Source organism: Gordionus sp. m RMFG-2023, chromosome 1 (assembly GCF_954871325.1).
Source record: "Gordionus sp. m RMFG-2023 chromosome 1, tfGorSpeb1-WG-v2, whole genome shotgun sequence".
Taxonomy (NCBI): domain Eukaryota; kingdom Metazoa; phylum Nematomorpha; class Gordioida; order Chordodea; family Parachordodidae; genus Gordionus; species Gordionus sp. m RMFG-2023.
The window spans coordinates 74231941-74350958 of NC_088775.1; the positions used below are offsets into that span (position 1 = coordinate 74231941).

The window sequence follows — 119018 nt, forward strand, 5'->3', positions numbered from 1 at the left end:
TTAGAACAAAGAAAAACATCTTTGAATTCAGAAAATGTCGATTCATTAATCAATTTTATATTTATATTTTTTTCATAAATATTCTATTTGATCAAATAAATTGCCCATAATTTAAATTGAATATTTTTTTTATGCTTAAAATAATTTTTATAAATTATAAACTTTTTGTAGAGGTGTAATGCTGAAATATTTTTATTAGATGCTTAAAAAAATTAAAAGAATGGCCATAATTAAATTTTATAAGCGGGCTTGGGTTATAATTTTTTTATAAATAATGGGCGGGCGGGTAAAAAATTTTAGATTAATGGGCGGGCGGGCGAGCGGGTATAGAATTTTAGACAAATGGGCAGGGCGGGCGGGTATATATTTTTTTGAAAACTATGTGCGGGCTGGGTGGCGGGTTAAATTTTTTTAAAATATTGGGTGGGCGGGCTTTTGGTCTAAATCCCCGCCCAATGCAGACCTCTAATTGACATAATTGATTTGTTTGTTAACAATTATCTAGAGTTATAAGAATAATAATTTTAGTATGTTGGGAACGAGACTTGCGAGAAGATAAGTCAGTTGGTTTTCAACAACGAGAGTGATGAAAAAGTAAAAAAGATATTTATTCCAGTTATTTTTTAAAAAATGGGCGTGAACTGCATAAAGAAGAAAAGAAATAGATATTGTATTTTTCTTTAAAGAACAGGCGTGTATAAGGATTTATAAACGAAATAAATGCATAATAACACAAGAAGACAAGATTTTTTTTTTTTTGAATAAAAATTTAGAACTAAGATTTTTTTATCAGATATTCAAGAGAATTTTGGATTCAGCTTTAGATAAGGTTGACAAAAGATGTGGGTTGATAGCTAAAGGACAACTACCGTCAAAGGACTTAATGAAGATATAGGTCTGGGCTTCATTGAGGGTAAAGGGGTTGTAGAATTTGTTATAAATATATAATTTATTTTGACTATATATTATTATTTTAAGATTTAGTTTAGAGGAAAAAGTGAGCAAATATTTCGAAGGTAAGAAATTTAATAGATTATGAATTATATTAAAGGCTATTTATACATTAAGACGAAAATGGGACTATGTATTTTAAATTTGAGAGTGAATGTAAGAAAAGGTGATTATGAAGTTATAAAGTTATAAATGGTTAAATAGATTATTTTATGTAGAAGTAGATGCGATTACCCGATACCTTAAGACAAAGATCAAATGAGAATAAAGAGATCTTAAGACAAAGTCGATATCTTTGTAAGCGCAAACTGTCGTAGAAGAGAAATCTAAAAGATCGATACGGTTACAAGAATTAGATTAAAGAACAAATCAATTACAAGAGAACGTTGGAAACAAGAGACTATTAGAATAGATGTTCGAGACGTTCATGCTGCAATCGTTAATAGTTTACCAATATCGCCAATTGTTTAAGGAAACTTTAGTCTAATACGGAAGTTGATGATCATTGGCGCAAGATCGTAGATTAAGCATAGCCATTCGTTTACAAATTAAAGCGCTAATCATTTAATACAAGAGAATCGTAGAAACAAGCGATTAGCTAGGACAAAGTATAAAGAGATGGTTAATAGAAAAATTAAAAGTAAAGTTGAAAAGAGACTAGAATTCATCGATAATACTTTACAAGCAATCGTAATCAATTAACCGGGATAGTCAATTACCTCGATAAAGAGTTATTAGTTATTAAAACGGGCGTTAGAAGAGACAAAGATTGTAAAGAAAGAATTGTATCAATCAATAATTGGTAACTAGACATCGTGAATTGCTGAAAACATGCGTTAATGGAGTTCATCAGTTGCTTACAGAGATAAAGAGCTAACCGTTTACCAGGGGTTGACAAGCAACAGAAGATAGAATCCCGAATTTAAAACTGTAATCGGATACAAACGGTAGAAACTAAGAATACTAGACAAGTGACATTTGTCGTTAGAACTTAGAAGACATTAAAGATTAAGAAGAATAGATTTGGTGAAGATACAAGATCAGTAAAGTAGAAATCGAAAGAAGGTTGGTCATTCACAGAATGATGGTGTCTAACTTAAGTGGAAGGGTGTTGTGATTGCATTATTTTGATTAGAAACTATTTAAGATCTTGTGTATATAAATTTGAATATTTTGGAAAATAGTTTTTTTAGAGTTCATGTTAAATTTGTGTATATTGTTAATAATACGAGTATTATATTATGCAAATAATGATACTATATATATGGTTTTATATAGAAAGAAAAGATTTTTGGTTTATTATAAAAATAATTTTGGTTTATATAAATTTTTGAATAATGATTTAAAGTTGATTATAATGAGACAATTAAGTTATAATCGGATATAAAAGACTAAATTTTTATAATTTAAAGGACTATTAATTTTTTTACTTTTTTTATAATTTATAATTTTATTTTATATCAATTTTATTTCTCTTTTATTTTAATTATGTTTTCAATTTATATATAATTATAGCTAATTATTATAATAAAGATTTAGTATCAGATTTTAGTATTTAATTATATTTTTATTTTATTTTTTTAGGTTCCAACTTTTCTCTATATGACAAAATTTTCATATGTGACAATAACTACAAAATCAACTATCAAAGAATTAATGAAAATCATCAGTTTATTTGGCATAACAGAAAAATAGTAAGTGACACTGGAACTAACTTTACAAGCCACTTATTCAAAAAATTTTGTGAAGATCATGGGATTACACGTGTTCACTGCTCCACAGTTCAATAGTCAGTGTAAACGGATGGTGAGATCTAAGAAAATGAGTATGAAAAGGAATATGAAAAACAGCAATAAAATAAACTTAGATATAGCTTTGGATAAGTTCCTATTTAATTATCGAAACACTCCAAACGCTACAACTAATATGATACCGAACAAATTAATGTTTTCGAGAACAATTAGAAACAGATGGGACTTAATTAAGCCACTTGAAGGTAAAGATAATGAATTAAATCGGGAAATATCGTCAAACAGAAATATCGAGATAGGTGATAAAATTTGGTATAAAACTTTCAAGGAAAATATGTGGGACAAATTTTTTTGCCCATGTTGGATTTTCGTTTTGAATGATTTTTTTAAAATTATTTAATGTTGATAAGATTATGCATTTCTTTTATTTTTATTAAAAATTATATATATTTAAAATAACATGTAAACTATTTGTAAAATAAAATTTATATAAAAACTATATTTAATAAAGTAATAATTAAACATTTAATGTATGATCAACGGGGCTTACAGACCCATGTATGGATATGCAGTTAGAACGGCAGATTTCAGTTGATATTCTCAGTCGAAGGTAGAAGCCTTCTGGAATCACCTGTGATTAAGCGTAACCTTTGCCCTATTGTTTTGAATAATTTTAGGGCTTGGGGTCCAAATGATCCACAGGTGTCTGAGACTACTGAAACATACTAAATATTATTAAGGTTGCTATATTTGTTTGTTTTTGTGTTTTCGGCTTTCGTGATAGAGTTGGAAGAAAACGATCCACGCAAGTATAATCCCAGGCGAGAGGCAGACCTTATTTCCAAGGGACTAGCGTCATACCATCTGGTCTGGTTTGATTGTCGGGGCTGAGGCCGGATGGTTCCAGGGTGGAGGGAATATTTGAGGATTTAAAGGTTCTGTTGATGATTGAATTGATAGCACGTTGTCTGGGTAATTTGCCTTTTGAGAAACGACAGTGAAGGGGGTGGTGTCCAAAACTATCGATGTGGGTTTCACTTAGAATGCATGATGTAGGTGTTACGATTTCACATCTTAATCTATGGCTATTCTGAGTTCTTCGTTGGTTAATAACAAGCCTAGATTAGAACTAGGTACAGTTTCTAACCATTCATATCCTAGATGGCATATGGGTGAAGTTGGAATTATTGGATCTGGCAGAGGGGTCATATTATTGTCATTATGTATAATTGGGTTAGAGTTTAGGTGGAGAAAAAGCGATGGAGATTTTCTTTGAACAGCTTTTAAGTGTAAGTTATCAACGCAATGCTGTATCAATAAAAAGTTCCAGTCTCTATGTTTTAGTGAATCTGGATATGCTCCAGAGGTCTAGTGCTGCCGTACGATATGGGTCGATACAAGTCTCCCAGTGTGTGCCGAAATTTAGCCCCTGAATGCTTTGTAAATTGTTTCAAATGAAATCTAGAATCGGTATACATTATATGATTTTTGATAAATCACTGAAACTAGGGGAAATTTTTAATATTATATTTTCTTATTTTTTTAAAAAAATAAATAAAAAATAACAAAGAAAATGATTAATGAGAATTTTAATTGATTTATTGCTTTCTTTTACGAGAAAAATATTATATTAACATTATATTCCCGAAATCAGGTGGTAGATGCCGTGTTCTCTAATCAAGTGACACGATGATTGTAACTCTACGTAAGAATCTGTTTCATTCAAATTAAAATAAAATAATGAAACATAATAAAAAATATCAATATAATATAATTACTATTAGAAAATAATTATTATTAAATACTATATTTTACTTTTTTAATACATAAAATCCCCTCCAATTATCAGAGAGCCTATGTGTTCAATATTTAAAAATGCTCATTATGCGGAGATATGTTATTTAAAGAAAAAGCAAGACCAAGTAAATCTAAAATTTGAAATCTGATATGATGGCAACATTTATAATCAACTATTTACTTTCTAAGCCACCTAATGATGTATGATTATAATAATAATTAAAAATAAATAAACTTTTGGGACAAATCTTATTTTAATATATCAAAATGAATAATTATCTAAAATCCTTCGTAACTTTAATATAGATAATATAATCTATGTCATATTTTATTTTCAAGATACATATTTTGGAGATTGTTTTGAGCCTTATTCTTATAAATAGATTATTAATGTTCAATAGACAATAACATTTTTATTCAAATATTAATCATCATTAAAAAGTGATATATTATATCCTCAATTATTCAATTAATCCTCTCCCAATGCAAGATATAGAACAAATGGAGATTGATCTTTATGATCATATAATTATTGAACATGGGATTGGATACAAATATTTTCAAATTATTTTTTTAAGCCTTAATATTCCACCAAATAATGTCCACTGCTTATATATATAAATATATAAATATAATTGCTAAAGAATTTTACCACCAAGATTTCTTTGACTCAATCAATGATAAAAATACATATCTCAATCATATATAGTTTTTAGTTAATTTATCTACTAGATTATTATTTTTATTTTATTTTTTTAAAGAAATAAATTTTATTTTTAAACATTCCAATTCCACAACCATCTAACCCCAAATTTTAATACATATTTTCCAAAAATAATTAGTTTGTTTTTTTAAAATATGAATTTTTATTTATTACTCAATTATTTAAACCTAATATTCATGAATCTTGATACAACAAAATCAAATTTTTGATTTAATTTTTTCATTCATTCATATATGAGCCCCCCCCCCTCATCCTCCTTTTTTTTCTTCTAAAATGGGTATGCAGCGTCTACATGGCAGGATTTTCACTGGATGCAAACCCCCTTCAAAAACCTTTGTCTACCCCCCCCCCCCTAATTTACGCCGCCTTCGGCAGCGGTGTCTTTTTATTATTATTTTCACCTATTTATTTATTGATACTCTTTTAAAAGAATTTATTTTTTAGATAATAAATTCAAATAAAACCTACATTATTTACAATGAATTAATTATTATGGCATATGAGCTTGCTGAAATATCTAAACCTTTTAAATTACATTTAAAGGATAGTTTATTTGGAAAACAATGTGTATGATTGTTTATAAAATATAGATTTGGTCGATGAATTGTATTATAATAATACTATAATAAAAGTATTAATTTTTACCGCAATAAATTTTGTCTTATTTCATTCAAAATTTAATAGATAACCCCCCCCCCCCCAATAAATTTATCCTAACCCCATTAAAGCAGTTTACCCCCTACCCTCTTAAAAAAATAGGATGCAAACTGTTCCTACCCCTCCCGCTCATGTAGACGCTGTGGGTATGTCATGCATTTGTAATGTCTGCCATAGAAATATAACCTTGACCAAGCTATTTGTTTTTATAAACATGGGCCCAGGTTAAAACCATGTATAAACTCTGGTAAACCCCCTTCAAATGAAATTTGTATAACAAAATTGAAACAACCCCCTTTGTAACTCAAAATTTTTATCCTGATTTTTATTATAATTTTTCGAAGTGGGAAAAGCCTCAAACTTTAATCCACCTACCTTTAAATCAAGGTCTTTAATTTCTAATTTTTTAACAACACTTATTATGTAAGTTAATTCCAATTTAAATTCCCTTAAAGCATGGAAAAATCTTTTAACCTTTCCTTTTAAAGTCATAATTAAACCTACAGATAAAAATAAAAAAACTGCTTTACATGATTTTATTAAAAATAGAATAGACCATTTTTATGACTTAGAAATGGAAAATTACGTTCCTGATGTAAGGGCTACCTCTGATTTTGCCCATAAATGTAAAATTATCTCAAAAAAATAGACCAAGGGGACGTATGTAGAGCTCTTAAATTAGCATCATCTAATGATAATTGGCTCCATTTGATGATCATACTTTCACTTTATTAAAAGAATTGCATTCACAGGCTTTTTCTGAAGATCTTCCCATCCCTATAAAATCTAATTTAATAGATATAGGCAAGGAAGAACTTATTAAAACAGTTTTATCTTTTAATAAAAACTCTGCAAGGGGAATTGAGGGTTTTCGCCCTCTTATTTCCAATTTTTAATTAACCCTAAAAATCCTTTTCAAGATTCATTTGTAAATTCATTGATAATACTTAATGAAAATATATTGAACAATGATTTACCTAGTCAAGTTCACCAAATTCTTTTTGGTGCAAGATTAATTGCTTTTTCTAAGCTTGATGGTGGAGTTCGGCCGATTGCAACAGGATTTTTTTTAGGATACTATTAGGTAGGATAATCGTTGAGCGCATCAAACCTGATGCTTCAAAAATGTTCTAAACATATCAACTAGGCTTTGGTACTAAAGGGGGATGCGAAATAGCCGCCCACTCTCTTCGCATATATATATCGAAGATCATCCTCCTCACGCTGTAGTCTATAATTTGATTTTAAAAATGCTTTTAATTATTTATCCAGAAAAGTATTTTTGAACATTTTTTATGAAAAATTCCCAGTTTATGCAAGATTTATTGAACAATTATGGCTGTAGAACCTGTCGTATTGGTAAATACGTGAACGTTTTATATTTTTTTTTTACGCGAAATGCCCAACCAATTAAAATAAGGTTGATTGGATAGAAAGATTAGATGTAATATATTATATGTGGATTATTATTATATTTTGAATTAATTAATTTTTATAAAAATTACGGATATTTTTTTTATAAAGAAATGAATTTTCTTTTGAATAAAATTGTTGGATTTATATTGTAGTTTTATTTGTCTTTTGATTTGATAATTTCCTATAATTCTTGACGATTCGTTTTTTAGAAAGTTTGGTTAAGTTTCTAGGATTTGTTTGGGTAGATTTTAGATTTGTTTTAGTTTGTGTTTGTAGGTTTTTTTAGAACCCCTCTCAAATACGGGGAATGTACAATTCCTTCTGACGAGGGTATACAACAAGGAGACCCGTTGGGCCCTCTCATCTTTAGTTTAGGTATACATAACCTAGTTCATTCCCTAAAAACCTTTTTTAACTTAGATTTAAACTTATGGTATCTAGATGATGGTACCACCCGGACCTTCTAAAAATATTCTAGCAGCGATAGAGTATATAGAGAAGAATTCTCTAAACATAGGCCTTACTCTAAATAAAGCTAAATCTGAAATATGCTTTTTAAATTCAAATACTCTCTAAGTTCAGGGGTTTAAAATCATTAAAAAAAGTAAAATTAATCTTCTTGGTTCTAAGCAGTTTTTCCAACTGTGAGGTGTTCGTGGAAAAATTTTTCGAAGGCTTATTAGGACTTGAAAATATTTTTAAAGAAATTCCTTCACACCAGAGCTTTTTTCGTTTAAAAAAATATTTATTTTTACCAAAGATTTTACAAATTTTTAGATCCTTTTCCTTTTTTTTAAATAATGAAATTATTAATCATGTTCATGAATTTTTTAGAAACATATTAGAAACATATTAGAAAATATTTTAAATATGATTTTAATTAGAGTTCTGTTACATATTCAAAATTGATAACTTATTACTTTTTGTTTTTGCTACATATTCAAAATTGATAACTTAGTACTTTTTGTTTTTAATATTTTTAATCTAATTTCTGTAACCTTACTTATATTACTTTTTATTTTTCGTAACCTTACTTTTTGGTTTTTTGTTTGATCAATGATAATAACAATTTTGAAAAATGATAATAATAACAACTGAGTACAACCAAGCAAGCTATATGACAAAGTCACGATTTATAAGGACAACTTATGATAAGGATATCAAGCTTACGATTTAAACAAACCAACGTACAAACACAGTAAACGATTAGGACAAGCCAACGATATGATAACTTGTGAAACAACTTAATGACCAAAACGATAAATTACTTGGACAACAAACTCTATATGACTTCTTAGATGAAATTATGGGAAGGCTTTTTAGAAGAAGGAGAATGTTACATATTCTTACTTTTTGTTTTTGTTACATATTCAAAATTGATAACTTAGTACTTTTTGTTTTTAATATTTTTAATCTAATTTTTGTAACCTTACTTATATTACTTTTTATTTTTCGTAACCTTACTTTTTGTTTTTTTGTTTGATCATATATATTCTAATTTATATTTTTAGATAATATATATATAGTATGTGTGAAAAGAGAAAAAGCAGTTAATAATAATAAAATATATTTTTACTTACTCGCACGTTTATCATGATTCTCTTCAAGTTCCTCACAATTACCCTCGAAAATGGGTGGTTTAGATTTATATCCATTAAATCATATATCTTTCTTCATTTTTGGCATCGCGTTTGATGAATAACGACGCCATGATATCTTTTATCACTCCTAAAGATAACCTTTTAAATTCGGCCTTGACAGCTTGGGTATCTTTAGCTCCACCTGAAGCTGCTTTACCCACAATCTTAACAAATCAATCAATTTTCGAGCCTTTAGTTAAAAAATTTTTTAAAATAATCTTATCAAACACCCCTTTGGAGTATATTCAACTATAACAGAATGCTGACTGTACTAGTGGTTATGAATGGTTGGAAGCATTACCAGGTCGTAACCTAGGTAACCTCTTATCAGCAATTAAGAGTTGCCATAGGCCATCGACTTAAATGTAACATGTTCAATGCCATACATGCATCAAATGTAAAATATTAGCTGACTCCAAAGGGAGCCATGGTCTAAATTGTATATATAGTTAAGACAGACATGCAAGGCATGCAGCAATTAATTTAGCTATTAGCCTTTCTCTTGCCAGGGCCCGAATACCAAACATCCTGGAGCCTACTAATTTATCATTAGATGATGCCCTTAGACCAGATGGCCTAACTTCCGTGCCTTGGTCTTTAGGGAAATCCTTAATTTGGGGCTTCACATGCATATCTTTTTTTTCAAAAAATTTAAATTCTAATCCAGTTGATAAAGAAAAAAAACAATTAAATATTCAAAATTAACAAATTATATTTTTATTATACCAATCGTTATCTCTTTCCTAAGACATATGCAAGCGGAACTTTAAAATTTTTTAAAAATATAGGCCACAAGATAAGAGCCCTTACATCAGAACCTAAAGAATATTATTTTGTAAAACAAAATCTACAAATTACTATTTTAAAATATAATTATTCTTGTTTTTTGGGAACTTGTAGTCCCATCTCCGTTTTTATAGAATAAGGTTTTATTTTATTTTATATTTGATATGTTAATTTTCATATAATTTTATTTGATAGATTATAATAAAAAAGTATAGTTTAAAAAAAAAATTATAATATATTAAAAAATTGGAAATTTTAAGAACTTTTCAATTTTTTTATTAATTCTTTGTAATAATTTGCGGTTTTAAATTTAATTTTATTAAATTAATTTTTAAATTAAATTTTTGATTAAATTATATTTCGTTATGATTTTATATGAATACAATTTTTAAGTTTTTTACAAAACTAAATTGATAGTAATATAAAGATATTGTAAGTACTGAATTACTAAGTATTTAACAAATACAAATTAAATGGTAAATTTTTTTTGAAAAATATTTCTTTGTCACGAAAACATTCAAAGGGAAAAGGCTAAGATTTTTAAGGTATTTTCCAAATATTTTTATATCATTGTACTCAGAATTAAAATCTCTATCCAAAAATGCTTTAGATTTATTTTTTTACGTTTCCGGTTAGAAAAATATTTTTTTGTCGCGAAAACATTCAAAGAGAAAAGGCTTTTAAACGTAATTTCAAATATTTTTATAACATTGAACTTGGAATTAAAATATCTAAAAATGCTTAGATGTATTTTTTTACGTTAGCGGTTCGAAAAATATGCCTAGGAAAGTTTTCGCGACTAAAAAAATATGTTTCGAACCGGAAAGTAAAAAAATACATCTAAGCATTTTTGGTTAGAGATTTTAATTCTGAGTTCAATTATATAAAAATATTTGAAATTACGAAAATGTTAGCCTTTTCCCTAGGAAAGTTTTTGCGACAAAAAAAATATTTTTCTAACGGAAACGTAAAAAAATACATCTAACTATTTTTGGACAAAGATTTTAATTCTGAGTTCAATGATATAAAAATATTTGAAATTAAGTTTACAATGTTAGCCTTTTCCCTCGACAAAAAAATATTTTTCGAACCGGAAACGTAAAAAAATATTTAAGCATTTTTGGATAGAGATTTTAATTCTGAATTCAATAATATAAAAATATTTGAAATTACGTTTAAAATGTTAGCCTTCTCCCTTTAAATGTTTTCGCGACAAAACAAATATTTAACCGGAAACGTAAAAAAAATACATCTAAACATTTTTGGATAGAGATTTTAATTCTGAGTTCAATGATATAAAAATATTTGAAATTACGTTTAAAATGTTAGCCTTTTCCCATTGAATGTTTTCGCGACAAAACAAATATTTAACCTGAAACGTAAAAAAATACATCTAAGCATTTTTGGATAGAGATTTTAATTCTGAGTTTAATGATATAAAAATATTGAAATTACGTTTAAAATGTTAGCCTTTTCCTTTTGAATGATTTCGCGACAAATAAAATATTTTTCGAACTACGTAAAAAAATACATCTAAGCATTTTTAGATACGAAATTTAATTCCGAGTTCAATAATATTAAAATATTTGAAATTACGTTTATAAAAAAATTTATCATTTAATTTATATTTGTTAATACTTCGTAGTCCAGTACTTAAATATCTTTATACTTACTATCAATTTAGTTCAGGAAAAAAACTTAAAAATTCTAAAATTTCATTTTTTAAAAATTCATTCATATAAAATCATAACGAAATATAATTTAATAAAAATTTAATTTAATAATTAATATAATTAAATTAAATTAAAACCGCAAATTATTATAAAGAATTAATAAAAAAATTGAAAAGATCTTAAAATTTCCTTTTTTAATATATTATTGTAAAATTTTAGTATTTTAAGTAGACTGAATATGTCCATAGAACATAAAGTTTCGGCCAACAAATGTAGTGGTTAAGAGAATTTAGAGAATAAAATAAATAGCATAAATAAATTAACTACTAATACTTTAAATATAAATACTAATTACATAATCATAATTAAAATAAGAAATTAAAATAATATAAAAAAAATTAAAATTAAAAGATTAAAAATTAAGTTCGTAAAATCATAGTCCTTCTTCTTTAAGTAAAATATTCCCGATTATATATACTTTCTTTTCCTATTCATTTACATCGTCTTTATTCAAAAAATCTAATAATTCGTTACGTTTTTCTGTTTAACAATCGATTTGAATATTACTTCAATTTGAATAGTACTTCTTTTTCCTCTATTTTATTTCAAAGTAATTTACATATTACAACAATAATGTAATGTTATCATAATATTTTTCTCGTAAAGAAATCAATAAATCAATCGAAATTCTCATTAATCATTTTCTTTGTTATTTTTTATTTACAATATTATTTTTTAGCCTCTCGTATCATGCACAGGGTTGCCATGTCTCCCCCCATCAGCTGGAGACTACCGCAATTTTTTAGTTTACACGCAGATATCTCTCTCCCGCAAAACTACCGCAATTGGAAATCTCCCGCAAAAATCTACCGCAATTTTATAATATCTCCCGCAATTTTTTTTTAGTATTTTAACGTTTTTAATATATAAATAATAATTTTGAGAGACAGTAATTGATAATTTTTATATTTTAAAAATAAATTTTAAATATTTATTTGAAAAAACATGTCCAGTTTGTAAATTTCTCTCTAACATTGTTTTATTTTTATCCAATAATAATCAGCATCATTTCATTCATATAAGTCAGTACAGGGGAGTATATCAACATCGATTGCAATACAAAAATATTCTCCAAAAATAATAAATAATACAGATGCAACTACAGTTCTGGAAATCGTATACAACTATCATGTAGTTCAACATTCACAGAGCTATAACATCACTATGTGGGTCGAATCTTTCCCATGATATTTAACGACTCCAACATCTTACTTGTGGTAGAACAAAAATGAGCCAGGCTGTTATAAGTGTTTTAGTACCTGAATCCTGGAGGTCAATTCTAGACTATTTGAAAGATGGGAATCCATATGCAATTCTAACAGATGCATCTAATAAGGGAAATATTAAAACATTTCCCTTGAACCTTCACTATTTCAATAAAAATAAGAACATTTCAAAAACTGTTAAAAAAATTTTCCTCGGATAGTGAAAAATCCAACGATGTGGCTAGCCACATAATGGTAAATATAGCTGATTCAAGGTTATCAATGATTTGCATGTCAGCTTTCTGCACTGATAATGCCTTTGTAAATTTTGGCACAAACCAAAGTGTATTTACCGAATTGAGGCAGCACAATAATGAATTAATACCAATTGGCTGTATATGCCATATACTACATAATTCTTGCAAGAAGGCAATGAATGTACTATTTATAGATATATAAATAATTGTGATGAAATATTTTAACGAATTAAGTTCATCAACTAAAAGAGTTGGTGGAGTGGTCTGACTTGGAATGGTGCGAGTTGTTATGATATGTACCTATCAGGGGGTTATCAATAATACCTGCCATCGATAGAATTTTAAAATTTTACACACCCTTAAAAAATTACTTCTTGAATAAAGATTTTCTGTCAAAAAATTTTGAAAAATTTTTTCGAGTATGAAATGGCAGAAGCATATTTGGGATTAGTTTCACATGTTGGAAATCTACTTCATGCAGTTAATATTCAGTTGCAATCAGAATATTATTTACTAATAAAGATTCACAAAATCATGCTACAGCTCTGTTCATCTCTACCGTTAAAAATTGATAATAAATTTTGGCACTAAAAATATTATATGAAATGTTCAAATAATACATTTTTAAATAAAGCAGATATTTTTATTAAGACAATTTTAGAATATTTACAATCAAAATTTGATTTTAATAACTCTATTTCAAATTTATAAATATTATGACCTTGGAACAGAAACCATCAATGGATGGTTTTTGTAATTTAATAAATATATTAAAAATACCGAAAGACATTGATGTCTTGTTTGAGGAGATTGTAATTCTCTCTATTTTTTATGATTGGCCAGAATACTTAAAGTTAGATGGTCTAAAAGCAGAGAAGAATGGGTAGAATTTTTTCGTAATAACAATAAATCCCCATGCTTGGAAAAAATATGCAAGTATGTCTTCTCCTTACTTCATTCTAATGCCTCATCCGAGCGCATTTTTAGCCTGATGAGAACTGCCTGGAAAAAGGAGAGAAATCGGATTGCTTTTATAACATTAGAGGCCGAGCTAATGGTTAAACATTTTATAATATGTCATGCCAGGAAATTTATAAATATCTCAGTAATGGTAAACGTTTAGTTCCATTATTTAAATCTCAAATAAAATATAAGATTTTTAATTTTAAGAATTTCAAACAACCATCACATAGATTTGATATATATATATATTACTTGTTTATAAATTATCCTTAACAATTTGTAAAGTAATTTGAATTTTGTAAGAATTAACATTATAACTATTTAATTTTCCATATTTTTTCTATATTTTATAAAATCTTATTTATACATTCGCATAAAATAAATATATTTTTTGCATTGTAAATCAAAAATAGAGAGCATTACAATCTCCTCAAACAAAACATCAATGTCTATCGGTATTTTAAAAATATTTGAACATTTTAATATGTTTTAGCAAAGGCGTCATAAAATTTATTGTCAATTTTTAACTGTAAAGACCAACATATCTGCAGCATAATTTTATGAATTTTTGTTAAGATTCTTTCAATTGCAACTGCACATTAACAGCATGTAGTAGATTTCCTACATATGAAATCATTCCTAATTATACATCTGACATTCATTATTGAAAAAAAATTCTCAAAATGTTAGGACAGCTTTTATAATCTATATTTAAGAAATATTTTTTTAAAGGTTTATAAAATTATAAAATTCTGTCGATGGCGGGTATTAGGAACAAATCGCAGCCAACATTTTGCTGACATAATTCTATAAATACACTCTGGTTTCTTCCAAATTCACTGAGGCATTATCAGATCAGAAAGCTGAATTGATAATCCCGAGTCTGCTATATTTACCATTATATGGTTAGCTATATCTTTGGATTTTTCACTATTTGAGGGGAAAAAATTTAATATTTTAATTGAAACGTCTTAAATATTGTTGAAATAGCGGAGGATCAAGTAGATGTATCTGTTAGAATTGCATATGTAAACCCGTCATTCAAATCGTCAAGAATTGACCTCCTAGATTCAGGTTTTAAAACATTGATGATATCCTTGCTCATTTTTGTTCTACAAGTAAAGTTTTCATTTATCTTGGAGTGGATAAATATTATGGAGAAAGATTCTACCTACATTGTAATGATAAGTAGCTCTGTGAATGTTGTACTACAAGATAAGTGATTACAATTGCCGCAACTGTAGTTGCATCTGTATTATTTCTTATTTATGGAGAATATTTTTGTTTTGCAATGAATGTAGATACACTCCCCTGCACTGATTATAATAATGTGATTGAACTATAATAAGTAAAATAATTATCATTGAAATGAGTACAATTTTATCTTATGTATTTAAACTTGATACGTGATAATTAAGCGCCTATTCCCATAATGTTATACACACACAAGGTAGATTTACAATTGCGGTCTTGCGGGATATTCATATAAAATATTGTAAAATTAAAATAGTTTGTTATTTTTATAAAATTTTATCTTTACATTCTTTTATATTTAAAAAAGATCGTTGGTTTTATTTTATAAATTAATATATTTTAATAAATCAAGATATTATTTTATTTTGAAAAATATTTACCGACTTTGCATTTATATAAATTAATTATAAAAAATAATAGGCGGATAATTAAGTTAATTGGCCCGCAAGAAATTTTTTTTTAACAATTTTTATATTTCTTCCGCAATTATCATATTTCTCCTGCCAAATATTAAATTTATCCCGCAAAATACTAAATTTCTCCGCAATTAGAAAATTTTGACCTGGCAACCCTGATCATGCAGCCTTTCGACTTATAGACCTACCCTACAAGAACCATTGTTTTTTTAAAAGATCAGAGCCTTATTAATCACATGTGTTGTTTGAGTAAAAGTGATGAGGATTTTAGTTAAATCGAAAATAAGTTAAGCAAAACTCATCTAGCAAGAATGTATTTTTAAGTAAATTACAATTATAAATGAATAAAAATTTAGTTTAAAAGATTTTTTTATTGTGCACAAAATTAAAATTACAAAATATATACTTCATAACTTATTTAAAAAAATAATAAAGAATTTTAGAATAACTCCTTATCTATATAAATATAAATTTCTGAATAACACCTCATAAGATAGGAAAATATCTGATTCAACCATCATCATATAGGTGAAATTTATTATTCAATCATAATTGAATAAAGGAGATTCTGATTCTCCATCATTCTTGACTGGCTATCAGCTAGTAACTTATATTTTTGATAACGGGTCTTAAAGAATCCCTAAAATATATATAAACTTAAGGCATAGTCATAAAAGGCATTTTTTTTTGTTATTTATGCCAAAATAATCATGGATTATTATTTCCTCCATATATACACTTAACGATGGCTTTCTTTATTTCCTTAGGTCCAACAATTTCTTGAAATGTTTGAATATAAAAATCGTTATTTTTTTCAATTGACAATTCAGTAATTATCATAAATGTTGTGCAATGATTTAAATAAAGTATATCTGTGGTTTGCCCATTCTTTTAGTTCAAATAAAGTCAGATGAGAATTGAAAAAATTCAATTATTGGAATTAGAGATCTGCAAAGTTAGGCCCGCCCGTACCCATTTAAATAATCAGGTTCGGGCCGGGCCTAATATTGTAAAATTATATTCGGGCGGGGTCGGGTCGGACCTTGGAAAATTTTTAAAATATATCTAAATTTATTTTATATTGAATTTTTTATTTAAAATAAAAATATTTGATTTTATTTATTGAAACTAAACGACATATAATATATGTCTTTTATTTTGAGTAATTATAAAAATTGATTTCTATATTTAAATGAATTCGGGTCGGGCCGGGTCGGTAGATTTTTTTAAAAAAAATTTGGGTTCGGGCCGGGCTGGCAAAACTTTTTTAAAAAATTTTGGGTTCGGACCGGGCCGGCAAAACTTTTTTAAAAAAAAATTCGGGCCGGGCTTAAAAAATTAGGCCCTATGCAGATCACTAATTGGAATTAGAGACCTTCACGAGCCTAATTTATATCAGGCCCTGACCCAGATCAAGACCCAGTCCATGTTTGATAAGAAAATCCAAACCCAAGTCCATCTTAAGTTTCAAAAATTTTGCCCAAGTACATATCCAATTTAATTTATTGTTTTAAATGAAATTAAACAACATTTCAGTGTATTTAGGCCATCACTTTGTTTACCATATTGAAATTTATTGTTATTAGAAGAAAAAAAATACAATATATTTTTAAGTTAGTAACAGTTTAATAAGCTAAATTTAAATAAAAAATTTTTAAGCCCAAGGCCATTAAATTTTTGTATCAAAAACTCAGACCTGACCCAGGCGAGTTAGAAAATATATTATACCTGGCACCCCATGGGGTGCTGATTGAAATGCTAAACCATTTTAAATCATTAAAATTGTTAACAGAAAATTTTTTTTAAAAAAATCCATTAAAATTAAAAGCAATATTTGAAAAAAATGTTAAAAATAAAAAAAATTAAATAGATGCAATGAAAGATAATTTTCTAAATGATCATTTTATATTCTGCTCTTTAGTCAGTTCTATATTGGAATGTTTCCAATGGATAGAAATTTAAAATACTCACAAGTAGGCAGATTTAGTCTATAGATTTAAAAAAAATAAAAATTTTTATTTAAAGATGTCTAAGTTGTTTAATCAATTTTACAACTTCCGATTGTTTATTACAAATAAAATCTGATGTTTAAATATGCAAAATATGCTTTGCACCAAAAATTGATGTGATTTCTTTTATATTCCAATCCTTAAACAATGTAATGAACTGCAATTATAGCAAGCTTCATTTTTTTCTTCTGTATCAGCTCATAATGCCAAGATTAAAAGATTCTTTAATCATGAGTCAAATGAGAGGAATACTTTATCCGTGTCCATTCTGCCAAGATTTCTATAAATTTTAAAAGAATAGGCCAAATATATTATGAAAAATATCAAAAACAAATATGATTTGTGAGTTATATGAATTTTATCTAAATATGGAAATAATTGATTTTACCAATCCTTTTAACAAATTTTTTTACAACCGGAAGAGATGGTTTTCATTCTTCTCATTTATACGTATAAAGTCTTAAATTTCTTTGAAGCCAATTTTAAAAAACACATTCTTAATATGTCCAAAACTAAATTTGCATCTGTGATAACAATTTCATTGATTTACTGAGTTAAATTCCCAGAATTGTAAATAGTTATTTATTTTGGTGTTCTACAACATATATTTTGGTTTAAGCTTAGTATTTAAAAAAAAAATTAATATAAAAAACCCCCATCTAGCAAGATTAAATTTTTTATTGAGTACATAATTTTTTTTAAAAAAAATAAGAGAAAACCATATTCATACATTTTCCAAATATTTCTTCAAATGAAGGTATACTCTTTATACATATTTAATAAGAATGAAAATTTTGAACTTTCATCAAAATAAAGGTAAATTTTTGATTCATATCTCAGGCTTATTTCTAATTTGTTCATCAATAAGAAGGGAATTTTTGATTCATCTATCATCAAATTAAGGAGAAAATTCTAATTCCTTGTCAAACTTGATGATCTATCAGCTAGTAATCATATAAATGCAAATATTTACTTATTCATAAAAATTACCTTATTAAAAGATGTATAATTGTATTTCAAATATTTATTAGATTGTGGAATTGGATCCTTCCTTAAGGGTTTTTAATAAAGGAAGGCACAAAACACTCCTTGGTAATTTGTTCTTCGGAGTTTTGAGTAAGCTTGCATCTTCCCATGACATGGATCCATTCTTCAATAAGATCTTTATTGTAAGAAAAATATTCGATAATTTAAACATTAATATTGTGAAAATCTAAATCCTAACACTCTGATGAAATGACTAGGCTATATTTCTTAATTTGATATATTTCCATTTATTGATAATTTATTTAAATTTGAGGCATCTTGACCTTGAGTATACAATGTGAAATATTTATTAAAATAAAATTATCTGTAAAAATTACCAATACCATTACCGTTTTCTGTTGAGGTAACTTGGGTAGTATATAAAATCATCATTTAAATATAATCTAGTTCACATTATAGAAATTACTATTGGCTTAACATTTGTATGTATGTTTATTATCATTGGATGAATATTTTTTTTAAAGAATACTATTGACTTATGATTGACATTTTTTGAGGATTATTATCGTAGATCATTTATTTTGACACATATTATTTATAATATGGCAATGAGAATTACACGACATGTTAGATACTTACATTTGCATCTATTCGTCGTGCAATTTCGTTTGCAATAACAACGTTTAAATCCTTGCCCAGTTATTGAAGATATGCCAACCATTGTTCTCTAAAGATATAATGATTTAGTGGCACATCTCTAACGTTATAAAATTATTCTTTGCTGGGTCAAACTGTGACCTACTAGTATAATGACCAGATAAATAACCATTACTAGTTCCCAATTCATGAAACTCTTCTGTAGAATTATGCGTATTTACTGACAGCAACATTTTATGATCCAGTCGCCCGTGATCGACGGGCGGAATTGGCAATAATATGGAATCACTTATCTCTCCAGGTTTGATTTTTATCACTAGCCCTTTCATTTTTTTAGCTTGTACGATTAGACTATCTATCGAAATTCTTAATTTTGTTGATCAAAGATTCGGTAGCTATAAAAATATTTGAGTTTTTACAAAATAAAATTTTCACTTTATACTGGCTATAAAAATATGATTATGGAATTGTTACGAATAGACACTATCTCGTGAACCTAATACCAATAATTGAGTAAAGGGCTGACATCAAAGGTTTTCGTCTCATATAAGTTCCCTCATCCAACGATCTGGAAATTCATAAAGAGTTAGTAATTATATTATATTATCAATTTTAAAATCTTTTTCATTTTTAACTCTCAAAGACGAAGATAGCCTGAATTGTTAATTGTTACAAATTGGAAAAATATTCTTTAGAACTACTGGCTCCACTGTCAAAAAAAGAATATCGCGAAAATCCAAGAGGATTTTTCTAATTGTTGAAGATTTGATTTGCATTCAAGAACCATGCTGGATTATTTAAGGGCTAAATCTTACAATATAAATTTAAATGTTTAATTTAATTATATTATTGTATATATTGGTATATATATTATGTTTATTTATATTAATCATATTCTTTAAACAAAATTTTTTATAAAATAATTCTCTATGAAATACATTCTCTATAAAATCATTCTCTATATAATACATTCTCTATAAAATCATTCTCTATAAAATCATTCTCTGTATAATCTTTCTCTATAAAATTATTCTCTGTAAAATCATTTTCTATATACGATATTCTCTATAAATGACATTCTCTATAATTGTTTTTCTTTATAAAAATTTCTCTGTAAAATACATTCTCTATAAAATAATTCTCTATAAAATAATTCCCTATAAACGACATTCTCTATAATTGTTTGCTCTGTAAAGGTATCCCGTAAAGTATAACTTCCATATAAATGCCTTTTATTATAAATAATATTTCATGAATATGTCAAACCTTATAAGATTTGGAATTATTCGTTTTTATCAATTCCGCAAATTTTTAATTTAAAGTGCATTTAATATGAATATGTCAAACACAAGACATAGATAAGCATTTTTATTTATTCACATATTTATAATTTAACTTATATTTAACATAAATATGTCAAACTTCAATTCGAAAAATATATAGTATAACAGGGGCGTCGCTAGCCTTTACAATCTCAGGGGGCTCAGCTAAAAAAATTGATGGGGGGCTAGTATATTATATTTTTTTTAAATTTGTCGGAACAATTATTCTGAATTTCATATTTTGTCATTTATTATATTATGCATACAAAATAAACTGGCATATAAATAATTAAAACAATACAAGACATTTCTAAAAATAATATTTTTTATTACATCTATTTATTACAGTAAAATATTTTAGATCGCTGATATAAAAAAAATTTGTGTCTATAGAATTACAAGTGATAAAAAAGATTAATTAATTCATACATATGCCTCAATTGATAATAGTTTTTAAAAACCACATAATGCAATAATATTCTTGCAACTTACATTGACAAAAGGTTATCAAACTAATATAACTCTCTGTTACCATTTTATACAATGTTTTATATAATGGACTAATAAGGAAAAATTTATAAGCCAAAACCAAATCAACAATTTTTGAAGACAAGAGTATAAACGACCAATTTATAAAACTATATGGTGGTTAGAGCTTCCTTTTAGATGTCATGATGGAAGCTAGATAAATAATCGAGAAAATTATTGTGAGATATTAAATTTCTAAAAGATTATCTTCCATTTTATATGTTATATAAACGACTACACAATTGACCATTATTGTTTATCTAAATATGCAATCATATGCTCTCAGCAGTTGTAGTAATAATCTTAAATTACATAGCAACACAAATAATAGGTGCTGGTTAATTTGAAGTAATAGCTATGACACTCACGATGTAAATTAATATCAAAATTTATTATGTTATATAAAGTGATAAAATAAAAACACTAAAAATATTTGGAAGAAATAATTATGCAAATATATTGAAGCTTGAATTTATTTACACGGCAGTGCCATATTAGAAATTAGTGTTGTTAAATATTTTATAAAAAAAATGTATATAGTAGAGGATTATAAACTATGTGTCCACTTATTTTTTACAACATATTTGGACCTTGAAAATATTTTTAGGAATAGATATGATAATAAAATTTAAAACTAAATATACAGTTGATTAGTCATTTTGAACTCGGCTAATTACAATACAATGATATATCAATGTTACAATATTAAATTTGTTAATTTTCAAATAATATATGATTATATTTATTTAATTAAGGTTATATAATAATTTAAATAATAAAAGTCAATTAAACTTCAACTGTTAAAGCTAAATTAAAATTTTGAGTTATTGATATTATATTTTTAATACAGAATTTTGCAAGCTGACATATTGAAAATATAATTTATATGTATTAATCTAATCTAATAATTAAAATAGTATTCATTTTATAAAAATTTAAATAGTCTTATTAATTTCTAAATAATAAAATTAAATCTATATATTACCTAATGGAATTATAAAAGAAATCATTCAAGAGGCAATCAAAAAAAATATTTTTTAGTTCAAGGAGATATTAAGGAGCCAATAAAAAATTTTTTTTGCTAAGAGGGCTATTCAAATTTTTCAGAGGGCTCGAGCCCATGCGCGCCCTCTCCTAGCCACGCCACTGTATTATAAATATGTAAATTTCAATTATACGATTCGATAAATACCATGGACGATAAAAAAAGGTCAAAAGTCGATACAATTCAAGGAGGCGATGATAAATAATAAAAGAAATGATCAATGCTAGAAATGCGATAATGGAATGAATCTGAAGATCGATAAATTTCAACTTCACTAGGAGGAGATGTACATTAGGCTTATGAGGGGTGGTGTTGTAATTGTTCAAAATGACAATTAAATTGTTTAAATAACCATATATTATAAGGAATGTCAATCAATTTGGATCTTGTTTTATTTTTATATAAATAATAATTATGGATATTTAATTTTGGAACAATAAAATTTATGGTATCTTGAAGAAGAAAAATTATGGGTTATAAATTTTTGAGTTGTTGAAAGTCCATCCATTTAGTTGCCATAATTCTAAAACTAAAAGTAAACATACAGTAATATTAAATGATTCTTCCATTAAATACCACAAACTTTTAAAAATAATCTTTATAAAATTTAACTCTTTTAAATCCATGCTTAATTTTTATTAATTATTTTAATTTGCTCAAGAAAATTGAACCCTTTAAACCCATATTTTACTGATTATCTTATCTTTTAATTTGGTCAATAACTATCTATCTTTTTATTGTAAAATAACTTTTACGAATATTATGTTTTAATCATTTTCTCATTCATTATAATAAGATTCTTCTACCATTGTGTACATGGAATTTTTCAAAATACAATATCCACGTTTTTTTTCTTCTCAGTAAACATTAAAAAAAATGCTAATCCATTTAAAAGGAGCAGAAAAAAAACTTTTTTCCTCAAAAATATATTAACAAACGTCTCTAAAATCTTGATTACTAATTAACATTATTGTATATATTTCTAAGGGAGAGAGGGGTGTAGGGAGAAATTGGTTTATAATCATATTTACGAAAGCAAACAAATTTCAATTGGGGGATTCGCTCATATTGGTTACGTGCATGTTAAATTTTATAAGCTTATTAGAATGAATATGCTACTTATTAACTCCGAAATTATGAGATAATTGTCGAGTTATAGCCTAGTATTTAGTTATAATATAAATATACAGTTATTATTATAGAACTAGTATAATACAAAATATATAATAATCACTAGTATGTAAATTAATTTTTTTTATAATTTAATATTATTATTCAAATTTATGAAATTTTTGAAATGGTTTGATTTGAGAAGTGTAAAAGTACAATTTTTTGAAAAAGTAAATACCTAGCATAATCATTACATCATTTATCCCTTATTTTAAATTTTAGAAATTTTTTAAAAATGATACCTTTTTAATTCTTATTTTTTTAATAATATTAATTCTTGAATATGGTAAATTAATTTTATATTAGTAATTTATGATAAATTTATTATAGGGTCAATTAGGGTTTGAAGAGAGTTGCAAATCTATCAAAATTGGTGTCACTTTTTGCAAAGAAATTGCTGCCATTTTACAAGAGAGGTATACATAATTGACATCGATAATGATAACCTTTTTTTAAATTTAATTGTGCATAAATTCATAATTATGATTTATTCACTATTTATATATTCAGCTTTTTTTAAGCATAAAATATTATTTGACAGTTTAATATATAACTTGAAGTTTTTATTTCATGAATATTAAATTGGCTACATACTTTTTTTTATCTTCTTGCTTTCCGTAAATGTTAAATAGCAAACTTGTTTTGAGGGCCTGCCCAACAAACGTTTATCATTTTTTTTAATAATTATTAAAATTTTTGTTTCCCAATTTGGTTGATTTTTAAGAGAACCAAGCATTGATCTGTTATATACACATTTTTTGGTAATCACTGAAACTTGGGGAAATTTTGAATATTTTTTTTTTATTTAAAAAATTTTTTTTTTGTATTAAAAAATAATACGTCATAATAAGCGCAATTACTCTTTATCGCTATATGAAACAGCAGAGCTATGCTTGGACTATCTCATCCCATCTAATTGGGTTAAGAAATTTGGGGGTAACCTATGAGATGAGCCCATCCACAGTTCTTGGGCAGGCTGCAGTTACCTGTGCGCGCAAGAGGCGACCTACGGGAAATAAGAAGAGAGAGAAAAGCCCGTACCCGATTAAGTAAAATGTAAATTATAGGGAGGATCACACAAATCTTAAAATTTAATATTTTTTCAAGTTATAAAAATCTTATTGAATGAAAATAAATATGACCATTACTTGGTCAATCACAGCAGAAACTTTATAGACTCAAATGATATATTGACTCATACTTAATGTATTCACCATTTATCAGGGTTGTTAATCGCTACTTTTAAATAGCACGCTACCGCTATCGCTATTTGTCAAAAAAAGTAGCTCACTATTAGCTATTATTTTCAAAAGTAGCATTAGCTATTATTTTCAAAAGTAGCATTAGCTACTTTTTAAGCTACTTATTATAAAAAAAATTAGAAACATTTGTTTTATTTTTTGCTTATAATATTATTATATAGTAAATATATAAAAATCAACATTTTTGATTATAAAAAAATTTATGTAATAAAAATAAATATTTATGGTAATTTGTTGCATTTTATAGTGTTATGTGTCCAACTCTCTGCTGTGGTACATATATATGATATCTCTGATAACTTTACTATTAGAGCAACTTTCATCACTTTAAAGTTATCTGCTATTTTATTCATTAGTGTCTGGCAACATAAAACTGTTGTACCAGAGGATAGAGTTTTAGTCATCAAGGTAAATGCTGGATTATCAACCAAGGACATTGGCTGAACTGTATCAATTATAAAATCAACAATAACTTTATCAGCCAATTTCTGAGAAATATTGGCATTGATTATTAATTAATTTGGTTTGATTTGAATTAGTCTTTTTGGATGTGGAGTCGCCTATACCAAATTTATTTAAATGTTTCTCCATTTCCTTAAAGCTATTGGTATGAACAGTATAAAATAAATATTATTAGAATGTAAAAATGACAATTTACCTTTTGGTGTTTCTTGAGGGTATAACTGGATTGATTTGAGGAAATATTTTTTTTACATTTTAAACAAATAAATTTGAGGCCAGTTTTGGTTTTTATATTTATTTTAAAATTTTCAAATCTAGGGAATGGGAAATTTGTATTATAGCTATTAAAAATATTTTCTTCCCTGGTATTTCCCATTTCATTAATATCATTGTGATATCCATAGGCGATGACATTTTAAATTATTAACCCGTGATTCAGGTTTATAATACAAATGAAAATATAAATTACAAATTGAAAATATAAATTTCAAAATTAAATAATAAATCCTAAAAATTATAATTAATTATGATATTATATTTAAATTTTCATGTTTATACTTACCTTCATTATATTTTTTAAAAGTAGCTAAGTAGCGCGCTAAAATATTAAATAATTACAAAAAAGTAGCCGCTATTGGCTATAGCTACCAAAAAAGTTAGCGCACTACAAGTAGCACGCTACTTTAACAAATCTGCCATTTATGGAGGAAGGCAAGCATCCACAGAACGGTATCCCGTCTTAACAGAGAATCTTTTATAGATAATGCAAATATAGAGTTTTATAGAGAAAACAATGATAGAGAAAGCCGTTTATAAAGAATATCTTTTATAGAGAATGATTTTATAGAGAATTTATTTTATAGAGAAACTTTTAAAGAGAAAACAATTATAGAGAATGTCGTTTATAGAGAATCTCGTTTCTAGAGAATGATTTTATAGAGAATTTATTTTATAGAGAAACTTTTAAAGAGAAAACAATTATAGAAATCTCATTTATAGAGAATTTATTTTATAGAGAAACTTTTAAAGAGAAAACAATTTTATAGAATGTCGTTTATAGAGAATGATTTTATAGAGAAACTTTTATATATAGAAAATAATTATATTTGAATGTCGTTTATAGAGAATCTCGTTTATAGAGAATGATTTTATAGAGAATATTTTACAGAGAATTATTTTATAGAAAATATTTTACAGAGAATTGTTTTAGAGAGAATTATTTTATAGAGAAGGATTTTATAGAGAATGATTTTATATTGAAGAATTTTATAGAGAATGATTTTATAGAAAATGAATTAAGTATTATTTAATAAATTTTCTCAAAAAAACAAGCCAGATGCCGTCATATAAATTCTCGGAACCCTTGAATAAAAAAAGGGAAAAAATAATCTTAAAAAAAATTATTCACGTTCCTGATTTGTATTGCTTATGAATAATTATGATAATATTTTTTGAGTTTCCTGTTGTTATTTTTTTTAAAATACGGTGAACAATTAGAAGTAGTAATGCTAAAATTATGAAAATGTTTCCTTCTCTATCAGTTTCTATTAGTGCTTTGCTTTAACTAGTAGAGTAGCCATTTTAAAAAAAACTATTAGCAACAAAGCCAGCCTTACGCCAATTGTTTTAGAAAATTTTGTCAATATTTAGTTGCTTTGTGCATTATTTTAATCTGCTTGGCCCGGCCCGAGTTTTTAAAAAAAAGCTTTTTTTTGACCCGGCCCGTGTATTTAAAAAAATTAAAATACGGCCCGGGTTTAAGGTCGGGCCTATAGGTCTCTGATTTATAGTGCGCTTTTATAATTTATTTTGATTTTACCAATTTCGAAAAGAATCTACCCTGGGAATTTCATGCGCCAAAATTTTTAATATTTTTATTTTGTTATATTTTTTCATTTTAAATCATAAATTGAGCGCGTTTTATTAAATTTTAAATCTGATTTTCCGAAAATGCATTATAATATGTGTAGAATACCCACCCTATAAATTTCAGAAGATCTTATATTGAACCTCTTTTTTACATTAATCTGAAATTTATAAGTAGTGTCTAAAAATCAGCTAAACATAATTTGGCTTAACCGAAAAATCGCCTAAAACTTATTAGACAAAATGTAGGGACTGGGAGCTAGGCTAATCGCGCGTCAGCGTTACGCAACACTAAGTCTAGTCTTTATTTAAATTATTTTATATATTTATTATGTAACTATGACGGGCGATTAACCGAGCTCCTTAGCCGATGCCTAATTTTTGAATAATTAGTTTTCCCTATTTTTATGCTCTAATTATGCTTAGCCGATTTTTTAATCTAAAAACTTTGCTAACCGTTTTGGAATTGCCTAAAATTTACCGATTGCGCAACATTAAGGGTGGGTATCTGGCAAAATCAGATTTTTAAATTTAATAAAACGCACTCAATTAATGATTTTAAATGCAAATAATAACAAAAAATAAAACAATACCCATCAAACTATCGCCTTACCAAAATTAAGTTTAGTTAAAAGATCACTAGAGTACTGTCTAATATTTACAGGGTAGGCTGGGAAGACCAGGGGGTGGTTGGATTAATTTCTGTCAAAATCGTCATAGGTCCGAAAATAATTGTATCTGAATTTACAAAATACAAAATGATTGTTCAAACCCTTACCTAAAAATTATACATCGACAAAATTTAAAATAATATACTTTTTTCTCTAAATTGATTTTAGTACAATTAAAATTTGTTATTACAAGCCTAAACTCCTTAGCAGTATAGAGAAAGATGAATCAATTTAAAATGTTTTTTACAGGTTTTTTGCACTTGTTAAACATTCCGAAGATCAGACTTTTAATATATATAAGAAATTTTTTATTTACATATAGGGATTATATTTATTGATACCAATTTGTTTAAATATGGTTGGTTCACAGACAAACTTGTATTTCATCATATGATTATAAGAATTGTATCATGATATACACTGATTTTCATCGCCTTGTAATGTCTTTCTTTAGAAAATATCGAAGCTTGATATTTGCAGCAGATTGCACAATATTTTACTAACTCTTTACACTTAGAAGATATTTCAAATACCTAATTATCAAAAGATTTTGCATCATATATTATAATACTACCCCCTTCTTCCCCCACTCCCCTCATTTACTATACCACATCAAAATTAGAACAACGGAATTCCAAATATAAACTACCCATTTTAATTTCAATGCCAATCTTGAGTTATAACCCCTTCCCCTGTGGTAAAAGGTCCTGTTTAACATTGTTTGAATGGTTAAGCGTCTTTTTATTATTGATAGTCGGTCTATAGATCTGGTTATAAGCAAGTATAATTATCATTTAAATTTCTTCGTATCATTAGGGCTAATTATTTATTCAAAATTTTCTGTTGGGGGTGGGGGGGGGTGAGTGTTTCTTAATAATTTTTTTTTCATGATTAGCAATATTTTTATTTTCCAGCATAACATAAGGATTTTCATTATCTACGCTTCCTGAGACAGATATCTTACTTTTCTTATATATTTTTTATAGGGCCTTGCTTTCTACTGTAAAATGTGGAATCATAAATGATAAGTTCGCTTCAACTTGTTTAATTAATTTTAATATCCGTCAATGATTGCTTTTAAAACTTTTATTTTAAATCTTTCTAAACCTCTTTTAGTCTTGAAGAATACACATTTAAAAAAATATGAAGGCATAGAAAATGTAAAAAAGAGATATTTTCCATTTTTTAGGGTTGTATCTACTCCTTGAAGTACAACTCACAAAGTAAATATTTTATTCCATTAAATTTTCTCATCTTCGGCGATGATAGTAACGTCCAATCACTATTATCGCCACTCTAATAAAATTTATAACATTCATCAGATTAATAAAATATAGCAACTGAAATGAAATTGAAATATACTATAATTTGTGTTAAAAATAGCTGTTATTTTTAATAATATATGAGGCATGTTCGATCCATTCAATTTTAGCTCTACTTATATTTTTTATATTTTTATATCCATTTTTATACAATTTTGTCTTTGATCACATAATTAGAAAAAAGACTCGTCAGTAAGCAAGAACTTAGCAAGAATCAATTAAGGAAATCAATAATCTATTTTTTCCCCAATTCCTGAGTCACAATAGTGGCAATATCATCATCAGAGATTACACGAATTAAAAACTGAGATGGATAGCAATTCAATTCGACAATCTACCTATGATGCTGAATATTGTTCATGTCTTGTGATAAGCTTTGACCTTGTCTTTTTGATTAAACAATAAGAGAACTTTATACAAATTTATTATCAAAAAATGCTTATCAAGTCCATACTAAATCCCTCACTAATTAAAGCATGCTTTGTCAAAGAATAATATAAATCCGAGGTCTAATTATCTGTTTGGCTCAATGTTTTAAATAAAACTTTTTTCTTAGTGCCTTGCAAATTTTATTTATTTCGGCCAAAGCTCCATCCAAAATCTTTATTTTTAGGAGCCTAGCCATAATTTTAAATTTTAGGCCTGAGCCTGTCCTGTCCCAAATTTAATTGAAAAATATAACTAAACGCATATTTAAACAATCAATTAATATAAAAATTTAATTCCTATACCCTAATCTTTAGAGAAATCTATTTTATTGCTTAGAATCTTTTTTATATTTTTTGAGTCAAAAAAAATCAAAAGCCTTAACCCTATTTTTAAAAAAAAAAAAATTTAGACCCAAGCCCGACTTTAACTTAATTTCCAGGTTCAACTAAGTCTGTCTAAAGGCCGATAAATATAAAATTGTAGTTTTCATCAAACTCCCTTCCCGATATCGCAACTGATGTAATTCATTTAAGATAATGCATTCGCGGCAATGAATTCGCGATAATGCATTCGCTATAATACTTTGCGATAATACATTCGCGCTTATACATTCACGATAATGCATTCGCTATAATATTTTCGCTGTATTATACTCACTATAATGCATTCGCTATAATGCATTCGCTATAATACATTCGCTATAATACATTCGCGGTAATGCATTCGCTATAATATCTTATATAGAAACCTTCAATTGACGGTTTTGGTTTTTTAGGTAGGACAAAATTATGGTGCTTCTATTAAATCAAAAATATTGGTTTCTCTATAAATATGTGGAACCCCAAATAGAGATCGGCACCTTTCGACACTCAATATATTAAAGCCATCGCATACATCTAAATGTGTATCATTTGATTAATGAATTCTTAGTTATCTATATTAAAAAGATTTATGAATAAAATTTGTATAATAAAATAGAAAGTATATTTAGAAACATGTTCCGAAACGCAGAACGAACGGAAATGTGACATATTTTTTACCCAAACTGGTTAAAACCTTTTCTTAATTAAAATTAGAATCAAGATTCTCGTCCGTCATATTATATCCATAAGGGTAAAGTTAAGAACCCTTCTATAGGCTAATTTAGGTAGCTGACATATAAATGCAATATATAAAAATTTTAAAAATGGTTGGTTCAGTTTAGATTCTCTTTAATAACGGTTCATACATATTTAACAAATCGTTTCAGGTTTGGTTTAGCTGTTAATAATCAAGCTAAACCTTGATATGAACTAAAAAGAGTTTACAAAAAAACCATTGTTGAAACAAATAAAGTCATCGAAAAAATACAACAAATAAACTAAATTGTATTATTAAAATATTAATTTTTATATATTTTTCAAATCCCGCATAAATTTTTTGAACTCTATAATTGTCCCATATATAATATTTCTTTATAAAATCAAAGAAAATAATTCTCTACAATGTAATTCTCTACAAAATAATTCTCTATAAAAGTAATTCTCTTTAAAATCATTCTCTATAAACAACATTCTCTATAAAATCATTCTCTTTGAAGTCATTCTCTAATAAGGACCTTTTCTATATAATAATTCTCTTTAAAATCATTCTCTATTATCGACATTCTCTATAAAACCATTCTCTATAATATCATTCTCTATAAATTAATTCTCTATAAAAATTATTCTCCAAATAAAACATTCTCTATAAAACATTCTCTATAAACTACATTCTCTATAAAACAATTTTCTATAAATGCATTCTCTATAATTGTTTTCTCTATAAATGTTTCTCTATTAAATACATTCTCTATAATGGTTCCTCTATAAAGACTTAGAACCCCACAGAACTGGAAGAAAATTTTCCTCTCATTTATATATATACATATATGTAAAAATTAGGGATGTACCGATATTTTTTATCTGATCGGGCCGATATTTCACCTATTTTAAAAATTGGTTATAAGCAAATATAAAATTTTCCGATCCAATCCTATAAAAAATGACGTTTTAACAAAAATAAAAATTATAAAATTTAAAAAAAAGTTATATATTCTACCATTTATTATAAATAAAATCGAAATTCATTTTTATGTTTAATTTTTTAATAATAATAATTAATAAGCATTCTGCCATATTGTTATTTTTTTGCGCATTCTGTTTATAAAAGTGTGCGATAATCTCTTCAGAATCTGTTTTTAGTGAAATTGACAGTCCCCATCGCTGCAGACCTCTGATAAATTGGAAATTTTGGTATTTCTAAAAAGAAATCTTCGATATATTAATTTTAAATATTTATTTCAAATTTCATAATATATTTGTTTATTACTTATCTAAATAGATTAATATTATTACTTATTATATAAATAAGTGATTTATCAATAAAAAAATTTTATACCCAGAATTGCAATTGAATTGAATATAAACTATAACTGATCATTATTTATTTTTTTTTCTCTTTAGCTTTCACCTTTTCTGGTGGTAAGCTCCTTCTCCACGGGACTGATTGAGGTATAGACTGTGCTAATACATCTATTACTGTAATGAAGAGAAGTGGGCTGAGAGCCGGCCCTTGATGAACTCCTTCTGCTATTGTGAAGCCTGCTGAAGTACCTGTTGTGCTACGGACTATTGTTGTATGGCCCATATACATATCCTGTATTATTCTTATATATTTTTCGGGAACCTTTTTGTGGCGTAGCGCCCACCAGATAAGTTCTCTTGGGATTCTATAGAAGGCCTTTTCTAGATCGAGAAAGACCATGTGTAGCTTTTTGTTCTTTTCCATGTATTTTTCACACATTTGCCTAATTGCGTGGATAGCATCAGTTGTTGATCTTCCAGGCATAAAGCCAAACTTAGTCTCTCATATTTCGATTATGTCTCTTAATCTTTTTTCTATTATTTTTTCGTATATTTTTAGACATAGTTTTATGCCCCTGTAATTTTGACAATTGTGTGGATCTCCTTTATTTTTGAAGATAGGAACTAGATAGCTCTGCCTCCATTTTTGGGGAACCTCTTCATTTCCAAGTATTTTATTGTACAGATTTGTAAGGAGATATATTCCATCATCTCCTAGTGCTTTAAGGCTTTCGAATATCGTCTGGACCCCTAGCTTTGTTGTTTTTCATATGCTTTAGGCATGTGATTATTTCTTGTTCTGTTATAGGTTGTACAAGGTTTTTACATGGGGAGTGTTCGTCTAGATGTAGTATGTGGGGATTAAAGTTGAGAAGGTTGAAAATATTCTTTCCATCTATTCATTATTTCTTTTTCCTTTATTATCAATTTCCCATCTTTATTTTTGATTACTTTCGGAGCTCTTTTTATATACCTAGAGTTCTTTTCTCGCTGTTTGGCTAATCTGTATATTTTATTTTACCTTTCTTTGGTATGTAGTTCTTCATACATGTCATCGTATGCCATAGATTTGGCCCTAGGCACCGCCTTTGTAGCTTTTCTCTTGGATTTTTTGTAATTTGTCTTGTCATCTGGGTTTTTGGATTTGTACCATATTTATATAGGGCTTTTTTCTCCTTTATAGTGGTTTGTACCTCTTCATTCCACCACCATAGTTCTTTGCATGATTTGGCAGTGACTATTAATCTGGATGAAATGTCTGTCCACATTTTTTCACTGACTTGTGAGGAATCTATTGTTTTAATGTTTGCATTGATTGCAAAGGCATCTGTCATTGTTTTTAATTTGCCCCATTTGATGCATTGTTCCAGATCTTTTTCTGAGTGGATTTATTTGAGATGTGTAAATCCATGACTAGTAGCTTGTGTTGTGCGGCGATATCTTCTCCTGGGATGACTTTGCAGTCTATTACATCTTTTAATTTTCTGCGAGAGATTTAGCATGTAATCTATTTGTGTTTTCCTTGTACCACTTTCGTATGTTATTAAATGACTGTCTTTTTCCTATTGTAGGTGTTGGTTAAGGCAAGGTCGAAGGCTTGCGCAAATTTCAGTACATGCTCTCCTTCATCATTATAACTGATCATTATAATATATTTAAATGTCATATGTTATGGTATAGTTAAATTATAGATGTTATACTAATAAAAAGTATATTAAATATTAAAACCATTGGTATCTTTACAGGATACAAAATTAAAATGATATCGGATCGGTAATTGGCCGATATCAATTTAATATCGGATCGGCCTCCAAAAAGTGATATCGGTACACCCCTAGTGAAAATATTTTTGTATTATTAAAAATATGTCATAAGTAAATTAATTAAATTTTAAATGATATAAATTATATAGAACTATTTTTTTCCTTAAAATATAATATATTATTATTGTTTATATATTAAGTTTATTCAAATAAATTGCTTAATTATCTAGCATTTGATTTAATAGTCCTAACTTAGTATCATCCAATATGCACACACCTATTAAATTTTTAAATAATATACTCTTTTTTAATGTAAAATTAAATAATTGTGAAAATTTTCTCTTAAAAATGGAAAAGGTGTGCGCTATATTAAATGCTAATAAGTTTAGATTATAATTTTTTTTTGTGAAATCTTTCACAAAAAAATGAATTTCTTAAAATTTTTGAAATGAAACTTAAAATTATTATTACATCAAAAAATTCCACCCATATGCACACGATCACATATTTATTATTTTTAGATAAAAAAATATAAATAAATCGAGTTTCAGCCTACCCATTTTATAGAACTAGGCACTTAATATAATGAATTAATCAAATTAAGGAATGCATTCTGTTTAAACTATTTGCATTATCATTCAAGATCTGTTTAAAATAATTTTTAATAATTACCATTTTCTATTTTCATGATGGAAATGGAATAAACATAATATGTAACTTTTAAACTATCTATGGTCAATATAAGTATATAGATTCATGGAAAATTTGCATTTTTTAATTTTTTCATGCCTTATTGATGATTTACATGCTTACAACCACTTTCCTTAAAAAAGTAGCTACTTAAGCAGATACTTAGAAATTATTTTTCCTTAAAGATAATTAATAAAATAATTCAGCCTAAATTATTATTTTTTTGATAGTCATAAAGGAGATATTTAAATATGAAATATATATCAATTCTATATCTAGCAAAGAATATCTTTTTCCCTAAAAATATATTTTGCCAAACTACTCAACAGGAGAGAACTAGATAAAATATGTAAATTATAACTTATTTCTGATCACAAGGTGTCATCATTTTGATTTCAAGTAATAAGTAAATGAACCCAAGAGACTAAAGGATTTTAACAGATTAAAAATTTTTTAAATATTTGAATAAATTTAATTATATTCATCATTTTAAAATATTAATGGAAATTTTTATTAAAGTGGCAAAATAATAGTTTTGCTAATTAAAATGACCAGTAAATAGTTACTTTTGAAAATTTTGGATATGTATATCTTATTTAATATATAGTAATTTCTCAAGTTTTGAATTATTTTTTATTAAATATATAAACACTCCTGGTTTGATCTAGTGAAGTTTATTTTTTGGAGAAAAACTATCACACCTTTGATCATAAATTTTGAAATAGCTTATGCCTTGACATAGACTGGAACTTGGAAAAAATTGTGGAACAGAATGGGAACATTGATTTCAAGGAAGTCCTAGAACATTCCAAAAAATTTGAAAATTAATTTTTGATCACTACTCATTTATAAATATTTATTTTTCCAAATTACATCTTGTCTCACATAAAAATATTATTACTCATTATTTAGTATATTATTGAAGAATTTTAGGATTATATTTTTTAAAATCAATTAAAAATAAATAATTTTCCTTCCAATTTATGTTTTTTAAAACTGAAATTAGATTTAAGTTATAATTTTTTAGAGAATGTTGTAATTATTACTTAATAATTATTGATGTTTATTATAGGTTTAAATGGTTTATTAATAAAAATAGAAAGATTACATTCTTATAGGAATAGAACTTCTATTTTCGGTAGAGCAGAACCGAACACAAAAATATCTTTTGCCCCTAAAATTTGTTTTATTTATATCATTGTAAATATATATTTATTAAATTTTTTCAGTGGAATTATTTCTTTATTTAGATTGTGTACATTCAAATTCCTTTGATTAAAATTTGTAAAAATTTTGTATAATAAAAAAAATTATATTAAAAATGATGGGTTATATAAATTATTTATAAAGTAAGTTATATTGAAATATAACTCTAACTTTTAACAAATTACTATTAAAATAATATAATAACTATTACCCTTTAATTATGTAAAATTAGTTACTTTCCAAAAGTAACTTTTAACAACACTACTAAATAAGTAACGTATTTTAGCTAACTACTCATAAAAGAGGGTGACTATTAAACTGGCTTAGCGCCCCCCATAGGCTGGCTTACATATTGGTTTCAATCTATTGTATTGGTTTATTTTGCCTATATTATATTGGTATTTATTTATATCTATACAACACACAGAAGAATAAAAAATATTTCATTAGAAAAGTTTTCAGACCGGCATTATTTGAGTTTTGATTCCCACTATCTTCCACTCCAATTACGATATCGTAAATAAATATATGCATATATTTTCATAGATACAAAAATATTACTATCACAGATGCTAAAATATATAGATAAGAGATCCAGATTTAATTTTTCTAAGGTAATAATTATTGCGCCAATATATTTTTTCGGGAAATTCAAACCGCATATATATCACTTGGTAAATTAAACATAATGATATATTTTTAGCATTATTCGAATTCACTAAAATCTAAAAATATTTTATATTCTTATTAATTTTCGAATAATATTTATATTGATATTGCCTTTAAACTAATATAGCACGACTATTGGATTGATTTATCAGCTATTGGTTAGCACTGAGCAGATAAATATAAAAATCGGATTGGTATTGATAACCAATAGAATATTGATATTGTTATCTCTCCTATTGACTTTGACGTCATTGCTAATTATAGTTATTGGTCATGGGTTATAAAAAATTTTTAAATTTCCCCTAAAAATAGATAATATTATATATTACAGAAATATGAAATTTCTATATAGGAAGTTAGTTCCATCATTGTGAACTGAATTTGATTCTATTTTTTATGAAAGTTAACCCACAACTGTAATGTTCATATAATATTTTTATTTTAATTGGCCATTCAATTACTCCCGTGAAAGGTCTAACCTAGAATCTCATTACCACAAAAATCTCTCCAAATTAGCCATCAAGATGAGTCGAACAGTACAAACCCATCAGGAGCAATCTAAGCTTACTCACTGTAAAACCCTCTCTAAAAATGCTTCCATTGATGATAAAAAATCAAAACAATCGAAGGATAAATACGGTCAAATTAGGAAATCATTCAGGCTCAAGAAAGATAAAAGGCAGACCATCAATGTTGAAAAGTGAAATTAATTTATATACTAATATTTTATAATATATTATGATCTTGCCTTATTTTATTTTAGCAATGATTGCATTCAATTTTTTTTGGAAAAAAATAAAATAATATCAAATAAAATCTTACTCAAATTAGAAAAAGGCAGGAAAAATTTAAAAAAATATATATATAATAATAACAGGTAGTTGACTTAAATTATAATTTTCGTAATTTGGTTTAAAAATATGATTTTATTTAATTACAAATTAGGTATATTATTATTATTATTTATTTAATGTATATTTCATACTTATTAACGCAGCATTATTCTCGAGTAAGTCCATTTATTACTTTTAAAATGCAATTTACATTTTGGGCTAAGTTCAAAATCATTTTTTAAAAATTCGAATTGTTAAAACTTTCATAAGTTTTAAAATTTTTTTCTTTAATATATTTTATTTTTAAGACATAGAGATAAAATTTCTTCATTTTCAATTTTCATTTAGTTATTTATTTTTTTATTATTTTCTTACATAGACTTATTTTTTAAATAAATTATTTTACTATTTTGGGGGATTTATATTATGCCAAAATTATTTTTAAAATTTGGACATTTTCTATTTTTTTTTGGTTGGCAATCTTTAATGCTATCTTGAGATTCGGCCCAATAGCATTTTCTCGATCATACTTTTTAGGGATGTACTGATATTTTTTATCGGATCCGGTTAGTCATTTGTCTTTTTTTAAATATGGGTTATCGACCGATAATTATTAAAATTTACATAAAATGGTGTCTTCATAATATTTAAGAAAATATATTTATTAAGTTAAGAGTATTTTTATTAAAATGATAAATTTTTTAAAAAACGAACTAAATAATTTTAAACATGAATAAAAAAATTTAACAATCTACATTGATCATAAATACTATACTTTTACACTATAGAAAGACTTTTGGAACAAACAAAAAAAGATTATAATGTTTACTATTAATAAGCTAAAAATAATAGGTTAATTAAAATTTGATAGATGTATATTTTAAATGACATAAGTTATTGTTATGTTATAGTCATAGATTATGGTATAGTTATACTATAAAAAAGTAGATAAGTTCATTAAAAAATATTAAATATGTATAACGAACAAATTTGGAATAATTATATCGGATTGGTAATCGGCCTATGTCTATATTATATCAAATCGGTCTCTAAGAAGTTGTTGTATCGGTAGACCTCTAATACTGCTATTACGTTTTACCCTTATTTTTTTTTAAATTAAAATTTTTTAAAACCTAGAAAATAGAAATAGGGAAGATATTTTTTATGTCATAAAATCTTAAATTTATTCCATTTTAAATTTAAAAATTTACACAAATCCTTACTTTATAAAAAATAAATTTCAAAAATCACATAAAAATTAGTTATTTTGACCATATGTTTTTTTTTGAAAACAACGATCAAGGTTTTATTATAATCCTAATCAAAATTTACTGCTTCGAATTTAGATAGTAATAACGGTAATCTCATAAATAAAATGACATCTAAAAAAATCATTTGCGATTCATCTATAATTTTAAATGTTGAAACTAAAAAAAAATTTCTATAAAGTAAAAATGAGTAAGAATTTAGGGCCGTAAAACACCGTGGTTGTCTTTTAAAATGAATTTTTTCTACTCACTCCTAGTTAGCAAATCCTTTCCCCACTTTTTACCCCACTTTTTGATTAGGATTTAAATTAGAAATATTAACTGGGCCCAAAGGGGCGATACTATTTTTTTAAATTAGGCCGGGTTTAAAAATTGAGGCCATATGTGAACCACTTTTACATATTTTTTAATTTGCGATAACGATGAAGTAATGGGGGCTGGGGTGGTTAACTATATTTTTTATGAACGATGTTCGTTTTTTTTGAAAAAAATGATGAACAGCTTTCCTTTATTGGCGCGTTCAAATTTAACGTTCGTTCAATTTTAAAAACACATTTTATTTTTATTTATTTAAAAAATTTATATTAATCCTAATTTTTTAAGAAAAAGTCTCTTATTTTTTAATTAGCTGTTTTATTTCCTTTTAAATTTCAATTTTTTTTAACACGCCATTATTATGGTTTATTAATTTGAATATTATTGTTTATATTCTAATTTATTAGATTATAGTGTAAGCATGGATATTATTCATCATAATCCTCTGTGATTCTGAAAATTTAAAATCAGATGAATTAACATTACCATGACCATAATATGATAAATATTTTACGGTATCTCTTATATTAAAGGAACTAATTCAATACATACCAAAGTTAAAATGTGCCCAAAAAGTATTATATCAGTTTTAAAATCTTCAAGTTCCCATTTAAAACGACATTTACAATATTAATTATTTTATTTTATACAATGTAACTAAGTATAATCATTAAATTTGAAGAAAAAATGCCTTAGGTATATTTGATCTCAAGATTTAATATTTATAAATTAAAAAAATTAGTAGCCTAAAATATGGTTAACTATTGATAGACGCAGTAATAAATGGGATTAATAAAAGGTATTAAACCTATCATTATCAAATTAATTACATATATTTTTTATAAGATTAGAACATATATGAAGATCAATATGATTTTTCTGCAATTATACAACCAATATTTAAGCCTCAATGCCCATGGATGAAACTTCCACAGAACAAAACTAATAAACTCATAGCGTTATTGAAAACCCTTGAAATTATATTGCAAGAACTCTTAATTTTTTTGACGAGGAAGTAGAGGATGAATTAGAGGAGGCTAATTTATCTCAATTTTTTGGAGCAAAAGACAAAACAATAAATGTTTTTAATAAATTCCCCATGTTAGAAGAGTTGTTAAGTTTAAAACCGCAATCCATCTGCCCATGTAGAGCATGTTTTTAATATAGTTAATGTCATATTAACTGCCAACCGTTTTTTCAGATGAAAATTTTGAAAAACAATTGTCATTAAAAATTAAAAGAAATCGCTATATTATATTGCATTTATAATTATATTATCAAATAAAAACTATATTCTTTTTTATCATGTCTAATATAATGTTTAAAAAATATAAGACATATATTAAATTATATTTTAAAAAAAATTTATAAAATTTTGAACGAACGTGAACGCGTTCGATTTTTGTCCAATAAACGTTGAACGCGAACGCGTTCCATTTTTTTAGAAATGTTTCTCCATCACTAATATTTTTATATTATTAATTTTTTACTTTTATAATATGACCTTTTCATTACCAATATATATTTTTTTTATAAAATCGATTTTTTTTTGTAGGGAAAATTATGATACGAGAATACGATTATTTTTGTAAATTTTAAAAATGTACAGAGTTGAAAAATTTATTTAAGATATCATCTTATTATTTTTAATCATTTATTCCATCCATCTAAAAATTGAGTATAAACGATTTTGGATCGTACCGTGTAATAAAAAAAAGTTTTAATTAAACAGTGTTTTTAAAAGATTGAAAGTATTCTATAAGAACCTTATTTCATCGGCTGGGTATTTAGTGTTATATATTCATTTTTTTAAATTGTTCCGGAAAGAATTTTAAAATTATATTTTAATTAGATGATCAGATTATGATAATGCAAATATCCTCAATTATATTTTAACATTTTTATTGTGGATATATAAGAATATAACGCTGAAGGATGCATTTATCAAAAATAAATTTGTAAAAACGTGGTTATAGAACATTATAATACTCAGTTGACGATTTATAAAATTTAATTTATCATTTTAAAAACAGATTGCCCTCGAATCAAATCGATTTACAATCAATATCAAATAAGTCATTTACGCATTACAAACACTAATAGTTAATTTGCTTTAATTAATCCGCCTGGAGGTGCGAATATATAAGTCAATTAAATCTTATCAGTGAAACAAATAATTATTAATTTAACACTAATTTTTTTGAAGATTATAAGATAAATGACATTTTATTATGACTTATATTATAAATTACTTTTTACTAAGCAATTGAAAGATATCAAATTAATTTAATCTAGTCTTTGTTAGTCATAATATAAACTTTTAAAATGATTACTTTTTTTTATAAGAATTTTTTAAAATCGAGGGTGCTTTTTTAGGAAACACCGTGTGCCACTGTCAGCTAATTAAAAAAAATTTTTGTATTATTATTTTCATAATAAAATAAATATAGCAAGAGTATGTGATACAATATGTTAAAAATATTTTTTTTGACAAGATAAAAAGGAGTATTGACAAACAATGACAATTATCGCGTAAGTATTTTGACCAGTAGATAACCAACGCACTTTAAATAAAAAATAACCCATTATATTATGGGATGTCTACGGGTGCAGCTCAGTTTCATATCCATATCTTATTTTTTGTGATAATCAAAATGGCGTTTTAACGGTCTCTTTGGGATAGATGGGACCGGACATTGATTTGATTTTTTAACTTCCAAGGCCACCTGGACAGGAGTCGAATCTCGGCAAAAACTATCGCCCTTTAAATTAAATTTTTTTATCCTTTTTCCTTTTTCCTTTAAAATTTTAAAAAATTAATGATTTATATATTAGCTAAGGCGAGCTGTAGTCATTTAGTTTTCAATTTAATATTACATTGATTTATCATATTCAAAAAGACCAAATCTACTAGGAATCACATTCTATAAAAATGAAATCCCCGAATTGTAAAAAAATAACAGTTAGGAATTCAGATCAAATAAAACACAATCATAACGGCTTTTCCTAATTTTTGCCATTTTATATTTAGGCTAAATCTTACCGATATTTAACCCCTCCCCTTTCTTGGTTCGATCGGGTCCATAACAAGTTTTTTAGATTTTTCATTACACAAAAGCGTTTTCCTATTGAACAAATTTAATTATAATAAATATTGGGTTTGTTTTCTTAAATATTAATATCATAAAATTAATTTAAAATTATGACTTCACCTGGCTTTTTAAAAAAATATTTATTTCAATTCCACTTCAAATTCATTCTCGTATTCTCTTTATTCATATTATTCGAATAACTTTGGAAAATCAATAGAAACAAAATTTAGATTACTAGGTGTTAAAAATTGATGTTTTATGAATAATACGGAATATTTTTTAAAACATATTAGCAATGACATAAATAAGAACTTTTTTTGGTAGGAAGAAGAAAGGAGAGCAAATATAGGTATAGGGCTAAAGTATGGTTAAGTTTCTTATTAATTTACCGAGTGAGGCTTGAATTTTAAGTAGTCAATAAGAAGGAAAAAAAGAGAAGGAGATCCTTCCACAAATATTGTAGATACAAATCCTAAAATCCTGAGTCCAAAAATTATAAAATATTTAGTTTACTTCTACCGATATTTTTATTCATCTAAAATGACAAAAGGACAACGACGTCATAAATATATAGTCGCCGTCAAATTTCTCTAATTTTTTTTGTTAAATATATATATATTTTTTTTTAAAACATATTTTGATGATATATCAAATCTTATATTAAATTTTATAATGCAAAAAAATTATCATTTTATAAAGAAAAAAAATTAAATGAAGTAGAGTGTATCGATATCACTTTTTGGAGGCCGTACCGATCTGATATCATATCTGTTTTTGTATTCTGTAAACATACTACTCGTTTTAATTTTTAATGCCTACATCTAGTATTGCAAAATCGCTCCATTTGAGCCAGTTTTTTAAAACGACGAACTCAGTGTTTTATCCAGAAAAATATTACGCAAGCCAGAAAATTATGCTCATAAATGGCTCAAGAGTTTGAACATCCACTAGCGAAATCTCGAGGCTTAGCCAATATATTTCCGGCTAAAATATAATTTAGCCTTTTTTAGCTATTTTGCATCATTACCTACATCTACTCATCTCATATACTTTTTATTAGCATTGATCTATAATAAAACTATACGATAACATAAGTCACTTAAATATATTATATAGTTTATATTCATGAATCTAAAGGTTATATAAAATATTTTTATTGATAAATCACTTATTTATATTTTAACATTAATCTATTTATATTTTTTTTTAACTTTCATAAATTACTATTTAATAAAAATAAACTTTTTGCATAATAATGAAAATATTTTAATAACCAAAAATCGGACTAAAAAAGATAATTGCTTTATAAAAAAATATATATTTGCGTAAACAAACTGTTTAATTATATAAAGTTATAAATTCTTGCTATTTTTTATTGATTGAGATTCAAGTTCCCTTTTCGCGTTAACATTATAATAGGCAGCAAAATGGCCAAAGTTTATCCTATGCATAGTGTTCAATTAGGGGGTTTTGGATATTGAAAAATAAAGCTGAGATAATTGTATTTTACTATGTTTATGGCTAATCTTTGGCGTAGGTAGAATCCCTCGCTGGGATCCTCGGTCCTTGCAGAGATCCGTTTTCCCAGCTCTTTAAAGAAGGCCAGGGCATGAGAGCCGAACGACGTTAGAGTCGTGGCGATTAATGGTAGGAATGTATAATTGGCGGGAAGAGATGTCGAATATTTAGCTAGTTTATTCCCCTCGGCATCTAGTATGACATCTCTATTTATATTGGAAGTGGCAAGAGGATCGATGCATGAGAAATCCCAGGTTAGGCATTCCCCCCTCTTCCAAGGGATCATAGTCGAACCATCGGAATTGTAAAGGCCAGTAGGCTCAAGGGTGGATGGGATGCCGGCGGATTTTAAGGCCCTGGCAATGGTATCATTGCATTTTGAATGCCTAATGAATCTACCTCTACAGCGCTTGCAATGTAGAGAGTGACGGCCTTTGGAGTTGACCGACGTTTGACAAAGTATATAGTGATAAGGCATTACCATATCGCAATTAAGTCTAAGACCTATGGCGTGACGTAGTTCGTCATTGCCTAGGAGCTGGTCAAGGTTTCGCGATGGGAATGCCTCAAGAAATTCGTATCCACTACCTGCGTGGAGAAGAGTAGAGAATGGTCCTCTGGTTGGCTTCTCGATTTAAGGAATGCAACGGAGTTGCCAACTAGAGGTTTATCCCAATCCTTCTGTAGTGCCGACGATGGAGGATCGACTAATGAGAGGGACTTCCATAGATCAATTACCTGTAGGAGTAAGGGGTCAGGATGTTTGGTGAGTGTTTGTATGATGGGCTCGCAGGAAAAGCGAGAGGATATGAACGCACTAAAATAAATTTTTAAAAATTAAGATGCCATTTTATCGGATCGGAAAATTTTATAATATCTGCCGATAATTTATATTTTGAAAATAAAATATCGGTACATCCCATAAATGAAGAGACGAGCACGGGAAAAAAATAATGTTTTTATAGTCATCTCGTTTTTTTAAGAAAACAAACATTATTTTGCTATCGGAAGGCGAAGGAAGCACTTTTTGTAAATTAAAATGGCAAATGCTATTAGCGATATATATAAAATTTTTTATGACATCAAGGAATTCCATATTTTTCGCTTGGGAAGTCATATGCCAAGAAATGGATGAAGAGTCCCAAATTCACAAGTAATATATACTTTATATTTTTCCTGTTTAAGGATATGATTAATGAGATTGGAAATCATATTTTCTCCAATCAAATTTATATGATTATGAATAAAAAAAGACTATTTTAATCAAATTAGCCAGTATATTCAGGTCACCCACAATCCGTAATCGCAAAATAATAATTAATGTATATTTCTTTTTTAATATTATTTTAAAAGACTAATATGCTGATAACCCAATAATTTTTATATACACTTATTTTTTGTTATTTTTCCCTCTTCCCTTAGAAATATAAGTGTGACTTTGAACGAAGATATAGTCAAGCCGTTGATCAATTTATCTAAAATTCACTCCGATTTACGCAAAACGGTTAGCCATCTTATATTTGTCGATCGAATATCTCTTTATTAATATTCTATTCGCGAATATCAATTAGCGATTGCCAAAAACTCTTAAATAAATTCTAAATTACTATTTTATTGTTTGTTTACACACATAAAAACGTTTTATAAAAATCAGTAAAAATAAATATGGTAAACTAATTTTCATTTACTAAAATGTAGTTGAAGAGATAAGCATAATAAGTCGACAAAGCATTGTAATTTGATACGATTTCAGGAAATCGAGATCAAAACCAGAATTTGTAACCTGTATTGGTAAAGGTTCGGTTCGTAATATTTTAAAGTAACAATGATTCATGTTTCGATTCTTAGATTTGCTCGGTTCCAAGGGTTCCGGTTCAAAACTTTATTAACAAGCTATTACAAAAATATTATTAAATTCTAAAATAAATCATTCAAAATTGTTGTCCACTTTTTTTTAAACTGGTTCGGATTCGTAAAATTTTTAGAAAATGGTTCTATTTCCGTGAGAAGTTCCAATTCCTAAATTAGTTCCGGGTTCTGATTTCAAATTTTGACCGACATGCTTAAAAGCGGGAATATTATGAGCGTATTATGTAAATTGAAACAAAAATCATGCAGTAAATGAGCTTAATAAATATAAAAGTTTGTTTTAAAAATTAAATATAAGATTGAAAGCGATGTTGAAAAAACCTGTAAACTATATGAAGAAGCCAGGTCCGATGAGATCAAGGTATTGCAATATAATTTATATTATTCTTTGCTAAAAAAATAATGTCATTACTCATTTACACGTGTCATAGCATTTAATCCAATTTCTGTCACTTAAAAAGATTGACGTTTCTTGCTTAAAATCAAATCATGTTTATTTGATTCTTTACGTTTAACCTTTTTCATATTTAGAACAAAGTAGCCAGTTTTGAAAATCACAAACAAGTCGAAAAATTGAAGGAAAATATTGAAGCTCTCACGAAGAAAAATTCTGAAGCCTTTAAATCCGTTCCAAACGCCGCATCCTCTCCAGCCGAAAAAGAAATTTTTAAGGTTAATAAAAAAAAAAAATCTCTTTTTTTAAAAAAATAATCAAATTAGATTTAAACTCACTGACTTCTGCTCTTTACTAGCGACCCCACATAGGGAAATATGAGGCGGTTCCTTTCCTTTAATTTAAAGATTTGTTTAAAATATGTCTAGTCAAAAATAATGAATAACCAACTATAAGCAAATAAATTTTTAAAAATAATAATAGATTCTGGGTCTGCAGGTATGATTTATTTTCATAAAAATGGAACAGGTTTAATTATTGTTGAAATAATAAAACCTCATTTATTTGATTTAACCTTTAACTTATATAAAATAAAGTTAGTTTAATTTTTTTTATTTATTTTTAAAACTATGGATGCTTAACAAAATAAATTTTAAAAAAGAAGAGCCCTTAAAAGTTAGCCAACAAACAATATCTGTCATTCTTAATAAAACTAATATTTGGAAAATTTCTGATTCTAAATCCATAATTATATCTAAACTTATTGAAGAAATGATAGCCTGCGACCATCAGCTAATTTTTATATTGGAGGATAACTGCTTTAAAAAATTATTACATCATTTATATCTGAATTTTCCAATAGAAAGTATTTTTCGCAAAGAGTAATTTCTGATATATATGAAAAATTTTCCGAAAAAAATTTTGGCTGAGGGTTCTTATTTCTAGAAATTCAGGTGGTGATTCTCATATCTCTCTAACATGCCATTATATAACCCAAGACTAACGTATTATACTACAATAAACATTGCTCATATTTTAGGCGAGATTAATTATTTGGGGAATAAAAAAAACAAAATACGCTTAATTCGTGATAACGCACCAAATATAGCCTTGGCCATGAAAAATGGAAAATTTCAAAGTGTATCATGGTTTGCCATAGTTTACAATTTGGGCCGGGTTGGCTTTCAGGCCCATACCCAGCCCCGTTATCTAATTATATATATTTCCTATATATATTTCCTAGCGGGCCCTCTAGGTTATTTTAATGGGCTTGGGCCAATTAAATTTAGCTTATTTTAAGAATATTTAATAGGACAAATATTACAAATCATTTTGATTTTAGTAGGTGTTATTTATCACATTTCCTATACTCCTTGGTAGAGTGTTATTGTTTTTTTTTAAATTGCAAATTTGTATATTACTTATTCTTGACATAACAGATTTAAAGTGTATAGGTAATAAATATTATTTATAATTTAAGGGAAAAGTATAGTTGAATGGATCCTATTTTATTAATACATGTTTTTTATATATGCAGCTGCTTATATAGATTAGGTTGTAATACATCATGGTTTAGAATAAAATGCATCAATCTATATGTATAAAACCGGAAATAGCCATAAAAAAGGTTCAAAATTTTTATCACACTGCTTTATATTTGTACAAAATTCGCACTTTATTTAAACTTTTATTAAATTTTGTTTCGAAATTGCTTGACAAAATAATTCAAAACATATTTATAACTTTATTTGTCTCAAATTGCATAATTACATATAATACAATTAAAAATTTATAATTATATTTAAAATATATCATATATTAAATCATCGAAAGAATTTGAATAAATTTTGACTTTCATTTTGTTTTCGCCTAAGCATGGAACTTTTGTGTTCCAGAATCTCTTTGCTCACAGAAACCTGCTTTCAAGATGATTTTCCATATTGATATATTAATTATTGCTCACAAATATATAATTTACCCCATGGATATTATTTCCTGCATAGTTAAATAAATCCATTGTTTTGGAACTGCATTAGAAAATTAATAAATTTTAGCCACTCTATTAAATTTTTCCTTCAAGAATAGGATCAATTTTGTTTGAAATAAATAGAACATGCATTATGAGAAAATAAAGAATTATTATTATGATTATGATTTTAAGATGAAATAAAAATTAAGGAGCTAACATTAGGGGTTACGAAAACTACAATATCAAGGTGAATTTATCGATTAAATATAAAGACATTTGTTGAATTTTAATTTTGGTAGATTGTTTTATGCTAAATAAAATATTTAAAATTATTTTGCCAAGTAATTTCGTGACAAAATTTAACTAAAGTAATAAATAAAGCATATTATCCCAGCCGCCTCTCAAAAATTTTGTTAAAGATAAAAAAAAGTAAGGGCCTATTAGATTGAATTTTTAAATAAACATTATTTCATAACTATTCATTAAATTTAAATATGATGATATTTATGTTTAAATGATCAAATTTAGCTATATAAAGAGTCATAACTCCTAGAACTATGTTCATCCTAGTCTAGCATTTTGTACAAATATAAAGCAGTGCACAGGGGAAAAATTTAAAATACCCTTTTTCTCCTGGTTTATACATCCGGTTTTCGATATTAATCAGATTTCTATTATATTTATTTGTATGTCATATTAAAGAACTATTATTAAGCTACATTTTAAAATTTATCTCTAACCTAATTATTTCTCGAGATATTTCAAAATAAATGAGGTGGATTTTGTTAAAAATGTAGCATTTTTCCATGCTTTAAACTCCTATATCTTATCTGGTAAACATGTTTCAAATTGGGACCAGGGAAGGATTAAATCATCTTCACCTGAAGAAGTAAGTACTATGGACATAATATTATTAAAATAAATTATAAAATAGAATATTTATATTATTATTAACATTTACTTTGAATTTTGATTGAATATTAATTAGATTAACATTCGACTGAAAATTTAATGAGTATTTAAAATAAAAATGTAGGAATTGTGGTTGATATGAATTAAAAACTCATCATAAATTATTTATATTAAAATAATAATACTCATTTTATCAAACTTTTTTAATCGGTCGTCTATAAATTTTATTAAATTTCTTTTTACATAAAACCTAGTTTAAAAAAAATATAATTTATAAATTTATAATTATATAATTAAAAATAAAAATAAAATTCTATAATTGAGTCCCCAAAAAGGAACCCTAATTGTGTCTAAAATTTTTTATTTGGATTTTTTGTCGAATAAAAAGAAATTCTCTGGGTTCATTTGTGAAAAGTCGTATTTTATTACCCAGATTTTTTAAAAACATAAATGTTGAAGGCGAAATGTCCGTTAGTAGAGGTCACTACTGGAGTGAATATGAAGTTTTTAAAATTTTTGTATTTGTTTGTCTTTTTAATTTCTGCCTGTGTTATTAAATTGAAATTTATGTTTGAAGGGAATGATGAGACACACGTGTAATCCCATATAAGTGATTTGCCGAGGGCCCAAGGTATGGTTGTCATACCATCAGGTCTTAAACCCTCTACTTGAGATTGGAATGTGTGCATCTGTTAGGCTTCTATTTATTATATGGTTTACAGCTTAGTGGCGTTGATGTCGTCCTTGACTAAATATACAATTTAAGCCACGTCTACCCTTTGAATCGACGGGTGATTTGCATTTGATGCAGGCATGAGGCTGTACTATATCACAACCTAGATTGGTTACTCTCAATTGTTCATCTAATAAGAGATTACCAAGGTTACGAGGAGTGAATCTAACCATTCATGACCACCAAGTCTGTCAGATAATTGAAAGAGTTGAATGCAATCTAAAGATAGATTGACTGATATATCTGTTTGGTATTTCGAGATTAAAGGTGTGAAATCATCTATCCATGAAATGAAAATTATTTTTATCATTCATAAAATAATCCAATTACTTGCCGACAAACGTGAAAATAATTTCTGTCTCTTTGTGGACCATCATTGCCTAGATGTGCAGGATCAAAATTACAAACAATACCTCTCATAGTTTTCTTGCACATTACACATACCCTCACTTATAACAAGCAATTTTGTAACACCAATTTAATAATTTATAATCCTATATACATAGTTTTGCTAAGAAATTTTAATTTTCATATTAAAAATATTTTTTCTTTAAAAAAAAAAATTAAATAAAATAATGTCAACAATTTGTAACATTTGTGCAAAACTAATTAAAGTGACAAAGGCCAGTCTTTTATACAAACATAGTTACAAAGGGTCAACATGTCCTTCCTCTCAAGTCTCAATAATCTCTAACCAATGAAATTATAACAATACCCAAACCCTTATTAAATATTAGAGCCTCATCCTCCCCCTATTAACATAGATTTTCTTGAAAGATTTTTGGAATGGAAAAAAGACCCACTTTAACACATCTACCAAATAAATCTAGAAACCTAATTTCAAATTTTGTTACTAAACTTATCACAAAAGTTAATGATAACTTAAATTGTTTAAAATCATGGGAAGACTTATTAACCTTCTCTCACAAATGTCTTATACGTCCCGCTAACAAAGAAACCCCATTACATGAACAAATAAAATCAAACATTGATAATTTTGACACTATTCAAATGATTAATTACAATCATAATGTTAAAAAGCAAGTAGATGATATAACACACAAATGCAAAATAATATCAAATAAAATAGATCGGTGACATAGGCTGTGTAATTAAACCTATATCCTCAGATAACCATCTTTCTCCTATCAATGAAGAAACATTACAACTACATCCCGAAGCTTCCACAGATAATCTACCCATCTCTCCAATCACCAGACTGTAATTTTTAACAGTAATGAAATAGTCAATGCTATCAATTCTTTCAATAAAAACTCAGCAGGTGGTCTTGATGGTTTCAGACCCTCCTATTTTCAATACTTAATTAATTCAAAAAATCCTTCCCATAGTTCTGTCATCAAGGTTTTAACAACTTTTTGTAATAACATAATTAATAATGATATTCCAATACAAACTCACCAAATCCTTTTTGGTGCACGTCTAATTGCATTATTCAAGCCAGACGGTGGTACCCGTCCCATTGCAGTAGGCTCCTTTTTCAGAAGATTAATAGCCAAAATCAATCGAACACATCAAACCTATCAATTAGGTTTTGGGATCACGGGCGGGTGTGAAATAGCGGCTCATACCTTAAGAATTTACTTAGAAATCCCACCACCATATTCTGTAATATGTAAACTAGATTTCAAAAATGCCTTCAATAGCCTACATCGTACCTCATTTTTAAAATTCTTCTATGAAACTTTTCCCTGTTACTCTAAATTTATTGAATCCTCATATGGCTTTCAGACACCTTTGACATATGGATCTTTTCAGATTTTATCCCAAGAGGGCATCCAACAAGGGGATCCATTTGGACCTCTTCTTTTTTGTTTTGGAATCCATCATCTCATCACCAAATCAAACAAAATTTCAACCTAGATCTTAATCTATGGTATTTAGACGATGGGACCATCTGTGGCCCTTCAGCTAATGTACTAAGCGCCTTAAAACAGCTGGAAATCAATTCCCAAGCTATCGGCCTGGTACTCAACATAAATAAAACAGAATTAAGTTTATTAAATAAGCCACAAAAGTTGGAAGGCTACAAAATCATTGCTCCTGATAGTTTAACCTTACTTGGGTCCCCATTAGCTAATGCTACCAATTCAGAAGATTTTTAAAAGCTTTTACAGCATGGAGCACATTCTATGTCTCCTACCAGCACACCAATCTTTATTTTTAATACGCAAATGCCTGTATATACCTAAATTTTTGCACATTCCGATCATCATCTTTTTTCAAAAACAACGAATTCATATCTATAATTCAGGATAAATTTAAAATATTTCTAGAAAAAATTTTAAACATAAATTTAAACTCATTCAATTGCTCACTTGCTCAGCTACCTTCCAAACTAGGCGGTTTCGATTTTTTTCCACTCAATCTTTTATCCTTATCATCATTCGTATCATCTAGATTATCTAACAATTCTATGATTTCTGGCTTCATATGCCCTACCGATCGTTTATTAGAGGACGCTATTGACAAATGGAAGGCAAACACACCCATTAACACCGTATTACCATCAATCATCACACACAAAAAAAATTCACTTTAAATCCGAAATATCAAACATGACAGACTTGGTGGTCATGAATGGTTAGAATCACTCCCTAGTCGTAACCTTGGTAATCTTTTATCAGATGAACAATTGAGAGTAACCATTGATTTACATCTAGGTTGTGATATAGTACAGCCTCATGCCTGCATCAAATGCAAATCACCCGTCGATTCAAAGGGTAGATATGGCTTAAATTGTATATTTAGTCAAGGGCGACATCAACGCCACTCAGCTGTAAAGAAGCCTAACAGCTGCACACATTCCAAACAATTTTGAACCATCAAACTTATCTCAAGTAGATGGCTTAAGACCTGATGGTATGACAACCATACCTTGGGCCCTCGGCAAATCATTCATATGGGATTACACGTGTGTCTCATCATTCCCTTCAAACATAAATTTCAATTTAATAACACAGGCAGAAACTAAAAAGACAAACAAATACAAAAATTTTAAAAACTTCATATTCACTCCAGTAGTGACCTCTACTAACGGGCATTTTTCGCCTTCAACATTTATGTTTTTAAAAAATCTGGGTAATAAAATACGGAACTCAGAAAATTTCTTTTTATTAGAAAAAAAATCCAAATAGAAATTTTTAGCCACAATTATAGTTCCTTTTTGGGGACTCAATTATAGAATTTTATTTTTAATTATATAATTATAAATTTATAAATTATATTTTTTTTAACTAGGTTTTATGTAAAAAGAAATTTAATAAAATTTATAGACGACCGATTAAAAAAAGTTTGATAAAAAGAAATTAATAGTAATTTTATAGTACAATAAAATGTTTTTCTTTTTTTAATATTTTTTAAGAAAAATTTTAAAGTAACGTTTTGCGTTACTATTACTCAAAAAAAAATGCGCCATTACTCGTTACCTCTAGAAGAAGGTAACGAATGGCGTTCCTTTTCTTCAACGACGTTAGTAACTACGTTACTTTTGACGTTAATTTACAGCACTACCAGAGCGCAATTTTAAAAATTTATTGTCTGTATTTTAAATATTAGTAATGTTTTAATTTATTTTTTGTAATTTAAGGATGTGTATATTTAATAGTTCCTATATTTAATTATATAAAATCCCATGATATTTTTATTAAAAAATTTTTTTTTTATTCTTATAAAATTAAATCACACTGATACTTTTTTGATGGACAAATTCAATATTAATTAGAAATTAACTATATGTCTATAAAGATGATATTTTAAAAAAATCAATGTAATGATCTTTACAATAATCGATATATAGATTTTACACCATTTGTGAATTCAGTTGGCTTTCTATATATTCCCTTTGTGTACTACAGTAAGATTGAAATCTAGGAAAGCTATTATATAGCCCTTTTTTCTGAACTAATTGATTTTTTGTGTGAATTTATTTTTGCATATTGGTAATATTAAATGATAATGATAACTATATTATATGAATAGATTCATTTGAAAGACCAACAGATTTGACCTACTATAGTAGTACAACTTTATTTAAATTAAAGAATTTTATTTTTTATGATCACCATATTGCCAAAATTCATTATGAATTTTTTCTCATTGGCTAATAAACATGCACCAAATAAATTAGAGATCTGCAAAAGTAGGCCCCGGGCTATTTTTTTTTAAAAAAATTGGGTTCGGGCTGGGCCGGGCCTAATATTTTTTTAAAAAATTCGGGCCGGGTCGGATCAGGATTTGGAAATTTTTTTTAATTATCAATTTTATTTTAAATTTTTAATGTAAAATAAAAATATTAGATTTTATTTATAGAAATTAGACGTCATATAACATACATTTATTTTGAGTAATTATAAAAATTAATTTCTATTTTTAAATAAATTCGGGCCGGGCTGGTAAATTTTTTAAAAAAAAATCGGCAACTTTACTTATGACTTTCTCTTTTGTAATAAATTGTAGTATAATTTTTTTTTAGATTTATTGAATTAAAATCAAGAAATAGTTAAAAAATTATATTCTCGGGAATATAAATTATTTGATAACAATTCATTGAAGAGCAAAGTCTGGTATAATAATAGACAATCATAATTATAAAATTATACATATTATATGTAAAAGATGTCATGACATGCTTTCATATTCACAAGTAGGGTCATCCCATTTATTAAGGCATAAATGTAAACCAAATCCTATAATTAAATTATCTTCTTTTTATTCAAATAAAATTGATAAAGTATCATATACAAATGAAAAAAAGGAATTTATTAATAGATGTTTAAAATTTTGTCCCGTACATATTCGCCCATTTCAATGTATAGCTGGTAAAGGCTTTAATCATTTAGCACAATATTTTATCGAAGTTGAAAGAGGGGTATGATTGATGTTGAAAATATGTTGCCAAGTCCTATAACATATGAATGATATTTCTTAAAATTTGCACAAAAGTATATTTCCAGAAATACAAAGTGCTTTGATAAATTTTGGCAACTGATTTATACACTGATGACTTTAAATAGTACACATATAACATTGACTCTTCACTATATAATTAAATGGAAATTAATTAAACTTGTTTTTTTACACCTCTCTTTTATAGAAGATGAAAAAACAAGTGAAATTCACAAAGAACTTGTATATAATTTTACTAAACTTAAATACTCTTCTGATGAATTTTATAAAATCACATTCATCACTGATCATAATAGCAACTTGATAGAACCATATAAACGGTTAAACTGTATGCTCATTTCATTAACACTATTCCACGAAATACCTTTTCTCCAAAATTTATACAAATATCCACACACTTATTATATAACCTCAATCTTCAATGTAAATCACTAACCAGATCCTTTAAACAAAGTGGATATAATAAGAATTTATCAAAGACACTTTACCAAGATACTGAAACAAGGTGGAATTCCAAATTAAAAATGTTCAAAGGTGTAAAGAATTCATTATGGAAAAGAATATGGAAAACAAGCTAAATTCTAATGATAAAAATGGATGGAAATCTTTGAAAGACATGTTGACCCCTTATAATCAGGCAACCAAAGAGCTGGAGGGAGATACAACACCTACTTTATCCAAAGTTTTATTAATCTATAAAACAGGCGCATTTACCAATGTCTACTATTTTATTTGATGCATATCAAAATAATAATGAAATTATAAAATTAAAACTAAGAGCTAAAGAATTCTTAATATCGAAATTCCAATAAGATATTATCCATAAAATTGCAACATTTTTAACTCCGGAATTCCGCCAATTACAAATGCTTACTTTGGAAGAAGCAATAGAAGTGAAAAATTCTGTCAGAGCTAATAAAAGATTTCAGAAAATCAACCTATTCCTATATATGATCTGGATAAAGCATATGTCCCTACTTTAAAGAATACTGCCAGAACTACAAGTAACTTATTTTTTATATGTTTTTATCTATATAATTTTTTAGCAACATCTTCAGATCTGGATGGAGTGGTCCCTACTTCGAGGAGTATCACCAGTGCAACCAAATTTATTTTTTATAAATCTTTTTAGCTATATAATATCTTTGGCTATATCCTCATTAATGGATATGTCTACATTAGAGGAAGATACTATGTTAAATAATGAGACTGATACTGATGAGGTTAATTAATATTTGGATATTAAGCTTAAGGAGGAGGATATCAATTATGATGATCATATCCCAGATTGGTGGAAGAAGCACGAAAAAATTTTGCCAAAAATTATCAAGATGGACCAAAAAAATTCACGCAATCCTACATCCAATGCTTCTAGTGAACGCAATTGGAAGGGTTATCGAAGAGAGGACGAATTGAAACAATGAATTGTTGATAATTTGAAAATATAGATTAAAATTTTGTTTATATCATTTTTATTAATATTATATATAATTACTAAATAAAATATTATATTTCCATTGGTATTACTTCAGCATAAGTATACATAAAATAATTTAATGGGCTTGGGAAATTTTTTTTAAAGCTTATTGCAGGCTTGGGAATTTTTTTAAATATTAAATGCAGGCCACGCTTGGCCTTGGCTTAGTAACAGGTAGAATCCCGCTTGGTGCCTAGATTAATTTGTGCTTAGTTAGACTCAATCGAATTTGGATTTCTTTTAAATTATTTCGTTAAATAGAAGTATGTTTAAAGTGCCTTACAATTTTGTTTGCCCGAGCTAACATGTCGATGATTGATCACTAGGATAAAATTGTATATTATTTTTTTACCTAAAAATATTTCATACACTGAAAAGCTCAAGATTGCATATAGCTTAATTATTAAAGATGACAATGTTCTACCAGGTTATATGTTTTTTTTTAAATAAGTTTAGATATTATTGATAATTTCAATTAAAAATAATGCTTCAAGTAACGTAAAAATAAATGCAAATTTAATTTACGCGATGCGTATAAATTGAAAATTAAGGAACCAAGATACCAGTAAAATAGTGGAGATTGATAGTAGTTTAGACTAGAGGTCTGCATTGGTCGGGTTTCCTGCCCGCCCGCCCACGCCCGCCCATCTAAGTGGGCGGGTGGGCGAGTAAAATATTTTTAAGAACGGGCAGGCGGGTTAAAAAATTTTTTAACAATGGGCGGGTGGGCGGGCGGATTAAGAAATTTAAACAATGGGCGGGCGGGCGGGTTAAAAAAATTTAAAATGTTTATTTTAATTAATAAAAAATTGTTCTTACGAACTTAAAAAATAAAAAGTCTTTTTCTGGTATAACTTTTTATAAAATAAATCAACTTTTTTCTTCAATTAAAAAAACTTTTTCTACAAATAAAAATAAACTTTTTTCTCTAAACAAATTAAAATCTCCTTTTATGGTAAAACTTTTTTCTTAAAATATATAATTTTTTAGATATTGAAAATTAAAATTTCCTTTTTTGGGAATAATGAAATTACTACATTGTATTATTTTATTTTAGTAATGATTGTTTATCTTTATATTGCCCTTTTTATTTTTATTTTCTTATATAATATATAAATTTTATTTTTTATAACATAATTTTAACAAAATAATATTTTTTAATTTAATTTTAAATTATGAATTAAGAATATATAGCTAAGAAAATAAAAAATAATTTTTATAAGATAAAAAACAATGAAGATAATAATAATAAACTTAAATCGTCAATGTGAAAACAATTTAAAATTATTTTTGATGAAAATGACAAAAAGCTAGATTGGATTCGCTGCAATGATTGCGAGTCCATCTTTAAATATAATAGTAAAAGTGGCACCTCCTTCTTCCTTCGGCATCAATGTTCATCTGCAAATTATGAAGATTTGATAGATAATTAAAAAAATAACTGGATATTTTGAAAAAGACAATTCTTAATTAAACAAAACGATAAAATCTGGTCTCTAATAGCGAATTTTGTAGAATATTGCGCTAGAGACATTAGGTATTTTAATTTAATAAATTATTCTTTTATCTTTTTTAGGCCATTTCAAGCAGTTCAAGGACCTGGATTTATAAATATTTTACAAAGATTTGCCGACTTAGGGGCAACATATGGTAAATTGGATGTTAATAAGATCATCCCTTGTGCTACAACAGTTAGCCGCAACGTATCCAAAGTTACTGAGGATCTTAAGGAAATATTATTTCCTAAAATTGTAGAAATGATAAAAAATTCCATTTGCTCATGTACTACTGATATTTGGTGTGAAGAATTTACCAAAACCGATTACATATCTCTATCAATCCATTATATACAAAATTGGAAATTAGAAAATTTATTTCAAAATTTCAAGATGAAAAAAAGATGGGAGAAAATATTCTTAAAGAATTATTAAAAAAATTTTTTAAAATTGGTTTACCCCGAGAATATTTTTCTAAGCTCATCTTTGTTACGGGTCAAGGAGCAAATATTATAAAAGCTTTGGAAGGGTAAATTTTTTAGTAAATAAAATTTAATTATTAGGTAGATGTTATAATAATTTCGGAGAGATTTTGTTTACACCTAAAGAAAAAATATTCATATTTAAAGAACTATATTTTCCTTTTATTTTTTCAAATATTAGGTTTAATGTGTTCAGCACATATGCTGAACACAATACTTCGTAATACCTTCCAGTCAACTTTTATTTTAGAAAATGCTCCCGAGATTAATAATATTTTGGTAACTGCAAAATCATTGACGACTTATTTCAAACAAAGTGGCAACGTAAAATATCTAAGCAAGACGTTACTACAAAATATTGATATAAGATGGAATACAAAGCATAATATGCTACAAAGCATTTATATAATGTATAATGAGATTTTTTTATTCTTACAATCTCGTGATATGACTGAAAAAATGGGATCTATGGGAAAGGAAGATTTAAAAGCACTGATAGATTATTTGGAACCATATAAAGATGCAACTAATGCTCTTGAGGGTGATTGCAGGCCTACACTACAGAACGTTCTTATATGGTATTAAAATTAATATTTTGAGATTGCCCATTTTTTCTTTATTTATAAAAAAATTAGGTATAATCTTCTACATGAGCATAATTAAATAAATATGGATATAATGGAGAGAAAAACAAAATGCGAAAAAGAAATAGATATAATAAAGAAAAGTAAAGATTTTATAATTGAAAAATTAAAAATTCATATGCTCCATAAAGTTTCATCATTTTTAATACCAAAGTTCCGACAAATGAGGATGTTGTCGTCGGAAGAAATTAATGAAGTAAAAAAAACATATTGAAAACTTGTTAGATTTGATTTGCATAGAAGAATGTAACATCGACGTAGATGAAAATTTGATTTTACCCATTCCCCAAAAGCAAAGAGAATCCAATTAAAAGGTATTAATAAATTATAAATTCGTTTAGCTACTTATTAAATGTAATATTTGAAATAAATAGCATCCACATCAAAATTAAACCTCAACAGATGGTAGGATGAGGTTGTTACTGAGGATAGTACCGTACATTATGACATAACAAAATATTTAAATCTTAAAGTAACCATTTTTGATAAGTATAATTTAGCATAATTTTAAGATGCATATATTACAATTAATATACATTTAAATTACTTTTATAAATTTATTATTATTGGTTCACTTTTATTTAAAGATTTCAATTGAGGAAGAGGAAGTATACTTCAAAAGGATGTCCTACTTTGGTGGAAACGACTAGAAAAAGATTTGCCAAAGCTATTAAGATTAGCAAGAAAAATATTAGCAATTCCTGCAACTAGTGCTACTTCTGAAAGAGGATTTAGCATTGCCGGAAGGTTTTTAGAACAAAGAAGAACGTGTTTTAATCCCGAAAATGTGGATTCATTATTATTTTTGCATTATAATTACTTATAATATTTATTTTATTTTATTTGATAAAATAAATTATCCATAATTTAAATTGAATATTTTTTAAGCTTAATATAGTAATTTCCTAAATTATAAAACTTATAGAGATGTAATGTTGAAACTATTTTCATTAGATGCCTAATACAGCGGGCTTGGGTAAAAAAAAATTTATAAATCATGGTCCGGCGGGTAAAAAATTTCTGACTAATGGGAGGGCGGGCAAAAAATTTTAGACTAATGGGCGGGCGGGTAAAATTTTTTAGATTAATAGGCGGGCGGGCGGGTATATTTTTTTTGAAAACTATGCGCGGGCAGGTTAAAAAATTTTTTTAAATTGAGTGGGCTGGCATATTATCCATAAACCCGCCCAATGCAGACCTCTAGTTTAGACCATCTGCTATGGGAAAAATCAAGGAATACTTAAGAGCTTTGTATCTTTTTAATATTTTATCTTGTCTTGCTTGGTTAGGTTGGATTTTGGTCCACTCATTTGTTGAATGATATCTGATTATTTTTTAGAACCTAACAAAGGGTTGGCCTTAGGTTCATATTAAACCCTGTATTTTAACAATGCTAATTTTATATCTGTTTATTTAGATAACTAATAACCATTATATTGATATTATATACCCTGTGGATTTACTTGTTGGAAAGTACCCACAAAACATTCAAGTAAATTTTTTGGGCTTCCCGAAACAGTGTCTCAACTGAATCTGTCTTCAATATGGCAGGAGATATTGATAGTCCACATTAGAGGTCTGCATTGGGCGGGTTTTTGGATAATATGCCCGCCCACTCAATGTTTAAAAAATTTTTAACCCGCCCAGCCCGCCCATAATTTTCAAAAAAAAATATACCCCCCCCCCCGCCCATTAATCTAAAAATTTTTGCCCGCCCCCCCCCTCTCCCCCATTATTCTAAAATCTCTTGCCCGCCCGCCCATTAGTCAGAAATTTTATACCCGCCCGACCATTATTTATAAAAAAATTTTACCCTAGCCCGATTTTTTAAGAATCTATTGAAAATAGTTTCAACATTTCATCTCTATAAGTTTTATAATTTAGGAAATTACTATATTAAGCTTAAAAAATATTCAATTAAATTATGGAAAATTTATTTTATCAAATAAAATATTTATAAAATATAAATATAAAATAAATATTATAAATAATTATAATGCAAAAATAATAATGAATCCACATTTTCGGGATTCAAACACGTTTTCTTTGTTCTAAAAACCTTCCGGCAATGCTAAATCCTCTTTCAGAAGTAGCACTAGTTGCAGGAATTGCTAATATTTTTCTTGCTAATCTTGATAGTTTTGGCAAATCTTTTTCTAGTCGTTTCCACCAAAGTAGGACATCCTTTTGAAGTATATCCTCTTCCTCAATTGAAATCTTTAAATAAAAGTGTACCAATAATAATAAATTTATAAAAGTAATTTAAATTTATATTAATTGTAATATATGCATCTTAAAATTATGCTAAATTATACTTATCAAAAATGGTTACTTTAAGATTTAAATATTTTGTTATGTCATTATGTACGGTACTAACCTCAGTAACCTCATCCTCCCATCTGTTGGGGTTTAATTTTGATGTGGATGCTATTTATTTCAAATATTACATTTAATAAGTAGCTAAACGAATTTATAATTTATTAATACCTTTTAATTGGATTCTCTTTGCTTTTGGGAAATGGGTAAAATCAAATTTTCATCTACGTCGATGTTACATTCTTCTATGCAAATCAAATCTAACAGGTTTTTAATATGTTTTTTTACTTCATTAATTTCTTCCGACGACAACATCCTCATTTGTCGGAACTTTGGTATTAAAAATGTTGAAACATTATGGAGCATATGAATTTTTAATTTTTCAATTATAAAATCTTTAGCTCTTTTCTTTATTATATCTTTTTCGCATTTTGTTTTTCTCTCCATTATATCCATATTTATTTCATTATGCTCATGTAGAAGATTGTACCTAATTTTTTTATAAATAAAGAAAAAATAGGCATAAATCCCAAAATATTAATTTTAATACCATATAAGAACGTTCTGTAGTGTAGACCTGCAAACACCCTCAAGAGCATTAGTTGCATCTTTATATGGTTCCAAATAATCTATCAGTGTTTTTAAATCTTCCTTTCCCATAGATCCCATTTTTCAGTCATATCACAAGATTGTAAGAATAAAAAAATCTCATCATACATTATATAAATGCTTTGTAGCATATTATGCTTTGTATTCCATCTTATATCAATATTTTGTAGTAACATCTTGCTTAAATATTTTAAGTTGTCACTTTGTTTGAAATAAGTCGTCAATGATTTTGCAGTTACCAAAATATTATTAATCTCGGGAGCATTTTCTAAAATAAAAGTTGACTGGAAGATAATGCTGAACACATTAAACCTAATATTTGAAAAAATAAAAGGAAAATATAGTTCTTTAAATATGAATGTTTTTTCTTTAGGTGTAAACAAAATCTCTCCTAAATTATTATAATATCTACCTAATAATTAAATTTTATTTACTAAAATATTTACCCTTCCAAAGCTTTTATAATATTTGCTCCTTGACCTGTAACAAGATGAGCTTAGAAAAATATTCTCGGGGAACACCAATTTTTAAAAATTTTTTTAATAATTCTTTAAGAATATTTTCTCCCATCTTTTTTTCATCTTGAAATTTTGAAATAAATTTTCTAATTTCCAATTTTATATATAATGGATTGATAGAGATATGTAATCGGTTTTGGTAAATTCTTCACACCACATATCAGTAGTGCATGAGCAAATGGAATTTTTTATCATTTTTACAATTTTAGGAAATAATATTTCCTTAAGATCCTCAGTAACTTTGGATACGTTGCGGCTAACTGTTGTAGCACAAGGGATGATCTTATTAACATCCAATTTACCATATGTTGCCCCTAAGTCGGAAAATCTTTGTAAAATATTTATAAATCCTGGTCCTTGAACTGCTTGAAATGGCCTAAAAAAGATAAAAGAATAATTTATTAAATTAAAATACCTAATGTCTCTAGCGCAATATTCTACAAAATTCGCTATTAGACCAGATTTTATCGTTTTGTTTAATTGAGAATTGTCTTTTTCTAAATATCCAGTTATTTTTTATAATCTATCAAATCTTCATAATTTGCAGATGAACATTGATGCCGAAGGAAGAAGGAGGTGCCACCAGCGAATCCAATCTAGCTTTTTCTCATTTTCATCAAAAATAATTTTAAATTGTTTACACATTGACGATTTAAGTTTATTATTATTATCTTCATTGTTATTTATCTTATAAAAATTATTTTTTATTTTCTTAGCTATATATTCTTTATTCATAATATAATTTTAAAATTAAATTAAAAAATATTATTTTGTTAAAAGTATGTTATAAAAAATAAAATTTATATATTATATAAGAAAATATAGAGGGCAATATAAAGATAAACAATCATTACTAAAATAAAATAATACAATGGAGTAATTTCATTATTCCAAAAAAAGGAAATTTTAATTTTCTAATCTAAAAAATTATTTATTTTAAGAAAAAAGTTTTATTTTATTACCATAAAAGGAGATTTTAATTTGTTTATAGAAAAAAGTTTGTTTTATTTTGTAGAAAAAGTTTTATTAATTGAAGAAAAAAGTTGATTTATTTTATAAAAAGTTATACCAGAAAAAGGCTTTTTATTTTTTAAGTTCGTAAGAACAATTTTTTATTAATTAAAATAAACATTTTAAATTTTTTTAACCCGACCGTCCGCCCATTGTTTAAATTTCTTAACCCACCCGCCCATTGTTAAAATTTTTTTTTAACCCGCCCGCCCGACTGACCGTTCTTAAAAAAATTTAAACCCGTCCAATGCAGACCTCTAGTCCACATTATATAAGTTTACTGCTAAAAATCTAGAGGCTCTTAAAAAAAATCTAAAGTATTATAATATTTATGTTAAATTTAACTAGTGCAGTAAACTAGAGATCTGCAAATATTTTCGGTCCCGGCTGGGTCTGATTTTATTTTTTTTTGAATTCTGATTGGGTCATTTTAAATATATAATTCAATTTTGTAAACTAAATTGATATATTTTAAAATTTTTGTAGAAACAAGACCCCAATATTTTTTTTTATATTTAAATAAAATTATTTTTATTTCGGGCTGATCAGATAAACAAGAGAAAAGTTTAATAAACAAATTAAAAATGAAGAATTTTAGGGCTTATTTTTTTAGTTTGGATCGCCACTACCACTTATGGTTATAAATATTAAAAAATAGATTTCTACCTAATCGGCGAATGCTTATATGATTTACCGCACAGAACTGGGTTAACGATTTGGGTTTGTTTCTGAAACTAACTATGTAGTAGTGTTCTATGAAATATAATGTATTTGCTCGGAAACGACCACATAATTCCATCTTTATTAAAATTGGGTCGTACTTATACTCCTAATGGTCGTTGTTTAACAAATTGCTATATTTTTACTTGACATTGTTTAACATTACCGAATTTTGAATGGTTGATCTGAATTGATTAAAATAAAGTATAATATTTTTTCCCCCATATTTAAAAAAGAAATTAAGTAACGTATTGCGTTACTGTTACTCAAAAAAAACGCGTTACTAGTTACTTTTGAAAAACTAATGAATAGCGTTTCTTTTCTTTAAAACATTACTTTACATCACTAAATAGAGCTATTTTAACCTTCATAGTCATACCAACATATTTTTTAAAATAAAATGCATACATTATTGCAAATATTTTTTTGATACCTATCAAAATAATATTTTTTTAATTTTTGTCTTAATTGTAGAAATAAAAATATTAAAATAGAATGTATAATTAAATTTTTTGCATTTGAAAATTGATTTTTTAAAAAAAATTACATTTGGTTCATAGGTAAATATCCAAAAATATCGGTCTCTAATCGGGTTTAAACGTATACCGAATCATTGAAAAATATGCAGATCGGCACAGCCCTATAAATAATGGATTGTACTTATTTAGCTCAAATAATGTAATCAAAAAATATCTTAAAACAATTGACAGAAATTCATGCTTACTTAAATAGGGATAAAAATAATTGAGGATAAATTGACAATATTACTTTATAACATTTTTTTAAAAAAAACTTTTTGATATTTCTAAGAAATATAACTTTTTTCTTTTAAGCTGGAAGAAAAAATGACTAGAATCTTAGATAATTGCAAAAAATTTGACCACTCATACCACGATTCCTGCATAAGTTCCGAAAATTTTCGCCAGGACAAAGAGTTCGCCTTATCAACCTCGAAGCACAAACTCAAACACATGGAAAGCGATAGGCTTACTTTCTCCGTTGATATATTATCTAAATATTTAGCGCTTATGACCAGTTTACCCGACAAAATGCATAAGGTGTAATTAGTATATTTAGTTTTTAATTTTCATTTTTTACCCTAAATACTGGGAATAACCATTTTTGAAAATTATAATGTGATAACGTCGAACTATGGATATTGATGTTCTTACCATCATCATTAAACTAATTATAATTTCTTGTTTAAGCCGCTGAAAAAAACCTCAAAGAAGACTATAATTGTTATTACCACTTTTTAGTAGTGACGGTTGGATCTGAGTGAAACATGAAGACCGGAAATGATTTTTGTGAATGCTTTTAATTTCAGTTACTACCTTTATTTGTTTTAAAATAATAAAAAAGGAAACCATATTTATTTTATTTGATTCCGATTCCAAAATAAGAAATTTTAGTTATCAACAGCAGCTAATTTATAATTTCCATAGTGTATATATATATTAAAAACTATTAAGGTTTGAGAAAATAAAACATGATAATTGCCCATTTAATAATATAGTATATTCGACTCATAGAAGTTTCGACATTAATATTAGTTAGCCATTTTCAAGATGATTAAAAAAATAATAATTCAATAAATTTCTCCCAAATTACATATTTTTTTTATTTGGTAATCAATAGCTCTTTTTTGATATAGTAATAGTAGTAGCATATTAATTTTTTGAGTTGTCTAAAAGATATTTAAAATTTCTGAAACAGAAGATACTCTTAAAGGGGTTGCTTTAAAATATCTATTTTATTCTATCATTAATTAAAAAAAAAGATTTTAGATAACATATCCCAAAGCATAATACAAGTCAACAAACAAGCAGCTATTACGAATAATGGACAATCTTATCTTAACGTAAATAATTTCTTTTAAACTATCATTTATAATTAGACTTATCACATTATCATAGCTGAAACTATGGGCGGAGGGGGGGGGGGTATTTTGGGATTAATTCCTAGTCCCAAACATAATTTTTAAAATATGTTTTATACAATTAGAAGTAATTTGTAATGGGGAAAAATATAAATGATTAAATATATTAGTATTTTATAACAATTTATTTATTATTTATGATATATATAGTCTATGGGTCATTCCATTACAAATCAACCAATGTTTCGGATGACCATCTCAAAAATGAATGAAACTTAGCATGTTAGTTATGTTAAGTGTTACAAATTATAATCATTTTATAGCCCTTAAAATTCTACTTTGAAAAAGATCAAAAAAATTAAAAACTTCCAAGTGTTTTCTTATTCCGGTAAAATGAAAAATTAAGTACGCTGAGAAGGGATTTTTGGATGTTGATATTAGCTGGAAATGTTTATTACCTTTATATTAAACTGTTTAATCAGAGTTTTTTAATTTTATTTATATAAATAAAAATATCCATTGAGTATAACCAATATGTTGTCCTGGGGCGATGTGTAATCAAGCAGCCCATCCGGGTATGTTTATTAGGGCACTATATTTTAAGATAAATATTCTAAAATATATACAAACTATTATAAAAAAATATCTATCTTTTATTCTATTTTGGGTTTATTAATAGAATTCTTGAGACAATAATTTGTAGGTACATCCTGTTGCTGTTATGGGATCTACTATCGTTATTATTTGATTAATCAACTATAAATTTTTCTCAATTGTGGGATAAGAGAAGGGTGGAGATCTAAAAATATATATATCTCCTCAGTAATTTCATTCTTTTTAGTACTGTGGTGGCTAACTACCAAAAATCACCATAAACACATGCTACGAATCCTTTAATATAGATAAAAAGCACATTATTGGCATTTGAGATAAAGTTAATTTTAAAATCTTTTGCATATGAATATATCTTCCTAGTTCCTGGAATGGTTGAGCCAAATTGAATCTTTTTTATAATTTAACCTAGCTTCTAAATTGTATTGTTTGTTAGTTATATATGTAAAAATTACTGCGATGTTTTGTTGCAACATGATTTAAATCAACTAGTGTTAAAATGTGTCCAGAACTGGTGCGATGAAGACTTGAACATGCTGCTAATCTTTTAAACGTCCCTCCAAGGCCGCCTCATGGACCTTTTCCATAGGGTGTAGCTGAAAAATGCATTCAGCTGCTACATAAAAATCTGATTAATGATAACACAGATTTATAAAAAAAAATTCTGTTTTTTTATTGCACAGCTAAGTTGTCAGAGCAAATATTGGTAAAAATCCAGAACCTTAAATTAAAAAGGTTCCAATTAAAATCTAAATAAGCTTACCTTTTATATATTTTTTGAAGTAGACTTATGGCCCTTTTTAAAGAATGGATCACTGCATAGAGATTTCACTGGGAAAAATAGATTAGATTTTTACATAAAATTTGCAGTACTATATTATAAAAAAAAATTTAATAGTTAATGAAGACATATTTTTTTAAACTTTTTGTCAATTGGTTGGACAAATATATTTTTTTAAGAATCTCGGATCGTGATAAAAATAGGCGTAATGTAGGGCTCAGGTAAAACAGCTGTGAAATTTGGCTAAATTAAACATGAATAAATCCCCATACACATATACTAAATTTTTTTACTAAGCTTATTTCAAGATAAAAATTTAAATAAAATAAAATAAAAAACTATCGATTTTTATGATTATACCGAAAATATCATCACTTGAAAAAATTCATTCCCAACAATGCTTACCCGGGAAATTTATAAAATTTATGACTATCATAAGTATTTTTATTTTAAACGATATTTAATGAAATGACTACGCGATTTGACTTTGAAGTTTATATTTGGATCTAAGCTAGCGCTCTAAAATTTTGATTCTACAAATATATACAACAAACTTACATGCTAAGTTTCGTTCATTTTTTCCGAAAATCTCATCTTTTTGATATATTTCACATGCGATGACCCCTATATTAGAGCCATGCTAGCTCATAACCCTGCTCTAAGCGGGCTATAACATGACATAATTTAATCCAGGTCGTGCAGAAGGTTTTTATTTTTTTAAATCAATTAATCAGTTGTAAAATCATATTGGATCACTTAATCATTTACTTCGTTTACTGCTCAAATTTTCAATTTCCCTTTGAAACAATTTGTAAAGTGCAGCGATTTTTTATACTCGGATTCGATCTTTAAAATTGGTTAAATGGTCGGCCTAAAATTTTGAGATGCTCTCTGATATAAATCTAAATATTTCTTATTTTACCATTTTCTGAAGGAAAAAATTGGCCCTTCCTTTTAAATGTTTAAATTATTGGTTACGGCCACCCTGATAATTGTGTTAAATAAAAATTATAAATAAATTACAATTTTTTTTATACATGAAGAAAAATTAAAATATATGAAAATAATATCATTTTTAAAAATTGCACAATTTTAAAGACTTTTTGTTATCAAGTAAATAGTTAATCATTGATCTGCTTATCTCTAATTCTATTGTATTTCGTTTTCATGGCTCTTTTTTATTTGTATATCATGTGATTGTGGATAAGCAAGGATGCTTTAAAAATAAACTACCTGTCTGATCTTACTAAGCAGCCTAACATTTGTCTAAAACTTACTGGACCATTAATGACCGACACCGGCTCATTAAAGTTAGTTATCATACCATAACTCATCAATGATATTTATATCAGTGCATGTAGCATTATATTTCAAGGGCTTGCACTTTGCGAAATTATTACAGAACTGGCTGATGTCCTTAAACTAAAGCGTACACGGTTTTATTGTATTTATTTACTTATAATTTTTTTAAAAAAATCCAAAATAATTTCTATTTTGTGACAATAAATAAAACGGACACTTGTAAACTTTGACTAAAAAAAATTTTCTTACAAATCGTCAAATTAGACAAGTTATAACTTTAAAATATAATATATTTTCTTAAGGTCGATTCGCCCAATGACGGCTGTTCCCTTAGCTCTTCATCCTCTATGAGCTCGTCGATAAATTCATTGCGATCAGATTGCAGCAATGCTACCTCGTTCGTTCAACAGAACTTGTTCGATTTTTACGTAAATTTTATTTTTTTTAAATTCACTTATAGTGCGCATAATATGAGCGTTTCAAATCCTGTGTTGCAAACGATAATTCATTTCAAATAGCATCGTGCAAATTGTTAAAATTACCGATTAGCCTTAGCAACTATATTAAAAAACCGCAAAAAGGTTTGCTTTTTTCATTCTTTATTTTGTTATATTATATAAAATAAATAACTTAAAATGGAATATTTAGAAATTGAAGAAATACGATAATATAATTTTCAAAGACATTAAACGCTCAATTTGTACGCACTATTACATAAAACAAATTTTTTTAGATTTTACTAATCTAATATATATAATCTCCATGATCAAAACATGATCGTTTTCGTATCATCATAAGGCAGGGATGTACATTTGACCTGTTAAATACGATTCGGTCAATATACCGGTCTAAAAGGGTATGTTTTTTACGCCTGTATTAATTTTATTTTGTGTATATATAATATTACTAGTTGATAACCCATTAAGATGACGGGAATAAAAAAATCATGAACTATTACAGGAAAATTTTTTTTGAGAACATTCAGTGAATTTTCAAAAATTTGGAGATAAATTCCATTAAATAAGGAGATTGAAAGTATTTCTTTTTTGCATTATCTATATAAAAATAGCTGGTAGTAATTGAGGTATAGTTAATAGCCTGGATATCCTGATCAAACGCATGTCGCTGTAAAACATTTAGATTGGCTAACATTATCATTGCGACATCTGCTTCTATTATTGGGTCATATAAATTAGATTGAGTGATAGGGTCAGGAGATGGAAGATTAAAATCGTTGCAATTGAACCCAGGACAAATCTACACAGGTTAGAAGTATGGAGGATATTCCTCTTGTAGCAAAGGGTAAGACATTTTTTTGTTGTCCTCTAAGATAGTGAGTAGAGTATTATAAATATATGTCGTCTTACCTGATCCACCAGGAGGATCTATATAGAAAAATCTAGTAGTAATTGAGGTATCGGCAATAGCCTGGATAACCTGATCAAAAGCATGTCGCTGTAAAGCATTAACTCCCTACATAAAGATTTTATGAAAAATATACGTTCACCATCGCAAAATATGGTAGTAAAAATTTTTTTTTTCTCAACCACAATATGGGAACTTTGCAAATAGTTTAAAATCTATTTAACAATATCTTCCCATGCCAGAAAATTAACCTTCCTCACTAATCCTAAGTACTTATTATAAATTAGATTTAACAAATAAATTTAAATTATATTTAGCCAATTGAAAAATAAACATTAATCTCATATTACCACCCCAAAATATGCCAGTATAAAATTTTTATCTCAAACAATATTTGAACTCTGGAAATGTCATACAATACCAATTTATCAATATCTACCTACATTTTTAAATATTCTATATCTTAGAATCTCAAATAAATAAATAAAGTTTGCTTGGTTAATAAAGAAAATAATTACATCTGTTTAATTACTGTCTCTTATATGCTGGGGGGGGGAGGCTTTGGCAGATATACTATTATGTCCTGTTGTAGTCATTTCGTTATTAATATCAACATGTGAAATGCAGATTGAGTATGGGTTAGTTGAGACTTTAAAATTCTTTTCTGATAACCATAGGTAAGATCAAACATGATTTAAATCTTGTGCCAACCTGGTGGTGATTTATTCTGTAATAATATATATATAAATTAAACATCTTTTTAATTACTGTATCCTATATTTTGGGGCCTTTGGCAGATGTACTAATAGTCCTGTTGTCTCAAATAATTAAATAGTTTGCTTAGTTAATAAAGAAAATAATTAAACATCTGTTTAATTACTGTCTCTTATATGCTGGGGCCTTTGGCAGATATACTATTATGTCCTGTTGTAATCATTTCGTTATTAATATCAACATGTGAAATGCAGATTGAGTATAGGTCAGTTGAGACTTTAAAATTATTTTCTGGTAACCAGAGGTAAGCTCAAACATGATTATAAGAGACAGTAATTAAACAGATGTTTAATTATTTTCTTTATTAACCAAGCAAACTTTATTTATTTATTTGAGATTCTAAGATATAGAATATTTAAAAATATAGGTAGATATTGATAAATTGGTATTGTATGACATTTCCAGAGTTAAAATATTGTTTGAGATAAAAATTTTATACTGGCATATTTTGGGGTGGTAATATGAGATTAATGTTTATTTTTTAATTGGCTAAATATAATTTAAATTTATTTGTTAAATCTAATTTATAATAAGTACTTAGGATTAGTGAGGAAGGTTAATTTTCTGGCATGGAAAGATATTGATAAATAGGTATTTTAAACTATTTGCAAAGTTCCCATATTGTGGTTGAGAAAAAAAAAATTTTTACTACCATATTTTGCGATGGTGAACGTATATTTTTCATAAAATCTTTATGTAGGGAGTTAATGCTTTACAGCGACATGCTTTTGATCAGGTTATCCAGGCTATTGCCGATACCTCATTTACTACCAGATTTTTCTATATAGATCCTCCTGGTGGATCAGGTAAGACGACATATATTTATAATACTCTACTACACTATCTTAGAGGACAACAAAAAAATGTCTTACCCTTTGCTACAAGAGGAATATCCTCCATACTTCTAACCTGTGTAGATTGTCCTGGGTTCAATTGCAACGATTTTAATCTTCCATCTCCTGACCCTATCACTCAATCTAATTTATATGACCCAATAATAGAAGCAGATGTCGCAATGATAATGTTAGCCAATCTAAATGTTTTACAGCGACATGCGTTTGATCAGGATATCCAGGCTATTAACGATACCTCAATTACTACCAGCTATTTTTATATAGATAATGCAAAAAAGAAATACTTTCAATCTCCTTATTTAATGGAATTTATCTCCAAATTTTTGAAAATTCACTGAATGTTCTCAAAAAAAATTTTCCTGTAATAGTTCATGATTTTTTTATTCCCGTCATTCTTAATGGGTTATCAACTATATTATATATACACAAAATAAAATTAATACAGGCGTAAAAAACATACCCTTTTAGACCGGTATATTGGCAAATGACAAAATTCTCAGGCACGGCTCAGTGAGAATTTAGTTAAGGCCCAGCCAGATTGAATTTAGTTAATGCCCAGCCCAGCTATTTTTATTGGGCCCGGGCCAGTTTCAATTTTTTTTACTAGAGTAGTTTGGTCTAGCCCAATTTTTTTAAACAAAAATTTATGTTCTTGAACCAAAATAAAAAAAAGACTATTTATAATCTTGGGGAGTGAATAAATTAAAAACACTATATTTTAATTATCAAATATATATACAAGAAAAAATTAACAAGGCCTGGCCGCTTCATTTTTTATCCAGCCTGCCCCAAATAAAATTCTTAAATATAAGTGCTTGGGCCTGATATTGCAGGCCACTGATGTTAATATACATAATATCTAAGAATGTATTTATTATCACATATATATAATAATTTAATCTTACTAGATGAGGGTTTTGTAGGGCAATATCTGTTTAATAGATTTCAGAGACCTGCAGGCCCAGCACTTAATCGTAGCCAGGACACGGGCCTGATTTTAATTTTGTTAAATGTAGCCGGACCGGGCCTGAAAATATAAAATCGGGGTCGAGTCATGCAAATGATACCTGTGTAGGTCTCTGATATATTTAGTCATTTTGGAAGACATGTATCATTTCGCATCGTCACTCTTTAATTTTATTTTATATAAATTAATATTTTCATTTCATTTTCCCGATATAAAATATATTATATCGCTCTTTACTTTTTTATTTTTTCCGATCGACTAAGTATGCGTTCGATAATAACGTATGCAAAGCTCTCATCTAAAAATAATAAACTTTCTAGATAATAAATTACAAATAAAAAAGTAAAGAATGTAGGCGAAAAGATTTTTTATTCAGCGAATAAAGGCAATGTTTCTTAGATATTATGAAATTGCTACATCACCATGAGCTATGTCTAATTGCTTCATTCCCCTTAACATTGCTAGAAGAAGGAATAAATAAAATACTATAAAAATATTCCCGGCATAATAAAGGTAAAATTTTTATAAATACTGATGTTGACATTAGGAGACCGATGTGGTTAAATAAAAGCTTATTATATTTTTTTAGAATTCTTCTTTCATATCTTTTTATTTTTTTTTATTTCTTCCTTCTTTTTCTCTCTTTTTGCTCAAAATCTATCTCCCACTTTCACACATTGGGGAGTGAACATCAATGTCGACTAACGGGAGCTCTTATGTTCAAATGCGAGTAGTTAATTCGTAATGAGTCACAGAGTTTCAGTGTAAATATAATCGGAATGGACGAAATTTTTTGCCTCATACCTCGGTCATAGTACATTTTTGCTGTCCTGTATGGAGATCTATTGTCTCAAGTCGGATATCCAGACTAAACCGAAACTTTTGCAACCCTAATTTTTCATTTTTTTTTAGTGTTCTTATATTATAGTCGTTAGATATAAAAAGTAATTTGTATTCTATTTTAATAACGTTAAAACCCGTCAAATATAGGGGAATAATACATTTCTCCTTTATTTGATTATGGATGTCAGGATATCTTATATGAGGTGTGAATAAAAAATTTATTTTTATTTTGATGAAAATTTTGAGATGTTCTATTATTATATATGTTAGTGAAGTATATATTTGCAAAGAATAAGGTTGGTGACGATATGGTGCGAGGTTCGAGTCAGTAAAAATATATTTTATTAACTCATTTCTTTTTCTTTTGTTAAGGTATTTATACATTTTCTGACATATAAATTAGAATATAAAACGAAATACAAAAAAGTAAAATAATATATAAAAAAGTAAGGTTACGCCGTTTATAAAATAAAATTAGATTATAACAAAATAATAAAAGTTCAAATGCAAAAAACAAAAAATAAGATAAAGGAATAACGCAACATTCTCCCTCTTCTGATAATTTCATCGGAGAAGTCATAGAGAGTTTGTTGTTCAAGTGGTTTATAATTTTGGTAATCAAGTTGTATCACAAATCATCATAACGTTGGCTTGTCCAATCGTTGGTTTGTATAAATCGATTTTGCACGTTGTTTTTTAATCACAAGCTTGATATCCATATAATTGTCTCCATTAATCATAGCTTGTTTGATCGTACTCAATTGTTAATTATCATTTTTCCAGTTGAATATTGGAATTTGGAATAAATCAGAATATGTAATTTGGAATAGTTGATCAAATCAAATATATGAATAATATGCACGAATAAAATTTTGAATTTCGGAACAATAAAATATGTAATAAGGAATGATAATTTATGTAATAAGGAATGATATTTATGTAATAAGGAATAAAATTTTAATCCAGAATAAGGAATGATAAATTATAATGATTATTATATTTTTTAGGTGTTAAGTTAATCATAGCGTTTTATACTTTTAGCGTTTTACATTTTTTACGTTTTACATTTTTTAGCGTTTCAATATTTAATTACTAGCGTTTTAATATTTTATTTATTTTTATTTATTTTCAAACTCCGAGGTTAAAATATGCAAATATTATGCACATTTCCCTCTCTTAAAAAAAAAATTTAAATTTCACACCCTAATTTTAATTCAAAAAAAAAAAAAATTCTTCATAAGATAGTTTTGAAAATTCACCACATATATTTAAAATATATTTTTCTAAAATGAATGTTTTTTTACATAACTTTTTGTCTTCAAAGCTTTTAATTTCAAAAACTTTTTATCATATTAAGTATTACTTATAAGGGTTATTTGAATCAATCATGTGATTTAAAAATTACATTTTAACATATTTAAAATTAAGTTTTATCTTCTTGTTTAGGATTTTTAATATTTTTAATTATATTTAAGAATTCACCTTTAGGTTTATGTTAATTTACAACAATTGGTCATCATTCAAGAAATCAAAAAATATCAATATTATCCATTATGATTTTACATTTTGTAATTTTAAAAATTTATAAATGCCTTTATCCTGGCATAAAATTTTAATTTATAATACTTCTTACGTGGATTAGAATAATAAGTAACCATCATTGGTCTCACAAAATAGAATTCATAACCTATCGTTCAACTTCCATATCAGTTCTTCCTAGGTTGTCACATTAGGTTAGGTGCTGGCTATTATATTCCAGTCCAACATCCAGAGCCGGGACACCATAAAGAAAGAAGCTTTTTGCATGAAAGAACGTACTAAGGTTTGATTCTTGGTCATCTCAGTAGTTTAGGTAGTCACAATAGATAAGGTAGTCATAATAGGTAGTCATAATAGGTAGTCATCTCCATAGGTTAAGCACAAGGTAGAGTCATAATAGGTAGTCATCTCCATAGGTTAAGCACAAGGTAGAGTCATAATAGGTAGTCATCTCCATAGGTTAAGCAATCAACACAATAGGTAGTCATATAAATAGAGTCATCTCAATGGATTAAACAATCGTCACAATAGGTAGTCTAAATAGAGTCATCTCAATGGATTAAACAATCGTCACAATAGGTAGTCTAAATAGAGTCATCTCAATGGATTAAACAATCGTCACAATAGGTAGTCATATAAATAGAGTCATCTCAATGGATTAAGCAATCGTCATAGATTAGATGGTCATCTCAGCAGATTAGGTAGTCATCTTTTTCTAGTCCACCACCCAAAGGGCACCATGCAAAGAATATGGGTGGTGACTATATGGTGCGAGGTTCGAGTCAGTAAAAATATATTTTATTAACTCATTTCTTTTTCTTTTGTTAAGGTATTTATACATTTTCTGACATATAAATTAGAATATAAAACGAAATACAAAAAAGTAAAATAATATATAAAAAAGTAAGGTTACGCCGTTTATAAAATAAAATTAGATTAACAAAATAATAAAAGTTCAAATGCAAAAAACAAAAAATAAGATAAAGGAATAACGCAACAATATTAATACACCTTCATTATACAAATAAATGGATCATATTTGTAAATTTTCAATATAACTATATTTTATAATTTCTAATAAAATTGTCTTTAAGAGTGCCCTCTGCATTTGAATTCTGCTAGCTGAGGGGTTTGTATACTTTCTTAAAAAATTTATTTATGTGCACAATAAAAAATATTTTAGTCTTTATTTTTATACATTTGTATTTGTAATTTAATACCTAAAACATAAATATAATTCTCTGAGAAAGTATACAAACCCCTCATCTAGCAGGATTAATTATTTTAGACCTTAAATTCCAAATACAAATGTAGAAATTATTTTTAATTGGGCAACTTAAAGACAATTTTATTAGAAATTATGTAATATAGACATATTTTTAAAATGTACAAGTATAATCTAATTATTTGTATAATGATACTAAATATATACTTCACTAATATATAAAAATAAAGGTAATTTTCATATTCACACTTAATATAAGAAAATTTGATTTCTGACATCCATAATCAAATAAAGAGTAAAATTCTGATTTATTCATCCTCAAATAAAGGAGAAATATTTTATTCCCCGTCATTTTTGACGGGTTATCAGTATATACATAAAATAATAACTTTTTGTTTGTTATACATTATTTATTCTTATATGAATTTTTGTGAAAAAATATGAATTGTATTTAATAAAATTATTAAAATATTTAGAAGCAGAATCTGAAACCAGAAAAAAATTAAGAGTTTTTACCAGGGTTGCCAAATTCATTTAAACAAAAAGCAGGAGAATTTAGCCATATTTCATAAAAAAATAATTTTTATTTTTATCAAGGTGATTATTTCTTTATTTAAATAAATATATCTAATATGCAACAATAAAATAAAGGAAGATAGATCATATTATCATATATTATTTTTAATATAAAATTAATAGATATCATTTAAAAAATCAGTACATATTTTTATTTTCAAAAGATTTTATGTTATAATTAAATTTTTATTTTTTTATATATTTCTTATAATCTTTAAAAGTATAATTTAAATTATGTTTGATCATTAATTCCGCTTTTAAAGCTGATATAAATAACCGATTACGATCTTTCCTGCAGAAATATTTTATTAAACTAAATATGCGCTCTGAATCAGTTTGAACGTGGTAACGAGAATATAATTACATATTTTTTTCAAAATTTGGCGCAAATGTTCTTTGGAAAAAAAAGTACCATTTCTTTTAAATCGATATATTATTATTTTGCTTTATAAATGTATTTAAAGCAACGAATTCCTGAAATAATTTATCTCATTCGATATCTTTTGTATTAAATTCAAACTTCATAAAACTTAGATTTTCCTATTTATTATTTGTAAATTCATATTTTTTTCTAAATATGAAAAAGATTGTTTTAAAGAATTTATTAGCTTCATTTTGAAATGATGCTATCTTATCATGATCATCACATTTTATAAGATTTTGTCTTGCAGACGAGCCATAAAAGTTGGGCTTTTAAAGTTGAAACTTTTTATTAATAAAAACATCTCCGCTCAATTGAATTTTTAGATTTCAATCACGTTGTTTAAGGTCGTTTCTATATTAATAACTAGGTCCAAATTAGCCTCGGCCAATAAATTTATTATCAAAAAATAATTTTAATATTGAATTGAAATTTTTTTGGGATAAAAAAATACGATTTAGCAATAAAAATTTTTTATTAAGTCATTCATGAGCCGATTAATGATAGCCAACTTGTTGGAACAATTCCTAGAAGTTTGGACTCATTATCTTGAAAATCCATAATTTTAAAAAAAAAACATTTGTGGATCTGCATAATTCGGCATAACATTTCATAATAATTATTTCTATCTATTGATAATGAAGCATACCCCTTTCTTCCCGCATTGTGAATTGTATAGCACAGGCAACCAGTGTGGATAATATTTTCATTTAAAACTATAATTCTGTCATTACACTTTGCCTTTTTTCGAAATTCTCACTTGCGTTATCAGCATGAAATTACAATTTTCAAGGCTCTGTACAAGCCTAGAGACAATATCCTTCGAATTCTCCTAGTCCGATGAAAATATTTATAGAAGTTCTTGAAACACCTCTTTCTTTACCAAAATAGCTCAACATAATTGGGAGTTTTTTAGTATTTTCATTATTTGATGCATCAGTTAATAAGTTAGATAAAATAAAAAAATTTCCTTCAAATCCTCTAAGATGTGTTCTTTAGTTTCAGGATCCAGGATATTTAACACTATTTTTGAGGTTTTGTTCTTTTATATTTTATGCTTTTGCCATTTTTGAATCAGGAAAAAGTATAGGCATAAGTTTCTGGTTAAGTTATATTTTATAAAAAAATTGGGAGAATAGCGTAAATAGACGGCGTGTTTTGGCGTAAACTAGAGTAAAAAATCAGGAAATTACGCCAAAAGTCGGAGATCTAACCTAGTTCTGACTCCTCTCCTGAATATTTTGTAAAAAGGTATAAGTTCTGGGTTTCGGTTTTAAGGTTATCAGGGTTCATTGATTCAGTTTAATCTATTTTATGTTAAAAATTTGATTTGTTATCAAAAAAATGAATTAAACTTATTCATATCTCCCTGGGATTAATCGCCAACCCTACCCCATATTTCTAACCGTTAATCCTACTAATTATCTCCTCAATTATTAATGTTTTTACTTTAAATATACTACTGCTAATTAAAAAAAAATCTTCAGGTGAACATTACTTGAGTCAAGCTATTATATTATCGAGAATGAACGTTTACATTCAAAAGCAAAACACAATTATAATTTATTAACCACGAGGGAAAAATATTTTAGTAAGATATAATAAAAATCGTGATTATTGGATCAAAAAATTGGGGAAACTAGGGGAAATTGGAAATTTCTCTTGTGCCAATATTATTAAATTCAAAGTTTATTACAAAATTTATTAAGAATCTTTAATAACCTGCCAAAAATTAAGTATCTACCAAGGGATTTTTGTACCGCCAAAAGTATTTAATATTATTGTCCACTTATTTAAAAAAATACTTCCCAGAATAATTTGTTGTCCTTTTTTAAAAAAAATTTTTTATTTCATTCTCTTATGTTTATGAAGAATATTAAACTTTTGATTTTAGTATTTAATTTTTTTTTATTACTTATTAAATAATAAAATTCGTAACTATGTCAGACTTGAATATTAATTATTTTTTAATAGGCTGAAGATCTATCGAATCCTATGAACAAAGAAAGGCGCAAACAACTCTTAGATAGACATCTAGTCATACTCAGACATGACCTGGAAAAGCATAAAGCTGCTAAAGAAAGTTTTAAAAAAATTCAATTTTTTTTTGAATTGTATCAATTTCACCATATACTATTATATATTCGATCCATTGAAGATTGGAACAACATTTCTAATAAGAGGACAGATATAAGTGCATAAAACCGATGATATTATTAAAATTTATTGTTTATCCGTATGGTATAAAAACATTTCTTTGGGCCAATAATTCCAAGCAATTGATTTCTGATTTATTCCTAATTTTTTTAAATAGATTATGTAATTTGGAAATCAAAACTAATTTCACGATTTAAATTTAATATCAAAATTATTTTTTAAAAAAAATGATTGCTTTTTGTAAATTTTTATGTTTTTGGTTGATGTTTTGTGGACTCGAATTATTTTTTTTGTAATAAGTTAAGTGTGTATACTAAATTTTCTATTAAAAGATATATTTTTGAGCTAATGTCAATACCTGGAGTTGGGCGCAGGATATAATAATTTAAACCCCACGTGATCAGAATAAATCATCAGTGTTCTCTGATAAAATAAAAATGAAAATATAACTTGCGTTTTATCAAAAAAAATCGGCAACCTTTAGTTTACCGATCGGTCCCAGGGTAAGATAGTTTGGCCGATGAAATCTTTTGTATATAGATTTGATTAAAAATTTATAGTTCCATTTAAATAATAATGCATTTATTATAATTAAGGTGTTGATGCTTTAGTCAAAATGTATTCTCATCAAATCAACGATGCACGTTCACCCGATCCTAATATAGCCCAATCATCAGCTAAGGAAATACGTCGAAAGTTCTTGAGTTGCCATCACACTTACAACCATTTACAAGTTTTTTTTATACTTGTCAATATAATGAAAATATTCTGATAATATGGAAAGAAGAGAAAGTAAATGATCAAAGTAAGATAATTTATAAATAAATGATTATATTTCACTCTATTGTATAAAATCTATCTTAACTAATACGTTTATTATATGTAATTGGTTTCGTTAAAATTTAACATTCAGGCCAGTTATAACAAGGTTAACAAAGTATTGGCTCAATTGAACAATCAAATATGCCTCGAAGATCCTCGCGGAAAATATATCGAAACTTTTAAAGATAGCAAAAACGTTTGTATCATTTAATTTTTTTAAATCACGTTTTTATTAGCAATTGCCCATGAGCTCAGCACTTGGATTTTGTTGTATTTCACAAATATTACTAAGAGTGTAAATTTAAATTATTTTAAAATAATTCGATTTTAGTTTAATCTTTTTCACCATAGGGCATAACTAATTCTACTCTCAAAATACCGTCATGGGATGAAGAAGTTGGGTTAGCCGAATTCGAAAAATGTTTAAAACCTATACTGGAATCGTTGAATAGGAATCAACATAATCCTAGTCACTTGCCCCATAATACTTCCCCCAATTCATTCCAGCCTGAAGAGGAGGACTATCAGTCGAAAACAGATAAAAATGGGTCGCAAGTTATGCAAAATGCTAAAAACGGTCACCAAAATCGCGAAAAAGACGAGAAAACCAATCTTAAAGGCTGTGGCTTGACTTTTTCCGGGATTGGAAAGAATTTGTTCGGTAAAGCCCAAAATAAATCTCCCAAAACCGATGCTGCTACTCACAGTATAAAAATTTGCTTTAAATTATCTTTTTTTATAAATCATTAAAATTTTCTCTATTGATGTTTAAGGTCCCAAATCAAACAAATCCACACCCCCTCCTCCATCTCAGCCAGCTAAATTGACCTACATCTCCTCTTCGCCTGCTCATACTGATCAACAGTCACCTCCTTCGCTCTACCCATCTGTTCATACTGATAATTGTCGGTATAATGACTATGAAAACAAGCGAAATGTACCATCGCCCCCATTGAGGAATCATTATCGCGGAAATATTCTTGGGAATTTTGATCGAGATGTGCCGGTCAGGAACAACAGGCCCTTCAGTTACATAGATCCTCCGCCTTACAATCACGATCATTCCTCGGCCAAGGAAAGAATCAACCACGATGATTTTGTCCGCCCTTTGAATAACGCTGGTAATAAGGTGTGCATTGTCAAATACGAATACACGGCCAATAAGTCGGATGAGTTATCAATTAAACCCGGTAAATTTTTAACGCCTAATTAATCGGATGAATATTTAAGAAGATTCTATCAATTCTTTTAATCCCTCCTCCTTACAATGATACATAGTTAAAACGAACCTAATTTTATATTTTTGTTATAGTTTTAAATTAAATGAACCAATTTATAATAATTTTATTTGCAATTTTTTGTTATAGTTTGAAATTTTAATATTTTTCATAATATCAATCCCTGAACATGATTATGCCATAGATGAAAGTGAACCTTTTTCAAAACTACTGTTATACCACACAATTTTGCACAATATTTCTATTGTTCTTCTTTTTATTTATAATTTAATATTTTAAATTAAACTAGGCGACATACTCGAGATATACAATAAACAACACGATGGCTGGTGGAAGGGTCAGCGGATTGTTCCTTGGGGTAACCATACAGGAATATTCCCGTCCACATACGTCCAAGAACTAATGTCTCATAACGAGAGCAAAGCTTACAAAAATCAGAATTTCAATTCAAATAGTCACGATCACAACTTAGTTGATTATAAATTATCGAATAATAATCGTATGAGTACCAGCTATAAATATGACCTGGTGCCTACGGCTCCTAATCATTAAATCAAGATACGCCGAAGAATTTATGGAATATTATTGAAAAATATTAAAGATTGGTGGATGGTTTAGAAAAATATTGGCCTAATGACACAATCGTTTTACTCACAAATTAATCTCGTTTAAATTACTTATATCAATACATTATAAAATTTTGATCAACATTATATGAGCGCTTTATTAGATAAATCATTTTTTTAAACAAAAAAAATAGTTAATTATTTCAAAGCAATAATAGTCCTTGAATTTTATTTAATCGCTTGTATTTTTTTTTAAATATTAAATAATCATCTTACCATTTTAGAAAATTGATTTATAACAACCCATCTTATTTATTTGTTTTTTCTTTTAATCTCTTAAAATTTATAGTAATTCGTAACTACTATGTTTTTTTAACCTTATGTCCAAAGTTGATTTTTAAAAAATAAGGTATCCAGATACTATTGTCCTTGTTTATTTTTTTACAAAGGAGAATTAAATCGTAATATATTGTCACTTTAAGAACGCCTTTGAACATAGCCTAATTATACTAGTTTCAAGATCAATTTATACATATCTAAAAAAATTTATTAATTATTAGTATTCATTCAGTCATCACGGGTCATATTATAAATTACATAATTTACAATTCTTTTGTAAAATTAATATATTCATTTCCTATTTTTTTAAACTTAGAAAAAAAGGCTTAAAACTTTATAAGCCTAGCTTTTTACATATAAATATTATATTTTATTGAATGTACTTATACTTCATAATACGCCAATATATTATTTGTATAAAAAATGATTTAATTTTGTTTTTAAAAAGAATTGAATAAAGGAAAAAATATTTTTAAATTACCTAAGATATATCGTTATTTTTTAATTTTTTTTTTACAAAACTTATCCAATCTTAAAATATACGTAGGTTAAAATGCTAGCTTTCAAGGACTGTATTAAAATAATGGGCGGAGACCTTTTTAGCAAAAACCACTGATATTGAAATGATTATTTTCAAATAAATAATTTAAAAAGGGAAAGCAATTAAATAAGCTTAAACTTCATGCTTAAATATTACAAAAAAATTATGTTGGAAATTTATTTATTAGAAAAATCACAAATTTTTTAAAAAAGATTTGATCTTGAAAATTTTTTAATTTTGACTTAAAGAGTGAAAGTAATTAATCAAGCTTAAACCATGTTTAAATTTAAAAAGAAATTATATTGAAAAATTAGTATGATGGAAATCACAATTTGGATATTCTTAGATTAAATTTTATCTTAAATTATAACTTTTTTGTAAAAAGTTTTGTTTTTTATACTTAAAAAATTTTTCATGTTGAAATCAAAATTTTTATCCAAATATTCGGTGCTTTAATAATTTTCATTTTCTGGCATGATAAAAGTTATAGTTTTTTTTTCAATATGCATATAACTTTGTAAAAAAAAAATTTTAATTTAAATTTAATCTATTTTGTATCCATTTATTTCCCATAAAAATATGCTACATAATATAATTTTTTATAATAATTTCGATAAAATAATAAATACATCAAATCATTCTATTTGTTTGTCGACTTCGATTATGGTACCTTTTTAGAAATATTTTTTGCACAAGTTGCCTGCTCCGTTAAATATTTCGCGAGGCAATGTCAGGTATATTTTTTTAAATTTGCCCGGCTCGTAGGCTTTTGAGTTCTCAAGTATATTAGGTCATGAAGATTGAGTGCAAAACTCCTGCCAACCCATGATGAGAGATTATTATTTCTTATTTTAGAGGTGACTCGGAAATAAAAAGATTTCGGTTAGGCTGTGATTGGAAATATATTGTTTTTACAAATTTAAATTTAATCGGTATAAAAATAAATAATGGTTTGATTACATGTTCACAATGAATAATCTTATCTAAAAAAAAGAAGTAATTTAGTATAATATTAGTTAAAAGGGTAATTTTGTATAATGTTAGCTAAAATAAAATAAGTTAAATTTTAAACATCACATTAGATCAAATCCTTTTATATTATATAATTTATGTTTGGATCATGTATATAACAATGAATATTATGCAATTTTTACCTGGTGCCTTATTTGACAATCATGCCTTTATAATCCTTAACCTAATCTATACTTATATTTATATCAGAGACTATATTTCGCTTAAAAGTATGAACAATATCATCTAATATACTTTTGAGGGAATGAAATTTTTATCAAGAAGATTTATAGATCATTAATATTATATGATACACTAATACAATATTACATGGTTATATATTTATCATAAAATAATGCATATGGGATTAAAGTTTTTGTATCATTTTGTTTTAAATATATACTTTTAATTCATATCCCTTTTATATATTAAATAACCTGAGTCATGTTTTTATTAATGATTGTTCAAAGATTTTTAGCTAATCTCAAATCAATTAATACTTATTCATTTTAGTATTACTTAAGTTAAAGTAACATCAAGTCAAGTCAGGCGCGTACGCAGGAATTTGGTCTTGGGGGAGGGGGGGGGGGGGGGGATAATAAAATTTTTTAAGAAATATTATTGTTTTTTAAAAATATCAAGCATAAATATATTAGGACTAATAACTATTTCTAATACACAATTTTAAATTTATGTGAATTATAAAAAAATTATATGTAAAGAATCACTTAAATGACCCAAAATAGAAATTTGAATTTTTTGAGCCTTTACACAAAAAGTTTCTTAGGAATAATTGCATTTTATATGTTATATATTTACAATGTAAAATCCAATCTTCGTTGTGATTGAGCTAATTTTTCAATTATCTCATCCTTGCTTGTCGTTAAATGCCTATGAATATTCAAAAGATCCAAACCTTTCAATCTACTTTCAGTGTTCTTCTTGGTATGTTTTTCAGAGACCTGCAGGCCCGGCCCCCGGGCTGGACAGTATTTTAATTTTTTTAAATATACCCGAGCCGGGCCCGAAATTTTTTTAAAAAAACACCCAAGCCAGGTCTGAAAATTTTATTTAAAAAAAAGCCGGGCCGGGCCTGAAAATTTTTTAAAAAAAGCCGAGTCGGGCCTAAAAAATTTTTAAAAAAAGCCGCGCCGGGGAAAAACTCCGGCCGGGCCGTAAAAAATCTTTAAAAAAAATCCGGGCCGTGCCCTGCAAATGGTACTTCTGCAGGCCTCTGTTATTCTTCTTAAAAAAAGAGAATGTTCTCTCATTAGTTTACTAATGGGAAGAGTTTATAAACCCATTTAATACATTGGGAATTCAATCTAAATGTTTGAAATAATGCAAAGCATCCATCGCATTTTTTGGGACTCAACCATTGTTAATCTTATAAACATAATTATTCAGCTAGTAAGGCATCATAAGATACTTTAACATCTTCATAATAAAAATCTAACAAATATTTTTTTTCTATCACCATCTGAAAAAGATTGGGAAAGCTTTTGTGGAAGTAATATTTGCAGATGTAAGTGCTGCATGATGAATTAAAAATTTATTTATTTGGGTTATAAATGTATCTGTATTTAAGATATACTCTTCTACTTATCCTATATTAATGTTTTAACGATGAGCTTGCCTTGCTACATGTCGAGTGAGACAAATATTAAACACGTATAGCTCTGCTTTTGACTCAACAATAAAATATGAAATTCTTCATCAACATTAGCCCTAATTTCCTTGAGTTCTGATCTCTCCGCTATTCTCATCTTCTTAACCAAGTCAATGTCATGTTTTTGAAAAGTAATACTTAAAATAGTTGTATAATTAAATAATACATTCTAATGAGAAATAAAATTTGGAATAAGCATTGAATCCAATAATTTTCTTGCTTCTGAGGAAATATTTCTTTCAGGCCATTGTGATATTTCAGTAATAGAAAATAATTGGCTCTTCTAACTCCTTAAAAGCTGTTACTGCTTGATGACAGAGACTCTATCTCGTTGGACAAGGTTGCAATTTCTTTTTCCCTTTGGACAAGAAGTTTCAGAAATAATAATTATTTGACTAGAAATTTGAAATGGTAGATAAATATTACGCCACTAAAAATTTGAAAATAATAAGTAAATATTACGCCGGAAAACTTGAAATCGACATTAATTGATAAAATAACTTAGTAGATAAATGTGATAATAAACGAATAAATATTAACAAATATAAATTAATATAAACAATATTATTTTTAAAAATATATCCGGCATCTGCATTTTTTGGCTTTAGGAGGGGGGAGGGGTTGCCCCCCCCCCCCGCTGCGTACGCCAATGAGTCAAGTAAAATTATTGATAAATTTTTATTAGAAAGCTATTCTATTAGAGGCTTATCATATTTTGTTTATTTTTCTCAAATTAACAACTATAATCTGTATGTGACAATACATCTTAACATATATTTAGATACACTTGGAAGCTTTCTGTCAACAGTTATTATCACCAATAATATAATGTTGATTTGTTTTATCAAGTGTAAACTAAATGTATTTTTTTTCTAAAAAGCATCCATAAAATTTATAACTTTATTCAATAACAAGCATACAATTTATATATTGTTACATATTAAAAATCATTTAAAATCTTATACTGATTGTATTTGCAATGAAATAATATATTATATTGATAATTTGTAATAATATATCATTTATAATTAAAGCAAGTATAATTTGTATTAAAAATAATAGATATTTTATTAATAAATTGATTTCTTTGTTTAAAATTAATCAACCACATTCATTGGTCAACTTTACGTAATAAATAAAATAACAATTTAAATATAAAATTTACCATTCAAGTCTTTAAAAAAATTTTAGATGAATGTATAAAACTACCTTTTTATATATATATATTTGCTTTATATAGAATTAAAAATTATATTCCTAGCACAAAGGAAAATCCTCTTTTACCTCTCTTTTAATAAATTGTATTCAGGGATGTGAACTCGGGACAAAAAAAGGGAGTCTGAGCTCAAATAAAATTTAAAAAAAGAGCTTGGGACTCAGGTTTGGGAAAATATAAAGAAATATTGACTTAAATTTTATGACCGCATATGAATACCACTTTTAAATGTATCTTTTATGACTGACTATAGATACTTAGACACTTTATAATTTTATTTTATTATATATCTAAATTCCAATAATACAATTTACGAATTTTTAAATACCAAAAAAAAACTAAAAATAAATATTAATAATTTTTTAACAAAAAGAAATAGATTTTTTTTAAAATATTTTTTCACTTCAATTATTATATATAAAAAAAATATAAATAATACACTATAATATAACATGTCCCATGTAACATTCGCGATAAAAAAAATAAAAAGCAAATAAATATTTTAAAACGGCATATTATAAATATAATCGACTTTCAGTGATAGCCTCTTCATTGTTGTGTTGTTTAATAGCGTTCTTATCCCGCATTTGATTAGTCACATCATTTTTTATAGTATTCATATCATTGGTTGTTCATCAGCTTATATATTAAGTTATTCATCCCTTGCTATTGTTGGTCATCGGACATATTTCTTGAAATCTAATGACTGCTGATTATATTTTGAATCGGACATATTTTATATCGGACATCGGTTAAACTGGACGTATGTTGATTATCAAACGTATATTTTGCAGGTACCTGCTATCAATATTATTTGCCTTCATAGTGGATCAAGTTACATAGCGTAGATAGTAAGATAACTATTTATATTCATATAAGATCTGGTTTAATAATGTAGATAGTTAGATAATTATTTGCCTTCATATAGGATCTGGGTGGATAATGTAGATCGTTTAGGATTTTTGTTTATACGATTTACATTCTTTATTTGAATACTCTGGGTTAATATATTTTTACCCAATCAACGTAATTATTAATTGAATTTCAAATATATTTTTTATTTTTTTAAATTATTTACCCTTTTCCAAAGATTAACTTCTTTTTTTTTACCAAGAAAGCTATTACACAATTTTTAAACTTTGATTTTTATTAAATTACCACAAATTAACAAAAAAATTTCCCAATACCTTTTCAAAAACAAAACTATACCATTATTTATTTATTTAAACAAATAATTACCCTCTTTTATTATGTTATTTATCTTCAAACCCTAATAATTTTTTTTAATTTTTAATCTTAACTATTTCCTATTTTACCAATTTACCATAATTAATTATTTTTACTTTTCTGTTATGCACCTTAATTAATTTCACTTTTCTTTTAACACAAAAATTCATTTCCTAACCCCCCCTTCCTTTTTTTTTACTGCATAATACATTCACAACAATTCTCAACCCATGTGTTACTTTTTTTTTCTCTCATTACATTTTATTACTTATATATTCAACTGCAATTCATAATCGTATCATTTTATTCTTTCATCACATTATCACGATAAAACACATAAGATATCAACAACTGTTGTGATTTAATACAATTGCCACTTGACCCTTATATTTGTTCTCCTGAATTTATTTAACATCAATTAAATTCCCTATTTTTTTACATATATATTCTACTCCTTGACTTTCCACATACATTTTCTTAGTATAACTCATAAAATATGAAAATGAACCGAAACGTAACTCAATTATCTAATTCTCTCTCCCTTCAAAAGGCACCCTGCGAACTGCACCTGTAGAGCATTTCCCTCTTTTAAACGTATATTTACCTCATAATCTACCAAACAACCCAATTTTATCAAAAATTTCCTCATATTTATTCCTTGTCTTCTGCAACATTTCCAAATTTTTATAAGACTCCTCTTCTTCTACCAAAAACCTATTTTTCATATTTTTTCTCACCAACTTCACATGAAAATTTTGGCATGCAGGCAATTTTTCCCTCTCCAAATTTGATTCCTTATAAATTTCATCACATCTTATATTACTATTTTCCAGCCTTTCTCTAATTACCTATTTTCAACTTAAGATCTTCCTTATTCGTTTCCGAAATACTATCGACTTCCAAATCAAGAATTTCATCCATTTCTTTAATATTTGATATATCCTTTTCACATTTAATATCTAAAACTTCAGGCACACCCTTGACAAATTTCCCCATCCATCCTTTACATTTTCCATAATTTCCAAAATTTTATTTACTAAATTTTAGATTTTATCAGTTTCCTGAATTATATCTTCCAAAAAAACCAATTTTTTCATTCTTTTCATTTCGCTCATTATAATTTAATTATTTCTTCTTTCATTATTTCTTTTCTATAAATTTGAATCATCAATATCCGTTTTTAAAACAATATCTAATTTCGAATTACGGATTTTTTCTATTTCTTGATTATTTACCACATTTTTATTATCTAAAATTTTAAGCCCATTTTGACATATTTTCTTATCCATTTTTTCCACATTCTGTAGTTCCTGAAACGCAAATTGAAATATTTTTAGTTTTTTACTCTTTTCATTAAAAATGTTCCAAAATTATTCTTCGGTCCAGATATTCCATCCGATAACCGCCCCAATTTCTTCTCTTAGTATCCAAGATCTTTTATTAACACTGGTAAATTTACCCTTCCTAAAACCACAATTTCAGCTCCATTTAATTTTTACTGTCATTTCATATTTTATTATACTCTTGTTCGGCCATAATCTATAAAATTCCTCAAACCTCATGACTGATATAGTAGTTCATGTATCCAATATCATTTTAATATCTTTATTTCCCATATAAATTCTCACACTGGGACATCCATCACAAATGATAATATTTTCATCTACATCTACTAAAATTAATGTTTTACAAATTTATATGTTTAACTTGGGCCTTTCATTTACCTTTTTTTAATGACTAAACCATTATTACTTTCCTCTTTTTTTCTTCTGATTTCCATGTTATATCTAAAATTTAATGTATTTTTTTATATTTAGTTTTTTTTTGATTCATTAAGCTTTCCTATTTAATAACTCTAAATGTTGTCTTTTCACTATACAGTCATGCTATAGGATAATCCCGCCTCATAATGACCAATATTTCTGCATCTGAAACAAGTTACCACTTGGACATTATTTTCCCCATTTTTTGTTTTCTTAGGTATTACATAACATATTCATTGTTAATATTCACTCCTGGTAAACTACCTTTAACTAGCGGAAAGGCTACGGGTGGAAAAGCACTAACACCTGTTTGTTCTCTTCTGAAACATCTATCCGAAGTATGTCTTGGACTTCAACGATTTGAACACACATTATTTTTCGTCCATTTTCTTCTATTTTAAAGGCTGACACATAACATTTTTTGGCATTATTACCAGTATTTCCACATCTTCCCCTGACAATTGGTAGAGCTCTATACATTATTTTTCATTACAAACTCTGCTAATATAAGCATATTTTCCGCAACTAAAACACGGACCACTTGTTCTCATTATCATCTGCCGATTTCTACGATCTCCTACTCGATATAAATTTTGCCCCCTATTATTTCAGAATTAAGCTCAGTATCATATTTCCCATTTTTCATTTGCTCCTCCATTTCTTTTATTTTCAGTCTCATTTTTTCTACTTCTAATCTAAAAATTTCCTTCTCCCTTTTCTTACCTCCACTTTTTCCATTTCCTTCTTTTTATTATTTTCCATTTATTCTTCTTCTTTTTTTCATTTTCTATCTCTTTATCTTTATTATTTCCTTAATTTTCTTTCTTTATTTCTTCTTTTTCGATTCTTTCCATTTTCAATTTTAATTTCTCTTTATTTTCAAATATTTTCTACTTCCCTTTTCCTACATTCCATTTCTTCTTCCATTCCCTTCCTTGTTTCCTCAATTTCCCTTCTTTTAATTTTTTCCTTTCTATTTCCAATTTCACTTTTTCCAATTCATCTATTAATATTTCTTTAATTCCCCTTTCTTCTATTTTTAATTTCTCCCCCATTTTATTTTTATTTAAATTTTATTTATTTATTCACCTTTTTCTCTATCTATTTTTTAAATTTTACTCTGCATTTCCATTTTTTCTTTCACTTTATTTTCTCTTTCTATATTCTCCCTTTCATTTTCTTTTTAATTTCCATTTCTTTTATTACCATACACTTTATCATATTTCTTGTTTCAATTTCATGTTTTCACATCCCATATTTTTTTCAATTCTCCATTTATTTTTTAAATTTATCGTCTTTTTCTATTTCCATTTGTTTTAACATTCCTATTTTATTTGCATCCTATTTCCATTTCTTTTTCTATACCAAAAAGACTATAACCCATAATAATAGAATTATTGCCACTCCAAAGTAAATACCTAAATGAGAAACAATCTCAAAATAGTTATGATAAAAAAATTTTACGATTTTAAATGTAAAAAAAATAACAACGCATCACTAACAAAATTATTATCAAACAATACATTAAATTCCCAATAAAATACAAAAAAATTTTACCTTTCATTTTCTAATTTGATTCGTCTTTAATATTTAATGGTCCGTGATCATAAATTTTTTATTAGTTTTTATGTCGTCATGCCGCAAAAAAGTTTCTGTTCCTAGAAGAGAACGGCACCACTTTTATGACCTCATATAGATAAAATTAAATAAATTTTTAAGTGATTTTTTTAAAAAAAAAATTTTCTTCACATCAATTATTATCATATATGTTAGCGTCAATGTGTTTTTTTCGGCAATGTACACATTGCCTGAGCAATGTGTTATGGTTCCATGTCAATTCAACGAAACTTTTATCGCGAATGTCGTTTATCGTGAATGAATTTTATAGCGATTTTATCGCGAATCCACATTAGCGAATATATTTCCGCAAAAACAATATAGCGAAACAAATATCGCGAAATTTTTATAGCTAAACTCTTATCGCGAAACCTTTAAAGCTACATTAGAGAATTTTTATCGCGAATCAATAATCGCGAAAATTTTATAGCGAAGTCAATATCGCGAAACATAAATCGCGAGGATAATATAGCGAAAACTATTTCGCGTATTATTTTTTTATTTTTATTAAAATAATTTATTTTATTTGTATTTAATGTTAATATTTTATTTATCAACATATATACATATTATATGATATAATATTTTTTATTTATATTATTATATTATGAATGAAAAATGGATTTCTTTTATTTTATATTTTTTTAATAAAAAAAAATGATATGCTAATATTATTTTTGTTACAATATTAGTGATCACGCCAAAAATTTTAAGCAAAAAATATTTTTTGAAATTCAAAAAGATTTTTAAACATATTTTGATAAAATTTTTAATATTTTTTGAGGAATTCTTTTGTGAATTTTATAATAAATAATAATCTTTTAGGTGAAATCTTTTATAGTTTTTTTTATCATTTTTGTAAAATTATCTTAAAAATATTTTTATTTAACTTATTTATGTATATGATCTTTTTAAGGATAATAATTTAATATGACAATTTTTATACGGTTTGACTAAACTGCGAATGCTAAGGTAAACTGCGAATGCTTAGGTAAAATTTTTTATATATTATCTTTTATTTGTAGTGAGATCCATTTTCCTATGATATAAATAACTTTTAAAAACTAAATTTTTAGATATATTCAATAATAAAGAAATATACATTAATATTTGAATTATCTTTTATCTCATAATAAATCGTTTAAATCTTTTAATATAATTATATTAAAGATATTAATAATTAAATTATAAATTCTAATAATATTAAATCCACAAGTTGGCATGTATTATTATAAAATACTATTATAAAAAAATATAATCATTAAAAAAGGTTATATATCAGTATTTACTCCTAAAACATTAAAGATTCATTTTAATAAGCTGAATCATAATACGCATGGTGGAGGGCTATGTATAATATTTAAAACAAAATCATGCCGGTAAAGTATATTGTTAATGTTACTATATAAAATATTATTTGTGTCAAATGATATTCAATAATACCAAGTTACTATTTAAATAAAATAATTTAAATATTATTTATCTTGATTTATCTAGATATTATTGTAAATGATTAATTTATATTTATATAATTAGAATCATATTTATATAAATATTTCACATGATGCCATTCATTCATTTACCTTTTTTTACCTCAATAACAATAGATTTTTTTCTAGTCGTCATATATCTTAATATATTCAATCAGAAATGGATAATCACGTAAGAAAATATTTATATTACATGGGTAGGTCCTTAAGAATCTAGATACAGATGTGAAAAAATTAATCTTAGATACAAACACTAGTATTTTTTTCAAAATATCAAAAAAAAATTAGTATAGTTTATAAAATATAGTTTTTACTATTTATTTGTGAAGAACATAACATATTCATTTAGTAAGAATGAATATTTACAATAATTAATAAAATATTTAATGATGAATTAATATATCAGGCATTTTAATATCAGTAATAGCCCATTCTTATAGATAGGGAAGGGAGATTAGTATTTTTAATGGGAGTTGAAATATTAATTTGTAAAAGAGTATTTAAAATAGATTTATTATTTTATAAGATAATCAAAATTTTCAAATAATTTAGTATTAGACCTATGCCATTTTGGCATACATAGCATTGTACCAAAACCAAATAACCTTTCAATTGAAGTTGATGAAGATATTACAGTATTATATTTATAAAAAAATGTTATTTGTATTATTGAACTCAGCAACACTTGTTTCACCAAAAAAAATATTTTCTTTATTTGATATTAAATCTATTGATGTTATAGTTTTGATTATATACTATGATACTACATTTAGGGCTTCTTTTATTAATACATTTTGAAGGTATTCTTTAATTCATATCTTAAAATATTGATGTGATATTCATATCAAAAACAAGCCTCATTATATTCAAATTATTGGAAAATATTTTCTTAAATTTTGTCCATACCAAAGCATGAATTTTTAAGAAAACTATGCTCCTTATAGCCACCATAAATAATATATTTTAAATATGTTTAACAAAATTTGTGTTTAACCCTTTATCATTTTTATGTTTATACAGATTTTATATCCAGCCTTTTTAACTTTTATTTAAAAAAAATTTCCATTTAAAATTTTAAGATTAGGATTTGATTCATGGGAACTTATTTCCATAACTTAAATTTCACAACCTTCTTCTTCACTACCATCCTGCAAATTAAAATATATTACATAAAATTGGTAATGATATTCTGTCGAGTTACATTTATACAGGGATCCAAACCGAAAAGAATATCAGTTCGGTTAAGGTTCGGATAAATATAAAGGTTCAGGTTCAATTAAAAATAACGCTTCAGGTTCAGTTTTGATCCCTGCATTTATATATAAAATGTAATCTTTACTAATTTCGTTTGGGTTATTTTATATCCATTTATCTTAATATAAGTTGTAAATTTTTCAGTTAATTTTGGTCGTCGATATATTTAAAATATGGCGGAAAAGAATAAAGAAATTAATACAATATTCTTGAAGAAAATAAGATATATGCTGTGATATGTAAAATTTTAAATATGAATATTAAAAAGTATCTGTATCTTTTGCCAAGAAAATTAAAATGAAAAAGATGCAAGATTTTTTTCAGAATAAAGGATCTTAGATACAGATACTAGTATCTTATTAAAAATGTCAAAAGGTACTTTTTGTATCTTGTATTTTAGATACAAATATTTGTGGTACTGCACAACTCTGATTGCAATTGTTATTATGATCAATGATTGAGCAGTATAAAACAAATAATTATAAAGTGTTAACAATCTAATTTTGTTGACCTTTATCTTTAAATGATCAGAAAGAATAAATATATTTATTTTTAATTATTAATCTTATTTCAAAAGGGCAATGATGGAGAAGATAGATGTGAAGCCATGCTCTTCATTGCTTAGATTGCAGAATAATTTTTCAGTTAATTCAGCAGTAAATGAATTGAGCCTTATCAGTTTTCATTACAATATATCAACTAAATGTAATGATAATTTTTTAGTTGGGGAGGAAAACCCTATTTCTCAAAGGTTGTTAAAATCATTTCAGGGGCATCTTTTAGAAGATTATTCGCCTAGAAAAGTTATTGGGGATGGCAATTGTTTTTATCGTTGCTTGTCTCTAGCAATTTTTGGTCATGAGGAGGAACATCTCTACATGAGACTCTTGACAGCAATTGAAATAATAGATGATAAATTTTACAGTAGTAATATAACAATAAGTGATGAAAGAATTTCCACTACTGATTGCAATCATATTTTAAATGATGCATTGATGGTAGGAGGCTGGGCACAAACGATGCATCTTTATGCATCAAGTGCAGCTTTGGGAAAATCATTTCAATCTTATTGTCCACCTTCTAATCGTGGGAATAGCGCCTATACCACACCAGTATATGGGCGGGCCATAAGAAGAACAAGTTCAATTAACTTAGTTTTTATGTGGTCGAGTTTAAATTACCCCGATAAATTGGCGAATTTTAAACCAAATCATTTCTGTTACCTACAATCATTACCATCGAGTCCTCCACCAATTATTAGTCATTTGTCACCTAGAATTGATGTAGAACATTTATATTTCCATTAGGTTGAAAATAATTCCCAACATATTTTTCCACCTCCAATAGAATATCCGCCTATTATTAGCTATTTACCAACTATTTTATCTGATGATGATTTAATATTCAATTCTCCAATTTCTGTTGACAATGATTCTCTATCTATCTCACCTTCAATCAAATCCCTGTCTAGTATGAGTCATTTATCACATATTTCATCATCAGCAGACAATAATCCTCCACATATTTTTCAACCTCTAATCAATTCCCCATCTAGTATCGCTTGTTTATCACCCGTTTAGATGCAAGCTATCCTTAATGATTCACCATTCATATTTCCATCTTCAGTTAACAATAATTCTCCAACTATTACTAATTTATCATCAATTGTTAGTAGCAGCTAACCTTTTCTAGACACCGATATTATTATGAATATGTTATTGAATCCCATAAATATTCTAGAATCAATACCAACCAGTATCAAAAACAATGTTATATTTACAATAAGTAATAAAAAGAATATGATTTTGAAAGAAAGGGGTAAAAAATTGGTGTATAGCGATGATTGTGGCGCCTGGACTGGTACATCCACAGGTACAACAAAAAATTATTATAGTATAAATATCAATGATAATACAATTAGCAGTGGTCTTATGGTTATTAAGGATGGCTTATTTGGCAAGTCCACCACAAAACGATATAATCATATATTTATTAGCAAAACCACAACCAAATCCTCAGGATTTGGTAATTTTAAATCGTTATTATACAAAATTGAAAAATAATGAAACGTATAAAAGAAGAATATGCCATTTAGATAAATATTTAAACAGCTCAGTTCATCTTATTCAATCTTTATTTATAGTTGAATACATAGGAACATATCCAGGGTTGTTTTCACATGGAAACAACAGAAACTACTCAGGGGTTTATAGTCGTACCCCAGTATGTATAATGCGACAAATTAAGGAAAAGGTGCATCAGCCTTCAAAAGACGTGTACCAAGATTTAATAGCTAATGAAGAAAATTACTTTACTCCCAGAGATATCAAACAAATTCGTAATATACAATTTAACGAATTGCATAAAAATGATTCTTGTTATTTGAAAAAATTTTCTACCAGATAAATGAATTACTAAAAAATATTCATAAATATCCAATATTAAAAAAAATAGATATAAGCCCAGACAGAGTATGTTCGCTAATAATATATACTAGTTTAATGTTAGATAATATTAAATATATTTGTTCTCAAGATTTTCCTAGTATTATAGGTGTTGATAAAACTTATAATTTAGGTCCCTTGTTTGTGACGACAACAGTTTTCAAGAATCAAGTGCTCATGTCTAAATATTCACAAGATCATCCTATATTCTTTGGTCCTATATTTTTGCATGGCAGCTCTGATTATGATACTTTTAACATTTTCTTTTCGCACTTGGAAGGCGTCCTCAAAAAAAATAAAATAAATGTTGAAAATCTTATATTCGGCAGCGATGAGGAGCTAGGTTTAATAACTTCGTTAAGAAAGAATTTTAGTAATTCTACACATATATTATGCACCTATCATATGAAAAAGAATCTAAACTTATTTTTACAGGATAAAGAGGGAATGGATTCAAGGACAAGGGAAGATATTGTAACTAAAATTTTTGGCAAAGAAGGACTTGTATTTTCATTAAGCGATAAAATCTTCGGAGAAAAGGTTGAAAAACTGCGAGATTATTGTAGAGATAAACAGTTTATTAAATTATTGAAACATATAGATGCCAGTTTAAAAAATTATTTATTTTTATATGTATATTTACCTTTAAAAAATAAGGTGATACCGTATCTTTATACTAACAATAACTGCGAATCTTTAAATAATGTGTTAAAAATAAAGTTTAATCGAGATTCTACAACACCTGTGCATATGATGGTCAATAAAATTTATGAATTAAGTTTAGCACAAGAAAAAGATTTTGAAAGAGCCCTTCTTGGTATGGGAAATTATTATTTAACAAAAAAGTATGATGTGACAAAAATTCGTCATGAATGGGACCAGATAAGTGACGATCAACGTAAAAAAATAATATTAAATGTGCTTAAATTACATAGTACAAATAAACGAAAAAAAATTACCTCGACATGTGGTGGATTGACATTTATTCAACCTACAGGATCTAAAAAACCTGTCAATCTAAAAGATCTAGATCAGATAGAACTAGAGCCTAGTTATTATAATTCCTACATAAAAATAGCCACTAGGCACTAATTTATTTCAGAATTAATTTATCCAAAGGCTCTTTTTAGGGCCATAACACCCAAAGGCCCTTTTTATGGCCACTCAACCAAAAGTTCGCTACAAAATCCAAAGACCCTTTTCATGGTCATTTAAACAATCAAATTATATTACTTTAACAATTAACTTAACAAAACAAAATTTGTAGAAAAATAAATACATGGACGCTTAACCCACCAACAATTCTCATTAGATATTAGCCGACGTTAAAACCCCAAGTTATTATATCCAAATCAAAGTCTTTCGAAATCAACTGAAAATTCGAACAAATACACCAACTCCCCCCCCCCTTTCCATTCTTTACTTAAAACAAATATATCATTTTACAAATAAAATATAACGACATTTATAAAATTACCGGAATCCCTTATCTAAATTATATATTTCCCCTAAAAATGGTAAATCTTTATACATTATATACATTTTTATGCTAGGTGTAAAATAATCTTTTATAAACATTATATTTTCTATAAAAATTTTCTGTGATATCTTAATTATTAGAATAATATTATTGTATGGTAATATTGTTATAATGGCAATAAAAACAAAGTGGCTATTTATAAAAAAGATCAATATCAACAGGGTTGGGCAGTATCGCGGATATTTGTATCTAACAGTATCTAAGATACATATTATTTATAAGTATTTGTATCTTAACCAACTTTGTATTCAAAAAGATACAGATACTTTAAAAAAAATTTATATTGGTTAATTTGAATAGTATTAAAATTTAAAATGATATTGTTTTAAGATTTAAATGAAAAATTTAATCAAAATTTAAATATTTTAAGATAATTTTTGATATATGACGTTGGTCGTCATATAGCAATTTGCTAACAATTAGAACTACCATATTTGAATACTTTTATATCTGTCTATTTTAAAATTATGGTAGAAGAAAATAGAATAATATGTTTATCTTCGTCTTCAGATGATTCTTCAACCGAAAATTATAATAATAAATTTAAACTAAGCATACTTAATGGCAAATTTTTGAAGTACTTCAAGATGATCATAATAAAGAAATTCATCGTGACTTTGGTATTGACGAAAAAGTTATAGCAACTGTTACGATAACGGCTCTAACTTTAAGAAAGCTTTCAAGGAGTTTGGATATTCTATGGAAGCTGTAGAGAATGACTTTGACATCAATGATGATGAATGTATAGAATTCGAAATCATTGAAAGTATTATTTAATACTTCTTTAAAATTTATTATGATATTGTAAATTTAGTAAAAAAATTTATTCAATTAAAATTATTTATTTGTTTATTTAAGGGTCTAAAGAAGCCTCAATAACATTGCCTCAACACATTCGTTGTTTGTGCCATACGATAAGTCTAATTGCCACAACAGATGTCGAGAGAGCTATTAAGGATTCTCCTAACATTTCTAAAATTCATCATCCTGCAATAGCTAAATGTACTAAGCTATGGAATGCAATTAATAGGCCTAAAACTGCAGAACTTATCAAAACAGTTTTAGGAAAACAATTAGTTACACCTTGTTGCACTAGATGGAATAGTTTGTATGATAGTCTTCATAGTTTATTAAAATTTAAAGGCGAACTTCCTAAATTATGTCAAAAATTAGAATTTCCTAAATTAAGAGATATTGAAATTCAATATTTAGAAGAATATTGCAATATAATGGCCCCATTGGCTATAGCGATTGACAAAATACAGAGTGAAATCAACTGCTATTATGGAGAATCAGCTCCAATTTTAAATGTCGTTAAAAAAAATTACAAATTTAATTCAAACCAATCTACAATTTTGCAAACCATAAGCTTGCCATAGAAAATTATTTAAATAAAAGATTTAAAAATATATATGATTTTGATAACAATTTTAAAAGTGCATTTTTGGCAACTATTTCTCATCCTTATTTTAAAAATCGTTAAAATAAAAAAAATACCTTCAGGATTTGTTATTACATGAAGTTTTAATTGTTTTTAAAAATAATATTGAAATTAATACTTCAACTCAATCTTCAATTGATGAAGATGATGATTACTTTTGCCTTAGAAGTACCACATCCAATTCTAATAATTCAATAAATGATATTTAAATAGAGGTCCTAAATTATATGAAAGATGACAGGCGGAGTATAAATATGTTAAATAGTTATAAATATATAAAAGGAATATTTATTAAATATAACACAATATTACCCTCCTCAGCCCCCGTTGAAAGATTATTTAGATTTGCTAATATGGTTAATAGACCAAATCGACAGATTGAACGATAAATCATTTGAAAAATTAATAATATTAAAAAATATTGCTGATATATGATGCTGATTTATTATTATTTACTAATTATATAATTATTAAATGGAATATCGCACTATCTTTTATAATAAATTTGTTATTTTCTACAATTTATTTAAAATATTTTTTTATAAATTTATATTATAGATAAGAAAATAAAGCTTTATACATTTTGATTTTGACTATTTAGAGTTTTTTAAAAAAGTATCTTATCTTAGATACTTTTTTTTAAAAAAATACAAGTATCTTGTATCTTATATCTTATTGAAATTTTTCTAAAGTATCTAGTATCTTGTATCTTAAATACAAAATTTTATAAAGTATCTGTATCTGTATCCGAATACAATTTTCTGAAAATTTGCCCAACCCAGAATATCAAGTATGCAAAAATAATTTTAAAAAATTAATTTATCTTACTTTAACCATTAAAATGTGATCATATGTAATTTATAAAAACCTATATTTGTTCTTGCAATTTTTCGAATGATAGATAATATATGGAATTTAGCTTACTTTTTAAGTAATAATACAATATTAGAATATAATAAAACAAAAAATAATTTTAAATTTTTTTTAAAATAATAATACGCCAATTTGCGGATTTAATATTATTGAAATTTAAAATTTAATTATTAATATTTTTAATATAATTATATTAAAAGATTTAAACGATTTATTATGAGTTAAAATATAATTCAACTATTAATGTATATTTCATATTAATAAAACTTCAGTGAAGATGTACCCTAGATAAGTGACAATTTATTTTGAATTTTTTTGATGCAAATGGGTAAAAATATAAATTGTAAACTTGTTAAATTAAAACTTCATGAAGATGTACCACAGAAAAGTGACAATTGTAATAATCGTTATTTTTAAAAGTTTTTAAATTTTTTTGAAGCAAATGGGCTAAAATATAAATTGCTAACATGTTAAAATAATATTTCAGTGAAGTGTACTCTAGATAAGTGACAATAGTCATAATCGTTATTTTTTAAGTTTTTGAATTGTTTGACGCAATTGGACAAAAATATAAATTGTTAACATGTTAAAATAAAATTTCAGTCCAAACAAAATAACAAATCGATATTTTCATTCTCATAATCGTTGTCCCTTTTATCCTGCTTAAAATTTGATAAAAATATGCAAAGTGATTATTAAAGATAGCTGTAACCTATGTTAAATTCTAGACTTTTAATATATGGATTCACAATCTTAGTCCTTTAATTAATAAATTTTAATTCTACATTATAAAAATGTATAACCTTGCATTCACAGTAAGAAAATATTTTTGTGTAATCGTGGCAAAATAGTGCTGTCTGAATTTTTATAGAAATAACTTAAAAACCATATGAATATTATTTAGTAATATGATACAATTAACATCCTATAAATTTAATGTTAAGATTTTATTATGGTTAAAATGGATTACAATCTATATTTTAACCCATTTAGATCAAAGAACTTTAAAAATAATGATTATAAAATGGTCACTTTTCAATGGTATATCTTCATGAAATTTTAATTTAGCATGTTTACAATCAATTTAAACCCATTTGCAGCAAAAATATTCAAAAAAACCTTATTAACAACGATTATGACAATTGTAACTTATCTATGGTACATCTTCACTGAAATTTTATTTTAACATGTAGGTAATTTATATTTTTGCCCATTTGCGTCTAAAAAATTCAAATAATTTTAAAAATAACGATTATGACAATTGTCATTTTTCTATGGTGCATCCTCATAAAATTTTAATTTAACATGTTTACAACCTATATTTTTACCCATTTGCGTCAAAAAAAATCAAAAAGGTTTAAAAATAACGATTATGACAATTGTCACTTATTAGGGTACATCTTCACTGAAATTTTATTTAAACATGTTTGCAATACTTATTTTAGCCCATTTACGTCATAAAAATTCAAAAAGTTATAAAATAACGATTATGACAATTATCACTTTTCTATGGTACATCTTCATGAAATTTTAATTTAACATGTTTACAATCTAAACTTTTACCCATTTACAACAAAAGAATTCAAAATAAACAACGATTATGACAATTATAACTTATCTATGGTACATCTTCACTGAAATTTTATTTTAACATGTTTGCAATACTTATTTTAGCCCATTTACGTCAAAAAAAATTAAAAAAGTTATAAAATAACGATTATGACATGTGTCACTTTTTTATGGTACATCTTCATGTAATTCTAATTTAACATGTTTATAAAATATATCTAACTTTTTTATTTATAAAATATCAAATGACTCTATATTAATATTTAATAATATATATATAATCTCTCCGATTATATATATCAGAGACCTGCAGGCCCGGCCCTAAATTTTAAATATATCCGGGCCGGGCCTTATTATTTTTTATAAAAATTTTTACATTATGAGTTAATGGTTATAAGATTATATTATATTATAGTTATGATTAATATAATATTGGGTGATGGTTAACACTACCTAACACCCACAGATCGATCTAATTATTAATTTCCTGCAAATTTATTCAAAGTATTAATAGGTTCCACGTCAATTCGGCGCGGAAAATTCGGCGCGGCGACAATTCGGCGCAACGTCAATTCAGCGCAACGTCAATTTGGCGTGGCGTCAATTCGGCGTGGCGTCAATTCGGCGCGTATCTAATACAGTTGCAATTTATTATAAATTTATTAGTATAAAAAAAAGGATGATTAAATAGAAATGATTTTGAATGTTGGTCATATTAATTATTTCTTCGTATTTTTTTTTACAAAAATCTCAATTTTATTTACTAAATGTGTAATATCAATAAAAAAAAATTAACAACCAATATTTATACCGATTTCCTTGCTGGACCAATTTACCACATTATAAGGTAGGGGAGACTGGGGTTAGTCGGACCGATTTTTATAAAATTGGCTATAGCTCCTGGTTTTTTAGATAATATAAAAAAAATATATGATTAGATATCTAAAAATATACTCTATAAAGGTTTCTTATAAAAAAATTTAAGAATATAATCATTTTTTTTTTAATTTTACTTTTTGTAAAAGAACAATTTTGTCCAACACCCCAATAGCGGGTAAATTAAGGCAAGTTATATATAAAAATTGAAACTTAATTTTGGTTAATTTAATAAACATTTTGTATTTTTTTCATTATTAACTGCCATAATTGACTTGTATGGTTTAGCAAGCCCTGTTAACTCTAAATTTCTGGATATAATAAATACTCATAAAGCTTTCCCAGATTATAAAAACTTCATCAATATTTTATTTCTTAAATAAAATTTTTAATAATTTTTCAAAAGATTTTTTGTCTCTAGACGTAAACTAATAAAAACTATATTATGATAAAATTTTAACCTTCTGGTGTATTTAATTTTAAGATGAGATTAAGTGGTTTGCCAAGCCCCGGTACCTAACCCCAGTCTCCCCTATTTTGATTAGTAGCCAATATTATATAAGCGAGATTTTGCGCTAAATGTAAGAAAAGTTTGGACTTCTATCTCTAATCTTACATGTTATTATGGTTAAAATCTTAATCGACCCAAATCGGACGTTTAACAACACTAATGTTGATCCAATAAAATTCAAATTAAGACTGATTCATTTTTTAGATTTATTAAAAATCCTTAAAATAATTCTATTAATCATTTTAAATATATATTATGTTTAACTAATTTTTTCTATTATAAAATAATCAAAAACGAATTAACGCACAAAGGCAATTTCATGTCTGTTTATGATTGGTATTTAGGATTTATGCTAAGAAATCATAATATCTCCTTTATGTCCAAAATGTTTATTAAATTAACCTAAATTAAGTTTCAATTTTTATATATAATTTGCTTCAATTTATAAGTATTATGATATTTTTAACAATAAAACAATAAAATTATTCTATACGTATCATTATTAATAAATAAAAATGCATTTCAATTTATTATGGCTAAAAAAACCAATGATTTAGGAAGCCCCTTGAATTTGCCTCACCCCGCTATTGGGGCTTTTTGGATATTATTTTTACTTTTTCAAAAAGTTAAATTTAATAAAAATGATTATATTTTTAAAATTTTTATAAGGTAACTTTATAGAGTATAGTTTTAGGAGGTATCTAATCATATATTATTTTTTATATTATCTAAAAAAATCAGGAGCTAAATTTTGTAAAAATCGGTCCAACTAACCCCAGTCTCCCCTACCTTATAATGTGGTAAATTGGTCCAGCAAGGAAATCGGTATAAATATTGGTTGTTTTTTTATTGATATTACACATTTAGTAAATAAAATTGAGATTTTTGTAAAAAAAAATACGAAGAAATAATTAATATGACCAACATTCAAAATCATTTCTATTTAATCATCCTTTTTTTTATACTAATAAATTTATAATAAATTGCAACTGTATTAGATATGCGCCGAATTGACGCCGCGCCGAATTGACGTTGCGCTGAATTGTCGCCGCGCCTAATTGACGTTGCGCCGAATTGTCGCCGCGCCGAATTGACGTTGCGCTGAATTGTCGCCGCGCCGAATTGACGTTGCGCCGAGTTGTCGCCGCGCTGAATTGACGATGCGCCGAATTGTCGTGCGCTGAATTTTCCGCGCCGAATTGACGTGATACATACCGTATTAATATATTTTTTTATAATTCATATCTAAATTAGAATATATTTTACCAAAACAATCAAATAAAGGAATATCACTTCTTGAAGTTTGTAATACCTTTCAAAGCGAAAAAGGAGAAATAAAATTGATTTTACTTAATATAAAGCATTTTTTAATTGAAAAATTTGTTTTACACAAGTATCATTTTATTTCTCTTTTTCTCTGTCCCAAATTCAAGCAATTATGTATGTAGTCAGGGACAGATCGCAAGATGACGGAAAACTATATAAAAGATTATATTAAATTACAAGAGGCTCAGGAAGTAAATGAAATACCATCGAACAGTCAAATTAACTATTGTTAAACAAACTGAATCGTTTTATGACAAATGGGGCGATGGTAATTCTGGTAATATGTCAATACCCGATGATGAATATTATAATTACATAAATAAAAAAATAGATAAACATTTAAGGTGGATAATTTGTTAGAGTGGTGGGCGGCTCATCAAAGCGAATTTCTAATTTTAGCAAAATTGGCAATTCTTGCTTCAAGTGCAAGCTGTGAGCGGAATTTTTCCACTACGAGAATTCTTGAAGAAAGAAGAAGTAATCTTCAACCTGAAAAGGTAGATATGCTTCTCTTTCTTCTTGATAATATGTGAATTTTTAATATCTTTCTTGATTATAGGGTTTTGTCAATCATGCTGGTTTTTTACTTTGCAAACTGTCAAATATTTATCGCATTTATTATATTTACCTTGAGTCATGAAAGTTTTTAATCCAACATTTTTCATTATTTTTTTTTACAATATTATATATTACAATTATCTTCTTTTGTTAAAAATTTATATTATAAAATAAATTATATTAATATTGTGCAATTAGATTATATTTTCAAAATACTATTTATTATACATGCATTTTTTTAAATAGCGATTTATTTTTATTTTATAAATTAAATAGTAAATTAAATACAATATATTATATTCTCAAAATATTTTCCATTTTTATAAATTAAATATTAGTTTTATTTTTTTTAAATGCAATATAAAATATAGTATATGCTCAAAAATTTTGAATATTTTGAGTCAAAATATTATTACCATTTTTATGAATATTAGTTTTATTTTTATAAATGCAATATAAAATAAAGTATATGCTCAAAATATTCATTTTTATAAATAACAGTTTTATAATTTTTATAAATTCAATATAATATTCTCAAAATATTAGCTTTTTACATGTATTTTTAAATAATAAGCGATAATACTCGCTGAAAAATATGGTAGTGAATTTTTGTATATACCAGGTCGAATATAATTTTAAAAAATTCCGAGCCGGGCCTGATTTTTTTTTTAAAAAATATCCGGGCCGGGTCTTAAATTTTTAACCGGGCCGGGCCTTAAATTTTTAAATCGAGGCCGGGCCGTAAAAAATTTTTTTAAAAAATATCCGGGCCGGGCCGGGCCTAAAAAATTTAAAACCGGGCCGGGCCGTGCAAATGGTACCTCTGCAGGTCTCTGATATATATATTCCTTAATATATTGATTCTCAATTGCTTCTCTTTACAATTTAATAATACTTGGTATTTATTTTACTTTATATTCAATAATTTCTACAAAAAATTATATATCACATTAATTTTATAAAATCTTGTCATAATTCTAATAATGAGTACAAAACATTCGTTTCTTTGTTTTTTTAACAAAACCTTCCGCGTCGATTATATATATAAAAATATAAACAAAAATCAATATTATTACTAACTAAATATATATTTATACTGATTGACATTTATCAATCATTTAAGAATAATAGTTTAAATATATATAAAATATACAATATATATATGAAATAGACATCACATACAATATATATATGAAATATACATCACGACCGCCCTATAAAAAACCAAGACGGGGTAATAAAAAAAAAACGTGTGAAATTGAATTTTTTTACATTTATATGTTCTCTTTTTCTTCCTTCAACATTTCATCTTCCTCAGTATCCATAGAATTATATCTCTTTTGCACATCAATTTGGTTGATCACTTTAGATATGGTTGATCCCACTTTGATCGAATTCTGGCTTGTATTGGGTATTTTTCCATAATATTTATATATATTTTCCATAGGTGAATTTACTCCTACCACTGTCTTAGCTTGTATACCATTTGATCTTTTAAACATTCCATCATAATTATTCGGTGGCCACGGTCTATTTCCATATTGTTTAATACGAGATTCAATCTCATTTATTTTATGATAATCTTTGTACGTAACCCCCGACGTTACATTATTATTTTTACCACAAAAATAACGGTCCTGGAATTTCATCCATTTCACTAAGATGATCTTCACAATCTTGAGCTTGTAGCACACGGGTTGGAATAGTGCACTCCTTTATTTTATGTCCATAGCTTATACATCTAAAGCAACGATGGAATACTTCAGCTCTTTGTTTTTTTTATTCCAATTTTATTTTTTTTTATTATTTTCACATACATAATGTGTTCTTGCAAATCTAACTTATAATTCATTTTTTTTTTATTTATACACTAATTTATAAAAAAAAATTTTAATTTAAAATAAATACTATAATTTATTTTTAAATTTTAATTTTGAAAAATAATTTATTAAATTTTCTCTTTATAATTTAATAATTATTAATCATCATTTTTTTTTATCATTATTCTTTTTTTTTTAAATATATGATAATTTTCCCATTTCAAATTACATTAACACTAATTTTTATGAAAAACAACTCTCATGTTATTTTCTTTTACAAAAATATGTTACTTTTCACTTTACATTTAAAATAAGAAATCACTAATTATCCATTTTCAATATTTATTTTTTTTAACATATAAAGGATTCACTATTAACCCTATACCATTCACATTAAAATAGTAATAATTTTCTCGAAAACACCATTCGTTTATTTTCTTTAAAAAAAATTTTTTTTTTATCTTCACTTGTCTAGCGCATGAAATATAAAAACACTTGTGTCTTTCTACCTTTCTTTTAAAAATAAATAAAATTTCACTTTTCTTATAAACACATAAAACATATTATTCTTGTCCTCTTTATAAAAAAATGGTATAAAATTGTTTTATATGATCTCCACAAGTGTATATTTTTGATAATTTTATCATTATCATGATTAATTTTACATAGAATAACTGGCTCACATTGCCTTTTATTTTTCATTCACAAAAAGAAACAAATTCTCCTATTAACATGGTCATAGCCTTGTATTAATATTTACTAACTGAGACCAATATTAACTAATCCTACTTAAGAATTTTTATTTCTATGTATTCATATAAATTTACTCTTAAAATTATTGAATTACAAAAATATTTATTAAATGAGATAGACATCCACCAATCCCAATTAAGCATATTCTCATTGTTATTTATTCATAAAAATTTATCTTTAACATTATTTAAATATAAAAATAAATTTGTCCTAAAAATTTATAGGAACTAACCTTCCGGTTTTTAGGAACTGAATATTTATCTTCTTTATTATATACTCTAATAAATTATTATGACTTACAAGAAATAGTTTTGTCCCAAAAAAATTTTATAGGAACTAACCATTCCGGTTTCTATGGACTAACTATTTATCTTTATTATATACCCTAATAAAATCATTATGACGTACTCCCACAGTACCATCATCAAATCTTATGTTACACAATTTATTCCCAATATTATCTAACACAATACCTTTTTCCCATTTTTTTTTATGGTCAAAGAGTCTTCCCCAAATAATTTTTCCCTCAGGAAATTTTATATTGTTTTTCTCATAAGATACGATATTTTCACTTTCTTTTGACTTAAGAAAATCTAAAGGTAATCTGGTTCTTCTACCCAAAAATAATTCGACAGGAGTAACTCCCTCTTTATTCCTTGAATTATTATAATATAACTGGGCCAACCAGACTTCATTTTTTCCTTGTTTATATTTCTTTAACCAATTTTTCACTATGGCTACCATTCTTTCAGCCTGGCCATTAGAGCTAGATGATAAGGTGGAGTCAAAATATGGTTAATTTTAATCGAATTACAAAATTGTTTAAAATTTTTACTTATAAAAGCCGGACCTCCATCCGATACAATTATTTTAGGAATACCAAATTTAGCCCACAATTTTTGTAATAATTTAATAACAACTTTAGTTGTTAACCCTTGAACCTCTTCAAATTCAACTTGGAATATGAATCCACCACTAAAAAATATGATTTTTTATCCAATTCAAAAAAAATCAATGTGGAGACGATCCCATGGTTTCTTTGATTTTGGCCATATTTGTCCCATCTCTTTACGGGGCATAACAGCACAGGTATTACATGGAAGACATTCCTTTGTAATTTTTTCAATATCATTACCCATTCCAGGCCACCACACATATTCACGAGCCCAAGATTTCATTTTACTTTGACCCTGATGTCCTGCATGTAATAAATTAATTATTTTAGCACGTAATTTCAAAGGAATTACTGCCCTATTTCCCTTCATTAAACAATCATCCACCACAGATAATTCTTTTTCAAATCTTTGATAAATTTTATAATTATTTTTCCATGGTTTTCTTCCCGTCAAAAATAATTTTATTTGTCTTAATACTTTATCTTTTAAAGTATAAGATTCGAGATCTTCCCACGTTGTAGGACCTCCTTTTACCATATATGATAAAGTACGCACTAAAGCTTCTTCTCTATCTATAATCATATTATCAATTATTTCAGGAGTAGCACAACCTGCTCCTAATCTTGATAATATATCAGGCAAATGATTTTCTCTTCCTCGCCGATATTTTATTTCCACATTAAAACTTCCCACAAGTAACAACCACCGTTGTAACCTTGGAGACATAATTAATTCCTTGTTATCTTTTTTAAACAAATGAATTAATGGTTTATGATCGGTATAAATCACAAATCTTTTACCGATCAAATATTCGCGACATTTGGTCAACCCAAAAATAATCGCTAAGGCCTCCTGTTCTATAACAGAGTACCTCGTTTCAACTTCATGAAATATTCTCGAAAAAAAAATAATTGGTCTCTCTAAACCATCAATGACATGTAATAAGGCCCCTCCGACACCTTTATTTGACGCATCAACAGTAAGAATTATCTCCAAGTCATTATTAAAACACACTAAAATTGGTTCCTCACCAATTTTCCTCTTTAAATGTTCAAAAGCGTTTTTTTGTTCAATTTTCCACTCAAAATTGACGCCTTTTTTTAATAAATCATATAGTGGAGCTGCAATTTTTGCAAAATTATCCACAAATCTATGATAATAATTTATCATACCCATAAAAGACTGTACTTCAGCTTTATTACTAGGCTGATTTATGTTCAAAATATTTTTTAAATTTTTATCAAGCGGCTTTACTTCAATTCCATTAATTTGATGACCTAAATACACTATTTCGGTGACACCAAGAATACTTTTCTCTTTACTGGCTTTTAAACCTTTATCTTGAATTCTCTTGAAAACCTCTTCAAGACGTTGATTATGTTGTTCTGCCGTCACTCCTGTTATCAACACATCATCCATATAATAAAATACGCCTTCCAAACCCTGGAAAACTGATGCCATTGTTCTCTGAAAAATCGGTGCAGATACACTTAATCCAAAAGGTAATCTACAAAATGCAAATAATCCTTTAGGCGTTGTTATTGTCAACAATTTATGAATTTCTTCTTTCAAAGGCATAAATATGCTGATGAAAAGTCAACTTTTGAAAAATATTTGGCTCCCTTTAAATTTGCCAAAATTTCTTCAATTCGAGGTAATGGATATTTCACTTCAACAACCCATTTGTTAAGTGTTACTCGAAAATCTGCACATAATCTAAGTTTTCCATTAGATTTTTTAACAGGTACTAATGGTGTAGCCCATTCACTATATTCCACAGGAATAATAATACCATCCTTAACCCATTTATCTAATTCTTCGTTGATTTCCTTTTTCCACTCAAAAGGAACTCTACGACACGCTAAGAAAATAGGTGAAAATCCCTCTTTTAATTTTAAATCTACTTGATAATCATTTAAACATCCCAATGTGTCCTTAAAAATTATACCATATTTTTCAACTAAAATAGGTATAGCATTTTTAACTCTATTAAATTCATTAATTTCTTTATTAATTTTTTTATCATTATCAATTTCACTATTGATTTCAGATGGATTTTAATACATCATGGTTTTCGCATGATATTCACAAATATTATTATTAACTATAGATTCTTTCATTTCACTCATTAATTTATTCATTTCTCTTTCTTTAAGTTTTTCTCTGACTTCATTAGCCATTATTTTTCTTTCGGCATTTTCTTTAGCCAATTCGCTATCAACGATAAATAAATCCCAATAATTATTTCGAGGTCCCAATTTGGTAATCCAATCCCAACCCATAATTGTTTCAACATTTTTATTCACTATCCATAATTCTAAAATTATAGGAATATCATGGAAAATAACATCCCACTGAGTTCTACCCAAAACTTTGATTTCAGATCCATCAAATTGTTTTATACATATATTTTGTCTTTCAACAATACCATTCGGCCAATATTTATAAAAATTTTCACTAAACATTATTGAAATACTTGCCCCGGTATCAAATAACATTTCAACCATTTGTCCACCAAATTTTAAATTAATATGAGGACATGAACTCTGTTCCTTTGCTCCCTCAGTTATTAAATTTTTAGGCATTTTAATGGGCTGAATGACATTTATTTTAATCTCATTGTCAATATAATTGATATTCATACCTAAATTCATCTCAGAATTTAAAAGTCTCTGAATTTCATTTATGGTTTTATTTAAAATTTCCCCTGGATAAATATCACTCATTTGATTACAATAATCCTTTTTATTCAGATTACTGTATAATTTAAAATTCTTTATTTCATCAAAATGACAATAAAAATTCCCAACATTACAACTCTTTTTATTCGAGTTAAATTTCAATATATAATCCTCTTTCTCATGATGATTATCTATTTTAATATATATATCCACAAAATTTTTAATAAAATTATATATATCACAAAATTTAATATTTTCAAAAATTAATTTATCTATTTTTATATGATTCTCTTTCAAATCATTTAGTCATTGTGACCCACTCACACTTTGGATACAATGGATAGCAATGTGTCCCATTTTTTCACATTTGAAACACATTCTATCATAATCTGTATTATAATTTTCAATTTTATCCACATTTTTAATAATAGGATTTTGTATATTTCTAACCACCGGTTGTAACACTACCGAGGTTCTTTGCGGAAAACCACTTTCGAAATTGGCTACTTTCACCATGCAATTTCTTTTTATATGTCCTATAAAACCACATCTATGACACACTATGTCATTTTTTTCACTTGGTTTTGCAGTCACATTTTCATTAGTTTTTCGGTCTCTTGAATAACAATTTTTACCAATATGTCCCTTTTTTCCACAAAGTTCACAACTTTCAATTATATTATTATTATTTTTAATTTTTAAATTGGAAACATCTCCGGACAAATTTTTCATATTTTCTTTCATTTCTCTAATTTCACGTAAAATTATAGATTCCTCGGTACTTTGTCTCAAAGTATTATCTGTTTTATTATTTTCCAAAATTTCTTCTGGTTTTTTACTTAAAACATCAGAAATTTTCTCTTTAAATTCAATCACAATTGAATTTAATTTTTTATTGATATCCTCCGATATGTCAATATTTCGATGAAAATTAAATACGTCACCCGTATCTAAAATTTTATCATTTTTTTCTTCAACATTTTTTTTAACATTAAAATTTTTTAATTCTAACAAAATTAAATGTAAACCATTTTTGATATCTTCATTAATATCTGGAGATTTCACCAAAACTTTAGGAATTAAATTTTCGGTATTTGTATTTTTTATATCAATTTCTCTATTTTTAAGAGATCTTCTTTTTATTTTCCTTATTATTTGTTTCATTATAATTAAGATTACATAAAACACAAAAAAAATTATTGCAGTAATTACATTATTGGTCATATCCACTTTATTAAAGTTTGAATTAAATATTTTATTAAAATTACTCTTAAAATTTGACATTTTATTAATATTATGCTTATTATAATTATCATTAAAATAAAAAGCCATTTTTTCATTTATTATCCAAAATTTAAAATTTTATCTTATATATTTCTAATTTTAATCCAAAAAATCTTACTATTGCGTTGTGTAATTTATAATATAAAAATAAATTTCTTACCTTTAAATATCCGGAATCCACTAATGTTTTTAGGAACCCGGTCCTCGAAAATCTTTTTCTTGATTAATAACACCATAAACTGATCACGTAAACGCTCGTCAATATCATTAAATAATGACAACGCTTGCCAATTGTTCTAATTTTATCTGCAAATTCAGTTATGTTTCAGTTGTTCTTCGTAATCTAACGAAATCAAATCTAAAAGCAAAAGCTGTTGACGTCGGTTTAAATAGTTTAAAACATATTGACTTATTCGATCGAATCAGGATAACAAAAACGGTCCACCAACTCAATATTCTTATTGACAAAAAATGTTAAAAATATATCTTTATATTGACATTCAGATGGGCTTACGTTTTTTAACCGAAAACTGGCTTCCCATTGAAAAAAGTATCTATAGATTGAAGTGCCCAACTCGAATTTATCAAATTTAATCGTAGATAAATCAGCTATTTTTTTTGAATCTCCATTTAAGGAATTATTTTCTCTATTTAAGGAATTATTATCTCCATTTAAAGAATAATTTTCTCCATTTATCGTCGCCATTTGTAGTAATATCAACTACTATTTATAAACAATACGACTACTAATTTATATTTCAATTTATTTCAAACATCAAATTATATTAATTAATTTTCGAATATTCTATTCTATTTTTATATATAATATCTATAAATTATATTTTATTAATTTATTATAATTTGATTAGAAAAAAGGAGCTTAAATATAAACATAAATATTAATTATATAAATACCAGGATTAGTTTGAACTGAAATAGAATTTGAAGTTAATGCATCATCAAATCTTCCAATAGAGGTGTGATCTAAACCACTCAATCCAGGCATTGCTGCAGGACAATTATTTATATTTTAGGTTTTAGTAATATAATGTACAAAATTAATCAATAATATGGATACCTTGATTATTTTGAGGAATCTTGTGGTTTATTTTATCCTCACCACGGTTAGATGCATACACTTTGGTAATTTTAAAAATGCCATTGCAAAAAACACCTCTGCCATAACATGAACAACACCAAATGTTTCTCTTAAATTTATTAGATTTGCAGAAACTGTCATAATTGGAAGTACTTCCATATTTGAAATATGTTGATCTTAAAATAATACATATGTTGATATTATGGCAATACAAAATATATTATTGTAAATTATGTTTATATTAAGGCAATACAAAATATTATTGAAAATATTAATTGAAAATTGAGAATTTGTAATATCCCGTTTGAAACTTAAAATTTAAATAAACGTTCAATTTTTTATATGAAAGGTTTTTATATGAAAGTTAGGAAAACGAAAATAATCAGGCAATGTGTACACTGCCAAAAATAACACATTGACGCTAATATATTTAAAAAAATATAAATAATAAATATACAGCATTATAATAATACAATTTTTTTTTTACTTTGTATAATTTAAATACATATACATGTAAAATTTTATAAAAATTAATTTATAATTTAAATGTTATTTAATCGTTATGCCTTGAATGAACCGCTAAACCTTAACCGAACCAATGTAATATTTTTTGGAGCAAAAAAGAATCTTTATAAAAAAGTTAAACCAGTTTGAACCGGTTTCGGCCAAAATAAAATAAATAATTTTACATTTTATTACATTATTTTCTTGTGGTGTATTACATATTTTACCATACCTGCGTCGTTATTTATAATTATTAAATGATCAAAATATTTGTTTAATATCCATAAGTCTGTATTAATTTTTCACTATGACTTAAATTGGTCTACATTTTTTAACTACTTCATATAGTATTAGAGCATTCCTATTTTCTATATTTTAGAATGCAAAATATCTAAATAACCAATTTTTGATTTAGTAGCATTTAATTAATCTAAAAAATTATCAGTTATATATTGGGAATCAAAGAAAATTGAATATCCAAAATTATACTGTTACATATAAGTAACTGTTTGTATTGAAGTAACAATGTTATTAATAGATTTTTTGTTTTGTAGAAGGTTTAAGGCTACAAACGAGACATTACATGATATTTATTTAATATTAAATTGATGTTAATTTTGTATATATACTAAGATGATTATGATAAAGTTTTAACCTTTTTTATTATCGTTTGGAAAATAAAGAACTTTAATATTCTTAACCAACCACACGTGTTTATTCAATACAATCGCCCACAATTTATTCTATATTATTATTCTTTCAATATATACAAACTTGCTTTTATAGTACTTGGGGTTTCCACAACACAACTTTCTATTAAAAGGGCCTTTTCGGGGCTAAAATTTGTGTTATCGTCACAATGAACAAATATGAATCCACTTATATTAAAAAATATATTACCTACACGTTCAAATAATATATTTAGAAATGAGTTATAATTCTTATCAGGGATACAAACCGAAACGGGTTCAGTTCAGGTTAGGATAAAAATAACGGTTTAGCAGGTTGTAAAAAATAAAAATATAGGTTCGGTTTGAACCTCCAAAAACCGGTTTGAACATTTTTGTATTCAAGCCTACATTCGAATTAGGTATAGAGATGAATAATTAATATTTAATTTATAAAATATAACAAATAAATATCAATGATTAATTTTAATATGAACAATATTTAACTTTATTTACTTAAAAAATTTTAATAAGCCGAAGAATTAATATATTTTCAGAAATTCTTTTCACTCAAATTACATCTTTAAGGAGAGAGTATAATATAATTGTTGAAAAACATCTTTCCACACTAAATTAGGTAGCCAGCACTGCCAGTATGATATAAAATTTGATGTGTCATTTATAATAATACACAGTTTGCAATCAAGTTCTGTATTAAAAATGGAATATCAATACCATGCATAATGTTTAAACATCAATTTAGCATTAAAAATTGAAGTTTAATTAATATATATTTAATATAAAATATTTTATTTATATAATAGAAGTTAAACCAGTGGGTCAATCTGGTAATATATGTGAGATCCAATGTATAGATATCTCAGGATGTATTAATTTTTTAAATATAATTAAATATAAAATTTTATATAGGCATGGAATCTGATAGTAGTAATTCATATAAAGGTATGAGTTGTATTGGAACAAATTACTTTTAATAAAATACATTTTAAAATTTTATTTAGATTGTTTGGTTAATGAAGAAAGAAGGCTTATTGATGAGAGGACTAATGTAGGGACAGTAGAAAAGAAAAAAAATAGGTAAATTAATTTATATTTATATAAGATATATTTATAAAATAATAAAAGCTATACACATGGCTCAATCTAAAAGTGACAACCATACAAGTATTTTTTTTCATTTTAACAATATTTTTCTTCAAATATATATTTGTCATAATTTAAAAGCAATGATATTTTAATTCATATATTAATATTTTTACTTTTTCAGAAGAGCTTGATTTGGGTACTAAAACAACTGGACCTATGCAACCAATATTAGGTGCATATCCTTAAAGATAGAAGATGTTTTTAACCTCAGTGGTACAAATCCTTTCCTTGGATAGAATATAGCATTACCAGAAACGCTATTTTTTGTTTTCCTTGTGGTAATTTTCCAACACAACCTCAAAAGATTTTCTCTTTGATATAGGTTATCAAAAATTTTGTAAGGTTAAAGAAATCTTAACAGCTCACGGAGCAACAAATGGTCATGCAACGAATGTGATTCTCTGGAACCATTTTAAACAATCTTTAATAAAAGGGACCATTAAAGAAAAATTTGTAGCTCTAACTAAATCAGCAATAATGGAAAGAAGAGAATATTTGAAACGATTATTCAAAATTATAATACTATGTGGTAAGTTAGAACTTCCTCTTAGAGGACATCATGAAAGTAAGACAAGCAATAATCAAGGGAATTATTGTGAAATATTAAACTGTTTGAAAGAGTATGATTCATTTTTAATGGCATATAAGCCACCAGACAATGCTCATTATTGATCACCTCCATCATAAAATCAAATGCTATCTGCAGCGGGAAACATAATCTTAAAGTACATAGCTTCAAAAATAAGGGAGGCAGGTTATTTTGCTGTCATGGCTGATGACACTCGTGATGTTAGCTCATATGAACAATTTAGTATATGTGTTAGATATGTTGATAAAACAAAAACACCAAAGGAATCTTTTATATCTTTTGAAAAAGTTGTAGACTTAGATGCGGAATCATTAACAAAGACATTGATATTAACCTTAAATAACAATTCTATAAATGCGATTTGCGTTGCTCAAGCTTATGATGGCGTCAGTGTTATGAAAGGGCATCTTTCAGGAGTCCAGAAAAGATATCGCAAAAATCACAAAATGGCTATATATGTGCACTGCTATGCACACAAACTCAATCTTGTATTGATCTCAGCATGCAAATATTTACCTCAGTCTAGAAAGTTTTTTAATGTATTAGAATCTATTCATGCTTTTTTCTCAATATCTATTATCCATCATAACAAATTTCTTGATTTACAATTAAGCTTGGGGCTAAAATCCAAAAATATTGATGCCTTGAGTTCTACACGTTGGGGATCCCATATTAGAACAATAGAGGCAGTAAAAAACATTTTCCCTGCAATTATTTATTATCTAGAAAATATAGAGCATGGTGATATGATGAAAGCAAATGGAATTTTATATATTCTTTTACAATATGATACAATTATGTGAATGTTTATATTCCAAAAATTATTATCTATGTGTTCCAATATTTCTATTTTTTTACAAAAATCAAATTCTGATATATCAACAGCATTGGCTCTAATCGAGTCTCTTATCATTTCTTTGTCAAATTTAAGAAATAATTCTTATTTTTCTTCATTATTTACCTAAGTAAATAAATTCTGCAATTTACATAATATAAAAATAACAAATAAAAGAATAAATATATCTTCTATCATTTTAAATGATTCTATTCAAATAGATGATATTGTTTCTCCTAATTATTCTGATCAAACAGAAACTTTTTATAAGTGTCATGTCTTTTATCCAATTTTGGATATTATGATAAATGAATTAAAAATAGATTTTGTCAAGAAAACACAGATATATTAATAGCTATAAGTGCTTTACATCCCTCCTCCCCCCAATTTTTAAATAATGATATCATTAAACCATTTATCTTACATTATAATCTTCCTGATCCAATGGGAATATGCAATATTAAAGATTTATATTTTAACCTATAATAAAACACATGAACCTATGTGCAAATCGATAATAGATTTGATAAAAATCGTACCCATCGATATATTCCCTCGTATATAATTGCCTTAAAATTGCGCTAACTATACCATTTAATTCCTGTTCATGTGAAAGATCGTTTTCAGCTTTAAAACGGGTGAAAACATATATTCGATCCACAATGGGTCAGAAACGATTAAATTCGTTGGCTCTATTGAGCATTGAAAAAAATGTTATTAATAACATTCCTATAGATCACATTATAAATGAATATGCAACAATGACTAACCGCCTTAGAGAACTCATTTTATCAGATAATCTAATCTTATAATTTATATTATAAAACGTAGATCTTTATATCCACTTTTTATAAGCCTGTAGCTATTAGATATTTATAAAAATAACTTTGGGTTTTCCCTTTTTCTAAAAATGCCTTATTTTTAAAAATTTTGAATTATAGTCGTTATTTTAAAGATTTATTAATCTTTTACTAATTTTTCTTTCAAATTCTTCACGATAGTGATACATTGTATACATTTTATAGAGAGAGGGAGGTTATGAGTGTGTAGGGAGGGAATTTTTATTAGTTTTAAATGATATTTACGGATATATTTGATAGGGGGTGGAGGATATCTCAACCCTTGGTTACGCGCCTGCTACAAAATTTCCAATATTTTCCTTTTTAAAATTGATATAAAACAGAAGAAGCAACCTATTATATTATTAAATTTTCAATTATAATAAAATATTTATCACAATATTTCACTTTCTAAGATATAAATTAAAACAAGATATTACCTATAAAATGTAAGTGCAGAAAATTTTGAAAAATGGAAAGAGATAAAAAAAAATAATTTCTCGAAAAATTATTTTTTTTAAGGGTATAAAAAAAATCCTTTTTAATATTATTTTAAAATTATTTTAATCTTTTTTGACACCTAGAACCTTCCACTTTCAAAAAAGCTCCGGATTTGGGTCCAGAAAAAATAAGAGAGTTCAGGATCTGGGTTCACATCCATGGTTTTATTTTATTTATCTTATAAAAGTTTAAAAAAAACATAATAATTTGTAAAATTAATCCATATTAAAAATTATTGAATGTCGAATTTTGTGTTATTTTAATTAAAATAAACAATAATATCGCTAAAATTTTTAAATACAGCCAAAGGGCTAGTAAAAGACATGAAGGCCGGTCATCGGAGGTCAAACCTTCATAGGCTTTTAGAAATATGGACCGCCCTAAGGAAAATTCGTAGCTATACCACTGGTTTGGATAATTAATTCAGGAAGGGAAGAGCTAATTCAATTTTTTATAATATTCTTGTTTAAAATTTAATAAAAAATTAATTCAAAAATGTACTTACAAGGTTACAAATAGTGTCGTTTTGAAACCTTGATGTTGCAGATTTTTTTTAAAAAAAAGGCTAAATAAAGATTTCAGTCTAAAAATAATACCTGAGCTTTCGCTAAAAGCTTTCATGGTAAAACCTTGAGACTTTAATAATATTTTGGTTAGCAATGATAATATTTCTTCATTTTTTTTGTATTTTTTTAAACTCTACTTAAATCAAGTGTTTACTTTAGCATCTATTAAGTTCATATTACTTTAAAAATTTTCTAGCAGATATAAGCGAAATTCCCAATTTTTAGCGATTTAGAACGGGAACCATTAATTATAAATATATATACAAAATTATTACTTTTTTGGTATCGATATCTACTAAAAAAAAATGGGTGGTATTGGTGTATCTCTAAAAATGGGGAAGTTAATTTTATTTTAATCAAAGATGTGGGCCCTAACAAAACTTACTTAGAAGTGAGCTAATTTTTAATGAGAACAAAGCATTTCTAGGAATTTAGAGTATTCCTCCTAATATATTTTATTGCATAATTTAATATATAATTTTTGAATATGAATATAATTTTCGTGTAGATGATTTTTTCAGCTTTCCTAACGCATT

The 119018-nt window shown here is 26.6% G+C and overlaps 1 protein-coding gene and 1 long non-coding RNA gene across 4 annotated transcripts; one reads left to right on the plus strand and one right to left on the minus strand.

Annotated features, from left to right (window-relative positions):
* Window positions 1–18310: 18310 nt before the first annotated feature.
* On the minus strand, window positions 18311–19103 carry LOC135922311 (uncharacterized). Its single transcript, XR_010570844.1, has 3 exons — window positions 18936–19103; window positions 18550–18721; window positions 18311–18503 (listed from the first exon to the last, which is right to left on the minus strand). It is a non-coding gene; the product is annotated as an uncharacterized LOC135922311 (long non-coding RNA).
* A 4361-nt stretch (window positions 19104–23464) lies between these two features.
* LOC135928203 (nostrin-like) lies at window positions 23465–81587 on the plus strand. 3 transcript variants are annotated; one of them, XM_065464622.1, is made up of 17 exons: window positions 23465–23554; window positions 23599–23684; window positions 24120–24317; window positions 36465–36692; window positions 44106–44171; window positions 44441–44522; window positions 45186–45248; window positions 45419–45559; window positions 63928–64152; window positions 64875–64955; window positions 67971–68096; window positions 78207–78315; window positions 78986–79122; window positions 79303–79407; window positions 79563–79917; window positions 79985–80401; window positions 80739–81587. In XM_065464622.1, exons 1-17 carry the CDS (start codon window positions 23552–23554, stop codon window positions 80999–81001), a joined length of 2685 nt encoding a protein of 894 aa, XP_065320694.1. In that variant the 5' UTR covers window positions 23465–23551; the 3' UTR covers window positions 81002–81587. The 3 variants fall into 3 exon arrangements, with proteins under 3 accessions (XP_065320694.1, XP_065320762.1, XP_065320833.1); XM_065464690.1 differs by lacking the exon at window positions 24120–24317 and having other exon boundaries at window positions 80739–81585; XM_065464761.1 differs by lacking the exons at window positions 23465–23554; window positions 23599–23684 and having other exon boundaries at window positions 24202–24324; window positions 80739–81585.
* The last annotated feature ends 37431 nt before the right edge of the window (window positions 81588–119018 follow it).

Bases quoted from the DNA above. Each gene is read 5' to 3' on its own strand.
- LOC135928203 (XM_065464622.1), top strand. The intron at 79,123-79,302 runs GTTTTTTTTATA...TTTAACATTCAG, and splicing joins ACACTTACAACCATTTACAA to GCCAGTTATAACAAGGTTAA. The intron at 79,408-79,562 runs GTTTGTATCATT...TTTTCACCATAG, and splicing joins CTTTTAAAGATAGCAAAAAC to GGCATAACTAATTCTACTCT.